Source organism: Ranitomeya imitator, chromosome 2 (assembly GCF_032444005.1).
Source record: "Ranitomeya imitator isolate aRanImi1 chromosome 2, aRanImi1.pri, whole genome shotgun sequence".
In the NCBI taxonomy this organism is placed as follows: Eukaryota; Metazoa; Chordata; class Amphibia; order Anura; family Dendrobatidae; genus Ranitomeya; species Ranitomeya imitator.
Genome location: NC_091283.1, coordinates 457,207,309 through 457,351,487, shown reverse-complemented (window position 1 = coordinate 457,351,487; position 144,179 = coordinate 457,207,309). Strand labels below are relative to the sequence as shown.

General features: G+C 44.2%; 1 protein-coding gene across 1 annotated transcript; it reads left to right on the top strand.

Moving 5' to 3' along the window:
• Positions 1–50,021: 50,021 nt before the first annotated feature.
• Positions 50,022–117,133, top strand: SLCO4A1 (solute carrier organic anion transporter family member 4A1). Its single transcript, XM_069751165.1, has 12 exons — positions 50,022–50,118; positions 78,624–79,505; positions 89,114–89,204; positions 90,727–90,848; positions 91,701–91,806; positions 93,621–93,775; positions 97,299–97,494; positions 100,782–100,947; positions 101,219–101,391; positions 104,883–104,947; positions 112,130–112,278; positions 113,578–117,133. The coding sequence occupies exons 2-12, from the start codon at positions 78,710–78,712 to the stop codon at positions 113,728–113,730; spliced, it is 2,172 nt and encodes a 723-aa protein (XP_069607266.1). The 5' UTR covers positions 50,022–50,118; positions 78,624–78,709; the 3' UTR covers positions 113,731–117,133.
• Positions 117,134–144,179: the final 27,046 nt, after the last annotated feature.

Here is a 144,179-nt window from a genome sequence, read left to right as displayed (position 1 = left end):
CTCTAGGCTATGAATATCAGCCTGCAGCTGTCTGCGTAGCCTTTCTGGCTATAAAATATAGGGGGACCCCACGCCATTTTTTGGGGGGGTCCCGCTATTTGAATAGCCAGTAAAGGCTACGCAGACAGCTGTGGGCTGATATTCATAGCAGGCTACAGATATTGGTCCCCGGCCGTCGGCTTTCCCCCTCTGGCACAGAAAATTGCGCGGGAGCCCACGCCGTTTTTTTTTTTTAAATTCAACGCTCATTAAGGCCTCTTTCACATTTGGTACGGGTCCGTCGCTATGCGTCGGGCCAACGTACCGACGCACGTTGTGAAATTTGTGCATGACGTCCGCAGCTCGGGGAGGAGGGGGCGGAGTTTCGGCCGCACATGCGCGGTAGAAAATGGCAGACGCGATGGACAAAAAAGTTCACTTGAATGTTTTTTCCAGACGACGGTCCGCCAAAACACGACAGATCCATTGCACGATGGACGCGACGTGTGGCCATCCATCGCGATCCATCGCTAATAGAAGTCTATGGGTAAAAAACACAAGTGTGAAAGTAGCCTTAGAAACATCGTCCTTTCTATTATATATCTATGGATATATGTATCCATAGATATATTTATAGATAGATATATCTATAGATACATAGATGTATCTATCCATATATCTGGCTGCTTTCACACATCAGGTTTTTGCCGTCAGGCACAATCCAGCGAGTTTTGAAAAAAACGGATCAGTTTTTTCCGACAAATCCGTTTTTTTCCGCCTGATCCCTTTTTTCCGCCGGATCCGGTTTTTTTAAAGCCGGATCCATTTTTTCCTCCGATCCGTTTTTTCCGCAGGATCCGTTTTTTTCCGCCTGATCCGTTTTTTACGACGCATCCCTTTTTTCCACCGATCCGTTTTTTCCGCAGGATCTGTTTTTTTTTTCACCGGATCAGTTTTTTCTTCCGGATCAGTTTTGTTCCGCCGGATCCGTTTTTTTTCTTCCGGATCCGTTTTTTTCTTCCGAATCTGTTTTTTCCGCCGGATCCATTTTTTCCGCCGTATCCGTTTTTTCAAAACTCGCCGGATCCGTCATGTTTTGGCAGATATTTGGCACGAAAAAACGTTCAAGTGAAGGTTTTTTTGGCCGTCGCGTCCACCATTTTCTACCGCGCATGCGCGGCCGAAACTCTGCACCCTCCTCCCCGGACTTCAGAATAGGCAGCGGATGCGTTGAAAAACTGCATCTGCTGCCCACGTCGTGCACAAATTTCACAATGTGCGTCGGTACGTTGGCCCGCATAGCAAAGGACCTGTACCGACACAAATGTGAAAGCGGCCTTAATGAGCGTTGAATTTAAAAAAAAAATGGAAAAAACGACGTGTGCTCCCACGCAATTTTCTGTGCCAGAGGGAGAAAGCCGACGGCCGGGGACCAATATCTGTAGCCTGCTATGAATATCAGCCCGCAGCTGTCTGCGTAGCCTTTACTAGCTATTAAAATAGGCGGACCCCCAAAAAAAAATTACGTGGGGTTCCCATATATTTTATAGCCAGAAAGGCTACGCAGACAGCTGCGGGCTGATATTCATAGCCTAGAGAGGGGTATGTACTCTATGTTTAATGTACTGTATGTCTGTATGTATGAACTGTATGTAATGTATGAATGTACTGCATTCAGGGTTGGATTAAGGGTAGCCAGGGCCCCGGGCTGTTCACACACTGTGGGCCCCCCCGGTCATGTGACGGGGGTCATGTGACTGGGGTCATGTGACGGGGGTCATGATATACCTGAACCAGATTATTCCAGAAAAATGGCCGGGCCCTACTCTGCTGTAACCTATTAAATATTTGTTAAAATCTGCAATACAATTTAGGTATATCTTGACCAATAATATCACATACAAGGAACAAATACCACCGCACCATGACCAGACTACAAATTACAACCACAGTGATCGAAGAATATCACATACAAGGAACAAATACCACCGCACCATGACCAGACCACAAATTACAACCACAGTGATCGAAGAATATCACATACAAGGAACAAATACCACCACACCATGACCAGACCACAAATTACAACCACAGTGATCGAATAATATCACATACAAGGAACAAATACCACAACACCATGTCAAGACCACATATTACCACTTGGTGACCAAATAGCACATACAAGGGACAAATACCACCGCACCATGTCAAGACCACATATTATCACTTGGTGACCAAATAGCACATACAAGGGACAAATACCACAACACCATTTCCAGACCACATATTACCACCACATAGTGACTGAATACTACAATACTGATCAGTAGGGTTGAGCGAAACGGGTCGAAATTTTTCAAAAGTCGCCGACTTTTGGCAAGGTCGGGTTTCATGAAACCCGACCCGACCCCAGTGAGGGGTCGGCCATGAAGTCGGCGATCTTTTGAATCTAGAATCGGAATTCCGATACCGATTCCCGATATGTTTAAGATATCGGGAATTGGTATCGGAATTCAGATTTAAGTGTAAAATAAAGAATTAAAATAAAAAATATCGCAATACTTACCCTCTGACGCGCCCTGGTACTAACCGGTAACCTTCCTTCCTTAGAATCAGCCTTCCAGGACCTTGCGGTGACGTCGCGGTGACGTCGCGGCTTGTGATTGGCCGCGCGGCCGCCCATGTGACCGCTCGCGCGACCAATCACAAGCCGCGACGTCACCGCGACGTCACCGAAGGTCCTGGAAGGGCTGATTCTTAGGAAGGAAGGCTGCCGGAAAGAAGCAGGGCGCGTCCGAGGGTGAGTATATACCTAATAGGAATATACTCACCCTCGGACGCGCCCTGCTTCTTTCCGGCAGCCTTCCTTCCTAAGAATCAGCCCTTCCAGGACCTTCGGTGACGTCGCGGCTTGTGATTGGTCGCGCGAGCGGTCACATGGGTGGCCGCGCGGCCAATCACAAGCCGCGACGTCACCGCAAGGTCCTGGAAGGCTGATTCTAAGGAAGGAAGGTTCCCGGTTAGTACCAGGGCGCGTCAGAGGGTAAGTATTGCGATATTTTTTATTTTAATTCTTTATTTTACACTAAAATATGGATCGCAGGGCCTGAAGGAGAGTTTCGGTTTCGAGTTTCGGCCGACCCCGACCCCGACTTTTTTATAGGATCGGCCGATTTCACTCGACCCGACTTTTGAAAAAGTCGGGTTTCGTGAAACCCGACCCGATCCTATAAAAGTAAAGGTCGCTCAACCCTACTGATCAGTAATAAAAAAAAAAAAAAAAAAAAACAATACTATCACCATAAGTGCCAGTATTCACAGGAGATCTGTACTTAGTATGCAGTGTCTATGTAGAGGTAATACAGAGATCACTGGTGGTATTATACACATGAGCTCTGTATATAATGTATAGGTAATACAGTGATCACTGGTGACATTGTACACAGGACCGCTGTATATGGTATATAGTGTATAGTGTCAGTGTATAGGTAACACTGACTCACCAGTGACGTCTCTAGGTGAAGTCCTTCATCTTTCATCCAGCACAGACCGCCATCATTTCTTCCAGCCAGGACTCATTTCTGCAGGAAATAACAGTTATCTCGAGCTGCGCTTGCAGAACACATTACTTAATTTTTCACAACTTCTACATTACACCACATGAAGATAAAAAGGCGATATAGTGTCACTCTGCAAAGTAACAGGACCGCCCCCCCTTTAAAACAGTATACTCAAAAAATAAAATAAATACATCACTGCAGTAATAATATCCCTTAATTAGCCCCTATGGTAATAATATTTCCCATCCTGGCCCCGTGTGTCTCATTCCTGGCTCCAGCCATATGTTCTCCCATCCTGCACTCATGAGTATCCATTCTACACCATATGATCTCCCGATCCTGCCCCATCTGTCTCCATCGTATCCATCCTGCCCCATGATCCAATCCTGACCCATGTCTCCAATCATGCCCCATGTCTACATTCTGCCCATGCCTCCAGTCCTGCCCCTAGTGTGTCCAGCAATCTGCCCCAGTGTGTCCATCATATTACCCCCAGTGTGTCCAGCAATCTGCCCCAGTATGTCCAGCATATTGCCCCCAGACAGTGTGTCCAGCAATCTGCCCCAGTGTGTCCAGCATATTACCACCAGTGTGTCCAGCAATCTGGCCCAGTGTCTCCAGCATTGCCCCAGTGTGTCCAGCAATCATCTGCCCCAGTGTGTTCAGCATATTACCCCCAGTGTGTCCAGCAAGCTGCCCCAGTGTCTCCAGCATTGCCCCAGTGTCTCCAGCAATCTGCCCCACTGTCTCCAGCAATCTGCCCCACTGTCTCCAGCAATCTGCCCCACTGTCTCCAGCATTGCCCCACTGTCTCCAGCAATCTGCCCCACTGTCTCCAGCATTGCCCCACTATCTCCAGCATTGCCCCACTGTCTCCAGCAATCTGCCCCACTGTCTCCAGCATTGCCTCCAGTGTGTCCTCCAATCTGCCCCAGTGTCTCCAGCATTGCCCCCCAGTGTGTCCTCCAATCTGCCCCAGTATCTCCAGCATTGCCCCCCAGTGTGTCCTCCAGCATTGCCCCCCAGTGTGTCCTCCAGCATTGCCCCCAGTGTGTCCTCCAGCATTGCCCCCAGTGTGTCCTCCAGCATTGCCCCCCAGTGTGTCCTCCAGCATTGCCCCCCAGTGTGTCTAGCAATCTGCCCCAGTATGTCCAGCATATTGCCCCCAGACAGTGTGTCCAGCAATCTGCCCCAGTGTGTCCAGCATATTACCACCAGTGTGTCCAGCAATCTGGCCCAGTGTCTCCAGCATTGCCCCAGTGTGTCCAGCAATCATCTGCCCCAGTGTGTCCAGCATATTACCCCCAGTGTCTCCAGCAATCTGCCCCACTGTCTCCAGCAATCTGCCCCACTGTCTCCATAAATCTGCCCTACTGTCTCCAGAAATCTGCCCCACTGTCTCCAGAAATCTGCCCCACTGTCTCCAGAAATCTGCCCCTCTGTCTCCAGCAATCTGCCCCACTGTCTCCAGCAATCTGCCCCACTGTCTCCAGCAATCTGCCCCAGTCTCCAGCATTGCCCCCACTGTCTCCAGCATTGCCCCCACTGTCTCCAGCATTGCCCCCAGTGTGTCCTCCAATCTGCCCCAGTGTCTCCAGCATTGCCCCCCAGTGTATCCTCCAATCTGCCCCAGTGTCTCCAGCATTGCCCCCCAGTGTGTCCTCCAGCATTGCCCCCCAGTGTGTCCTCCAGCATTGCCCCCCAGTGTGTCCTCCAGCAATCTGCCCCAGTGTCTCCAGCATTGCCCCACTGTCTCCAGCATTGCCCCACTGTCTCCAGCAATCTGCCCCACTGTCTCCAGCAATCTGCCCCACTGTCTCCAACAATCTGCCCCACTGTCTCCAGCAATCTGCCCCCAGTGTGTCCTCCAGCATTGCCCCCCAGTGTGTCCTCCAGCATTGCCCCCAGTGTGTCCTCCAGCATTTCCCCCCCAGTGTGTCGTCCAGCATTGCCCCCCAGTGTGTCCTCCAGCATTTCCCCCCAGTGTGTCCTCCAGCATTTCCCCCCAGTGTGTCCTCCAGCATTGCCCCCCAGTGTGTCCTCCAGCATTGCCCCCCAGTGTGTCCTCCAGCATTGCCCCCCAGTGTGTCCTCCAGCATTGCCCCCCAGTGTGTCCTCCAGCAATCTGCCCCAGTGTCTCCAGCATTGCCCCACTGTCTCCAGCATTGCCCCACTGTCTCCAGCAATCTGCCCCACTGTCTCCAGCAATCTGCCCCACTGTCTCCAGCAATCTGCCCCACTGTCTCCAGCATTGCCCCCCAGTGTGTCCTCCAGCATTGCCCCCCAGTGTGTCCTCCAGCATTTCCCCAGTGTCCTCCAGCATTGCCCCCCAGTGTGTCCTCCAGCATTGCCCCCCAGTGTGTCCTCCAGCATTTCCCCCCAGTGTATCCTCCAGCATTGCCCCCCAGTGTGTCCTCCAGCATTTCCCCCCCAGTGTGTCCTCCAGCATTGCCCCCCAGTGTGTCCTCCAGCATTGCCTCCCAGTGTGTCCACTGATAACTGATCAAAAAAAAAACAAACAAAAAAAAACAAACAAGCAGTCTCCTCACCTGTCCGCGCTCCAGGCGGCGAGCTCCCTGCAGCAGCGCACACTCGCAATGACGTCAGACGCCGGCGACGTGTGCGCAGCGGCCGACTTCAGCTGCCAGCCTCCGATTGGCTGGCGGCTGTTGTTGTTAACTATTGATGTGTGGGCGCGCGCCCGCACATCAATAGGAAACCGCCGCAGCGCCGGAAAGGGCCCAGTGAGCAGATGAGAAGGGGCCCAATGCGGGCCCCCTCTCTCTGCCCACCGGGTCCGGGGAGCACATAAACGCCACCCGGCGGGCATTCACAGACGATTAGCGGAGGGTCAATCTGTGCGGTAGCCCAGGGCCCCCCCAGACCACTGGGCCCTGGGCTACCGACCATATTGCCCCCCTGATAATCCGCCCCTGACTGCATGTAGCATGTATGTAGTATGCATGCAGCATGTATGTAGTATGTATGTAGCATGTATGTATGTAGTATGTATGTAGTACATATGCAGAATGTAGTAGGTATGTATGTAGCATGTATGTAGTATGTTGTATGTATGTAGTACGTATGCAGCATGTATGTAGCATGTATGTAGCATGTATGTAGTATGTACCATGTATGTTGCATGTGTGTAGTATGTATGTAGTATGTAGCATGTATGTTGTATGTATGTAGTATGTAGCATGTATGTAGCATGCATGTAGTATGCATGTAGTATGCATGTAGCATGTATGTTGTATGTAGCATGTATGTAGCATGTATGTTGTATGTAGCATGTGTGTAGCATGTATGTAGCATGTATGTAGTATGTAGCATTGTATGTTGCATGTATGTAGTATGTAGCATGTATGTAGCATGCATGTAGTATGCATGTAGCATGTATGTTGTATGTAGCATGTATGTAGCATGTATGTTGTATGTAGCATGTGTGTAGCATGTATGTTGCATGTATGTAGTATGTATGTAGTATGTAGCATGTATGTAGCATGCATGTAGTATGCATGTAGCATGTATGTTGTATGTAGCATGTATGTAGCATGTATGTTGTATGTAGCATGTGTGTAGCATGTATGTAGAATGTATGTAGTATGTAGCATTGTATGTTGCATGTATGTAGTATGTATGTAGTATGTAGCATGTATGTAGCATGCATGTAGTATGCATGTAGCATGTATGTTGTATGTAGCATGTATGTAGCATGTATGTAGCATGTATGTAGCATACATCAGAATATTTTCCCAGGCTCGAGTTCATATGAGGACATCCAGCAGAGGGCGCATCACTGCAACTCAAGGTAACTACATGTCATTCACCTACATTCCATTCATTCGCTGGCTTTTGACAGGCAGGGGCGGCTGCATTAGCAGGCTTCTGCTTGCAAAATTAGTTAACCCTTTCAGATGGATTTACAGCGTGGGACGAGACTGATCGTCGGAAGGTATGGAATATTGTTGTTTTGTTTACATTTGTTTCAGGTGACAAGGGTCTTCAGGTGGATTACCAGTATAATAAAATATTACAACAACCTGTGTATTTATTTCATTATAATACTTTGTAATAATGTGTGTTTGTGTTTTTTAACCATTTCATGCTATTGGATTAATGGATAGGTGTCATAATTGACGCCTCTCCATTATCAATCTGGCTTAATGTCACCTTACAATAGCAAGGTGACATTAACCCTTCATTACCCCATATCCCACCGCTACACGGGAATGGGAAGAGAGTGGCCAAGTGCCAGAATAGGCGCATCTTCCAGATGTGCCTTTTCTGGGGTGGCTGGGGGTAGATGTTTTTAGCCAGGGGAGGGGGGGCAATAACCATGGACCCTCTCCAGGCTATTAATATCTGCCCTCAGTCACTGGCTTTACCATTCTGGCGGAGAAAATTGCGCAGGAGCCAACGCCAATTTTTTCCACGATTTAACCCTTTAATAACTAGAGCGCCCAAATTTTGCACATACACACTACTAACATTAGTAGTGTGGAATATGCAAAAAAAAAGGGATACAAGATGGTTTACTGTATGTAAACCATGTCTCATCATGTCGGGTTTGTGAAGGAGATAGGAAAAGCCGGCAATTGAATTACCGGCTTTTCTCGTATCTAGCGCTGTATGAAATATTAATATATATACATATATGTGTCTCACTGACATATATATATATATATACCCCTATACTATGTGTAGACATTTATCCTAGCTATTCTAGTGTAACCTGTCAGTGTGATTTTACTGTACACCGCACTGCATTGCCGGCTTCTCTATAGAACACCGCTGCGTATTTCTCGCAAGTCACACTGCTGGTCCGTGTGTAATCCGTAAATTTATCGCCCCCATAGACTTACATTGGCGATTTTTTTGCACAATACGGTGACAAACGCAGCATGCTGCGATTTTCTACGGCTGTAGAAGACCGTATAATACGGATCAGGAAAATACAGCAGATATTAGAGAATCATTGTACCGTAGGCAAACCGTATTTTTTGCACCTCTCATACGTCCGTAAAACTCGCTAGTGTGACGCCGGCCTTAGGATGTGGTATTTTCGTGTTACCTTTATTTTTTGAGCAATGTATATACTCGAGTATAAGCCGAGATTTTCAGCCCAGTTTTTTAGGCTGAAAGTGCCCCTCTCGGCTTATACTCGAGTCATTGTCCCATGGGGTCGGCGGGGGAGGGGGACCATCAGGAGCTGGCGGCTGTCACATCATACTCACCCCTTCCTGATGCTGTCTCTGCACGTCCCTGCTTCTCAGATGGTCTCTGGCGCCTGCAGCTCTTCTTGTGTTCATTAAAGTAATGAATATGGACGCGACTCCACTCCCATAGGCGTAGAGCGCATATTCATTACTTTAATGAGCGGTACTATGTGACTGCCAGCGCCGGAGAGACCAACAGAGAAGCAGGGACTTGCAGAGACCACATCAGGAGGGGGGATGAGTAGAACGGGGAGGGTGAGCCATGCGATATTCACCTGTCCCCGTTCCACCGCCAGGCTCTGTCTTAAGCGTCCTCTAGCTGTGACGTTCAGGTCAGAGGGCATGATGACGTGTTTAGTGCACGCCCTCTGTCTGAACAGTCACTGCAGAGATCCGGAAGTCACAGCGGCGTGCGGCGATGGAATGTGTCATGATAAGGTAATTCAGTACCACAATGGACATTGAGGTCAGAGCACATACAGTGACCTGACAATAACCCAAAAACATAGAACGAACTCTGAGACGTGGAAACTCTGCTGACCGCAATCCCTAATCCTCACCAACACACTAAAGGCAGCCGTGGATAGCGCCTAACGCTCCCTATGCAACTCGACACAGCCTGAGAAACTAGCTAGCCTGAAGATAGAAAATAAGCCTACCTTGCCTCAGAGAAATACCCCAAAGGAAAAGGCAGCCCCCACATATAATGACTGTGAGTAAAGATGAAAAGACAAACGTAGAGATGAAATAGATTTAGCAAAGTGAGGCCCGACTTTCTGAACAGAGCGAGGATAGGAAAGGTAACTTTGCGGTCAACACAAAACCCTACAAAAACCATGCAAAGGGGGCAAAAAGACCCTCCGTACCGAACTAACGGCACGGAGGTACACGCTCTGCGTCCCAGAGCTCCCAGCAAGCAGGAAAAAACAAATAGACAAGCTGGACAGAAAAAAACAGCAAACAAAATAGCAAAGCGGAACTTAGCTATGCAGAGCAGCAGGCTGTTGTGAATTTTGGATGATTCTCTCTGGGATCTTCCGTTTGTGGAGGAAAGTGGTACTGCAGCTTCTGAGTTTCCTCCCTCAGGTGATCTGGTGAGCTCGTTAGCTTCTTCTCTACTTAACTCCACCTGATGCTTTGATCCATGCTTCCTGTCAATGTTCCAGTGTAGGACTTGTTTTTTCCCTGGATCATTCCTTTGGCCTGCTGCTCTGCAAAGCTAAGTTTTGCTTATGTTATTTTGTTGCTATTTTTCAGTCCAGCTTGCTTTATTGGTTTTTCTCGCCTGCTGGAAGCTCTGAGACGCAGAGGGACCACCTCCGTACCGTTAGTCGGTGCGGAGGGTCTTTTTGTCCCCTCTGCGTGGTTATTTATAGGTTTTTGTGCTGACCGCAAAGTTATCTTCCCTATCCTCGTTCTATTCAGCTAGTCGGGCCTCACTTTGCTAAATCTGTTTCATCTCTATGTTTGTGTTTTCATCTTACTCACAGTCATTATATGTGGGGGCTGCCTTTTCCTTTGGGGAATTTCTCTGAGGCAAGGTAGGCTTATTTTTCTATCTTCAGGACTAGCTAGTTTCTCAGGCTGTGACGAGGCGCCTAGGTTCTGGTCAGGAGCGCTCCACGGCTACCTTTAGTGTGGTTTGATAGGAGTAGGGATTGCGGTCTGCAGAGTTCCCACGTCTCAGAGCTTGTTCTATTATTTTGGGTTATTGTCAGATCACTGTATGTGCTCTGACCTCCATGTCCACTGTGATTCTGAATTGCCTTTCATAACAGTACAGGAAGCCAAAAGTGCTAATGATTCTCAATAGAGGAAAAAAAGAAGTTCTGAGACCATTTTTTTTTCTTTGCACTGTGTTTTGTCTTTTTTTTCCCCTAGACATTTGGGTGGTTCAGGACACAGGTGTAGCAATGGACATTAAAGGTCTGTCTTCATGTGTGGATCAGCTCACGGCAAGAGTTCAAAATATTCAAGATTTTGTGGTTCAGAATTCTTTGCTAGAACCGAGAATTCCTATTCCAGATTTGTTTTTTGGAGATAGAACTAAATTTCTGAGTTTCAAAAATAATTGTAAACTATTTCTGGCTTTGAAACCTCGCTCTTCTGGTGACCCAATTCAACAGGTTAGGATCGTCATTTCTTTTTTGCGCGGTGACCCTCAGGACTGGGCGTTTTCTCTTGCATCAGGAGATCCTGCATTGAGTAATATCGATGCGTTTTTCCTGGCGCTTGGGTTGCTGTACGATGAGCCTAATTCAGTGGATCAGGCAGAAAAAAATTTGCTGGCTCTTTGTCAGGCTCAGGATGAGATAGAGGTATATTGTCAGAAATTTAGAAAGTGGTCAGTGCTCACTCAATGGAATGAATCTGCGCTGGCAGCAATATTCAGAAAGGGTCTCTCTGAAGCCCTTAAGGATGTCATGGTGGGATTTCCTATGCCTGCTGGTTTGAATGAGTCTATGTCTTTGGCCATTCAGATCGGTCGACGCTTGCGTGAGCGTAAATCTGTGCACCATTTGGCGGTATTACCTGAGCTTAAACCTGAGCCTATGCAGTGTGATAGGACCTTGACCAGAGTTGAACGGCAAGAACATAGACGTCTGAATGGTCTGTGTTTCTACTGTGGTGATTCCACTCATGCTATCTTTGATTGTCCTAAGCGCACTAAGCGGTTCGCTAGGTCTGCCACCATTGGTACTGTACAGTCAAAATTTCTTCTGTCCGTTACCTTGATCTGCTCTTTGTCATCGTATTCTGTCTTGACATTTGTGGATTCAGGCGCTGCCCTGAATTTGATGGACTTGGAATATGCTAAGCGTTGTGGGTTTTTCTTGGAGCCCTTGCAGTGTCCTATTCCATTGAGAGGAATTGATGCTACGCCTTTGGCCAAGAATAAGCCTCAATACTGGACCCAGCTGACCATGTGCATGGCTCCTGCACATCAGGAGGTTATTCGCTTTCTGGTGTTGCATAATCTGCATGATGTAGTCGTGTTGGGGTTGCCATGGCTACAAGCCCATAATCCAGTATTAGATTGGAAATCCATGTCGGTGTCCAGCTGGGGTTGTCAGGGGGTACATGGTGATGTTCCACTCCTGTCAATTTCGTCATCCACCCCTTCTGAGGTCCCAGAGTTCTTGTCTGATTACCGGGATGTATTTGATGAGCCCAAGTCCAATACCCTACCTCCGCATAGGGATTGTGATTGTGCTATCAATTTGATTCCTGGTAGTAAATTCCCAAAAGGTCGATTGTTTAATTTGTCCGTGCCTGAGCACACCGCTATGCGCAGTTATGTAAAGGAATCCCTGGAGAAGGGGCATATTCGCCCGTCATCGTCGCCATTAGGAGCAGGGTTCTTTTTTGTAGCCAAGAAGGATGGTTCGCTGAGACCTTGTATAGATTACCGCCTTCTTAATAAGATCACGGTTACATTTCAGTACCCCTTGCCATTGTTATCTGATCTGTTTGCTCGGATTAAGGGGTCTAGTTGGTTCACAAAGATAGATCTTCGTGGTGCGTATAATCTGGTGCGAATTAAGCAGGGCGATGAATGGAAAACTGCATTTAATACGCCCGAGGGTCATTTTGAGTATCTCGTGATGCCGTTCGGACTTGCCAATGCTCCATCAGTGTTTCAGTCCTTTATGCATGACATCTTCCGAGAGTACCTGGATAAATTCCTGATTGTGTACTTGGATGACATTTTGATCTTCTCGGATGATTGGGAGTCTCATGTGAAGCAGGTCAGAACGGTTTTTCAGGTTCTGCGTGCTAATTCTTTGTTTGTGAAGGGATCAAAGTGTCTCTTTGGTGTGCAGAAGGTTTCATTTTTGGGGTTCATCTTTTCCCCTTCTACTATCGAGATGGATCCTGTTAAGGTCCAAGCCATCCATGATTGGACTCAGCCGACATCTCTGAAAAGTCTGCAAAAGTTCCTGGGCTTTGCTAATTTTTATCGTCGCTTCATCTGCAATTTTTCTAGTATTGCTAAACCATTGACCGATTTGACCAAGAAGGGTGCTGATGTGGTCAATTGGTCTTCTGCTGCTGTGGAAGCTTTTCAAGAGTTGAAGCGTTGTTTTTCTTCTGCCCCTGTGTTGTGTCAACCAGATGTTTCTCTTCCGTTCCAGGTCGAGGTTGATGCTTCTGAGATTGGAGCAGGGGCTGTTTTGTCACAGAGAGGTTCTGGTTGCTCAGTGATGAAACCATGCGCTTTCTTTTCCAGGAAGTTTTCGCCTGCTGAGCGAAATTATGATGTGGGCAACCGAGAGTTGCTGGCCATGAAGTGGGCATTCGAGGAGTGGCGTCATTGGCTTGAAGGAGCTAAGCATCGCGTGGTGGTATTGACTGATCATAAGAACTTGACTTATCTCGAGTCTGCCAAGCGCTTGAATCCTAGACAAGCTCGTTGGTCGTTGTTTTTTGCCCGTTTTGACTTTGTGATTTCGTACCTTCCGGGCTCTAAAAATGTGAAGGCGGATGCTCGGTCTAGGAGTTTTGTACCCGACTCTCCGGGTTTGTCTGAGCCGGCGGGTATCCTCAAGGAGGGAGTAATTGTGTCTGCCATCTCCCCTGATTTGCTGCGGGTGCTGCAAAAATTTCAGGCTAATAAACCTGATCGTTGCCCAGCGGAGAAACTGTTTGTCCCTGATAGGTGGACGAATAGAGTTATCTCTGAACTTCATTGTTCGGTGTTGGCTGGTCATCCTGGAATCTTTGGTACCAGGGAGTTAGTGGCTAGATCCTTTTGGTGGCCCTCTCTGTCGCGGGATGTGCGTACTTTTGTGCAGTCCTGTGGGATCTGTGCTCGGGCTAAGCCCTGCTGTTCTCGTGCCAGTGGGTTGCTTTTGCCCTTGCCGGTCCCGAAGAGGCCTTGGACACATATCTCTATGGATTTTATTTCTGACCTTCCCGTTTCTCAAAAGATGTCAGTCATTTGGGTGGTCTGTGATCGCTTTTCTAAGATGGTCCATCTGGTACCCTTGTCTAAATTGCCTTCCTCCTCTGATTTGGTGCCTTTGTTCTTCCAGCATGTGGTTTGTTTGCATGGCATTCCAGAGAATATTGCTTCTGACAGAGGTTCCCAGTTTGTTTCGAGGTTTTGGCGAGCCTTTTGTGGTAGGATGGGCATTGACTTGTCTTTTTCCTCGGCTTTCCATCCTCAGACTAATGGCCAGACCGAGCGAACCAATCAGACCTTGGAAACATATCTGAGGTGCTTTGTTTCTGCTGATCAGGATGACTGGGTGTCCTTTTTGCCTTTGGCTGAGTTCGCCCTTAATAATCAGGCCAGCTCGGCTACCTTGGTTTCACCGTTTTTCTGCAATTCTGGGTTCCATCCTCGTTTCTCTTCTGGACAGGTTGAGTCTTCGGACTGTCCTGGTGTGGATACTGTGGTGGACAGGTTGCAGCAGATTTCTACTCAGGTAGTGGACAATTTGACCTTGTCCCAGGAGAAGGCTCAACTTTTCGCTAATCGCAGACGCCGTGTGGGTCCCCGACTTCGTGTTGGGGATCTGGTTTGGTTATCTTCTCGTCATATTCCTATGAAGGTTTCCTCTCCTAAGTTTAAACCTCGTTTTATTGGTCCGTATAGGATTTCTGAGGTTCTTAATCCTGTGTCTTTTCGTCTGACCCTTCCAGATTCTTTTTCCATACATAACGTATTCCATAGGTCATTGTTGCGGAGATACGTGGCACCTATGGTTCCATCTGTTGAGCCTCCTGCCCCGGTTTTGGTGGAGGGGGAATTGGAGTATATTGTGGAGAAGATTTTGGATTCTCGTGTTTCAAGACGGAAACTCCAGAGTTCGTTCTATGTTTTTGGGTTATTGTCAGGTCACTGTATGTGCTCTGACCTCAATGTCCATTGTGGTACTGAATTACCTTATCATGACACATTCCATCGCCGCACGCCGCTGTGACTTCCGGATCTCTGCAGTGACTGTTCAGACAGAGGGCGTGCACTAAACACGTCATCATGCCCTCTGACCTGAACGTCACAGCTAGAGGACAGAATTCACAACAGTACCCCTCCCTTGAGGAGGGGTCACCGAACCCTCACCAGAGCCCCCAGGACGACCAGGATGAGCCATATGAAAGGCACGAACAAGATCGGGAGCATGGACATCAGAGGCAAAGACCCAGGAATTATCTTCCTGAGCATAAGCCTTCCACTTAACCAGATACTGGAGTTTCCATCTTGAAACACGAGAATCCAAAATCTTCTCCACAATATACTCCAACTCCCCCTCCACCAAAACCGGGGCAGGAGGATCAACAGATGGAACCATAGGTGCCACGTATCTCCGCAACAATGACCTATGGAATACGTTATGTATGGAAAAAGAATCTGGAAGGGTCAGACGAAAAGACACAGGATTAAGAACCTCAGAAATCCTATACGGACCAATGAAACGAGGTTTAAACTTAGGAGAGGAAACCTTCATAGGAATATGACGAGGAGATAACCAAACCAAATCCCCAACACGAAGTCGGGGACCCACACAGCGTCTGCGATTAGCGAAACGTTGAGCCTTCTCCTGGGACAAGGTCAAATTGTCCACTACATGAGTCCAAATCTGCTGCAACCTGTCCACCACAGTATCCACACCAGGACAGTCCGAAGACTCAACCTGCCCTGAAGAGAAACGAGGATGGAACCCAGATTTGCAGAAAAAAGGCGAAACCAAGGTAGCCGAGCTGGCCCGATTATTAAGGGCGAACTCAGCCAAAGGCAAAAAGGACACCCAGTCATCCTGATCAGCAGAAACAAAGCATCTCAGATATGTTTCCAAGGTCTGATTGGTTCGTTCGGTCTGGCCATTAGTCTGAGGATGGAAAGCCGAGGAAAAAGACAAGTCAATGCCCATCCTACCACAAAAGGCTCGCCAAAACCTCGAAACAAACTGGGAACCTCTGTCAGAAACGATATTCTCTGGAATGCCATGTAAACGAACCACATGCTGGAAGAACAATGGCACCAAATCAGAGGAGGAAGGTAATTTAGACAAGGGTACCAAATGGACCATCTTAGAGAAGCGATCACAGACCACCCAAATGACTGACATCTTTTGAGAGACGGGAAGATCTGAAATAAAATCCATAGAGATATGTGTCCAAGGCCTCTTCGGGATCGGCAAGGGCAAAAGCAACCCACTGGCACGAGAACAGCAGGGCTTAGCCCGAGCACAAATCCCACAGGACTGCACAAAAGTACGCACATCCCGCGACAGAGATGGCCACCAAAAGGATCTAGCCACCAAATCTCTGGTACCAAAGATTCCAGGATGACCAGCCAACACCGAACAATGAACCTCAGAGATAACTTTATTCGTCCACCTATCAGGGACAAACAGTTTCTCCGCTGGGCAACGATCAGGTTTATTAGCTTGAAATTTTTGCAGCACCCGCCGCAAATCAGGGGAGATGGCAGACACAATTACTCCCTCTTTGAGGATACCCGCCGACTCAGATAAACCCGGAGAGTCGGGCACAAAACTCCTAGACAGAGCATCCGCCTTCACATTTTTAGAGCCCGGAAGGTACGAAATCACAAAGTCAAAACGGGCAAAAAACAGCGACCAACGAGCCTGTCTAGGATTCAACCGCTTGGCAGACTCGAGATAAGTCAAGTTCTTATGATCAGTCAAGACCACCACGCGATGCTTAGCTCCTTCAAGCCAATGACGCCACTCCTCGAATGCCCACTTCATGGCCAGCAACTCTCGATTGCCCACATCATAATTTCGCTCAGCAGGCGAAAACTTCCTGGAAAAGAAGGCGCATGGTTTCATCACCGAGCAATCAGAACTTCTCTGCGACAAAACAGCCCCTGCTCCAATCTCAGTAGCATCAACCTCGACCTGGAACGGAAGTGAAACATCTGGTTGACACAACACAGGGGCAGAAGAAAAACAACGCTTCAACTCTTGAAAAGCTTCCACAGCAGCAGAAGACCAATTGACCACATCAGCACCCTTCTTGGTCAAATCGGTCAATGGTTTAGCAATACTAGAAAAATTGCAGATGAAGCGACGATAAAAATTAGCAAAGCCCAGGAACTTTTGCAGACTTTTCAGAGATGTCGGCTGAGTCCAATCATGGATGGCTTGGACCTTAACAGGGTCCATCTCGATAGTAGAAGGGGAAAAGATGAACCCCAAAAATGAAACCTTCTGAACACCAAAGAGACACTTTGATCCCTTCACAAACAAAGAATTAGCACGCAGGACCTGAAACACCGTTCTGACCTGCTTCACATGAGACTCCCAATCATCCAAGAAGATCAAAATGTCATCCAAGTACACAATAAGGAATTTATCCAGGTACTCTCGGAAGATGTCATGCATAAAGGACTGAAAAACTGATGGAGCATTGGCAAGTCCGAATGGCATTACTAGATACTCAAAATGGCCCTCGGGCGTATTAAATGCAGTTTTCCATTCATCGCCTCACTTAATACGCACAAGATTATACGCACCACGAAGATCTATCTTGGTGAACCAACTAGCCCTCTTAATCCGAGCAAACAAATCAGATAACAACGGCAAAGGGTACTGAAATTTAACCGTGATCTTATTTAGAAGGCGGTAATCTATACAAGGTCTCAGTGAACCATCCTTCTTGGCCACAAAAAAGAACCCTGCTCCTAATGGCGACGATGACGGGCGAATATGCCCCTTCTCCAAGGACTCCTTCACATAACTCCGCATAGCGGCGTGCTCAGGCACAGATAAATTAAACAGTCGACCTTTTGGGAATTTACTACCAGGAATCAAATCGATAGCACAATCACAATCCCTATGCGGAGGTAGGGTATCGGACTTGGGCTCATCAAATACATCCCGGTAATCAGACAAGAACTCTGGAACCTCAGAAGGGGTGGATGACGAAATAGACAGAAATGGGACATCACCATGTACCCCCTGACAACCCCAGCTGGACACAGAGATGGACTTCCAATCCAACACTGGATTATGGACCTGTAGCCATGGCAACCCCAACACGACCACATCATGCAGATTATGCAACACCAGAAAGCGAATAACCTCCTGATGTGCAGGAGCCATGCATATGGTCAGCTGGGTCCAGTACTGAGGCTTATTCTTGGCCAAAGGCGTAGCATCAATTCCTCTCAATGGAATAGGACACTGCAAGGGCTCCAAGAAAAACCCACAACCCCTAGCATACTCCAAGTCCATCAAATTCAGGGCAGCGCCTGAATCCACAAAAGCCATGACAGAATACGATGACAAAGAGCAGATCAAGGTAACGGACAGAAGAAATTTTGACTGTACCGTACCAATGGTGGCAGACCTAGCGAACCGCTTAGTGCGCTTAGGACAATCTGAGATAGCATGAGTGGAATCACCACAGTAGAAATACAGCCCATTCAGACGTCTGTGTTCTTGCCGTTCAACTCTGGTCAAAGTCCTATCTCACTGCATAGGCTCAGATTTAAGCTCAGGTAATACCGCCAAATGGTGCACAGATTTACGCTCACGCAAGCGTCGACCGATCTGAATGGCCAAAGACATAGACTCATTCAGACCAGCAGGCATAGGAAATCCCACCATGACATCCTTAAGGGCTTCAGAGAGACCTTTTCTGAAAATAGCTGCGAGCGCACCTTCATTCCATTGAGTGAGTACGGACCACTTTCTAAATTTCTGACAATAAACCTCTATCTCATCCTGACCCTGACACAGAGCCAGCAAATTTTTCTCTGCCTGATCCACTGAATTAGGTTCATCGTACAGCAATCCGAGCGCCAGGAAAAACGCATCGATATTACTTAATGCAGGATCTCCTGACGCAAGAGAAAATGCCCAGTCCTGAGGGTCGCCACGTAAAAAAGAAATAATGATCCTAACTTGTTGAACTGGGTCACCAGAGAAGCGAGGTTTCAAAGCCAGAAATAGTTTACAATTATTTTTGAAACTCAGAAATTTAGTTCTATCTCCAAAAAACAAATCAGGAATAGGAATTCTCGGTTCTAACATAGAATTCTGAACCACAAAGTCTTGAATATTTTGTACTCTTGCCGTGAGCTGATCCACACATGAAGACAGACTTAATATCCATCGCTACACCTGTGTCCTGAAACACCCAAATGTCTAGGGGAAAAAAAAGGCAAAACACAGTGCAGAGAAAAAAAAATGGTCTCAGAACTTCTTTTTTCCCTCTATTGAGAATCATTAGTACTTTTGGCCTCCAGTACTGTCATGATAAGGTAATTCAGTACCACAATGGACATTGAGGTCAGAGCACATACAGTGACCTGACAATAACCCAAAAACATAGAACGAACTCTGAGACGTGGAAACTCTGCTGACCGCAATCCCTAATCCTCACCAACACACTAAAGGCAGCCGTGGATAGCGCCTAACGCTCCCTATGCAACTCGACACAGCCTGAGAAACTAGCTAGCCTGAAGATAGAAAATAAGCCTACCTTGCCTCAGAGAAATACCCCAAAGGAAAAGGCAGCCCCCACATATAATGACTGTGAGTAAAGATGAAAAGACAAACGTAGAGATGAAATAGATTTAGCAAAGTGAGGCCCGACTTTCTGAACAGAGCGAGGATAGGAAAGGTAACTTTGCGGTCAACACAAAACCCTACAAAAACCACGCAAAGGGGGCAAAAAGACCCTCCGTACCGAACTAACGGCACGGAGGTACACCCTCTGCGTCCCAGAGCTCCCAGCAAGCAGGAAAAAACAAATAGACAAGCTGGACAGAAAAAAACAGCAAACAAAATAGCAAAGCGGAACTTAGCTATGCAGAGCAGCAGGCCACAGGAACGATCCAGGAGGAAACAGGTCCAATACTAGAACATTGACTGGAGGCCAGGATCAAAGCACAAGGTGGAGTTAAATAGAGCAGCACCTAACGACTTCACCACATCACCTGAGGAAGGAAACTCAGAAGCCGCAGTACCACTTTCCTCCACCAACGGAAGCTCACAGAGAGAATCAGCCGAAGTACCACTTGTGACCACAGGAGGGAGCTCTGCCACAGAATTCACAACAGGAATGGGGACAGGTGAATATCGCAAGTGCCAGGGGGCATATTGTTTTTTATGGAGAATCTTATGGGGCCCACCATGAACTTTATGGAGCATTATATGGGGCGTATTTTGTATGGAGCATCTTATGGGGCCCATCGTGAACTGTATGGAGCATTATATGGGACTCCTGATTCAATATGGATATTAAAAAACATTTAACCCACTGATGTCTTAATTAATTTTACTTTTATTGGTATCTATTTTTATTTTTGAAACTTACCAGTAGCTGCTGCATTTCCCACCCTAGGCTTATACTTGAGTCATTAAGTTTTCCCAGTTTTTTGTAGCAAAATTAGGGGTCTCGGCTTATACTCGGGTCGGCTTATACGCGAGTATATACGGTATGTGGCCAGTACAAAACACTGGCACTTGATTTTTTCCATCCAAGGACCATGCTGAGGACTAGGGGGCACTCATTACAGGTGGAAGAAAGGTGATTCCAACAGCTAAACAGGAAAGGGTTCTTTACAGTTAGAGAAGTCAGACTGCGGAATGCCCTACCACAGGAGGTAATAATGGCAGACACTAACAGCTTTTAAAAAAGGGCTGGACGATTTCCTTGATACTCATAACATTGCGGGTTATAGCTAGATTAGTGACGAAACCCTTTCGGAGAAGGGTTGGACTTGATGGACTTAGGTCTTTATTCAACCTACATATCTATCTATATAGCTATGATTACTTATACTATATAATTAGCGATAATGACAGGAGTCCCAAGATGGTGGTGACCAAGCCTTTAGCAGCCTCCCCCATCTGCAATGGTAATCCATGGGAACCCTGTGATTTTGTTATGAAAGATGCTGTCACTGGGATTGTAAAACTTAAATGTTACCAGACAGAGCTTGACAGTGGCATGAATACTGTCAGAGGTGGATGCCGACTGTATTAACACAGCTGAAACCCACCATGTGTCTTATCTCCTCAGCATGCTCTATATACCTGCACATAACACTTCAATGTCAAACTTGGGTGCCAAGGGCCAACCAGTAGTACTGACTCTTGGTGCCCACAGTTATGCTATATGCAAATATTACATTACCATTGTGATAGAGGAAAATTATAATCCATGACTCATGTCCAGGAAGGGGACATGCTTCAGCCCTCACAATATATGGGGAAGAGGAAAAACTACCTATATCTAGAGAAGAGCTGACACTCCAACCACTTTTTTGAAGTGGGATTAATTATAGCTAGGAAGAGAGAAACTAATTAAAACAACCTTAGAAGCAGAGACCGCTTGCTGTGGACAGATGATTAAAACAGGATATCTGCTGGAAAAAAGAGACAGTGGGCATGAAAGCTGTTTACGCAAAGGGGAGAAGTGCATGGGCTCACTTTGTTCCACGGAAGAAGCATCCTGGGTTCACAGGATTTTGCTGAGTGTTCCAGCCTTTGTGTCTCCATTGTCCAGATAGGAATATTAGGGTTTGCATTGATACGATACTTGTGGGATATAGATTTTCATCGTCGTAGAGAAGGGACAAACAGAACACTCTCACTCAAATCACTGTAAGATAATTCTAACCCCTCCAGCAGGAGGTATGTGGCTGTAACTCTAAGCTAATAAAAGGCAGTATTTGGCTATGGGTCATTGGCTAGTCCTTGGAATACATAGTTCGCTGTAGGTTCTGTCCAGTTATTTTATAAACTGGAGTGCTTCCGTCTGCTAAGGTCCGAGTCATTTCCATGACCAAATTTAGTGGTTTTCTTTTGTTATTTCTTTTTGTTTTATTTAGTTGTATATATTGTATTGTTTGGTCCCATTTTGTACCATCTTTTATATTTTTTTTAAACATTACTTATCTTTCTGGATTAAAGCATAGTATTTTACAGCGGATTTGAGTGACCTTGTCGCAACCCGAAACATCAATCAAATTGGGTGAGTAACGGCGCCCGTGACTGAATGAAAATTAAGCACACCCCTATAAGTAAATGAGCAGGTACTGTACGATCTAACAATATAAAGGGCTTTTTGGACATGATTACAGCGCCGTTTTTAATGAAAAAAAAACATGTCAGTGATGCATATTACATCACTAACAACGCACTGGGGACACTTTAGATGTTAAAAATAACATTAACATAATTATTAATTAACATTAATAATCACAAGGATAGTTTTTAGACAAACTCACTGAAAGATTGTTAAAAAGGTTACCCTTTAGGACAGGAGCGGACGTGTTCTGTGAGGCTCCTGCTATTCCCCTAGTTTATGCTACTTAGGCATACTTATTTGTGGATTATAGGACTCCACATCTGACTGGATCATGCCAGGAATGAGATACGAGAGGCAAAAGGCTGGCACATCAAAGAAATCTCCTACACTGGGGCAGAGAAGTGCCCGGGAAAAGCCTAATGGAGGATAGCTTCCCTGTGGTGTGAGAGCAAGTAGTCCCGTGACACATGGCTACAACACTGCTAGCCGAAGACCGCCAGATATGCAGTCCCAGAGATCACAGCCGACCGACAGGACATATGCCGGGGGGACCCCAGCCTCTGCTTTAGCCCAGGTGCCGGGTACGAGAGACCTGGGAGGAAAACCGGTGACTGCGGGGAACTATGGAGCTGCGGCGCGGCGGAGGGATATCGCGGCAGACCCACTGATTCAGCAACTCCGGCTACAAGAATCCCTGCTCCAGCCTGGGCTCCGCTGTCGGACTGCGGAGATCTAAAGAAGCGCCGCATGACAGCAGACACCGGAGCGCCACAGAGCTGAAGAGAGGATCTAAGGATGAATCACCGGCTTCGGCGCTGCAGAGCCGCGGAGGGATACCGCCAGCACGCAGAGACACAGGAGGTGTCCTTCTGGGTGCATACTAAAACCCTATGTGGCAAATTTACCTATGCCTATACCTATGGTAGATATTTTAGTCGTATTCATCTCTGCCTATTTTAGAATTTTTTTTACCGTTTCATTTTCTTAATTTAGTTTTCCTTTCCACTTCACTCCATTTGAAGCAGAGTAACCAATTTATTTACACATGTATTTATTTGACATAAAGTTGCAATACATGAATGTAGGGGTCAAATTTTTTGGAAACGGAATAACGGTTTTGAGCTCCGTTTTTTTTATTGGAATATGTTCATATTAGTACAACAACGTTATCTTCCAAGTTTCATTAAGATCTTTTTAGGGATTCAGTCGTTATGCGCCATTTTCTGCCATACCTATGCCTACAGTGTTATCATGGTTGGAAACGGAAAAACGGTTTTGAGCTCCGTTTTTTTTATTGGAATTAGTTCATATTAGTACAACAACGTTATCTTCCAAGTTTCATTAAGATCTTTTTAGGGATTCAGTCTTTATGCGCCATTTTCTGCCATACCTATGCCTACAGTGTTATCATGGTTGGAAACGAAAAACGGTTTTGAGCTCCGTTTTTTTTATTGGAATATGTTCATATTAGTAGAACAACGTTATCTTCCAAGTTTCATTAGGATCTTTTTAGGGATTCAGTCGTTATGCGCCATTTTCTGCCATACCTATGCCTAGTGTGTTATCACGGTTGGAAACGGAAAAACGGTTTTGAGCTCCGTTTTTTTTATTGGAATTAGTTCATATTAGTACAACAACGTTATCTTCCAAGTTTCATTAAGATCTTTTTAGGGATTCGGTCTTTATGCGCCATTTTCTGCCATACCTATGCCTACAGTGTTATCACGGTTGGAAACGGAAAAACGGTTTTGAGCTCCGTTTTTTTTATTGGAATATGTTCATATTAGTACAACAACGTTATCTTCCAAGTTTCATTAAGAGCTTTTTAGGGATTCAGTCGTTATGCGCCATTTTCTGCCATACCTATGCCTAGTGTGTTATCACGGTTGGAAACGGAAAATCGGTTTTGAGCTCCGTTTTTTTTATTGGAATTAGTTCATATTAGTACAACAACGTTATCTTCCAAGTTTCATTAGGATCTTTTTAGGGATTCAGTCGTTATGCGCCATTTTCTGCCATACCTATGCCTACAGTGTTATCATGGTTGGAAACGGAAAAACGGTTTTGAGCTCCGTTTTTTTTATTGGAATATGTTCATATTAGTACAACAACGTTATCTTCCAAGTTTCATTAGGATCTTTTTAGGGATTCAGTCGTTATGCGCCATTTTCTGCCATACCTATGCCTAGTGTGTTATCACGGTTGGAAACGGAAAAACGGTTTTGAGCTCCGTTTTTTTTATTGGAATTAGTTCATATTAGTACAACAACGTTATCTTCCAAGTTTCATTAAGATCTTTTTAGGGATTCGGTCTTTATGCGCCATTTTCTGCCATACCTATGCCTACAGTGTTATCACGGTTGGAAACGGAAAAACGGTTTTGAGCTCCGTTTTTTTTATTGGAATATGTTCATATTAGTACAACAACGTTATCTTCCAAGTTTCATTAAGAGCTTTTTAGGGATTCAGTCGTTATGCGCCATTTTCTGCCATACCTATGCCTAGTGTGTTATCACGGTTGGAAACGGAAAAACGGTTTTGAGCTCCGTTTTTTTTATTGGAATTAGTTCATATTAGTACAACAACGTTATCTTCCAAGTTTCATTAAGATCTTTTTAGGGATTCAGTCGTTATGCGCCATTTTCTGCCATACCTATGCCTACAGTGTTATCATGGTTGGAAACGGAAAAACAGTTTTGAGCTCCGTTTTTTTTATTGGAATATGTTCATATTAGTACAACAACGTTATCTTCCAAGTTTCATTAGGATCTTTTTAGGGATTCAGTCGTTATGCGCCATTTTCTGCCATACCTATGCCTAGTGTGTTATCACGGTTGGAAACGGAAAAACGGTTTTGAGCTCCGTTTTTTTTATTGGAATTAGTTCATATTAGTACAACAACGTTATCTTCCAAGTTTCATTAAGATCTTTTTAGGGATTCAGTCGTTATGCGCCATTTTCTGCCATACCTATGCCTACAGTGTTATCACGGTTGGAAACGGAAAAACGGTTTTGAGCTCCGTTTTTTTATTGGAATTAGTTCATATTAGTACAACAACGTTATCTTCCAAGTTTCATTAGGATCTTTTTAGGGATTCAGTCTTTATGCGCCATTTTCTGCCATACCTATGCCTACAGTGTTATCATGGTTGGAAACGGAAAAACAGTTTTGAGCTCCGTTTTTTTTATTGGAATATGTTCATATTAGTACAACAACGTTATCTTCCAAGTTTCATTAGGATCTTTTTAGGGATTCAGTCGTTATGCGCCATTTTCTGCCATACCTATGCCTAGTGTGTTATCACGGTTGGAAACGGAAAAACGGTTTTGAGCTCCGTTTTTTTTATTGGAATTAGTTCATATTAGTACAACAACGTTATCTTCCAAGTTTCATTAAGATCTTTTTAGGGATTCAGTCGTTATGCGCCATTTTCTGCCATACCTATGCCTACAGTGTTATCACGGTTGGAAACGGAAAAACGGTTTTGAGCTCCGTTTTTTTATTGGAATTAGTTCATATTAGTACAACAACGTTATCTTCCAAGTTTCATTAGGATCTTTTTAGGGATTCAGTCTTTATGCGCCATTTTCTGCCATACCTATGCCTACAGTGTTATCATGGTTGGAAACGGAAAAACAGTTTTGAGCTCCGTTTTTTTTATTGGAATATGTTCATATTAGTACAACAACGTTATCTTCCAAGTTTCATTAGGATCTTTTTAGGGATTCCGTCTTTATGCGCCATATTCTGCCATACCTATTCCTATGGTAGTTTTTTTTCTAAAGTTGAATTTTTTGAATCTATTTTTTCTTTCCACTTCACTATTTAAAAATAAATTAGCGGAGGTTAAACTTTAATTGCGTTTTCCACAAGGCAAACCCATACATTGCTATAGAGTAACTTTACATTTGAAATAAACACTGAATCCCTAAGAAGATCTTGATGAAACTTTGAAAATAAGTTTGTCATTAATATGAACTTTTTCCAGCAAGAAAAACAAAGCTTAAAAATGTAATTCTGTTTTCAACAATGTTAATTCATACATTCCTATATAATAACTTTACATTTCAAATAAACAGTGAATCCCTAAGTATATCTTTATCGAAAATGTTTGCCTTAAGGTACCTTCACACACAACGATATCGTTAAGGATATCGTTGCAGCGTCACGCTTTTTGTGACGTAACAACGATCCCGCTAACGATCTCGTTATGTGTGACAGCGACCAACGATCAGGCCCCTGCTGGGAGATCGTTGGTCGTGGGGAATGATCAGGACCTTTTTTTTGGTCGCTGATCACCCGCTGTCATCGCTGGATCGGCGTGTGTGACGCCGATCTAGCGATGTGTTCACCTGTAACCAGGGTAAATATCGGGTTACTAAGTGAAGGGCCGCTATGGGGGGCCAGAAAAATACGGATTACACAAGGACCAGCAGTGTGACTTGTGAGAAATACGCAGCGGTGTTCTATAGAAAAGCCGGCAATTCAGTGCGGTGTACAGTAAAATCACACTGACAGGTTAGAATAGAATAGCTAAGATAAATGTCTACACATAGTATGTGTGTGTGTATATGTGTATATATATATATATATATATATATATATACATATACACACACACACACACACTAGATGGTGGCCCGATTCTAACGCATCGGGTATTCTAGAATATGCATGTCCACGTAGTATATTGCCCAGCCACGTACTATATTGCCCAGCCATGTAGTACATTTCCCAGCCACGTAGTATATTGCCCAGCTACGTAGTATATTGCCCAGTCACGTAGTATATTGCCCAGTCACGTACTATATTGCCCAGCCATGTAGTACATTTCCCAGCCACGTAGTATATTGCCCAGTCACGTAGTATATTGCCCAGTCACGTACTATATTGCCCAGCCATGTAGTACATTTCCCAGCCACGTAGTATATTGCCCAGCCACGTACTATATTGCCCAGCCCATGTAGTATATTGCCCAGTCACGTAGTATATTGCCCAGTCACGTAGTATATTGCCCAGCCACGTAGTATATTGCCCAGCCAGGTTTGTCACATTTAAAAAAATAAAAATATACTCACCTTTCTGAGGGCCCCTTGTAGTCCACGGCAGCTTCCGGTCCCAGGGTTGGTATGAGCGCAGGACCTGTGATGACGTTGTGGTCACAGGCAATATACTACGTGGGCTGGGCAATATAGTACGTGGCTGGCCAATATAGTACGTGGGCTGGCCAATATACTACGTGGCTGGGCAATATACTACGTGGGCTGGCCAATATACTACGTGGGCTGGCCAATATACTACGTGACTGGGCAATATACTACGTGGCTGGGCAAAATACTACGTGGCTGGGCAGTATACTACGTGGACTGGGCAATATACTACGTGGGCTGGCCAATATACTACGTGGGCTGGCCAATATACTACGTGACTGGGCAATATACTATGTGGCTGGCCAATATACTACGTGGGCTGGCCAATATACTACGTGACTGGGCAATATACTACGTGGCTTGGGAAAATACTACGTGGCTGGGCAATATACTACGTGACTGGGCAATATACTACATCGCTGGGCAATATACTACGTGGGCTGGCCAATATACTACGTGACTGGGCAATATACTACGTGGCTGGGCAAAATACTACGTGGCTGGGCAATATACATGGCTGGGCAATATACTACGTGACTGGGCAAAATACTACGTGGCTGGGCAATATACTACGTGGGCTGGGCAATATACTACGTGGCTGGGCAATATACTACGTGGGCTGTGCAATATACTACGTGGCTGGGCAATATACTACGTGACTGGGCAATATACTACGTGGACATGCATATTCTAGAATACCCGATGCGTTAGAATCGGGCCACCATATAGTATATCTACATATATATATATACGCCTATTCTATGTGTACACATTTATTCCACCTATTCTACTGTAAGCTGTCAGTGTGATTTTACTGTACACCGCACTGAATTTCCGGCTTTTCTCTCTAACACCGCTGCGTATTTCTCGCAAGTCACACTGTTGGTCCGTGTGTAATCCGTATTTTTCTGGCCCCCATAGACTTTCATTACTGGATTTTTTGCGCAATACGGTGACAAACGCAGCATACTGCAATTTTCTATGGCCGTAGAAGACCGTATAATAAGGATCAGTAAAACACGGCTGATAGGAGCTGGGCCATAGAGAAGCATTGTACCGTATGCAATCCGTATTTTATGAACCGCTCATACGTCCGTAAAACTCGCAGGTGTGAGGTCGGCCTAAGGCAAAAAATTTCGATAAAGATATACTTAGGGATTCAGTGTTTATTTCAAATGTAAAGTTACTCTATAGCAATGTATGGGTTTGCCTTGTTGAAAACGCAATTAAAGTTTAACCTCCGCTAATTTATTTTTAAATAGTGAAGTGGAAAGGAAAAATAGATTAAAAACATTCAACTTTAGAAAAAAAACTACCATAGGCATAGGTATGGCAGAATATGGCGCATAAAGACTGAATCCCTAAAAAGCTCCTAATGAAACTTGGAAGATAACGTCATTGTACTAATATGAACTAATTCCAATAAAAAAAACGGAGCTCAAAACCGTTTTTCCGTTTCCAACCGTGATAACACTGTAGGCATAGGTATGGCAGAATATGGCGCATAAAGACTGAATCCCTAAAAAGATCCTAATGAAACTTGGAAGATAATGTCATTGTACTAATATGAACTAATTCCAATAAAAAAAACGGAGCTCAAAACCGTTTTTCCGTTTCCAACCGTGATAACACTGTAGGCATAGGTATGGCAGAAAATGGTGCATAACGACTGAATCCCTAAAAAGATCTTAATGAAACTTGGAAGATAACGTCATTGTACTAATATGAACTAATTCCAATAAAAAAAACGGAGCTCAAAACCGTTTTTCCGTTTCCAACCGTGATAACACACTAGGCATAGGTATGGGAGAAAATGGCGCATAACGACTGAATCCCTAAAAAGATCTTAATGAAACTTGGAAGATAACGTTGTTGTACTAATATGAACATATTCCAATAAAAAAAACGGAGCTCAAAACCGTTTTTCCGTTTCCAACCGTGATAACACTTGTAGGCATAGGTATGGCAGAAAATGGCGCATAACGACTGAATCCCTAAAAAGATCTTAATGAAACTTGGAAGATAACGTCATTGTACTAATATGAACATATTCCAATAAAAAAAACGGAGCTCAAAACCGTTTTTCCGTTTCCAACCATGATAACACACTAGGCATAGGTATGGCAGAAAATGGCGCATAACGACTGAATCCCTAAAAAGATCTTAATGAAACTTGGAAGATAACGTCATTGTACTAATATGAACATATTCCAATAAAAAAAACGGAGCTCAAAACCGTTTTTCCGTTTCCAACCGTGATAACAAACTAGGCATAGGTATGGCAGAAAATGGCGCATAACGACTGAATCCCTAAAAAGATCTTAATGAAACTTGGAAGATAACGTCATTGTACTAATATGAACGTATTCCAATAAAAAAAACGGAGCTCAAAACCGTTTTTCCGTTTCCAACCGTGATAACACACTAGGCATAGGTATGGCAGAAAATGGCGCATAACGACTGAATCCCTAAAAAGATCTTAATGAAACTTGGAAGATAACGTTGTTCTACTAATATGAACTAATTCCAATAAAAAAAACGGAGCTCAAAACCGTTTTTCCGTTTCCAACCATGATAACACACTAGGCATAGGTATGGCAGAAAATGGCGCATAACGACTGAATCCCTAAAAAGATCTTAATGAAACTTGGAAGATAACGTTGTTGTACTAATATGAACATATTCCAATAAAAAAAACGGAGCTCAAAACCGTTTTTCCGTTTCCAACCGTGATAACACACTAGGCATAGGTATGGCAGAAAATGGCGCATAACGACTGAATCCCTAAAAAGATCCTAATGAAACTTGGAAGATAACGTTGTTCTACTAATATGAACTAATTCCAATAAAAAAAACGGAGCTCAAAACCGTTTTTCCGTTTCCAACCATGATAACACTGTAGGCATAGGTATGGCAGAAAATGGCGCATAACGTCTGAATCCCTAAAAAGATCTTAATGAAACTTGGAAGATAACGTTGTTGTACTAATATGAACTAATTCCAATAAAAAAAAACGGAGCTCAAAACCGTTTTTCCGTTTCCAACCATGATAACACTGTAGGCATAGGTATGGCAGAAAATGGCGCATAACGACTGAATCCCTAAAAAGATCTTAATGAAACTTGGAAGATAACGTTGTTGTACTAATATGAACATATTCCAATAAAAAAAACGGAGCTCAAAATCGTTTTTCCGTTTCCAACCGTGATAACACACTAGGCATAGGTATGGCAGAAAATGGCGCATAAAGACTGAATCCCTAAAATGATCTTAATGAAACTTGGAAGATAACGTCATTGTACTAATATGAACTAATTCCAATAAAAAAAACGGAGCTCAAAATCGTTTTTCCGTTTCCAACCGTGATAACACTGTAGGCATAGGTATGGCAGAAAATGGCGCATAACGACTGAATCCCTAAAATGATCTTAATGAAACTTGGAAGATAACGTTGTTGTACTAATATGAACTTATTCCAATAAAAAAAACGGAGCTTAAAACCGTTATTCGTAATTCTTACCAAAGTGATGATGGGAGAGCCTGGTGTTGATGCTTGACTTCAGTAAGGTACAGTCACACATAGCGACGCTGCAGCGATATAAACAACGAGCCGATCACTGGAGCGTCGCTGTTTATGTCGCTGTAGAGACGTCAAACAGAACGATGCAGGAGCGATCCAGTGACGTAACGGCGACTCGCTTATTGTTCTCGCTCCATGTAAAACGTTGCTGGCGTAGTTGTTTTTGATGTCAAACATGACGATACGCGCCGATCTAGCGACCAAATAAAGTTCTGGACTTCTAGCTCCGACCAGCGATGTCACAGCAGGATCCAGATCGCTGCTGCGTGTCAAACACAACGAGATCGCTATCCAGGACGCTGCAACGTCACAGATTGTTGTCGTTCTCGTTGCAAAGTTGCTGAGTGTGACGGTACCTTAAGATATGCCCCAGCTAGCATGTCCACTTACTCTGCATTCTGTGGTTGCTAGGTTACTGGATGTGTGAGAGGAGGGTTTATAAACTATCTCAAGGTAGACAATATTAGGCTTGGTTCTCATTGCGTCAGGGCAATCCGTTTAGCGCTAAGCGCTAGTGGATTGCGCTAACGCAATGTCTTTTTAGGGGTCGCGTTAAATGTCCCCGCTAGCACTAGCTGCAAGCAGCGTCCGAGGCGCGCCACAAAAGAACGGCACATCGCTAGCGCGTGCCGAAAATGGCACGCACTAGCAATGCGCTTTAACATTGCTGGCAATGGGAGCGTTAACGGACACGTTGCACGGCGTTAATTTCGCCGTGCAACGCTGTCTGTTAGCGCTCACCCGAAAACGAAATGAGAACCTAGCCTTAATATTATCTCACTCAAAACATCCCCCTCCCTCTCTCAGTTCAGGTACACAGAGAAGGGAGTGCACACGTTCCGTATTTTTCGCGGTTTTTTTCTATAAAAATGCGATAAAAACGTGAAAAAAACGCTTACATATGGTTCCCAATCATTTCAATGTAATCCGCAAAACTTGTGCAAATGTTGCGATTTTTTTCCACGAAAAAAAACAAATCGCGGAAAAAAAAGCAACATGTTCATTAATTCTGCGGAATCGCTGATTTCCCGCACACTGTAAAAAATCTACCATAGGTATAGACTAATATGACTAAAAAAATCTACCATAGGTATAGACTAATATGACTAAAAAAATCTACCATAGGCAAAATCTACCATAGGCATAGGTATAGACAAATGACACATAGGGTTTTAGTATTTTCCGTCCTTCTGTACGATGCGCCGGTGTTCGTGCCGGGTGGCACTGGGGGAGAGGGGGCTCAAATGCAGGGAAAGGCGGTGGAGAGAGACAGGAACACAGCACAACGGCAGGTCCTTTCTAAATCATTACATACTGGCCAGACCAAGGGGGATCCTGCCAGGAATCACATATCTCTCAGGAATGGGGAGAGAAGTACTTTTTCAGTGCCTGGGGATAACTCCCCTAATACATTAACAAGCAATATAAAAGAGAGTTTTCTGGGGTCCCTCAATTCACTGGAACAACTGGAAAGCATCCATTCTGAGGAGTTTGCTGGGGATAGGGATTCCTATGGTTATAATGACATCTTTTCCTCAGAGGGCACTGACACTGATGAGACATCATCATCATCGTCGTCGGTAGCAACACCACACTCTGGTTCTGCTTTAGATGACACATCAAGCCATGATGGTCCTGCGACCGCCGAGACGCATCCACAAAAAGAAGTCATGGGCAAATTAAATAATAAATTGTCACGAGGGCAGTATTCTTTAAATAACTCACTAATAGATAATATCTCAGCTTCAGACGACCACCCCTCAGAAAGATTTATGGTCAATATATGCAAAGCTTTCCTAACTTCCATGGACTTAAACGGAGCTAAAGCATCTGAAAAAATCATTAAAAAACTTTTTAAGGACACCTTTTCTCAAATAACTGCTGCCCCACTCTCTGATTTCAATATGGCTTCTGACAAATCTTCCCATATTCCAAAAATAACGAACCCTCCAAGCAAACATCAGGAGACGTCGTATTCTAAAGATGTAGGGGGCGTTTCTGTGCTTTCGGACCCACTGGACAACTTAAAGAACGATGTAGCCTCATTTAAAAATAGCCTAGCTATCTTCGAGAACTTTAAGAGGAAAAACAATTTGAAAATCCGAGGGATCCCGGAATCAGTGAAAAAATCCCAACTGGGAGCTTATGTCTCCTCTATGATTTCTCACCTGTTCCCAGATACTCAAGGGAAAAACCTGGTTGCAAAAACATTCAGGATACGCAGACCATCTTCTCTACCGTCGAACATAGCGGCTGATGTTGTTGTTTCATTCTATCCCAACTGGCTGATTCACTGCTCGACATTGCAAGAGAACCAAGGTTCCTCTCTTCCCAGTATAGCCACTTAGCCTTCTACACAGATCTGTGTAAGGACACCTTACAAAAACGTAAACTGTTTCAGCACACTACCCATAGACTACAACAGGCCGGAATACAGTATAATTGGTACCAGTCATCTAATCTAAGGTTTCACTTTGCATCAAAATGGTACACCTTTCCTTCTCCGGCGGAGGCAGCGGTCTTCTTGAATCGTGCGGGAATAAGTCTTCCCGGGTCTTCATCTGGCCCCACTTTTACCCGGAACCCTGCCTGAACTCATTACCAAATCCAAATCGAACATTCGCTGAAGTCCATTCGTTCCACATTTAGCCTGTGATTGAACCGAACATTGCCCCCGGTAGAGTCCAAGGGCCACCTGAGGTGGACCCGGACAAGACAGGCTGTCATATTTTCTTTATATTACCAGAAAATCTTATTTGTAGCTTTATCTATGCCAATGCATATTTTACTATATTTTACTTTTACTATGCTATTGAATGCATCACACAGCTTCAGAGTTGATCTACTTATACTAATGTGTATATCTTTGCATTCTTTATGTCACTGCATTTCTTACTCAACCCTTTTTTAGGTATTGATTTTTAAGCTACAGCGCAGCGTCAGAGTTGATCTAACCAAGTTTATCTATACTAATTTGTAGCACTACATATAGCCTAAAATTCATAGCTTACTGCAACTTCAGAGTTAATTTAATTCCTAGTATAAGAGAGTTACACATATCATTACCCTTGTCAACACATATTTTCACTCAATACTCAAGTATTATTTTATGCTACATCTACTTTGTAAATTCTTACAGTATTATGTGATTGCTTGTATTCCCTTATTTTCATAGGGTTTTTTTCCCTACTCTCATATCCCTCCCCTTACCCCCCCTCCCCCTCCTTGTCTACCCTTCCCAGTTAAAATTTGAAATTTTCAATAAAAATTATTTGAAAAAAAAAAAGGTTACCCTTTAGGCTTCTTTCACACTTGCGTTGTCTGCTGTCCATCGTTATCTAGTAAAATGACGTATCGACGGACGTTATGAAAATAGTGAAAAACGTGTGTGATGCATCCAGTGTAAAGATGGATGCGTCGTTTGTGTTGTTGCCACAATTTCAATGGAGACATGAGAGAGAGAGACGCACTTTTTCCCTGATTTAAAAATCCTTCCGGGCATGCTCAGAGGGGAAAAACGTGATACGTCGCTGGATTTCTGTGTGTGGCGGGTCGGCGACGGATCCTGCGTCCATAGGCTTCCATTATAGCCGACGACAGGCAGCTCAGGATGCGTCGCTGACCGATTTTCCAACGTGCAGAAAAAAACGTTCCTATGAACGATTTCTCCGCACGACGGACTATTTTGCGACGGATCCAGTGCAAAAGTGACTACATCTAGCGATGAGCAAATATATTCATTACTCCTCGAGCATGCTCGGGGGTCCTCCAAGTATTTTTTAGTGCTCGGAGTTTTAGTTTTTCTTGCCGCAGCTGAATGATTTACATCTGTTAGCCAGCATAAGCACATGTGGGGGTTGCCTGGTTGCTAGGGAATCCCCACATGTACTTATGCTGGCTAACAGATGTAAATCATTCAGCAGCAGAAAGAAAAACTAAATCTTCGAGCACTAAAAAATACTCGGAGGACCCCTGAGCATGCTCGAGAAATCTTGAGTAACAAGTATATTCGCTCATCACTAACTACATCAAATAAATGGTTATTACATTGTGGGGGCTTCTGCTTTAATCTAAATGACACACCGAGATCATTATTGTGTGGTCCTGATGTTTGCCTTAGCAGTTCATGGCCAAATTGCGGCCTTTGGCTATGTGCCCACGTTGCAGAATAGAAGCAGATTTTTCCTCATCAAAACCGCACATCCTTGCCAGGAAAACGTGTGCGGATTTTGATGCGTTTTTTACCTGTTTTTGATGCGTTTACACACGGTTTTCATGTTTTTTTTCAATACACATCTATGGCCGCGATTCCGCAAAATACATGAACATGCTGCGTATTTTACCGCGATGCGATTCCGCTGCGGAAAAATAGACAGCATGGGGACAGAAATTGCAGAATGCATCAAAATTAATGGGATGTGTATTGTTAGCGTTTCTTAGGCTAGGTTCATATTGCGTTAGTGCAACCCGTTTAGCGCTAGCGGGTTGCGCTAACGCAATGTTTTTAATGGGGCCGCGTCCCGGGGTCGAGGTAACGTCCCCGCTCTCGCAGATCCCCGATCTGCGAGAGCGGGGAACGGACCGCGGGCGCGCCTCGGACGCTGCAAGCAGCGTCCGCGGCACGCCAGGAAACACCTGCGCGTCGCATAGCGCGTGCCGAACATGGCACGCGCTAGTGCTGCGCGTTCCCATTGCTGTGAATGGGCGCGCTAACAGACGCGTTGCACGGCATTAATTTCGCCGTGCAACGCTGTCCATTAGCGCTTTCCCATTAACGCAATGTGAACCCAGCCTTAAGCATTTTCACCATTTTGCGTTAAATTTCTGAAAATCACCTGAAGGGGGAGCTGTTTTTAAAATGGTATCACATTTGGAGTTTTCCAATATCTAGCACCCCCAAAGTCACTTCAAACCTGGATAGGTCCCTCAAAAAAATACATTTAGTAAATTCCCTGGAAAAAAAAAAGAAAAATTACTGCAACATTGTTAAACCTCCTAAAAGGCTAACAAAATAAACTATTGTTTTAAAGATGGTGCTGATGTAAAGCAGACATGTGGGAAATGTTACTTAGTAATGTTTTTGTGTGGTATGACTATCTGGATTAAAGGGATAATCATTCAAAGTGTGAAAATTGAATTTTTTTTTGTCAAGTTTCTGATTTTTTTTTATAAATAAACACAAAACATATCGACCTAAATTTACCATGATCATAAATTATAATGTGCCACGAAAAAACAATCTCAAAATCAATGGGATATGTTGGAGCGTTCCAGAGTTATCACGACATAAAGTGAAATTGGTCAGAATTTAAAAAATTGGCCCCATCACTAAGGAGTTAAAAAGAGAAGCTAAACGTATTTTTAGACACAAATGTACAAGGTCCTTTAGTGTTAAACAATAAGTTAGATATGTCTGTTTTTGTTATATATGTTTGTATGTAGGTGACACGTACAAGGATGCCACCTATAAAGGGAAATAGATACACATCACTTTTATTATGGAAGCGCATGTTTAGCGTGAAACGGCCGTTGTTCACCAGCTCCTGCATATATGCTGTTTTTTACCTGCACACCACTGAAAATTTCCCATCGTTTGCAATAAAAGACTTTATAAGCAACAAGGATCTGGTGATTGCTCCTTTTTCATTTCCTACAAACTCAATGCACTGCCAGTGTCTTAGGTAAACTATTCCAGACCAATTCTATCCGTGGGACAGAACGACGGACCTGTGAGGGATATTGCTGTTTTTTATTTTTGTTTTATTACAAGATACATTAGCTTCAATGGAATGGGCATTAGGTGTGTATAACTGTTTGTTATTTTTCAATAAAAGTGTCTTTTGTTTTTATTTCAAATGAAAGACTTTATACTTGCAATGTGTTTATTTTCCATACAACTATAGGATCAGTAATGCATATGTGACTTATAGACACCTCTCCATTACTAATCAGTGGGCTTGATGTCACCAGACAATACAAAGGTGACATCAACCCCACAAATATCACCCCACTTGCTACCGCCACAGGGCAAGTGGAAAGAGTCAGGAAAAGAACCAGAATTGGCGCATCTCATATATGTGCCTTTTCTGGATGGCTGCGGGCTTCTATTTTTAGGCTGGGGGATCAATATCTATAGTCCTTTACCAGGCTGAGAATACCAGTCCTCAGCTGTCTGCTTTAGCTAGGCTGGTTGTCAATGATGGGGTGACCCAACGCTGTTTTTTAAAATTATAATTATTCATTTGAATAATTAAAGATACGACATGGAGACCCCTCTATTCTTGATAACCGTCCTTGCTGAAGCTGACAGCTGAAAGTTGCAGCCTGCAGCTGTGAGGTTTGCCTGGCGGTTATCAAAAATACAGGAGAATCATGCCTTTAGTTATTGATAGCGCAAGCAGTGGCTAATGAATAATCCCATAAGCCACTCACTGTTATTAGTGGCAGTGGCAGCAGGTGTAGGCTGATGGAAGTAATAGTCCCATCAGTCGTCGCCTTCTCTTCCTGTTATCAGTTGAATATAACTCTCAACATTCTCCCTTGCTCACACTGATCACAGAGCGAGCAGGGGAGAATGATGAGAGCAGTTTTAAGCACTTGGCGCCGGGGAACAGCGCTGTGTCGCTGCTTCTCAGACACCTCTATGTGTCACACTGATGACACACGGATGTCATATATGTGTCATCAGTGTGCACATGTCTGGGGGAACGTGTTGTGGCCTGTGCTGCTGTTAAAAAAGGACATGTCAGCGTATTTTGCTGACGGACACATGGTCCGTGGAAACAGACTGACATGTGCACAGACCCACTGACTTGAACAGGTCTACGTGTGTAAGTGTCTCTGGTGCGTGTGAAAACTGTCACTACACTTACCAGAGACACTTACGTCTGAAAGAACCCTCAATGTTCATTTACTCAGCAGCACCACTAGAGGGGCAGATAAGCATTACACACTGCCCATACAAAGCAATGGTTTGTCTCCAGGTCGCAGGGCAGGCCGAGAATAATAACTGAGGGGTGGAGCCAGAGCTGGAGCTCTAGTTGAAAATAAATATTATTAGTAATTAACCCTTGCAGACATGGGACATTTATGTTTTTAGCCTTTTTGCTTTTTTGTCTTCATCTAAGAACAATTCACACGTTGGGTATTTTACCTCAGTATTTGTAATGCAGTGCAGGAGTGGAACAATCAAAAAAAAGTATAATAGAAACACGTCACCACTTCTGTATTTATCACCAACTCCTGGTTTTGACTTACAAATGCTGAGGTAAAATATTGACCAAATACTGAAAGTGTGAACGTGGCCTAAGAGTCATAACTTTTTGATGTCACAGTCTTATATTTTTATAGGATGAGTTTTCTGTTTTGAACGACACTATAATGCTATGTGCACACGTTGCGGATTTTGCTGCGGATCCGCAGTGGTTTTGATGCTGCGGATCTGCACCTGTTTTCCATGCGTTGTACAGTACCATGTAAATGTATGGAAAACAAAATCCAGTGCACATTCTTTAGAAACAAAATGGCGCGGAAACGCAGTGGTGTTTTATCCGCAGTATGTCAATTCTTTCTGCGGATTCCGCAGTGGTTTACACCTGCTCCTCAATAGGAATCCACATGTGTAAAACCACAGGTGGAATCCGCACAAAAAGCGCGGGTAATCCGCAGTGTGGTTTACCTGCGGATTTTGCAAAAACAGTGCAGAAAAATCCGCAACGTGTGCACATAGCCTAAAACGTACTGAGAAATGTTAAAAAAAAATATTCTACCATTTTTTCAGGGTTTTTTGTTTCACAGCACAGAGTGGTAAAAATAAACTGGAACGAGAGAGAGAGACCATAATGTTCACGGTCAGCTGTAAAAACGGGCAGCAAAAATGTTCTCAGATTGCGGAAAAAATTGTAAATAAAACTGTAAAAAAAAAAAAATAAAACAGGGAATTGTCATGACCGCATATGCCGAGTACGGTCTTTTCCTACGTATGTAACCTAACCACAAAGACTGCCCACCGACCCAACCTTTTCCTTAAATAAAAACATAACCAATTATTCTTTTGGATATTTTGGCCACAGCGGCCAACTTTTATTAACAAAATTAACATAAACATAAATACAACAGTATAAATTCGAGGGGAGGGTTCTTGGAGCTAAAAAGATCTGGCAAAACCCCACAAGAGAAGATCGACCACCATATTACCCTCAGCCGTGAAAACCAGCTCGAGGGCACCGTACATCCCGTTCCGGGAAGAGAAAAAACCACCGACAGCTCCCAGGGTAAAACCCCGTCCAGAGCCCATACCAAAATGCCAGATCCAACCCCACCACATTTTAAATTGCCTGCAATTATGCTCCAATTCCTTCCCCCAACCAATCAGCGTCAACTCCAAGAACCCCCACCCCCCCACTGCCACTGTGACAATAAACGAATAAAATGCAAATAATGACCAAACACCCGCATACAAAGTGTGATCCCAAACCCAAAAATGTCTTTTTTTTTTTTATAGATATATAACTTCCCTCGCAATATCAATATATAAATTCTGCCCAACAATTCCCCCCCCCTTCATTAAAAAAACCCCAAGCACAAGCCAACAAGGGAGGGTGGGTGGGTCTTCCTTCTCCTGAATTAAGGTAGGGAATGGCGGTTTTCCCGCACTTTCCCTACTACCTCCCCCTACTAAACCCCTCCCCCCCTTTCCATTCTCCTATCCCCAGCCGCAGCGTTATTTAAAAAGACCGCCCGGCTCAAAGCAGTCATGGGGGGCCTCCTCCCAGCTGCGCTTTGTTCCAGCCCCCATCTTTAATGGAACAAGAAAAAAAAAAAAAACACCTCGGCGAAAGGATCCTCCTTTTCTCCAGTGCCATTTTCTTCTGGTCTTCACAGTGTGCAGAGCTCTGTGTCCATCTTGTGTCTCTGCAGGCCTTCGAAGTGATAAACAGGAAGTACATGGGAGTGTCCTAGTAAAAATACGGCGTTCCGCAAATACGGACTTCATGGTGTATTGCAAAATCAACCCACTGGGCAAGCTTTCGTTGTTTTTGCGGCCCCATTGATTTTCAATGGGGGCCGTGTCCGTAAGCCATGAAAAATATCGAGCCTCGATATTTTTTCACGGTCCTAAATACGGCCCTCACGGCCATAAGGCGCTCTGACTAATTTATATGGCCGTTTTTGCAGCCCCATAAAAATCTATTGGGTGCGGCCCGCAAAAACACGGCAATTGTAGAAGAAGTCTAAGTGGTTTAAAAATATTCTGAAATTTGAAAAAAAATTGGCCTGTGGCGCCATTTTCTTTTTTTCTCTGTTGACAGAGCCGTGCAAGGCTTTCTTTGTGTTGAGAGCTGTAGCTTTAATTGCCAACATTTTGGGGTCCATGCGCCGTTTTGATCAATTTTTTTTATGCATTTTGTGAAGTGGTGCTGCAACCTAAAAATGGCAATTCCATTTTTTTACAGTATTTACGGTACAGGCTCAATAATTTTATATTTACATAGATCAAACTTTTCTGGGCGTGGAGATACAAAACATGATTAATTTTGAATTTCTTTAGTTTTGTATTGGAAAAAAGAGGACTAATTCAATAAAAAGTATATATATATATATATATATATATATACTGTATATATATATATATATATATATATATATTTTTTTTTTTAATTTTAAGACTTTTACTAAATCAATTCGAATTTTTCAGTAAACAAAAGCAAGAGTCGTTAATAGTGTTGAGCATTCCGATACCGCAAGTATCGGGTATCGGCCGATATTTGCGGTATCGGAATTCCAATACCGAGTTCCGATACTTTCAGGATATCGGATACTGGAATCGGAAGTTCCCATAATTCAAACAGCCAGAATTCAGCCAATGAGGAATGATTAGAAGTGTGGGCACATCCTGTTTTGCATGGTAGGCATGTAACTACTGGCATGGCTGTGATTGGCTGCTGAAATGATGTCATGATGCACTATAAAAGTCGCCGTCGCCATTTTGGGTTTTGGGTTTGTGAATTCAGTTAGGGACAGGACTCTGTGTTCTGACTGAGGGCCAGTTTAGAGATAGCAATTTGCTTCATTGTGCTTTACCCAGGCTAATTTAGCAACCGCTGTGTGAGAACCTTGTTTTTGCCTTGCAGCGCTGTTCACAGGTGTCTGCAAGGTGTCTTTGTGAGAGCAGCTCACACTGTAGTCTGGTCTGCAGCCACCGCTGGTTGTAGTAAGCTCAGGCTGCATCACTGCCTCATACCGTTCCATTGTCCATTTTTCAATTAGTGCAGCCTGCTGCACATTTGTTCAAAATTATCCTGTTAGTGGCTTCCCATCCGTATACAGCTAGATTGTGGAAAAACACTATAGGATTGCATAGAGGAGCTTTTTTTGGCCTTGCAGCACCGTTCACGGCTGTCTGCATGGTCTGTGTGTGAGTGCAGCTCACTCTGTAGTCTGTTGTGCAAAAAAAAAAAATTAATACAGTTCACCAAACACACCACTTTACAGTTGTGTAGGCCACATTAGCTCATATAAAAGTCTAGTCCACACTTTTGAAAATTAGTGTTTCTTATACCTGTTAGGAGCTGTTCAGGAATAAGCACACTAAGCCCTTAGTACTTTTCTGCCTATCTTTATCAGTCTACCAAGATGAAGAAGGCAGGGAGTAAGGCACGTGGGCGTGGAGCAGGGAGAGGACGTGGGGATTCTGTGCCTGCTATGGGCACCGGTGACTCATCATCCCCCAGTTTCAGCAGGGAACAGTCCTTCATGCGCAGCTTTATAGATCGCTGTACCCCGCTGCTGCGGGAAGAACAAATTGAAGCCATTGTCAGATGGATGGCAGCTAACGCATCGACTTCAATTAGCGCCACATCCTCTCAGGCACAGAGCACTGGAGAGCACCAATCTGTCTCTTCACCACCTGCCAAATTGCCAAGGCAGTCAGAGAGCCCAGGACAGGAGCCATATCTACTTCTGTTCTCTGAATCTTTTGGCTTGGAAAGAAGGGGCCAGCCAAGCAGCATTGGAGATATGGAAGAAGAGACAGTATGCAGTGATGCCCAACAGCTTTGTCTCTCTGATTCTGAAGAGGCGGGTGGGCCAGTGCCTCCGGTCAGCACACCTCAGTACGCATCTGATGATGAGACTCCGGTGCCACTTTCAGGTGCGCACTGTCCTGCCGAGACTACCCAGGAGAAGCAGTTGGTGGAAGAGGGTAGTGTAGATGATGAGGTCCTTGACCCATCATGGCGTGAGGTACAGGAAGGTGGTGGGAGCAGCTCTGAGGAAGAAACATGAAAACATGTGCGGACCAAGCACGTGGTGGAGTTACAAAAACACACTGAAGACCTGGGCCAACCAACAGCGGCACCAACCACCTCTTCAGCTCGTGTTGTTGCCTCTTCCTCCAGCTCACACACAGCTGGTTTGGCTTCCTCCCAGGATCGCCATGGAAGAACCTCTGGCACTGTTGTCCAGAGACCCAGTGTAATTCCACCCACAGCACCACGTTCCCAGTCATCCTCACACTCCAAGCCCAGTCTACAGCCATCGGTAGCACAGTCATGGGAGAAAAGGTGGCCATTCTCGGCAAACCACCCCCGAGCACAGGCTCTGAATACTTGCATTGCAAAACTACTGTCCCTTGAAATGCTGTCATTCAGGCTGGTGGAGACTGACACCTTCCATAACTTGATGGCATTGGAAGTCCCACAATACAACATGGACAGCCGCTTTTATTTCAGCAGGCAAGCCGTCCCTGCCCTGCAAAAGCATGTGGAGGAAAATATCAAACATGCGCTACTAAACGGCGTCAGTAGTATGGTCCACCTCACCACCGATGCGTGGACCAGTCACCATGGACAGGGACGATGCCTGTCTTTCACTGCCCATTGGGTCAATGTTGTGGAGCCGGGTACAGATCTTGTGAGGGGCGCTGTACTTGTTCTGCCAACTCCAAGGATTGCAGGAATCCAGTCTGTACACATTGCCTCCTCCTCATACTCCAGTTCCTCAGAATCATCGCTGCAGGAGCCGTCACGGTCTACCTCCACCTTGACCTGTGAACGCTTACCTGTTACAACTGATATGAGCACAGCCGTGGCCAAACGTCAACAGGTCGTACTGAAATTAATTTCTTTGGGGAATCGAAGCCACACAGCGCAGGAGCTCTGGAATGCCATTAAGCAGGAGAGCGACGTGTGGTTTGTGCCAGCGAATCTCCAGCCAGGCATGGTAGTGTGTGACAATGGCCGAAATCTGGTGGCAGCTCTGGCCCTAGGCAACCTCACTCACATCCCATGTCTGGCACATGTGCTCAACTTGGTAGTGCAGAGTTTTTTGAGGAACTATCCGGATCTTGATGCACTGCTGCACAAAGTCCGCCTAGAGTGTGCTCACTTGCGGCGTTCCAGCATGGCAAGATCGCACATTGCAGCTCTGCAGCGCCGATTCCGCCTTCCGGAACATCGCATCATATGTGACCTACCCACCAGGTGGAATTCTACATTACATATGTTGGAGCGGTTGTGTGAGCAGCAGCCAGCAGTAATGGAGTATCAGCTGCATCAGGTGCAAAGAAGTCACACTGCGCGCCGTTCAGACTTCACAACCACTGAGTGGGCCATTATGAAGGACATCTGCCAGGTTTTGCGTGCCTTTGATGATTCGACGCGGATGGCGAGTGCAGATGATGCACTAGTCAGCATGACTGTCCCCCTTATCTGCCTGCTTGAAAGAACACTGCAAGCGCTAAGGGATGAAGTTGTGGAAGAGGTGGAGGATGAGGAGTTACAAATGCCATCTGCTTCTGGACAGTCTACGCGACGTGGTTCCTCACAAAGGCCTGGGCAGGGAACACTTTGTGAGGAGGATGAGGAAAAGTCAATGGAGGAGAAAGACATCTCTCCAGAGGAGGGAGTTATACAATTCTCCAGTAGTCAGTGTGTAGAGCGAGGGTGGGGTGATGCTGGGCAGGCAGAGGTCACACCTCAAGCAGTGGACAGCGTTTCTTGGCCAGTTGGCAGTCTGCAGCACATGGTTGATTTCATGCTGCAGTGCCTGAGAAACGACTGCTGCATCGCCCACATTCTCAACACGGCTGATTATTGGGTGTACACCCTCCTAGATCCTCGCTACCGGGACAACTTTCAAAGCCTCATAACACCGTTGAACCGGGAGTGTAAAATGCGGGAGTACCAAGACACACTGGTGCAGTCCATCATCTTCTCCGGTCCAACCGAGAGGAGTTCTGCTAGTGCTTTACAAACCAGCTCTGTGTGTCGAGGCAGTGGAGGAAGCTCAGCACAAACAGGGAGCAGAAGCAGTGCCTCAGCACAAGGCAAAACCAGTATGGCCCAACAGTGGCAAAGTTTTGTGTGCCCGCCACAAATGTCTACACCATCACAGACGGCTCCAGTCAGCAGGAGGCAGCGTTTCCGTCAGATGGTGACAGACTACATGGCTTGCCCTCTCAGTGTACTCCCAGACAGCTCTTCCCCTTTCAAGTTTTGGGTCTCTAAGCTGGATACATGGCCAGAGCTTAGCCAGTATGCATTGGAGGTGCTGGCTTGCCCTGCTGCTAGTGTATTATCGGAACGCGTCTTTAGTGCCGCAGGTGGTGTACTAGCAGACCGTCGCATGCAACTATCCTCCGATAACGTTGACCAGCTTACTTTTATGAAAATGAACAAGGCCTGGATCTTGCAGGAATTTGCCACTCCTCTTCCAGATTAAATACTTGGTTGGCAACAGTATCCAGGTCTCCTATTGTGTTCATGTTTCTACCACCTGAACTGTAATCCCTGGGCTCCAACACCGCCAGTTGCTGCTCAGAAGTGCCATCTGCACAGTCAACACATGAGCCAGTGTTATTGTTTCGTAGTGTTATTGGTTTCAGTAATGTCAACTGATCCGCTGTGTATCCGGCAATTTCTCCTGCTCTGTCCACACTCACACTACTTCAGATATTAAACTTGCTCACAGTGCGGAGGTGCCACTCTGCATCCCAGAGCTTCCAGCTAGCAAGGAAAAATCATGATGGCCAGCTGGACAATCAGACAGCAGCGGCAAAGGGTACTGAAATTTGACTGATCTTATTAAGAAGGCGGTAATCAATACAAGGTCTCAAAGAGCCATCCTTCTTGGCCACAAAAAAGAACCCTGCTCCCAACGGTGATGACGACGGGCGAATATGACCTTTCTCCAAGGATTCCTTTATATAACTCCGCATAGCGGCGTGCTCTGGCACAGATAAATTAAACAGTCGGCCCTTAGGAAACTTACTACCAGGAATCAAATTAATAGCACAATCGCAATCCCTATGAGGAGGTAAGGCACCGGATTTGGGCTCTTCAAATACATCCCGGTAATCTGACAAAAACTCAGGGACTTCAGAAGGAGTGGAAGGGGAAATTGACAGCAATGGAACATCACCATGTACCCCCTGACAACCCCAGCTGGACACAGACATAGATTTCCAATCCAATACTGGATTATGGACCTGTAGCCATGGCAACCCCAAAACGACCACATCATGCAGATTATGCAACACCAAAAAGCGAATATCCTCCTGATGTGCAGGAGCCATGCACATGGTCAATTGAGTCCAGTACAGAGGCTTATTCTTGGCCAAAGGCGTAGCATCAATTCCTCTCAATGGAATAGGATACTGCAAGGGCTCCAAGAAAAAACCACAGTGCCTGGCAAACTCCAAGTCCATCAAATTCAGGGCAGCGCCTGAATCCACAAATGCCATAACAGAATAGGACGACAGAGAGCAAATCAGAGTAACGGACAAAAGAAATTTAGACTGTACCGTACCAATGGTGGCAGACCTAGCGAACCGCTTAGTGCGCTTAGGACAATCGGAGATAGCATGAGTGGATTCACCACAGTAAAAACACAGCCCATTCCGACGTCTGTGTTCTTGCCGTTCAGCTCTGGTCAAAGTCCTATCACATTGCATAGGCTCAGGCCTATGCTCAGAGAATACCGCCAAATGGTGCACAGCTTTAATAATAATAATCTTTATTTTTATATAGCGCTAACATATTCCGCAGCGCTTTACAGGTTGCACACACTATCATCACTGTCCCCAATGGGGCTCACAATCTAAATTCCCTATCAGTATGTCTTTGGAATGTGGGAGGAAACCGGAGAACCCGGAGGAAACCCACGCAAACACGGAGAGAACATACAAACTCTTTGCAGATGTCGTCCTGAGTGGGATTAGAACCCAGGACTCCAGCGCTGCAAGGCTACAGTGCTAACCACTGCGCCACCGTGCTGCCCATTGCGCTCACGCAAGCGCCGATCGATCTGAATGGCCAAGGACATAGACTCATTCAGACCAGCAGGCGTGGGAAATCCCACCATGACATCCTTAAGGGCTTCAGAAAGACCCTTTCTGAAAATTGCCGCCAGGGCACACTCATTCCACTGAGTAAGCACAGACCACTTTTTAAACTTCTGACAGTACACCTCCGCTTCATCCTGACCCTGACACAAAGCCAGCAAGATTTTCTCTGCCTGATCCACTGAATTTGGTTCATCATAAAGCAATCCAAGCGCCAGAAAAAACGCATCTACATCACGCAATGCAGGATCTCCTGGCGCAAGGGAAAATGCCCAGTCTTGAGGGTCACCACGCAACAAAGAAATAATGATTTTTACTTGTTGAACGGGGTCACCAGAGGAGCGGGGTTTCAAAGCTAGAAACAGTTTACAATTATTTTTGAAATTCAGGAACTTAGATCTATCTCCAGAAAACAAATCAGGAATTGGAATTCTAGGCTCTAACATCGGATTCTGAACCACAAAATCTTGAATGTTTTGTACCCTTGCAGTGAGATGATCCACACAAGAGGACAGACCTTGTATGTCCATATCTACACCTGTGTCCTGAACCACCCAGAGGTTAAGGGGAAAAGAAAGACAAAAAACACTGCAGAGAAAAAAAAATGGTCTCAGAACTTCTCTTATCCCTCTATTGAGATGCATTAATACTTTGGGCCAGCTGTACTGTTATGGACCTGGTGGTTAGGAGCACCCGGAACGACCTGATGGTTAAACTCACACAGGACAAGCTCTGGGAAGTGGGAGCTCTGCTGACCGCAACCCCTAATCCTATCACACAACTAGAAATAGCCGTGGAGCGTACCTAACACGACCTAGACGCCTCTTCACAGCCTAAGAGCTAACTAGCCCTAAAGATAGAAAATAAAGCCTACCTTGCCTCAGAGAAATTCCCCAAAGGAAAAGGCAGCCCCCCACATATATTGACTGTGAGTAAAGATGAAAGTCACAAACACAGAAATGAAACAGGTTTCAGCAAAGGGAGGCCAGACTTACTAAACAGACTGAGGATAGGAAAGGTATCTTTGCGGTCAGCACAAAAAACTACAAAAAGACCACGCAGAGTGTGCAAAAAGACCTCCGCACCGACTCACGGTGCGGAGGTGCCACTCTGCATCCCAGAGCTTCCAGCTAGCAAGGAAAAATCATGATAGCCAGCTGGACAAGGAAACAATGAACAAATAATTAACTAGCAGGGACTTAGCTTCTGCTGGAGGAGACAGGTCACCAGAAAGATCCAAGAGCGAACTGAACCAGTACAAGAACATTGACAGCTGGCATGGAGTAACGATCTGAGTGGAGTTAAATAGAGCAGCCAGCCAAAGAATAACCTACGTCACCTGTGGAAGGAACCTCAGAAGCAGCAGCTCCACTCACAGCCACCAGAGGGAGTCCATGGACAGAACTCGCCGAAGTACCATTCATGACCACAGGAGGGAGTTCGATAACAGAATTCACAACACTCGTGTACCTTCTGCTCCCCATCCTGGTTCCAGTACCGTCAGCTGGTTCCGGGTAGAGCCTTTGGCTTAGGTGCCTCATTCTGGGTATCCGAGTTCCACCAACGTCAGGTGGTCCTTGGTAGTGCTTTCTGGCACGGGTACCTCCTGCTTAGTAACTGGGTTCCAGTAATGTCAGCTGGTCCTTGGTTGTTCCATTGGCTCTTGTACCTTCGGCTAGCCATCCGGGTTCCAGTACCGTCAGCTGGTTCTCGGCAGGGTCTTTTGCTCTTGTACCTTCTGCTCCCCATCCTGGTTCCAGTACCGTCAGCTGGTTCCGGGCAGAGCCTTTGGCTTAGGTGCCTCCTTCTGGGTATCCGAGTTCCACCAACGTCAGGTGGTCCTTGGTAGTGCCTTCTAGCACGGGTACTTCCTGCTTAGTAACCGGGTTCCAGTAACGTCAGCTGGTCCTCGGTTGTTCCATTGGCTCTTGTACCTTCGGCTAGCCATCCGGGTTCCAGTACCGTCAGCTGGTTCTCAGCAGGATTTTTTGCTCTTGTACCTTCTGCTCCCCATCCTGGTTCCAGTACCGTCAGCTGGTTCCGGGCAGAGCCTTTGGCTTAGGTGCCTCCTTCTGGGTATCCGAGTTCCACCAACGTCAGGTGGTCCTTGGAAGAGCTTTCTGGCACGTGTACCTCCTGCTTAGTAACCGGGTTCCAGTAACGTCAGCTGGTCCTCGGTAGTTCCATTGGCTCTTGTACCTTCGGCTAGCCATCTGGGTTCCAGTACCGTCAGCTGGTTCTCGGCAGGGTCTTTTGCTCTTGTACCTTCTGCTCCCCATCCTGGTTCCAGTACCGTCAGCTGGTTCCCGGCAGAGCCTTTGGCTTAGGTGCCTCCTTCTGGGTATCCGAGTTCCACCAACGTCAGGTGGTCCTTGGTAGTGCTTTCTAGCACGGGTACCTCCTGCTTAGTAACCGGGTTCCAGTAACATCAGCTGGTACTTGGTTTTTCCATTGGCTCTTGTACCTTCGGCTAGCCATCCGGGTTCCAGTACCGTCAGCTGGTTCTCGGCAGGGTCTTTTGCTCTTGCACCTTCTGCTACATTTCCAAGTTCAAGACCCTAAAGATGACCCTGAAGACCAAGAAGCAGAAGAACAAGAAGCTGCAGAACAAAAAGCAGAAGAACATTAAGCATAAGACTAAAAATCAGAGCAAAAGATATTATCTAAATTATAAGCAGAAGAAGACTAAGCAGTGTATGGGGGTGAGTCCGTTCCTCCTCGTAGTGCCCCTGGAATAAACCTGCTGCTGCAGGCAAAACTGAACGCGGACAAATACTGTTGTAAATCTTTTGTGACAGGCAGAACAGAAGGTGTAATCTTCAAACTTTTATAGATAACAACTACAGGAAGGCCTGGCTGTCACAAATAAGAATATGATGAATATGAAGAAGATGAAGAAGTTGATTATGAAGAAGAATAATAGTTGAATAAAAAGAATATGAAGAATGTAAAAAAAAAATACGAAGAAGGCGAAGAAGATGAATAAGGTGAAGGAGAAGTTGATGGAAAAGATGATGCTGCTGAGGATGATGAAGAAGAAAGTGTGGGAGAAGTTAAAGGGAACCTGTCACCTGAACTTGGCGGGATCGGTTCTCGGTCATATGGGCGGAGTTTTCGGGTGTTTGATTCACCCTTTCCTTACCTGCTGGCTGCATGCTGGCCGCAATATTGGATTGAAGTTCATTCTCTGTTCTCCGTAGTACACGCCTGCGCAAGGCAACAACTTCAATCCAATATTGCGGCCAGCATGCAGCCAGCAGGTAAGGAAAGGGTGAATTAAACACCCGAAAACTCCGCCCATATGACCGAAAACTGGTCCCGCCAAATTCAGGTGACAGGTTCCCTTTAAAAAGGTGAACAGCATGGAAGTAGTGAAACATAAATACCTGCCAAAATATAAAAAATCGTAACATAGTCAATAGCTTTGTAATTCAGAACGTCTTAAAAAAAAATAATTCCTGCTATTCCATTTGATTGGGCTAAACCTCTATGCCTTTAATGTCTCCGCCACCTCCCCCAATACATCCTACATTATTCTTAGTTGTTTTCCTTCATGTAGAATGAACCTACAAGGAAAGAAAGGGTTTATTTTAATTCCGATAGTTTGGTCCCATTGACTTGCATTGGGATCGGGTATCGGTATCGGTGATAGCCAATTTTTTTGGGGGGATATCAGACGATCCAATCCGATACTTCTGGATATCGGAAGGTATCGCTCAACACTAGTCGTTAATAAAATGAAAACAATAAGCTAAACGTGTCAGACAGAAAGACTGAACTATCGGGAAAATAAGTGTCTCTCACCGGCAGTGTTATAGTCCTCAAATTACCTCAGGAAAACCCTAAGGTAGGCGCCATTTCGTCAACTCGCTTGCGCGCTCATGGACACGTGACTGGGACACGTGACGTCGCGCTCTACCTCACACCTGCACGCACCTCGCAGCAGCTCTTCTCAATCTATTTCTAGCTGATAGGCGGGGCGTGGTGACGTCACGCATTTTAGCTGGGAGCGCTCTCTGCATTCGACGTCGGCGCTCGGCCAAATGTCACTGAGCAGTTAGGGGCTCGCCTTCTTCAAGATTTTCATTGGCTGCAAGGCTGCAGGTGCCGCCAATGCGGCGTAGCTGATTGGCTGAATTAGACGTCGATCAGGGATGAAGGGAGGGGCGGCCGTGTGTGAATGGGAACGGAGTGCGAGACAGAGGAGAAGCAGAGGTGAGCGGGGAGGACCAGGCGATCCATCATTCCAGCACCCATCGCCAGATCCAGGTACCTGTCCGTGTGCATCTGTCTGCAGCAGTGATGTCGCTGCACCGGGAGCATGTGTCTCATGTCTGTAGATGCTCTTTCTCTATGACTACAAATGTATCCCCCATAGTCACAGCCGTGCCCCCTATGATAAGTGCCATCCCCTTCATCAGTGCCTTTTCATCTGCACAATCTCTGCTTGCTGTCAGAGAATAGACCTGTTCTTCCCCTCATACATCTCCCAGCAGTGGGTGCAGACCGTCCTCTGTGAGTCTACAGGGTCTTGTGCTGGATTATGAGACCACCTATGAGAAGTATGAGATCCTTCTCTTCAGGGTTCCCACTCACTGACAGCGGCAGAGATCTTGACCCGATGAGAGCTGTACACTCCCTGCATATGACAGATAGATACTAAAAGCAGCGAATGATGTAATAATATAATGGTCTCGTCCCTGCCCATTTATAGGTGACGGTGCACTCAGATGATCGGTGACTCCCTGCAATGTGACCGTGCGCCTGTATGTAGGAGACAAGATATTAGTGATCTCAGAGATGGGGACTGATTGTACTAAGTTGTCCTGGAAAATCAGAAGTTCATGGTGGGGATCGTCCATCAGGGTCAATCACCCAATAACCTTCTGTTCCAGGGATAACTGCAGGATACCCAATGAATGATAACAGATTTTTAATTTTGCAGGGCCAAATTAAAGGAGTGATCCAGGATGACAGAAACATGGCTGTTTTATTCTTAAAACAGCGCCACACCTGTACACAGGATGTAGGTGGTATTGCCGCTCATCCCTATTCACTTTAAAGTGGTGGAAACTTAGGGCCCTTTCACACTGCGGTCTAAGGTTCTGCCACGGGCTTTGTCCAGACCCCCTATGAAACAGTATTGGGGCGTAATGGGCTGATGGAGCCTTTGACCATAATGGTGCTGATCGAGTCACCGTGTGTTCTGTCATGTCTCATTTTCGGGTGTATACGCCTACTGAAGCCGGTGGCTCGGAAGTAGCCAACTTCGTCTAAGTGTCCGCCTTCAATAGGCATATACGCCTGAACTGGCCCCATCGGTGCATACAGCCAAATCCCGTTTTTTGGGGATGGTTCGGACGTAAGCCCCCAACAAGATCAACAAACGTAGGACAAAGCGCAGTGTGAAAGCGCCTTTATTGTTCGGTGGGGGTTTTACCTCTGGGACTGGCACCGATCGGCAGAATGGAGAATTATTAGGCTGTTAGAATGGAGCGTCAGTGCACAGGCTCGAGCTCCGCTCCATTCATTCCCTCTGGGGCTGCTCAGTACTTCGCCTGGCTTTTCCAGCAGCCCCATAGGGAATCAATGGAGTGTCGGTCGGGCAACTCCGCTTCATTCTACCGGAGATAGAAATTCCCGATTTGGTCGATTGGTGCTGATCCAAGCAGTAGAACCCCAACAGACCAGTAAGTTATCACCTGTGGATTGGTCATCACTTGTTTTCACAGGAGAACCCCCTTAAGTCTAGGATTACTCAGTGATTTTGGTACCAAGACTGCGACAAGCAAGTCACAAAAAATTCAGAACTAGTTGAATTTTTTTAACTTGTTGCACTAACCTACATAGAGCCATCTTTGGCAGCACGATCTGTGCCATAGCTTTAATCGCTGTGTTGCCTCAGCCTAATGGAGCCCAGCTGTGATGCCAGACACAACCTGTAGACAGGTGTGGCGCTGTTTCAAAAAGAAGGCTGCCATTTTTTTCTTTTCCTGCAAACTCTTTCTGTGATGACAGGGATCACTAGCCCACCTTTGGACTCCGTATCACAAGCAGATATAAGTGACGAGGTTGTGTAAGTGCACAGCCCCGGAGCCACACGCATTCATGACACCTGCCTACCCTTTCTTGTCTGGATAGGATCCACTTCATGGCCATCATGGATGGTGGGTGATGGAGGCCCTGAGGTACAGGTCATCTATGTCATCAGACATTAAGTCATTGTTGTTGGCAGCACCCCACCTCGTGTACCCGGGGCGTGCTACCTGGGCATGGCCACACTAGTGATCACTCAGTCACAACGTCCTCCTGGAGGAACTGATTCTCGAACTTCCGAGGAACTCCTGGAAGAGGTGTCAGAGGTGTCACCAAAGCCTCCTGAAACCCCCCTGACAAATTCTTCTTGTGCATGATGGGTGGATGCTCAGTCATTGGAGTCCAGGCGTTCAATCACATTCAGATGGCAGGAAATAAATAATGGAAGGGGCATGGTCTGTAATAGGGGTACTAGTAAGGGAAACATTTGTGATGGCAGCAAGCACGCGCCTCCCATTCAGTCAGATGCAGAATTTGGCAAGTAAGCTGGCTCAGGAGCTGCTCCCCTCCATATATAACATGGGCGTCTCCAACCATACCATAGCTCTGCCTGGAAGAGAAACCTCACATTTCACCCAACTCCCCCAATACTGCCTCATGATGGGTAAAAGGAAGCCGAATAGGAATGGGGTTGCATATTAGGACTCTGCCCCCATCGTGACTGCTGCCTGTGGGACTATCCTGATAATGACAGCCGGTCCTGAGGGAATTACTGCTCCGGGTGTAGTATTCTCCATCTATAGCAATGGCTGGTGTGTGAGATGCGCTCATCCTATGAAGCGACCTCGCTCGTCTGCTGAGGCGAAGTGTCGGGAAAGCCGAGGGAATCTCATCATCCTCAGGGACAGGTCTCAGCTGCAGGGAAAGCCTCCCTTTGTTCTGCAGCAATAAGCAGATTTTGTACCGTCCCTTTAAACATTACTAGTTAACCCTTGATAGCCCAGTGAATTTTCCTATTAATTATGGAATCGCTTGCTCATTATTTCTTTGTGCATGTCGCTGGTCACTTTCTTTCTGATTAAATCGGTTTTATGGACTTGGAGCCAGGCACATAGTGTTGTGGTATTGATTATCCTGACCGCTCTATGTGTACGAGTCTAATGTAGGTCACAAGAGCAGGGTGTGTGCTGATTGTACTATGCAGTATGTGGCGGCACAGTTGATCTCAGGCTTCCACCGGTTATTTATATAGGGGCTATAAATTCTATTATGATGTTACTTAGTGTTCTACATTATGTTCCCAATGGAATGAGTTTATTCTGTGATGGGCGGTAGGGCAGCCGGACCCTCATCTGCACACTGTATGGCATTGCTGAGGATCGGCCCGTCACTACATTGCCCAGAGCTGGCACTCTGTCGTTTTCTGCCGTTGTCTTCTGGTCTGGTGGGCTGCGCCAGGAGATGCTGGGCGCGCTGATTAGCTGCTCCCTGACAGTTGAGCATCGTATGATGATGCCAGACAGCGCCCGCCTACATCGGAAGTCTGACGGCTGGAGGTTACTGCCGGTCAGGCACCTGCCGCTGTGTGATCCCTCCGCTCTCACGATCTGGTAGGAAGTGGATTGTTACCGATGACTGTTAGTAAAAGGTTAAATGTGTCATAAAAGAGTAAAAACGTGAAGCAAAACCACGAGCCCATCACTGGCGTTATATGGTGCAGACCTGATTATTATTCACTAATGGAATTCTTACCCAGAAGATGACTATAAGAGACAGTGTGCTGCCGAGATGTGTATCTAAGCCTGTGTGATACTAACTGCTCAGCTGTACATATAGGCGTATCATAAAGACTATTACAGAGCCGCACAGGACTACATCCCCCATCATGTTACTGATTTACAGAATCTTCAAGGAGTGATAAGTGGTTGTATCTAAGCCTATGTGTGTGATACTGTGTGCTGAGCTGTGTAGCTAGGCCTAATATGTGATGTTACTGCGCTGCTGAAATGCTGTATCTTATCTTTTTTTGTGTGATGTTGTGCTGCTAAGCTCATTATGTGTGATATTGCACTGCTGATCCACAGTATCTAAGCCCGTCATGTGTAAGGTCGGTTTCACACGTCAGTGGCTCCGGTACATGTGGTGACAGTTTCCTCATGTACCGGAGACACTGACACACGTAGACACATTAAAATAAATGTGTCTCTGCAGATGTCAGCGTGTTTCACGGACCGTGTGTCCGTGTGCAAAACACGGAGACATGTCAGTGCAGCGCCCCAGGGTCCTGGTCGTTGCAGTAATGACATTCTTCCTTCAGGGGGAGTGATGTTACGTCTGAAGGCAATAAAGGAGATCACCTTACCAGGTATCACAAACCACACAACACACTTCACACTCCAGGCCGCCAGGGGGAGCCATGCTTCTATCTATTAGGGCACTCCTCACAATTAGGTAGTCTGGATAGGAAGTCGGAGAGAGAAGCTGGCTGGAGTGAGAGGGAGCCAGATGCAGACTGAGGTCTGTGGAGAACGAGGGTTCACAGAGCTGCGCCTGCCCCACGTGCGGCAGCATCCTAAGAAAGGACACGAAGGGAATTGCGTTGCTGAGAGTGAGAAACGAAGTCATAGCACAAGGAGAGGAATCCAGGGGGGGTTCTACACTGCAGCAGGCTGCCTTCCTCTGAGGCGCAGAAGCCGGTAGCCAGAACACCGAGGGAGTAAGGATCTCTATGCTTTACTTCAGAGACTGGCAGGACAGTTAATTCCACGTTGGCTGCCCGACCTTATACCCAGGAGGCACGGTGGCAACTTGTGGGGACTGGGGCGTCGTAGAGTCCCTGTAAAAAGCCTCAGGCCATCAGTCATACGGATTTGTCCTATCCTATCCATCAGGGGGACAGAGAGAAAGAGACATTACATCTACGATAGTTGTGAGGACCTCACCGAGAAGCTCAGCAGGGAGGAACTACAACACTCAGGCGCTAGAGGAAGGCTACTGATTTCCACCTGGATAAGGGGACTCTGGATTTTCCTTCAGACAAATTTTATTCCACTCTCAATCCACCTGAAGACCCTTGACCTGTAACAAATTAAAAATAATAAACCAACAATATCTCATACCTTCGATATGTCCCATGATGTAAATCCATCTGAAGGGGTTAAATTATTTTACAGGCAGGAGATCTGCTATAATGCAGCTGTGCTGGTGCCTGTAAAACCCCAGCGAATGAATGGAAAGTAGGTCAATGACCTGTAGTTACCTTCAGTTGCGGTGATGCGCCCTCTGCTGGATGTCCTCATATGACCTCAAGGCTGGGAAAATATTCAGAAAAGTTCCCACGCTCGAGGTCACATAAAAATCAATGCATCTGTCCAGATGTCATTGATTTTTTGCGGACCGTTTCTCCGTGTGCCAAACACAGAGACATGTCATTGTTCGTGGGAGCGCATGTATTACACGGACCCATTAAAGTCAATGGGTCCGTGTAAAACACATACCGCACACGGACCTTGTCCGTGTGCAGTCCGTGTGCCGTGCAGGAGACAGCGCTACATTAAGCGCTGTCCCCCCCACTGGTGCTGAAGCCGCGATTCATATCTTCCCTGCAGCAGCGTTTGCTGCAGAGAAGATATGAATAAGTGTGTTTAAATTAAAGATCTATGTGCCAAACCTGTGCGTCCCCCCCCCCCCCCCTTCCCCGCTGTTCTGAAAATACTCATCCGGCTCACTCCCTCACTGGCGCTGCTTCCTTTCCTGGCCGCATCTTCTCCTGTATGCGGTCACGTGGGGCCGCTCATTTACAGTAATGAATATGCGGCTCCATCTCCCATAAGGGTGGAGCCGCATATTCATGACTGTAATCGGCGGCCCCACGTGACCGCATACAGGAGAAGCTGCGGCCAGAACAGGAAGAAGCGACAGCCAACGAGGGAGCCGGGTGAGTATTTTCAGAACAGCGGGGGGGGGGCGCACAGGGGGTGGGAGGGCGGGGGGAAGATAGATCATGATTTTACACACTATTATTCATATCTTCTCTGCAGCAAACGCTGCTGCATGGAAGATATGAATGGGGCTTCAGCACCAGATGCGGGTACGTGTGGTACCCTGCACGGTGCGTGTGGTACCCAGTGGGCACACGTGCAGCACACGTGTGCCGCACGTGTGCCACACTGATGTGCCACAAAAACGTAGGGGCACACGGACACGGAAAATTCCAGTACCGATATTTTCCGGTACCGGAATTATCTGGACGTGTGAGACTGCCCTAAAAAAGTTGGCGGAATTCTCCAGGACTGGCGTAAAAATGCCAAAGTCGCAAAACTTTGCCAGATTTCAAACAGTTTTACAACAGAATTCTGGTGGAAACCCATGAATCGGAAGTTTAGGATTCGCTCACACTTACAATTAAATCGGATGAGTGCAATCGGATTGCATTCGGACTAATGTTATACTATGGGGCAGTGCACAGCTGCGATTATTATCTCGTGCTGATTCGGCATTCAAAACCGTCTGAGAATCGGATCGCACGCACCCAAATAAGTCTATGGATGCGTGTGAAACATTGCACCGCACTCGAATGTCACCCGAGTGCAGTGCGATTCCCCCCGGACATCGGCAATGGAGGAGAGGGAGAAATTAATTTCTCCCTCTCCTCCGCAGCTGTGCTCCGCTTCTCTGATGTGAGAGGATGGAGCACAAAGCACTGACACTGAGATCCCGCTCGCAGCACAGCAAGAGCCGAGTGCCATTCACATATCGCATGTGATGCAATACGCTGTGTGATTTCGGCTTTAGGATGCATTTTGGCTACGTTCACACTAGCGTTGCGCCGCCCTGCGTCGGCGGCGCGACGCACGGAAAAACGCGCGCAAACGCGCGCGTTTTGCGACGCATGCGTCGTTTTTTGACGAAATCGGACGCAAGAAAAATGCAACTTGTAGCGTTTTCTTGCGTCCGACGCTAGCGTCTAAAACGACGCACGTGTCGGAAAACGTGTGCAAAAAGACGCACGCGTCCCCTATGTTAAACATAGGGGCGCATCGCCGCTGCGTCGCCGCTGCGTCGCCGACGCAACAGCGACGCGACGCTAATGTGAACGTAGCCTTTCACTGGTCACGTATTGGGAATGAGAATTCCTGGAAACGCTCATTTCCCTATAACTGGGCTATTTAAGCAAGCTGCAAATCACCCAACGAACCACCAAAACACTCTTTGGCTGAGCACAATAATTTTTAAGCTTGCTTAAAGAAATCATTGTTCTCGGCAGCACATCATCCTATGTGATCAGGACATGTGCTGCTGAGAACAGTGATATTTTATGCGCACAGCATGATCGTAAGGCCGGAGTCACATGGCCGTAGATTCTCTCATACTAGAGAATGGGGCATATTATGCAAATACGCTCCGATCAAAGTCTTTCAGAGTTTGAGCTGAGTGTTAGTGCTCTTATTCTCTCACATGAGAGAATTGCAGCACAGGTGCAGGGAAAACGGAGAAAGTAATTTCTCAATCTTCGCCATTCTCTGTGCCAGCGTTAATCGCACTGAACTTGGATGACATCTAAGTGCAGTCTGATATTTTACGCAAACCCATAGACTTTTATGGGTAAGTGTGATCCGAGACTTCTAGCATGCTGATCTGAACTTCCCCATAGAATAAGACTGTTCCAAGGCCTATCCGATGAAACATCGTATAGCACTCGGGCGTGTTATACGTTCGTGTGAGCGAGCCCTATTAGTGATTGTTTTATGCTCGTAGAAATGCAGTTTGACCATATAAACATTAGACAGGTAGTTAATCGACCGGCTTCATGTAGTCAGCATTCGTTTATCAGGTCGGACAGTGTAAATGAGCCCTTACAGTCTTCTCACACCCGCCTGTGTTCATGAAAGCGGTATTATTCACGGTATGGGTGTCATCATTTACCATGCATTTGCAAACCAAATTTGTCCCCAGTGATCTCAATGTCCTAATAATGTAATAACTGAACAGTGTTTGGATGGGCCGAGGTGTTTAGTCATTACCGCTGTGTCCATTTACCCTTCCCCCTTAGTTATTCCTGTCAGTGACACATAACAGAACCACAAGTAGCAGCCTTCCTTCATATGTACGGTATTTCTGCTCTTGCTGGAGAGGAAGTGGTCTGTCTGCACCAAAACTGGTGGCCGACATCAGACATTTGCTAATGATCTTGCCAAAGTCTAAAAGGCTGCTAATTTTGCTCTAAGATATAATTATCTGATGAAGTTATTAAAAAAAAAATGTCAATCTTAGGCCGTGGCTACACGGCGACACTGAGATCTCAGCGACTCATTGAAACATTGGCGGTAACGATTTCCTATGGGGTCGCTTTGCAGCTGTGACAATTTTATTATGCTGGTTTTCATAGAATTGCTATTGTGCGACACTGCGGTGCATAGCCTCAACCTCATCTGTCTGTTATGGCGTAAAGTGGCCTTCCTATAATAAGCAGCCATGGCATATGATGAGGCTATGCCTTAAAGGTACGTAGTGATGTGTGGCCTTAGAGAGGGCAAATATAACAGTCACACCTTGGTGCCCAAAGAGCCCCCTGGCACACACAATGTCTTTCTCAGACAGATTCCATCTCCATTGCAGTAGCTTAGGTATCCATGGTTACGGCCACTAATAATTGTCACTATATAAGTGGTTGTAACCATGGATATTTAAGTTACTGCAATGCCTGCACATGGGGTAAGTGACATAGCAAATCAGAAGAACTATACAATATTTCTAATTGGAGGTATTTGCTAATATTATTGTTCTATCTCCTACATATTGGGATAGGATCTTGGAAATGGGAAAACCCCTTTAAGTTGTGAGGTCTTGCCTCTATAAGCATCATATTATTAGACTGAGAGCTGGGGAATATGAATTTGAAGACATAGCCATCACCTTTACGTTTTTGTCATTAAACCATTCCTGATTATCTTTTGCGGTGTGGTGGGAGGGGGGCATTATCCCACTGAAAGAGACTACTGATATTGGGGAATGCTGCTATACAGTGATAAGGTTGGTGATGTGTCACATCCATATGAATGCCAGGACTCAGGGTTTCACAGCAAAACGTTGCCCAGAGCATCACCCTGCCTCCGCCGGCTTGTCATCTTCCAATAGTAGATTATGGTGCCGTATCATAATTATAATAATTTTATTTCTATAGCGCGAACATAGTCCGCAGCACTGTACAATTGAGCGGGACATGTACAGACAATAACAGATTATACAGAATAATTCATAATTCAACAGTTACAGAAGGAGTGAGGACCCTGCTCGCAAGCTTACAATGTATAGGGAAATTGGGGGATACAATAGGTAAAAAGTATGGTCCAGCCATCATTATATAATATATAAGGGTTTTCAGATAATCTGCATGATCCGGTCATCAGCCAGTATCTGTCTAAGTAGACTTACCAAGTGCTATTTGGTGCATGTATGACAGGTGGATAAGAGGGACGAGATTCTGAGGAAAATTTATAAAGGGGAACAGTGAAGAATTAGATTAGACAAGCCTATCACACCATTTCACTAAAGAGTTGTGTTTTAAAAGCATGTTTAAAAATGTTGGGGCAAGGTGTTAATCGGATTATCCGGGGTAGTGCATTCCAGAAAACAGGAGCAGCACTGGAGAAGTCTTGGAGATGGAAGTGGGAGGTTCGGATTATGGAGGATTCTAGTCTTTAGATCAGATGCAGAACGGAAAGCGTGGGTAGACAGAGATGAAGGAGGAGATGTAGGGTGGTGCAGAACTAGGAGAGTTTTGTGGGTGAGAGAGAGAAGTTTATATTGTACTGTAGGAAGATGGACCGGGCCAGTTATGCTTCTCTCGTGCCGATTCTGGAACTATCGGGGCTGTCAGCATTGTTGCTGAGGGGAAGGCTTTCCAACCCGGCAGACCTTTGCACTCAACTGTAGGGGGAGTGTCAGGGATAAAAGGGACGGTGCGCGGGAAAACGGGAGACTTGGCGGGAAGACAGAGCGCGTAGCAGGAGAAGGTTGCCTCACTCTCCATGAGGCTATGTGATAGTTCAGGCCCACGCTGCAGCTCCTCAGACCTTGCGCACACTGACCGTCAGGGACGTGAATTCGTGTGCCTGCTCACCCCGACGACTGAAGCTCTGACCCGCATCGCTCCGCTGACTGCCATGAGTGCGCGGCCTAAATCTGACCAGGCGAATTGCAAGAATCAGGCCGCTTCATCCCCGTCACCAGCACTGTACTGACACACCTTCCGGTGGTGTCAGAGACTGCTTCATTTCTTGAACTTCGTCCCAGTAACCCAGTACCTCGCCTAGGAGAACCAGGATACGCCGCTTCCGTCGGGAGACAGTGCATCACCTTCCTTCAAGAACAGGCCAGAGACTTCACGCATCACTTACGGCGCCACCGTGGGATTCCAAGCTTCCACAGCCTGGAATCCATCAGACTGATAAGTTTGCCCGATTCATAACCGTTTGTTCCTACCTTGACACAAAACCTAGTTTACTCCCCCTTAACCGTTTCTCTCCCTGAGTGGCGTAGCCCCTGTAATAAACCCTTTAACTCTTGTTCTGCCTCCTGCTCATCACTGCATCCCGCATTCCTGCTATTCTACATTACTCTGTAGCGGATGGGTAACCAGTGCAATGACTGGCACAGAGTAGAGGTAGCGGTGTACTAGGTGCGCATAAATGCGATGCCGGATGACACATTTGGGAGGATTTATAGAGAAGAAAGTTTGTAAGAGGGAGATTGATCAGTACAGAGTTGCAGTAGTCCAGAATGAATAAGGCTAGGTTCACATTTGCGGTTGAGTCCGCAGCATATAGTCCGCAACCGCATGCAAAAACGCATGATAATGCAGCGTTTTTTCTCCGCATCAGTTTACTCATGACGGCAAAAAAACCGCAGCGTTTGCATGCGTTTTTACATGCGTTTGCGCTTTTTATGCGCATGCGTTTAATATTTCCAGGGCGTGTCTAAATCAATTCCTGGCCATGCGCAGTCCGAAGTACGCAACCGCATCGAACGCATGCGTACGCAAAAACATGCGTACGCATGCGTTCCCATAGACAGTAATGCGTTTTTTAACGCACTCATGCGCATGCCTGCGCATATTTAACAGAAATTTGCCACCTCAAAAATTGCAACACGGTGCGTTATCCGCACCACGCCGCACACTGTGAAAAGAACGCATGCAAACGCATGCACCTGCATCTACAATGTTAAAGATAGGAAATCAAGACGCATGCGGATGTATGCGTCAGAAACACTGCGGAAACAACTGCAAATGTGAAACCAGCTTAAGAGGTTTTGCAGTTTTAGGTTGAGAAAATGTCATATTTTGAGTCTTGTTGGTCACCAAGGAGCATGCCTGTGAGCTAACAATAAAGGGAGAGAAAGAGAGTAACAGGAATCCGAAGAGGTGCACAATGTCAGGATGGTAAATTGAGTGAGAAACAGGTCCTGCAACTGGAGACCCACATCAGGGCTGCATTAATAGAGAGATACAGAGACTATTGTAATAGGGAGCAGATAATTGTGTGCTGTTACCATCTAAAATTTGGTTCAAGTGACCAAAGCCATAGTCATGTGTAGAGAATTACTGTTCAGGTTGTTTGGTTCTGCTGTTACTAAACATTGAAGAGGACCTGTCACCTGGTCAAAAGTGGGCAGTTTTTGCTTTCGTTTTAATTTTGCTGCTCCCCCGAGAATGCTGCTTTTTCTTACTCCATGTACTCTGGAGAGCAATGGTTTTCAGGATCGGTCAGGGTCCCAGAAGTGAAACTCAGAGTTATCTTTTATCGCACTGACTGTGATAACTACTAACCTTGAGAATACCTTTTTAATTTCTTGTGTTTAGACAACCGGTTCTAGTGATTAGCAGAGAATCTGAAAAAACGGTAGCGGCCCAATGGTCACTATTACACCCAGAGGCGCCAGGTCAGCACCATTCAGGGCCTTGTGTAAGCTCGAGAACAACTCCAAGGCGGATATGCATTGGTAGGGGCTAGCCTTCCTTCATCCTACAGCAATGATAACATTTGGAAAATAATCACGAGGAAAAATTTCCTGGAGCACTAGTAGTATGGTGCCTATTCTTCCAGGCCCCAGGAGCAGACTATGTAAACAAGTGCTTCTCACAAAACTAGAATATCATCAAAAATTTAATTTATTTCAGTTCTTCAATACAAAAAGTGAAACTCCTATATTATATAGAGTCATTCCAAACCGAGTGATCTATTCCAAGTGTTTATTTTTGTTAATGCTGATGGTTATGGCTTACAGCCAATGAAAACCCAGAAGTTATTTTCTCAGTAAGTTAGAATGATTAACAAAAAACACCTGCAAAGGCTTCCTAAGCGTTTAAAAAGGTCCCTTAGTCTGTTTTAGTAGGCTCCACAATCATGGGGAAGACTGCTGACTTGACAGGTGTCCAGAAGGCAGTCATTGACACACTCCATAAGGAGGGTAAGCCACAAAAGGTCATTGCTAAAGAAGCTGGCTGTTCACAGAATGCTGTATCCAAGCATATTAATGGAAAGTTGAGTGGAAGGAAAAAGTGTAGTAGAAAAAGGTCCACAAGCAACCAGGATAACCACAGCCTTGAAAGGATTGTTAAGAAAAGGCTATTCAAAAATTTGAGATTCACAAGTAGTGGACTGCTGCTGAAGTCATTGCTTCAAGAGCCACCACACACAGATGTATCCAGGACATGGGCTACAGGTGTCTCATTCCTTGTGTCAAGCCACTCATGACCAATAGATAAGCTAGAAGTGTCTTACCTGGGCCAAGGAGAAAAACAACTGGACTGTGGCTCAGTGGTCCAAGTTGTTGTTTTCAGATGAAAAAAAAATTTGCATTTCATTTGGAATCCAAGGTCCCAGAGACTGGAGGAAGAGTGGAGAGGCCACAATCCAAGCTGCTTGAGTTCTGGTGTGAAGTTTCCACAATCATTGATGATTTGGGGAGCCATGTCATCTGCTGGTGTAGGTCCACTGCGTTTTATCAAGACCAAAGTCTGTGCAGCCGTCTACGAGGACATTTTAGAGCACTTCATGCTTCCTTCTGCCGACAAACTTTTTGGAGATGGAAATTTCATTCTCCAGCCGGACTTGACACCTGTCCACACTGGTGGCCAGCAAAGTCACCAGACCTTAACCCCTTTACCCCCAAGTGTGGTTTGCACGTTTGATGTGAATCCTGTGGTCACAAGTGGTACTTCGGCTGATTCTCTTTGTGAGCTTCTGTTGGTGGAGGGAAGTGGTACTGCGGCTTCTGAGTTTCCTCCCTCAGGTGATCTGGTGAGGTCGTTAGGTGCTTCTCTACTTAACTCCACCTAATGCTTTGATCCTGGCTTCCTGTCAATGTTCCAGTGTTGGACTTGCTTTTCCCTGGATCATTCCTGTGGCCTGCTGCTCTGCATAGCTAAGTTCTTCTTTGCTATTTGTTTGCTATTTTTTCTGTCCAGCTTGTCTATTTTGTTGCTGGAAGCTCTGGGACGCAAAGGGTGTACCTCCGTGCCGTTAGTTCGGTACGGAGGGTCTTTTTGCCCCCTTTGCGTGGTTTTCTTTAGGGTTTTGTGTAGACCGCAAAGTTATCTTTTCTATCCTCGCTTTGTTAAGAAAGTCGGGCCTCACTTTGCTGAATCTATTTCATCTCTACGTTTGTCTTTTCATCTTAACTCACAGTCATTATATGTGGGGGGCTGCCTTTTCCTTTGGGGTATTTCTCTGAGGCAAGGTAGGCTTATTTTCTATCTTCAGGCTAGTTAGTTTCTCAGGCTGTGCCGAGTTGCATAGGCAGAGTTAGGCGCAATCCACGGCTGCCTCTAGTGTTGTTTGGAGAGGATTAGGGATTGCGGTCTGCAGAGTTCCCACGTCTCAGAGCTCGTTCTATGATTTTGGGTTATTGTCAGATCACTGTATGTGCTCTGACCGCTATGTCCATTGTGGTACTGAATTGCCTTTCATAACAGTACAGGAAGCCCAAAGTACTAATGATTCTCAATAGAGGGAAAAAAGAAGTTCTGAGACCATTTTTTTTTCTTTGCACTGTGTTTTGCCTTTTTTTTCCCCTAGACATTTGGGTGGTTCAGTACACAGGTGTAGCGATGGACATTAGAAGTCTGTCTTCATTTGTGGATCAGCTCTCGGCAAGAGTACAAAAGATTCAAGACACTATTGATCAGAAATCTATGTTAGAACCAATAATTCCTATTCCTGATTTGTTTTTTGGAGATAGAACTAAGTTTCTGAGTTTCAAAAATAATTGTAAATTATTTCTGGCCTTGAAACCTCGCTCCTCTGGTGATCCAGTTCAACAGGTTTTGATGGTTATTTCTTTTTTGCGCGGCGACCCTCAGGACTGGGCATTTTCTCTTGCGCCAGGAGATCCTGCATTGAGTAATATCGATGCGTTTTTCCTGGCGCTCGGATTGCTGTACGATGAACCTAATTCAGTGGATCAGGCAGAGAAAAATTTGCTGGCTCTTTGTCAGGGTCAGGATGAGATAGAGGTATATTGTCAGAAATTTAGAAAGTGGTCCGTGCTCACTCAATGGAATGAATCTGCGCTGGCAGCTATGTTCAGAAAGGGTCTCTCTGAAGCCCTTAAGGATGTCATGGTGGGATTTCCTATGCCTGCTGGTTTGAATGAGTCTATGTCTTTGGCCATTCAGATCGGTCGACGCTTGCGTGAGCGTAAATCTGTGCACCATTTGGCGGTATTACCTGAGCTTAAACCTGAGCCTATGCAGTGCGATAGGACTTTGACCAGAGTTGAACGGCAAGAACACAGACGTCTGAATGGGCTGTGTTTCTACTGTGGTGATTCCACTCATGCTATCTCTGATTGTCCTAAGCGCACTAAGCGGTTCGCTAGGTCTGCCACCATTGGTACGGTACAGTCAAAATTTCTTCTGTCCGTTACCTTGATCTGTTCTTTGTCATCGTATTCTGTCATGGCATTTGTGGATTCAGGCGCTGCCCTGAATTTGATGGACTTGGAGTATGCTAAGCGTTGTGGGTTTCTCTTAGAGCCCTTGCAGTGTCCTATTCCATTGAGAGGAATTGATGCCACGCCTTTGGCCAAGAATAAGCCTCAGTACTGGACCCAGCTGACCATGTGCATGGCTCCTGCACATCAGGAGGTTATTCGCTTTCTGGTGTTGCATAATCTGCATGATGTGGTCGTGTTGGGGTTGCCATGGCTACAAGCCCATAATCCAGTATTAGATTGGAAATCCATGTCGGTGTCCAGCTGGGGTTGTCAGGGGGTACATGGTGATGTTCCATTTCTGTCAATTTCGTCATCCACCCCTTCTGAGGTTCCAGAGTTCTTGTCTGATTACCAGGATGTATTTGATGAGCCCAAGTCCGATGCCCTACCTCCGCATAGGGATTGTGATTGTGCTATCAATTTGATTCCTGGTAGTAAATTCCCAAAAGGTCGACTGTTTAATTTATCCATGCCTGAGCACACCGCTATGCGCAGTTATGTGAAGGAATCCCTGGAGAAGGGGCATATTCGCCCGTCATCATCACCATTAGGAGCAGGGTTCTTTTTTGTAGCCAAGAAGGATGGTTCGCTGAGACCTTGTATAGATTACCGCCTTCTAAATAAGATCACGGTTAAATTTCAGTACCCCTTGCCATTGTTATCTGATTTGTTTGCTTGGATTAAGGGGGCTAGTTGGTTCACCAAGATAGATCTTCGTGGTGCGTATAATCTGGTGCGAATCAGGCGAGGAGATGAATGGAAAACTGCATTTAATACGCCCGAGGGTCATTTTGAGTATCTAGTGATGCCATTCGGACTTGCCAATGCTCCATCAGTGTTTCAGTCCTTTATGCATGACATCTTCCGAGAGTACCTGGATAAATTCCTGATTGTGTACTTGGATGACATTTTGATCTTCTCGGATGATTGGGAGTCTCATGTGAAGCAGGTCAGAACAGTTTTTCAGGTCCTGCGTGCTAATTCTTTGTTTGTGAAGGGATCAAAGTGTCTCTTTGGTGTGCAGAAGGTTTCATTTTTGGGGTTCATCTTTTCCCCTTCTACTATCGAGATGGATCCTGTTAAGGTCCAAGCCATCCATGATTGGACTCAGCCGACATCTCTGAAAAGTCTGCAAAAGTTCCTGGGCTTTGCTAAATTTTATCGTCGCTTCATCTGCAATTTTTCTAGTATTGCCAAACCATTGACCGATTTGACCAAGAAGGGTGCTGATTTGGTCAATTGGTCTTCTGCTGCTATGGAGGCTTTTCGGGAGTTGAAGCGTCGTTTTTCTTCTGCCCCTGTGTTGTGTAAGCCAGATGTTTCTCTTCCGTTCCAGGTCGAGGTTGATGCTTCTGAGATTGGAGCAGGGGCTGTTTTGTCGCAGAGAGGTTCTGATTGCTCGGTGATGAAACCATGCGCTTTTTTTTCCAGGAAGTTTTCGCCTGCTGAGCGAAATTATGATGTGGGCAACCGAGAGTTGCTGGCCATGAAGTGGGCATTCGAGGAGTGGCGTCATTGGCTTGAAGGAGCTAAGCATCGCGTGGTGGTATTGACTGATCATAAGAACTTGACTTATCTTGAGTCTGCTAAGCGGTTGAATCCTAGACAGGCTCGTTGGTCACTGTTTTTTGCCCGTTTTGACTTTGTGATTTCGTACCTTCCGGGCTCTAAAAATGTGAAGGCGGATGCTCTGTCTAGGAGTTTTGTGCCCGACTCTCCGGTTTTGTCTGAGCCGGCGGGTATCCTCAAGGAAGGAGTAATTGTGTCTGCCATCTCCCCTGATTTGCGGCGGGTGCTGCAAAAATTTCAGGCTAATAAACCTGATCGTTGTCCAGCGGAGAGACTGTTTGTCCCTGATAGGTGGACGAATAAAGTTATCTCTGAGGTTCATTGTTCGGTGTTGGCTGGTCATCCTGGAATCTTTGGTACCAGAGAGTTAGTGGCTAGATCCTTTTGGTGGCCGTCTCTGACGCGGGATGTGCGTGCTTTTGTGCAGTCCTGTGGGATTTGTGCTCGGGCTAAGCCCTGCTGTTCTCGTGCCAGTGGGTTGCTTTTGCCCTTGCCGGTCCCGAAGAGGCCTTGGACACATATCTCTATGGATTTTATTTCTGATCTTCCCGTTTCTCAAAAGATGTCAGTCATTTGGGTGGTCTGTGATCGCTTTTCTAAGATGGTCCATCTGGTACCCTTGTCTAAATTGCCTTCCTCTTCTGATTTGGTGCCATTGTTCTTCCAGCATGTGGTTTGTTTACATGGCATTCCAGAGAATATCGTTTCTGACAGAGGTTCCCAGTTTGTTTCAAGGTTTTGGCGAGCCTTTTGTTGTAGGATGGGCATTGACTTGTCTTTTTCCTCGGCTTTCCATCCTCAGACTAATGGCCAGACCGAACGAACCAATCAGACCTTGGAAACATATCTGAGATGCTTTGTTTCTGCCGATCAGGATGACTGGGTGTCCTTTTTGCCTTTGGCTGAGTTCGCCCTTAATAATCGGGCCAGCTCGGCTACCTTGGTTTCGCCATTTTTCTGCAATTCTGGGTTCCATCCTCGTTTCTCTTCAGGACAGGTTGAGTCTTCGGACTGTCCTGGTGTGGATACTGTGGTGGACAGGTTGCAGCAGATTTGGACTCATGTAGTGGACAATTTGACCTTGTCCCAGGAGAAGGCTCAACGTTTCGCTAATCGCAGACGCCGTGTGGGTCCCCGACTTCGTGTTGGGGATCTGGTTTGGTTATCTTCTCGTCATATTCCTATGAAGGTTTCCTCTCCTAAGTTTAAACCTCGTTTCATTGGTCCGTATAGGATTTCTGAGGTTCTTAATCCTGTGTCTTTTCGTCTGACCCTTCCAGATTCTTTTTCCATACATAACGTATTCCATAGGTCATTGTTGCGGAGATACGTGGTACCTATGGTTCCATCTGTTGATCCTCCTGCCCCGGTTTTGGTGGAGGGGGAATTGGAGTATATTGTGGAGAAGATTTTGGATTCTCGTGTTTCTAGACGGAAACTCCAGTATCTGGTTAAATGGAAGGGTTATGCTCAGGAAGATAATTCCTGGGTTTTTGCCTCTGATGTCCATGCTCCCGATCTTGTTCGTGCCTTTCATGTGGCTCATCCTGGTCGGCCTGGGGGCTCTGGTGAGGGTTCGGTGACCCCTCCTCAAGGGGGGGGTACTGTTGTGAATTCTGTGGCAGAGCTCCCTCCTGTGGTCACAAGTGGTACTTCGGCTGATTCTCTTTGTGAGCTTCTGTTGGTGGAGGGAAGTGGTACTGCGGCTTCTGAGTTTCCTCCCTCAGGTGATCTGGTGAGGTCGTTAGGTGCTTCTCTACTTAACTCCACCTAATGCTTTGATCCTGGCTTCCTGTCAATGTTCCAGTGTTGGACTTGCTTTTCCCTGGATCATTCCTGTGGCCTGCTGCTCTGCATAGCTAAGTTCTTCTTTGCTATTTGTTTGCTATTTTTTCTGTCCAGCTTGTCTATTTTGTTGCTAGAAGCTCTGGGACGCAAAGGGTGTACCTCCGTGCCGTTAGTTCGGTACGGAGGGTCTTTTTGCCCCCTTTGCGTGGTTTTCTTTAGGGTTTTGTGTAGACCGCAAAGTTATCTTTTCTATCCTCGCTCTGTTAAGAAAGTCGGGCCTCACTTTGCTGAATCTATTTCATCTCTACGTTTGTCTTTTCATCTTAACTCACAGTCATTATATGTGGGGGGCTGCCTTTTCCTTTGGGGTATTTCTCTGAGGCAAGGTAGGCTTATTTTCTATCTTCAGGCTAGTTAGTTTCTCAGGCTGTGCCGAGTTGCATAGGCAGAGTTAGGCGCAATCCACGGCTGCCTCTAGTGTTGTTTGGAGAGGATTAGGGATTGCGGTCTGCAGAGTTCCCACATCTCAGAGCTCGTTCTATGATTTTGGGTTATTGTCAGATCACTGTATGTGCTCTGACCGCTATGTCCATTGTGGTACTGAATTGCCTTTCATAACACACGTTAATGACCGGGCCAATTTTTACAATTCTGACCACTGTCCCTTTATGAGGTTATAACTCTGGAACGCTTCAACGGATCCCGGTGATTCTGACAATGTTTTCTCGTGACATATTGTATTTCATGATAGTGGTAAAATTTCTTTGATATTAACTGCGTTTATTTGTGAAAAAAATGGGAATTTGGTGAACATTTTGAAAATTTAGCAATTTTCCAACTTTGAATTTTTATTTCCCACATGTCCAGTTTAGATCAGCACAATTTTGGAAACAAATTTTTTTTTGTTAGGGAGTTATAAGGGTTAAAAGTTGACCAGCAATTTCTCATTTTTACAACACCATTTTTTTTTTAGTGACCACATCTCATTTGAAGTCATTTTTACAGGTCTATATGATAGAAAATAACCAAGTGTGACACCATTCTAAAAACTGCACCCCCTCAAGGTGCTCAAAACCACATTCAAGAAGTTTATTAACCCTTCAGGTGTTTCACAGGAATTTTTGGAATGTTTAAATAAAAATAAACATTTAACTTTTTTTTCACAAAAAATGTACTTCAGCTCAAATTTGTTTTATTTTACCAAGGGTAAGAGAAGAAAATGGACCCCAAAAGTTGTTGTACAATTTGTCCTGATTTCGCTGATACCCCTTATGTGGGGGTAAACCACTGTTTGGGCGCATGGGAGAGCTCGGAAGGGAAGGAGCGCCGTTTGACTTTTCAATGCAAAATTGACAAGAATTGAGATGGGACGCCATGTTGCGTTTGGAGAGCCACTGATGTGCCTAAACATTGAAACCGCCCACAAGTGACACCATTTTGGAAAGTAGACGCCATAAGGAACTTATCTAGATGTGTGGTGAGCACTTTGACCCACCAAGTGCTTCACAGAAGTTTATGATGCAGAGCCGTGAAAATAAAAAATATTTTTTTCCACAAAAATTATATTTTAGCCCCCAGTTTTGTATTCTCCCAAGGGTAACAGGAGAAATTGGACCCAAAAGTTGTTGTCCAATTTGTCCTGAGTACACCGATACCCCATATGTGGGGGAGAACCACTGTTTGGGCGCATGGGAGGGCTCGGAAGGGAAGGAGCACCATTTGGAATGCAGATTTAGACGGAATGGTCTGCAGGCGTCACATTGCGTTTGCAGAGCCCCTAATGTACCTAAACAGTAGAAACCCCCCACAAGTGACCCCATATTGGAAACTAGACCCCCAAGGAACTTATCTAGATGTGTTGTAAGAACTTTGAACCCCCAAGTGTTTCACTACAGTTTATAACGCCGAGCCGTGAAAATAAAAAACATTTTTTTTCCACAAAAATTATTTTTTAGCCCCCAGTTTTGTATTTTCCCAAGGGTAACAGGAGAAATTGGACCCCAAAAGTTGTTGTCCAATGTGTTCGGAGTACGCTGATACCCCATATGTTGGGGTAAACCCCTGTTTGGGCGCACGGGAGAGCTCGGAAGGGAAGGAGCACTGTTTTTCTTTTTCAATGCAGAATTGGCTGGAATTGAGATCGGACGCCATGTCGCGTTTGGAGAGCCCCTGATTTGCCTAAACAGTGGAAACCCCCCAATTATAACTGAAACCCTAATCCAAACACACCCGTAACCCTAATCCCAACTGTAACCCTAACCACACCCCTAACCCTGACACACCCCTAGCCCTAATCCCAACCCTATTCGAAACCGTAAATGTAATCCTAAACCTAACTTTAGCCCCAACCCTAACTATAGCCTTAACCCTAGCCCTAACCCTAACCCTAGCCCTAACCCTACTGGGAAAATGAAAATACATATTTTTTTTTAATTTTTCCCTAACGAAGGGGGTGATGAAGTGGTGTTTGATTTACTTTTATAGCGGGTTTTTTAGCGGATTTTTATGATTGGCAGCTGTCACACACTAAAAGACGCTTTTTATTGCAAAAAATATTTTTTTGCATTACCACATTTTGAGAGCTATAATTTTTCCATATTTGGGTCCACAGAGTCATGTGAGGTCTTGTTTTTTGCGGGACAAGTTGATGTTTTTTTATTGGTAACATTTTTGGGCACGTGACATTTTTTGATCGCTTTTTATTCCGATTTTTGTGAGGCAGAATGACCAAAAAAACAGCTATTCATGAATTTCTTTTGGGGAAGGCGTTTATACCGTTCCACATTTGGTAAAATGGATAAAGCAGTTTTATTCTTCGGGTCAGTACGATTACAGCGATACCTCATTTATATAATTTTTTTATGTTTTGGCGCTTTTATACGATAAAAACTATTTTATAGAAACAATAATTATTTTTTCATCGCTTTATTCTGAGGACTATAACTTTTTTATTTTTTCTTTGATGAGGCTGTATGGCAGATCCTTTTTTTGCGGGACAAGATGACGTTTTCAGTAGTACCATGGTTATTTATATACATCTTTTTGATCGCGTGTTATTCCACTTTTTGTTTGGCGGTATGATAATAAAGCGTTGTTTTTTGCCTCGTGTTTTTTTTTTTATGGTGTTCACTGAAGGGGTTAACTAGTGGGACAGTTTTATTGGTTGGGTCGTTACGGACGCGGCGATACTAAATATGTGTACTTTTATTGTTTGGGGTTTTTTTTTTTACATTTTTTTACACGTGAATATTTTTTTTTTTACACTGTAACATTGCCCCAGGGGGGGGCATCATGTTATAGTGTAATATCGCTGATCTGACACTTTGCTGTGCACTGTGTCAGATCAGCAGGGAGACTTCCCGGGGCCTGCTCTGAGCAGGCGCTGTGAAGCCACCTCCCTGCAGGACCCTGATGCAGCCCCGCGGCCATTTTGGATCCGGGCCTGCTGCAGGGAGAAGGTAAGAGACCCTCACAGCAACGTGATCACATCGCATTGCTTCGAGGGTCTCAGGAAAGGATGCAGGGAGCCCCCTCCCTGCGCTATGCTTCCCTATACCGCCGGAACACTGCGATCATGTTTGATCGCAGTATGACGGGGGTTAATATGCCGTGGGCGATCCGTGACCGCTCCTGACACATAGTGCCGGATGTCAGCTGCGATAGTCAGCTGACACCGGCCGCGATCGGCCGCGCTCCCCCCGTGAGCGCGGCCAATCTCATATGACGTACTATCCCGTCAGTGGGTATACGGGCCCACCCCACCTCGACGGGATAGTACGTCTAATGTCAGAAAGGGGTTAACCCCATAGAGAACCTATGGGGTATTGTCAAGAGGAAGATGAGAGTCGCCAGACCCAACAATGCAGACACACAGAAGGCTGCTATCAAAGCAATCTGGGCTTCCATAACACCTCAGCAGTGCCACAGGCTGATTGCCTCCATGCCACGCCGTATTGATGCAGAAATTGATGCAAAAGTCACCCCGACCAAGTACTGAGTGCATTTACTGAACATACATTTCAGTAGGCCAACATTTCAGATTTTAAAATCATTTTTCAAGCTGGTGTTATAAAGTATTCTAATTTACTGAGATAACGACTTTTGGGTTTTCTTTAGCTGTAAGCCATAATCATCAACATTGGTTGGTTATAAATGGTATAGTCTCTAACTGGGTCGCTGTGACTAGTGGGGTACCGCAGGGGTCGGTATTGGGACCTGTTCTCTTCAACATATTCATTAATGATCTGGCAGAAGGTTTACACAGTAAAATATCGATATTTGCAGATGATACAAAACTATGTAAAGCAGTTAATACAAGAGAAGATAGTATTCTGCTACAGATGGATCTGGATAAGTTGGAAACTTGGGCTGAAAGGTGGCAGATGAGGTTTAACAATGATAAATGTAAGGTTATACACATGGGAAGAAGGAATCAATATCACCATTACACACTGAACGGGAAACCACTGGGTAAATCTGACAGGGAGAAGGACTTGGGGATCCTAGTTAATGATAAACTTACCTGGAGCAGCCAGTGCCAGGCAGCAGCTGCCAAGGCAAACAGGATCATGGGGTGCATTAAAAGAGGTCTGGATACACATGATGAGAGCATTATACTGCCTCTGTACAAATCCCTAGTTAGACCGCACATGGAGTACTGTGTCCAGTTTTGGGCACCGGTGCTCAGGAAGGATATAATGGAACTAGAGAGAGTACAAAGGAGGGCAACAAAATTAATAAAGGGGATGGGAGAACTACAATACCCAGATAGATTAGCGAAATTAGGATTATTTAGTCTAGAAAAAAGACGACTGAGGGGCGATCTAATAACCATGTATAAGTATATAAGGGGACAATACAAATATCTCGCTGAGGATCTGTTTATACCAAGGAAGGTGACGGGCACAAGGGGGCATTCTTTGCGTCTGGAGGAGAGAAGGTTTTTCCACCAACATAGAAGAGGATTCTTTACTGTTAGAGCAGTGAGAATCTGGAATTGCTTGCCTGAGGAGGTGGTGATGGCGAACTCAGTCGAGGGGTTCAAGAGAGGCCTGGATGTCTCTTTCTGGAGCAGAACAATATTGTATCATACAATTATTAGGTTCTGTAGGAGGACGTAGATCTGGGGATTTATTATGATGGAATATAGGCTGAACTGGATGGACAAATGTCTTTTTTCGGCCTTACTAACTATGTTACTATGTAACATTAACAGAAATAAACACTTGAAATAGATCACTCTGTTTGTAGTGACTCTATATAATATATATGGGATTCACTTTTTGTATTAAAGAACTGAAATAAATTTTCGTTTTGTTGATATTCTAATTTTGGGAGAAGTTCCTGTATATCTGCAATTGTTCATCTCTTCAAGTGTATTAAGCCAAGTGTGAGAGAAACCACCAAGTGTATTGTGCCCCTCACAGTGATTGTAACCACTAAGCTTGAAATGCCTCTGCTTGATAAAAATAAATATTCTTGTATCTAAAATGTTCTGCAGTGATGACTGCTCTGTTTACAAATGAGAAAAATACCAGTATAGAAGCATTTTTTAAATCCTAGATCTCGGCCATGTGTTAGGTGTGTTATCACCGCTTGGTAGCTTCTACCAAAGTAGCTATTTCTTTTGCTTCGCTCACCATCATTTCAGAGATCACTATAGAAACAGTGGTGTCGAGTCAAATCCGTAAAAGTAAGAAAACTGTAACACCACTGACTATTTATATCCCAGGCTGGCGTGTTTCACACATCCATCACCAAGTAACACTTGTTCGGTCCATTGTCCTCTATGTAGATGTAGCAATCTAAGGACTGAAAGGTTCTGATCTAAGACCAAGATGCAAGTTGGCAAAATCCTACATTTAAATATTTTTTTCCCCTTCACCTCAAAATGTGGCACAACATGATAAATAAACCGTGTTTATGATTAACCCCCGCTTTTCTGACAGTTAAACATGGAGCCATATCTGCAGCTCAAAAACTGATTTGTTTCCTTTCCCAAAATAATTTAATTAGTTTAGCCATAGCAGTAATGGACTGAAGTCAGATTTTGTAAATCAATTCCTTGCAATTTCCCTATTCTATAGTTAGCATAAAAACCAGTGAACAGTATATTACCAACACCATGAAGATCTACAGTCTGGAGGGTCTTTAAAGTCAGTAGTATAAGAGAGAAAATCCAACACAATAATTGCCCCCAAAGATCCAGAACAAGTCATCCTCATTTGGAGCCAATCAGTTCCCATAAGGTGCTTATTTTTTGGTAGGCCTTTATCTAAAGACCCATTTGGATGAGTCCATTTCCATTAACAAAATGGTGAATAGCTATTGTAGTGCAGCAGGGTGGTACAGTGTGACATATAGGCAGGGACCACAGGAAAGTTCACTGCAAACATGTTTAATGTCCAAACAACTCACTCAGTGTACAGCACACGGTATCCTCCGGATCACAGCCGGGGCGTCACAACAGTCCGTACATGAGACCGATTGCCGAGGGTGACTGTACCACCATATCACGCAGGCGTTTGCTTCTCTTGGCTCTGTGTTACCTCACATAGGCTGGACGCTGCAGAGCCACCTGCTCTGCTACTTGCAAACAAACCTTATATTGCAGGGTTTTTAACTGGAATCTGCAGCCATGGGCCACCTGCAAGACCCGGCTTGGAGGAAGCAGACCGCTCCACTACCATCCTGTAGTCCGCTTCAAAAATAAAAGCCCTTACCGGGTTTTCCTGAACATTGTCTTGGCCAAATAGCTTGACTAGGTCCACACTTACATTTACTTTGCCTTGTGCTCATAGGCATCCTGCTGTGAATACAAGGCTTTCCAGCGGGTCTAATAGGACTCCGTCCGCATCCTAGGAAATACATATCGACCCTCGCATATGATCCCTCTCACTGCTTCACACTATATATAAGTTAATCAACACTTATTTAATTATTTGTCTTTCCGTGGCGATGAAAACTGATTGGTTATACAGTGATTTTGGTGCCAACGATGTCTGACTGTTTTTTTATTAAGTTTATGGTTCTGATTACGAATATGACTTTGGCTTTGCCAAATTGGCTCTAGTTTCTGAGATATTTAATAGTTAATTACCGTATTTTGCAGACTATAAGATGCACCCCAAATTTTGGGGAGGAAAATAGAAAAGCAATGCTTTTAATAAAATGGTAATGCATCTAATAGTCAGATTTTATGGTAACTTACAGGGGAGAGTTGCGGTGGAGCGGGGTTACAGGACGCAGGATCGCTGCTGCAGGAAGCATTCGGTTGTGGCAGGAGTGGGGCAATGCTGCAGCCCTAGGGCTGGGAGGAGGGGGTGTTCGGTGGTGCGAAGCTGCTGCGGGCCTCGGGCTTTCACAAAATGTCGGCGGAATCCCCGCACTTCCCACTGTTTTCACTGCGATGTTCTTTGGGAAAATAGCTGCCAAAATAATTACAGTAGAATTCTGGCTTAAAGTCGCTTTTATAGCATTGTAAGCCTAAAAATTGAAATACAAAATAATTATATGGGATATTTAATTACCTGTTAAAGTCAAAAGACGAAAAGCTATTGCATGTTATCACATACAAGTTGCATTGGGGGACTGCATTATGTTGATGGATGAATCATCTCAACAACTAGAACTAATTCAACAAAAGTACGGTAATTGGATTCTTTAACTCAGCACCCTCAAAATACTCTAAATCAAATAAAAAAAAAAAACCTAGGCGCCTGGACATTTTACTTTTTTTTTTTTTTTTGTAGACCTGTGTTATTTATTAATGCTAACGTACTATTACCGTACAGCAGCATGTTTAATCCTGATAGCATTGATTTATGCCCCTTTTTACACTATCTGATCATTCGATGAATGAGTGGTTTGTTTATTCAAGGGTTAATAATTGGGCACTCACATTCTTATGAACGCTGATTTTTGGCCCTTCTAGACGGGATAAGGGTACAAAAACATGTAGAGGGCGACTGAGACCTATCAGTTGTGTGGCTGAAAATTCTATTGCCTTTGCCTATTGCTGTTTTCAAATTGATCACTCAGTATTTTGCGATACATGGCTTCACCCATTTTCCCATTAATGCGGTGAAGTAGTCCTGTGCCCTTGGTAGAGAAAACCCCCCAAAACATAATGTTTCCACCTCCATGCTTGACAGTGAGGATGGTGTTCTTTGGGTCATAGGCAGCATTTCTTTTCCTCCAAACACGGCGAGTTGAGTTAATGCCAAAGAGCTCAATTTTTGTCTCATCTGACCAAAGTGCCTTCTTCCAATCACTCACAGAATCATCCAGGTGTTCATTGGCAAACTTCAGATGGGCCTGCACATGTGGCACATGTGCCTTCTTGAGCAGCGGGACCTTGCGGGCACTGCTGGATTTTAAACCTTTTCGGCGTAATGTGTTACTAATGGTTTTCTTGGTGACTGTGGTCCCAGCTGCGTTGAGATCATTAACAAGTTCCTACTGTGTAGTTTTAGGCTGATTTCTCATCTTCCTCATGATCAAGGATACCCCTCGAGGTGAGATTTTGCATGGTGCCCCAGATCCATGTTGATTGACAGTCATTTTGTATTTCCTCCATTTTTGTACTATTGCACCAACAGTTGTGTCCTTTTCACCCAGCGTCTTACTTATGGTTTTGTAGCCTATTCCAGCTTTGTACAGGTCTATGATCTTGTCCCTTACATCCTTATAAAGCTCTTTGGTCTTGCCCATGTTGTAGAGGTTTGAGTCTGACTGATGAGTCTGTGGACAGGAGTCTTTTATAAAGGTGACTATGTAAGACAGCTGTCTTTAATGTAGGTAACGAGTTGATTAGGAGCGTCTAACTGATCTATAGGAGCCAGAAGTCTTAATGGTTGTCAGGGGATCAAATACTTATTTCTCACTGCAAAATGCAAATTTATATAATTTATACAATTTGATTTTTTTGGATTTTAGTTTTGATACTATCTCTCAATGTTAAAACTAACCTACCCTTAAAATTATAGACTGTTCATGTCTTTCTCAGTGGGCAAACTTATAAAATCAGCAAGGGATCAAATAATTATTTCCTTCCCTATATATGAGTAATGCAGTATATCGTAAGAGCAGTCGAATGGTCCCGTTTTGGACCCGTTGAAGTGCTGAGGCACGAAACGATCGTTGTCCGCATTTTTTCTACACTCTCCCTGAAATTTACTGTAATGTTGTCCGAATAAAGTTGTGACTTTTTACATACACGGGTAAGTGCACTTTTTTTTTTTCATTTCATGGACTGTTATGTATTACTTTGCAAGTCGCACCCCGTTGTATAAAAAAGGATATTATATCGGCTTACTCCAAAAAAAAGGGTGATAAAAATAACAGAGTCTAGCCTAACAACAGCAGTGCGGAGGTTTATTGTTTCCTTTGGTCGTTTGAATACACATTTGTAAAAACTTAACATTTTTTTTGTCATAATATCCATAAAAGTGAGACCTACCAAATTTAATATTTTTCACCACTCAGAGAACCCTGTAAAATAATTTAAAAAATAAACTTGCCCTTTTTTTTAGGTCCCCTTGCCTCCTGAAAAGTCCATAGTGGGAATGGTTAAAAAACGGCAGCATCTTACATGCTCTTGCAATTTTCCACTCTACAGGGTTTTGGCCTCCCAGCACTGTGGATTTGGTGCTCTGTATTGGAGAAAAATGAGCTCCAGACAATAGAAAATTGAGAAATCTAGTCAAGTAATCAACAAACTACTTTTGGACTTAAAATGATATATGGTCAGAAGATGGATATCCACCATTTGGACACATTTAGAATTTGGTCAGTATTTTACATCTGTATTTATAAGTCAAAACAAGGAGTAGGTGATAAATACAGACGTGGTGACGTTTTTCTATTATACATTTCCTCTGATTGTTCCATTCCTGATTTTGGCTTACAAATACTGAGGTAAAATACTGACCTTGGCTTTAGAAAGGGCTCAGACTGGTTAAATAAAAAAAATTATAGAAGTTGTCCTTACCTTAACCAATCCCTTGCCGCTCCCATTCTGATACTTACCTGGTCCCGCTTCTCTCTTTTTCCCATTTCTATCTCAACACCCAAGTAATGCCAAATCAGCCAGTCACTGGCTAGGTCAGGTCACCAATGTGGCCAATGAATGGCTGAATAAGCAGTTCCTGAGCCCTTGGAAAAATATTCTTTATATGTTGAACAATCCCTTTAAGCTCTGGTAATCCTATTTCAAGTCTGTAACCTGAGAAGGTGACATCAACCCCACAAATATGAACCTCACTTGCCACTTCTACAGGGCAAGTGGGAAGAGCCAGGCAAAGCAGCAGAGTCTTGGTTGGACATTTCTATTGCATATTTCTATGGTATCCTAATATTTGCTGTCATTTGTTTTGTTACAGATGACATTTTTCGTCTCCTCTGAAGTTTACAGACCGTTTTCCCTGTGGTGAAAGTAGAAGTCTCTCCCTAGCTGCTTCATTGTGAAATGCCCCAACATCTATCTCCAGAAAGTTCCTTCCATTCCAAGCAAGAACTGCTCTGCTTCTCCGAAGCTTCACGAACTGTCAGCGACTATGATCTTGGCACCCCCGACAGCACTGACCAGGTTGACGCCCTACTGTCAAAGTCCACCCCAGACTCCTATATTGACCCACTATACAAGGAGACCTCTACAAAAAAAGCGCTGTACGATGATGACCCCTGCGAGATCAAGTTTATCCCTTCAGAGAACGGAAACGACTGCGGCTGGGGAGCCCTCAAACCGTCCTTTTTACAGGTGTTTAACACATCCAAAGGAGTGCTTGTCTTCCTGTGTGCGGCCTCCTTTCTCCAAGGCATGGTGGTCAATGGTTTCATCAATACAGTCATCACCTCCATAGAACGGAGATTTGACTTGCACAGCTACCATACTGGACTGATTGCGAGCTCCTATGACATTGCAGCTTGCTTGTGTTTGACATTTGTCAGCTACTTTGGGGGGAACGGTCACAAACCTCGGTGGCTGGGCTGGGGAGTATTAATTATGGGTGTTGGTTCTTTGGTGTTTGCACTACCACAGTTCACCACTAATGTGTACGTCGTCAACCTTGCGGAGGATAATGGGGTATGTTACTCAAATCACTCTTACCAGATCTCAGAAAGTGCCTCGAGTCTGTCCAACTACAGATACGTCTTCATGCTGGGACAGTTTCTTCATGGGATTGGCGCCACACCACTTTATACGCTGGGGGTCACTTACTTAGATGAGAATGTGAAATCTAGCTACTCCCCTGTATACATTGGTGAGTATGGAGCATGTAATGTCTATACGATGCAGATGTTTGTCTGTCGGTGCCTACAGCTCTGTTCCTTTTGGAATTTTATCTATGTCAGTACTGTGCCATGAGCCACAGACAGGTTGTGTACACTCCTTACACGGGAGATTAGGTTGCATCACCCGAGGCCAACTTAAAGGAATGTTTCCAAGCGAGGAAGTAAAACTTTACTTTCTACCAATGGACAGTTTTCTGTTGGTAAAGCTTAATCCCTATCATGAAAAGTTCTGCAACTTTGTAATACATTGTGTGTTTCTGTTCTTTACCATTTTTAACATCTATGCTTGTTTAAAACCAGGGACTACATTCCTGGGCAGATCTCATATTTGTCACAGCTGAGGGTTAGATACAGTTCTATCTCATCTGGACTCCTGCACTGATACATTGTAGCACCTGTCAGGACAGAAAAGACATTTGTGATGCTGATATGTGCTGTATTTTAAAGTCTACGGCGTTTGCAACCAACTAATTCCAAAACAGTGATCATACATTGCTGCACTCCTGCACGCTCATTGGTTGCATGCTCATGGTCATGGACTAGACTAGCAATGGAGAGTCAGCAGTGATTGCAAAGTAAGAAGTCAGCCTTGGCGCTACATTAGTAGGTTATTGCGTGTTTAGGGGATTTTCCAGTACTAATCCATGGAATAGATCATCGTTATCAGGGTGGAGTCCAATGCCCTGCACACTCGCCGATCAGCTGTTGGTTGTCTGCTTTGAACAATGCCCTTAATGTATCACTGTTCTTTCTTAACTATTCAGAATCACCTGACGTGTGTGCTTGAGGAATATCTATTTCTGGACATTATTTTGCGTTATTTAGCAGTTTCCCCATTGCAATTTCCAGTAACTAAAAGCCTCAGCAGTTTGTTTTGTGTCTCTGTCTCTCTCCTCTTTTCATAATTTAATAAGTAACAGTTGAAATTTCATCCCTCACTTAAGACAGATTAGTAGAGAGATTTGAGCGTTTTTGAGAATGTAGGACCAGCAAAGAGAAGGAAGGGACTGTTGGCTGACAGTGGAGAAAGAGGCACTTGTACTACTCTTTTAGGGGTTGTATACTACTAGGACAACCCCTTCTTAAACTAAAAGATCGGCCCCGATTAAAATAGTAAAGCCTATACTCACCTCCCATGCCGGCGCCGTTCCCGCAATGACGGCAGTCGCTCTCCCCGGGGCTCTCGTGCAGTGTTGTGACATGTAATGCTGGCGCTGGCGTCACTGTCTCTACCTTCGTACAAACTGAACATGAAGAGGGAGACAAGCTGCAGCTTATCACGGACTTCCTCTTCATGTTCAGTTTGTCCGAAGGCGGAGGCAGTGACACCAGCACTGATTGGATGCCAGGCATCACGGGTCAATTCCTCTGCATCACAGCCCCAGGACCGTGAGTGCCGAAACTCCTGGAACGGAGCTGCCATGAAAGGCGAGTATAGGCTTCATTATTTTATCGGGGCCTAACATTTAGTTTAAGAAGGGGTTGTCCTAGTAGTGGTCAACCCATTTAACCTATTAAAGAAGCTCTCCTCGCATTAAAACTTTTATCCTTATGATATATTGCAGTCATCATATTATATAGCACTGTGAACTTACAATTGCTCATTTTGCCCTTCTTCCCAGTTAATTCTTCTCTTTTCCATTCGGTCTATGACATCACGTGATTTAAAAATGCCTAGCTGAATCCTTCTAAGCTCTATGTAGAAACAGGAGGTTAGTTTTTCCTGTATGAGTCATAACTCACTGCAAACATCATTGGCAGTGGGGAGTAGCTGGGTCAGGTGTTGAAGAGCGAAAAGATTTCTGTAGGGACAAGAAACTTCCTGTTTCTACATAGAGAAGAATTAGCTGGGTAGAAAGGCAAAATGAGCAATTGTAAGTACTCAGTGCTATAGAATATGATGACTGCAATATATTAAGAGGACAAAAACTTTGATGGGCGTGCTTCTTTAACAATCCAACCTAGGCAGGAACTTGTGTGTCAAGCATTTTTTTCCAGCTCTGTAATCTTAAAACTGAAGCTTTTTAATTTTTTTGTGTCCCTGAAGCCATACCTGTTACTGTGGTTTTTTTTTATTTTTTATTTTTCTGTGGGATGAGTTGTATTTTTTTGGCATCATTTTTTGAAGGGGTTAAAAAAGTGTTGCATGAATTGCATGATGACATTATTTCATTATACCAAATATGAATAATTTTATGTTTTTTTTTTGTTTTGTTTTTTAGTTTTGCACAATAAAAATAACTTTTTAGAATTTTTTTTTTTGCTGGGGGAGAACTAGTAGCTTTTTTTAGTACTATTTTGTGGTACTATAGCATTTTTATCTCTTTTTGGAATTTTTTTGTATAGTGGGCTTTCTCTGCATGGCAGATCTGAGGGCCAATATTAGCACTCCACCTGCTACCTACCGTATTCGCACTCCACAGTCCTGTTAGATGGGCGCTGATGAGCTGACAGGGAGATCTCTCCCCCGTCAAACTGCGTAGATACTGTGGTCACTATTGGCAGCATCATCCAAGAGGTTAAACCACCAACATCTGAGTTAAGATAAAAATATAAGCTATTTAATACAAGTTCGGCTCCAAAGACAATGATTAATGACGATGCTCAGAAATGTATTTCATATTTTTAATTTTCTCTATGGTGTTCATCGAGATTTTTAATTACTGGATTTGTTTTTAATTTGCACCTACAAGTGACGGTGCGAGCACAGCTCCTGTGCCCACAATAGTAAGATAACTCACAAGAACTGCATTTACCATGATCTACTATTTAGGCTTAGTGCACACACAGGGTTTTCTTTATTTTCTCAATATTTTTTTTTGTTTCTTGAAGTGATTTTGAAGACTTTTTGAAGTCTTTTTTTTTTCCATGAAATGTCTTTTTTTGCAGCCTTTTGATTGGTCAGTACCAAGGAAAGCTGTGTTGTGCAATTTCATTTTTTCCAAAAGGTTCAAAACCTGAAGCAAAAAAACTTTCAAAACACTGAAAAGATGCACAACAAAGTGATTTTATATTAGAAATTAATAGGACAAGTCTATCAAGCATTTTTAAGTGATTTTTTTTGGAGAGGCCTTGATCCACAAAAATCAGTGTGCACATACCCTCAGTGTGAAAGGGAATCTATCAGCAGTTATTTGCTATGTAATTTGAGAGGCACAATATATTGGGCAAAGACCCTGATTCAGCCATGTGTCCAGGGCTGCCACTAGGAATTTCGGGGCCCCATACTGGCAAAATTTTTAGGGCCCCCTTGAGACTCCGCCCAGGCTCCACCCTAGCCCCGCCTCCACCCCTCAAACTGTCCACAGCCCCACCGCTCTCTCTTGGAAAAACTCCACTTCTCACCTATCACACATTAACAGTTCCCATCACCAGATCACACATATAACAGCAGCTTTTGTTTTGGCCAAAAGATTTTTCTAATCTGCCACCACGACACGGTAGACTCTTTTGGCCGGGCCCTACGCTACTGTACCCTATTAAAAATTTGTTAAAATATGAAATACAATTTAGGTATATTTCTATTAATTTTTAAAATGACCAATAATATCACATACAAGGGACAAATACCACCACACCATATCCAGACACCATATTACCACCACAGTGACCGAATAATACCACATACAAGGAACAAATATCTCTGCATCATGTCCAAATCACATATTACCACCACATGGTGGTCAATAAAAGCACATACAGGGAACAAATGCCACCACACCATGACCAGACCACATATTACCACCACAGTGACCGAATAATAGCACATACAAGAGACAAATACCACCGCACCATGACCAGACCACATATTACCACCACATAGTGACTGAATACTGCAATACTGATCATTAATAAAAAAAAACCCCACAATACTAATATCACCATATGAGCCATTATACACAGGAGATCTGTACTTAGTATGCAGTGTCCGTGTACAGGTAACACACTGACTCACCAGTGACGTCTCTAGATGAAGTCCTTCAGCCTCGCTTTCCATCTTCATCCAGCACAGACCGCCATCACGTCTTCCAGCCAGGACTTGTCTCTGCAGGAAATAACACAGTAATCTAGAGCTCCTCTTGCAGAACACATTGCTTAATTTTTTCCACAACTTCTACACTACACCAGATGAAGAAAAAAAGGTGACATAGTATCATTCTACACAGTAACAGGACGGCCCCCCATTTAAAACAGTATCCTCAAAAAATAAAATAAATACATCACTGCAGTAATAATATCCCTTAATTAGCCCCCATGGTAATAATATCCCCCATTCTGGCCTGTGTATCTCATTCCTGGCTCCAGCCATATGTTCTCACATTCTGCCCCCATATGATCTCCCCATCTGTCTCATGATCCTGCCCTATCTGTCCCATGATCCTGACCTATCTGTCCAATGATCCTGCCGCCCCATCTGTCTCCATCGTATCCATCCTGCCCCATCTGTCTCCATCCTGCCCCATATTCCTGCCCCATCTGTCTCCATCCTGCCCCATATCTCCATCCTGCCCCATGTCTCCATCCTGCCCCATATCCCTGCGCCATCTGTCTCCATCCTGCCCCATATTCCTGCCCCATTTGTCTCCATCCTGCCCTATATTCCTGCCCCATGTCTCCATCCTGCCCCATCTGTCTCCATCCTGCCCCATATGTCTCCATCCTGCCCCATTTGTCTCCATCCTGCCCAATTTGTCTCCATCCTGCTCCATTTGTCTCCATCCTGCCCCGTGTCTCCATCCTGCCCCGTGTCTCCATCCTGCCCCGTGTCTCCATCCTGCCCCATGTCTCCATCCTGCCCCATTTGTCTCCATCCTGCCCCCTTGTCACACATTCTACCCCCTATGTCACACATTCTACCCCCTGTGTCACACATTCTGCCCATGTTTGCATTCCTGCCCCGTGTCTCACATTCCTGCCTCCTGTGTTGTAATTCCTGCCCCGTGTCTCACATTCCTGCCCCGTGTCTCCATCAAGCCCCTGTGTCTCCCATCCTGCCCTCTTATCTTTATCATGCCCCGGGCTTGCCGCATTCAATAAAAAAAATTTAAAAAAACCTTTCTCCTTACCTGTCCGGGCTCCAGCGCCGACGTCCATCGCAGGCATTTCAGCATGGAGTCGCTGGCGAATGAAGTCCGTGCGCGCTGATGTCGCTGCCAGCCTCCGATTGGCTGGCGGCTTTAACTGTTGCCTTGCGGGCCCGGATGGGCCCGCAAGCAACAGAGGATACTGACCCTGCATCTCAGACGCAGGTTCAGTGTACTGTCTGAAGCCTGCCGCTGGGGCCGGGGCCCGATGGGCAGATGGGATGGGGCCCGATGCTGGCCCCCCTGCCCACCGGGCCCCATATGCCAGTCACGGCTGTAATGCCCTGATGGCGGCTCTGCACGTGTCACTTACTGGGCTGTGTTTTGCTATTTTAATAAAATCATTGTTTTATCAACAGGAGATTACTACAGGACTGTATAACACCGCCCACACCAATGATTGGCAGCTTTCTGTGTACACTGCGCATAAGAAGAAAGTTACCAATCAGTGGTGTGTGGGCAGAGTTATACAGAGCTCATCATTTTGAGAGTTGCAAAATTGCAGCAGAGAAACAGTGATTGGATGACAGCATGTAGCCCAGTAAGTGACACATCATTGGAATCGGGGCAGAGAGCCCCTGCATTATGCTTTTCTCAGATTACATTGCAAAAAACTAGTGCCAGATTCCTTTTAAATAACTTAAAGGGAACCTGTCACCCCCAAAATCGAAGGTGAGCTAAGCCCACCGGCATCAGGGGCTTATCTAAATAATTCTGTAATGCTGTAGATAAGTCCCTAATGTATCCGGAAAGATGAGAAAAAGAGGTTGGATTATACTCACCTAGGGGAGGTCCCGCTGCGGTCCGGGTCCGATGGGCGTCGCGGTCCGGTCCGGCACCTCCCATCTCCTTACGTTGACGTCCTCTTCTTGTCTTCACGCTGCGGCTCCAGTGCAGGCGTACTTTGTCTGCCCTGTTGAGGGCAGAGCAAAGTACTGCAGTGCGCAGGCGCCGGGAAAGGTCAGAGAGGCCTGGCACCTGCGCACTGCAGTACTTTGCTCTGCCCTCAACAGGGCAAAGTACGCCTGCGCCGGAGCTGCAGCGTGAATACAAGAAGAGAACGTCATCGTATGAAGATGGGAGGCCCCGGACCGGACCGCGACGCCCATCGGACCGGACCACAGCGGCACCGTCCTTGGTTGAGTATAAACTAACCTTTATTTCTCATCTTTCAGGTTGCATCGGGGCCTTATCTACAGCATTCCAGAATGCTGTAGATAAGCCCCTGATGCCGGTGGGCTTAGCTCACCTTCGATTTTGGGGGTGACAGGTTCCCTTTAAACTCAATGTTGTTTTGCATTTACTTGTGATAATTTCTGATGTTTATTATGCCACGTCTCCTTCTCCACTCACATCCAAAACTACATTTAACATTTTGCAAGTTGGAAATAAACTACAGTTGAACTAGAAGTTTACATGCATTTATATAAAAAGACACATATGCAGGTTTTTCTCAATATCTGACATGAAATCAGAATTAACTTTTCCCATTTTAGGTCAATTAGGATTACCATAATTATTAATATTTGCCAAATGCCAGAATAATGAGTGAGAGAGAATGTTTTAAGGCATTTTATTACTTACTGCAAAGTCAAAAGTTACATACACTAAGATTACTATGCCTTTAAACAATTCTGGACTGCCCATATGAAGATGTCATGTGTTTGGAAGCACCTGATAGTTTTTTGGCAACATCTGAGTTAGGGCACGTTCACACGTTCAGTATTTGGTCAGTATTTTACATCAGTATTTGTAAGCCAAAACCAGGAGTGGAACAATTAGAGGAAAAGTATAATAGAAACTCGTCACCACTTCTGTATTTATCACCCACTCCTGGTTTTGGCTTACAAATACTGAAGTAAAATACTGACCAAATATTGCTAGTGTGACGACAGCCTTAATTAGAGACACACCTGTGGATGTATTTAATGCACACCTGAAACATACTGCTTCTTTGTGTAGCATCATGGGAAAGTCTAAAGAAATCAGCCAAGATATCAGGAAGAGAATTGTGGACTTGCACAAGTCTGGCTCATCCTTGGGTACCATTTCAAGAAACCTGAAGGTTCCTCGTTCATCTGTACAAACAATGATACACAAGTACAAACAAGATGGAAATGTCCAGCCATCATACCGCTCAGGAAGGAGACGGGTTCTGTGTCTCAGAAATGAACGTGCTTTGGTCCGACATGTGCATATCAACCCCAAGGACAAAAAGCAAAAGACCTTGTGAAGATGACGGCAGAAGCTGGTAAGTTTATGTCAATGTCCGCAGTGAAACGAGTACTGTATAAACATGGGCTGAAAGGCCACTCTGCCAAAAAGAAGCCATTACTCCAAAACAAACTTAAAAAAGCCAGATTAACGTTTGTAAATGCACACAGGAACAAAGACCTTATTCTTTGGAGACATGTTCAGTGCTCTGATGAAACTAAAATTGAAGATTTTGGGCATAATGACCATCATTATGTTTGGTGGAAAAAGGGAGAAGCTTGGAAGCCTAAGAACACCATCCCAACTATGAAACACGGGGGTGGCAGCATCATGTTGTTGGGTTGTTTTGCTGCATGAGGGACTGGCGCACTTCACAAAATAGATGGCATCATGACAAAAGAAGATTATGTGGCAATATTGAAGTAATATCTCAAGACATCAGCCAGGAAGTCAAAGCTCCAAATGGACAATGACCCGAAGCATACTGCCAAAATGGTAACAAAGTGGCTTAAGGATAACAAAGTCAATGTTCTGAAGTGGCCTTCACAAAGCCCTTATCTCAATCCTATTGAAAATTTATTGGCAAAGCTGAAAAGGCAGGTGCGATCAAGGCGACCTACAACCTGGATTACACCAGTTTTGTCAGGAGGAATGGGCCCAAATTCCAACCACCTATTGTGAGAAGCTTTTAGAAGGATATCCCAAACGTTTGACCCAAGTCATTCAGTTTAAGGGCAATGGTACCAAATACTAATGAAATGTATGTAACCTTTTGACTTTGCAGTAAGTAATAAAAATGACTTCACACATTCTCTCTCATTATTTTGGCATTTGGCAAATATTAATAATTATGGTAATCCTAATTCACCTAAAACGGGAAAGGTTTATTCTGATTTCATGTCCACTATTGAGAAAAACATGCAGATGTGTCTTTTTATAGAGTGTATGTAAACTTTTGGTTTCAACTGTATATATTATGTACACCCTGCAGTCACCTAGCAGTCATCACAAACACCTCTATTGCACTGCTCTCTTATAACAGGAAGCCAGCAGCATTCGGCATACAGCTCAGGATATGAGTGAAGCATAAAACATTATGTAAAACCATTGCAATCATGTACAGAGTCTCAGTGTTGGTGAAGTTTCTCCACGCCTTTTGAGCCATTGTATTGTAACTGGTTTTCAACCGCAGAACTTTACATGTGACTCATCATTGCCAGAAGTGACACACATCAAGCAGTGGAAAGACGTAGTAAATACCAGCGCTGGAACATATTCATAGTGGGTATTCCGATGACATGTGATCGGGCTGAGGATGACAGATCTATATCTGAGACATATGTGAATGTGCCATATATTTATGAGGGGGTCGCCTGCAAACAAGACTGAACTGACATAAACAAAAATAGCATGCTGCAGAGTGCCATATCCCTAAAGGGTTATCATACAGTGTAAAATATACAGCTTTCTAATACACGTTTCCATTTAAAATGTTCACCATTTTTAAAATCTCTACTTGCTGCCAGTGAAAGGTAACATTTTTGCTGAGCTAATACTTCTCACAACTGAGGGTGTGTTACAGTTGTAACCAGTCTTGACAATCCTCTGTAAGCTAAGAACATCAGCAGCACAAATCTCTCTCCTGTCCTGATAGTTTGTTACAATGTGTCAGTGCAGCAGCGGATATCTATGGGTGTAGTTGAAGAAGCCCTCCTCCTCCCATCAAAGTTTTTATCCTCTTAATATATCGCGCTCATCATATTATGGCGCACTGTGTACTTACAATTGCTCATTTTGCCTTTCTTCCCAGTTTATTACTTGTCTTTTCCCTGTTTTATGCAGAAAATGCAGTCTCTTGTCTCTGCATAAATGATTCCCCTCTTCAACTCCTGACCCAGCTTCTCCCTCCTTCCCCAGCCAGGTACTTTTGCAATGACTCATGACTTGTGCGGAAAAAATTTACCTCCTGTCTCTACTTCTTCTTCTGCTTAGAAGGATGCAGTCATTTTTTTTGTGATGTCATAGACCTGAGAAGAATTAGCTGGGTAGAAAGGCAAAATGAGCAATAGTTAGTACACAGTGCTATATAATGTGAAGACCTCAATATACTATGAGGGAAAGAACTTTGATGGGAGGAGTGCTTCTTTAAAATGGCGAGGCCCACTAGTTAGAAAGGGGTGCAATAACTTTTGCCCATGTGTATTTTTTCGCATTGTGAATATCGTACCATGTTTGGACTGTCATCACATTCCATTATGTTACTTCCCCTCCACGTTTAGGTATATTTTACACGGCAGCCATAGTGGGACCAGCAGTGGGTTACCTCTTGGGAGGATTTTTCCTGAATATTTACACAGAACTCAGCAGTCCGTAAGTAACTCAATATCTTGAGACTTAACATTTGCATGGGAATAAGGTCTTATGTAAGAGCAAGAACTTGCACCGACCAGACATAATATTCAACTGATTATCTGGTGAAGATGACGCCTGTCTGAGGTGGGATATAATAGGGAGCTAGTGAACGTTAAGTTCTTAGTTGTGTTAGGAGCCAAAAAAATGGACAACAAAAACATCTGAGCATAAGGGCCAAACTGTGATGTCTAGACGGCTGGGTCACAGCATTTCCCACTTGACTGGTCTTGTGAGAAGTTCCTGATCTTTAGGGGATAGTACCAAAAATGGTCCAAGGAAGGACAACTAGTCACCAGGCGGCAGGGTTATGGGCACCAAGACTCACTGATTCATGTGGGTGAGACAGCTAGGTCAATTAACCCAATCCTACGAAGAACTACTGTATTGCCGAAGAAGGTCCTGCTGATGACAGGAAGGTTTCAGATTACACTGAGCTTGGCAACTTGCTGTGAAGATATAAAGATCAGTGCCCATACTTCCCACACTCCGCTGCTGTAAGGACCTACAATGGGCACACGAGCATCAGCAGTGGACCATGGTGCAATCGAAGAAAGCTGCTTGATCTGATGAGTTATGTTTTCTTTTATATCATATGGACGGCTGGTTGTGTGCGTTAATTACGTGAAGATGATACGGCACCAGGATGTACCATAGGAAGAATACCAGCCAGCAGAGGCAGAGTGATTCTCTTAGGGAAGCTTTCAGAGTGTCAGGCAGAAGAGCATTTATGAGAAAGTCTGGCTTCATATTGGTGCAGAGAAATTGTGCTTAGTAGGGTTTAGGTCCGAGCTCTGTGCAGCCCATTGGGTTTCTCCAGACCAACCTTGCCTCCACCATGTTTGTATAGGAGCTCATTTTGTGTACAGGGGAGCAGTGCTCGGACAGAAGGGGTATTACAATATAGGAATTGACATTTGAGTGAAATGTCTTTCAATGATGTAGCATTGCCCTTCTTTGCACAAGCCGCCCCAGACTATTAGGCTATGTGCACACGCTGCGGAATGGTGTGCTGATTCTTTTTGCACTGATTTTGGATTTTCCGCGGATGTACCGCGGTTTTTGTGCGGATTCCACCTGCGGTTTTACACTTGCGGATTCCTATAGAGGAGCAGGCGTAAACCGCTGCAGAATCCGCACAAAGAATTGACATGCTGCGTTTCCGCATGTTTTTTTCCGCAGCATGTGCACTGCGGATTTTGTTTTCCATAGGTTTACATGGTACTGTACAACGCATGGAAATCTTCTGCTAATCCGCAGCAAAATCCGAAGTGTGTGCACATACCCTAACCCCCCTTGTAGCACATGTTCTAGTAGCTGCTTTGCATAGGTGATGTGGTTTCCCACAACCATCTCCACTAAGCAGGACCTTTTTCATTATTGTACTGCGCCACTGAGTATGTTGATACAATACTTTTACATATCTATTTCCATTACTCCAGTCCATTGATATATTTCTTCTCTACCGATTTGTTTATTACAGCACGGGTCTGACACCGGAGAATCCTCTGTGGGTCGGGGCCTGGTGGATCGGCTTTCTGGGTGCTGGGGCAGCTGCGTTCCTCCTCTCCTTCCCTATACTGGGATATCCACAGCAGCTGCCAGGTACAGTTACTTATCACTGGCCATAGATAAGATAGGTGCAGTCTGAGTCAGTGGATTCACCAGGCTTTATCTCTCCGTCCCCTCCCTGGGTACATAAAATATAGGGATCATGTGACTGATTTCGGGAAGTGAGTGTAATACAGCTATATATAGTTACTGTATATAAAATAATTATGCCTGCTATTTAACCTCTTAAAGGGGATGTTCACAGACCCTGACTAGCTGCCATTTTGCCTGGTGACTGTTTGGGAGTGGTAGATCCAGTGTCATTACTCTAGGATCCCACCTTATACTCTAGTAGAGCATGTATAAAGCGGCTGGCAACACCAGATGACCTCCGCTCCGTGAGTCACAGTCACATCTGTGGCCATAAACCAGCTTATGTCATTCTGATATCGGGAGAGAACTCATGGACACTTATGCAACAGTAACCTGTAAATCTAGAGAAACATAGTTTTGCATAGGAGCTGCATACATAAAATGGTAGAAGGTATTTTTCAACAAGACTGTTTGCAAGGTTGCCCTTTTTTTTCTTATTTAAATGCACTGGAACAATAAAGAATATTAGATTGCAAAAATATGCATACCCCTAAACTAAGTTTCCTATGCAGCACTTATTGGAAGTTCCGTGACTCAGATTCAGAAACAAGATGGTGGAAGAATTGTGGCACAAAAAAAGGTGTTAGTGCTCCTTTACTATTCATTCTGGATAATGGCGGGGTGAGCTCACTTATCCCCCCAAAGGTTTTTAGGTGCGGTTCCCATTAATTCTCAGTATCACTTCAGGATTTTTGATAATAATGACCCCCTTAGAGGATGCACCATTGATCTCATTGTATTGTATTATTTCAGGTTCTCAGCGCTACGTGGTCATGAGAGTGTCTGAGGCTCATCAGGTCAAAGATGAGGGTCATAAGCCGGACCCTGATTTTGGGAAGACTATTAAAGATTTGCCAAAGTAAGAAATTTGGTTAAATAATCCTAGTCCTGAAAAATAATACTTTATTGTACAGCGCCATGATTTAGACGCCATCTTCCAAGCTTCGTTTAGACAATTGCTAATCTAGCTATTCCCCGATGACCAGGTCAGGTTCAGCCGCAGGTCCCCGCTGTTAGTTGTATCCACCAGGTATGTACTGATTTTGTGATACGCCCCATGCTATGGGCATTGTCCGTATACCTGCATTTAGTTATAGCTCGGGGGTTTTTCTATTATGACAGTCCCTGGTGGTACACGTATGGCGGGCTGATCTGGTAGACCTGTTTGGTCTGTACCTGTGTGTGTGCTGCGGCCATTTGTGCTGTGTATCCATTCCCCTGTTAGCACTACTATTCTGTTTCATGTTTTTACATTATATCTAATAAAATCTTTTTTATGGGACTTGTTTGGCTGATTGTTTGTTCTTCTTGGGTTTGGTTTATAGTTATCAGCTGGTCCCTAATACATATGTCCGTATGCATATTTAGTATCGTTTTCATATGTACATTTATTATATGATTCTGTTGGAGATAGAATATGCTTGCCTCAATAATATTTCTGAGCCACTCACTTGTCAGCTTTTCATGGCTTCCGGATCCTTGTATTGGACCCCTGATAAGAGAGTAATACTACTGACTAGTGATGAGCGAATGTGCTCAGATAGGGTGTTATCTGAGCATGCTCATGTGCTAACCGAGTGCCTTCGGCATGCTCGAAAACTATGTTCGAGTCCCCACAGTTGCATGTCTCGTGGCTGCTGGGCAATCCCTGCATGTATTGCAGATGCGAGACATGCAACTGCAGGGACTCGAACATATGACACTCGGTTAGCACATGAGCATGCTCAAATAACACACTATCTGAGCACATTCGCTCATCACTATTACTGACCCAAGAGTTTGGCTCGTTACCAGAGAGTTGTTATGAGATTGATATATTCGATAGGTGACACCATCTTTGCGACCCACACCTGTCTCTAGAATGGGGCCACGTATTGCCACCTGCAAATGCAGAGGCGGCCGTGAATTACCGCCTCTCGGGCTTCTATGGGAGTTATTAAAATAGTCAGGCAAGCATGCTTGTTCTTCACTGATGAGAGGCAAGAACTTACAAACAGATGTCTGCGCATTTCTTCCTTGGCTGATATAACCCCTTCTTGACGTAGGACATAATAGTACGTCCTATTTCAGAACCCGATGTATGGAGCAAGCGTAGGAGTTGAGCCCACACTTTGTATGGCAGAAACCCCCTGTGTTATACAGCTGTCATCTGTCTCTAACAGCCATCACACATCTGCGAAAGGAAAGATAAACCAGTTATGGATCTTGGAGAAAGGGGTGATAAAAAACTAAAAATGGCCTCGGCAGACAGAGGTTAAAGGATCAGACATTGAGTTACAGGAGAGGTTATGCTAGTGACATTGTTTTCATTCTTCTTCAGAGACACAGACATACAAAAGAAGTAAGAATTCACTGACAGCAAGTGGTGGGCTCTAAATTGCTAAATATTTGTACCACGAATTAATAATTTCTGGGAACCTTTTGTAGGGCCCAGAAGTAATCAAGCATTACAGTATATACTGTTGATTGGATGGGGGACACCCTTTAAGTGGATTATGTTGGGTACGGTGGGCATTGAACTGAACAGGTTTGGCTATTGTCCTTAGTAGCTGTTTTTATCATACAGTCCGGGGCATGTGATTGATCCATCAGCTAGATTATAACACCGCTTACTGTGTGGGGGGCACATGCGGATCTGTATCCTCTCATGTGGACTCCTGTTTTACCCCATAGGTCAGTATTGATGCTTCTCAGAAACCCTACATTTATTTTCCTGTGCTTAGCGGGGGCGACAGAAGCGACTCTCATCACAGGAGTGTCAACATTTGGGCCAAAGTTTCTAGAGTCCCAGTTCAGTTTGAGTGCGTCTGAAGCTGCTACTTTTTTTGGTAAGTCGGACCCTCATCCCATAGTCGGTGTGTTAATATGAATTCCCGGCATGGAGAAAGAATAGAGGTCATAACTGTGCATTGTGCTGAGTTATTTCTTCTGAAGAGAAGTCGTCAGATACTAAGAGCTGAAACCACAAAATAGATGCAGCCGGGGAAACCAACCTGCGGACGGAAATATTACTAAAGAGGTTACTTAAAGCGGAAGAACAGATCTAGGTACAGAGTTTCTTTAGCTAATATCAGTCCAATTAAAGATGCCAAACCCTCAAGTCAGGTTCTGTGCCTCGTTCATGGCCCCAAACGGGATGTAGAAAGAGTCGCAATGGAACCATTGACTTCAATTAGGCAAAATACGAAACCTCAGTCTCTTTTTGACCTACTTTCAGGTGTCGTCCATCTTTGTAGTATGATGTAATAGCCCAGACAGTGCCAGAATGGATGCCAAATCACATAATATATTCACAAATCTATACTGTATGGTAAATACCGTATATTTTTTAATACAGAGCTCCAAATTCCTTACATAGACATAAAACTGAAATTTACAATTCTTGCTGCCCGCAGCCTCCACCAGGGGGAGCTTTGTAGCTTCCTGCATAAATATGTATCTACTAGATGGTGGCCCGATTCTAACGCATCGGGTATTCTAGAATATGTATGTGTATAGCAGCCACATAGTATATAGCACAGGCCACGACATATTCTTGAATACCCGATGCGTTAATACAGGCCACGCAGTATATAACAGTGGCCACGCAGTATATAACACAGGCAAAACAGTATATAACACAGCCCACGCAGTATATAACATTGCCCACATAGTATAGAACACGGGCCACGTAGTATATAGCAGCCATGTAGTATATAATGCAGTCCACACAGTATATAACACTGCCCACGTAGTATATAGCAGCCATATAGTATATAACACAGCCCACGCAGTATATAACATTGCCCACATAGTATATAACACTGCCCACGTAGTACATAGCAGCCATGTAGTATATAACGCAGCCCACGCAGTATGTAACACAGCCCACGTAGTATATAGCAATGTGGGCACTATATGCGTGGTTAAAAAAGACTTAAAATAAAAAACAAACATATACTCACCTTCCGAAGGCCAATTGAAGTCCTGGCGCCTGTGTGCGGTGCACGTGGCAGCTTCCGGTCCCAGGGTTGGTATGAGCGCAGGACCTGTGATGACATCGCGGTCACATGACCGTGATGTCATGGAAGGTCCTTCTCGCATTGCATCCTTGGCACCGGAACCTGCCGCTTGCACTGCCGAGGACAGTGCGCCACGTCGGAGGGTGAGAATAACCTTTTTTTTATTATTATTATTTGTAACATTAGATCTTTTTACTATTGATACTGCATACGCACCATCAATAGTAAAAAGTTGGTCACACAGGGTTAATAGCTGTGTTAATGGAGTTCGTTACACCGCGGCATAACGCGGTCCATTAACACTGCCATTAACCCTGTGTGAGGGCTGACTGGAGGGGAGTATGGAGCGGGCACTGACTGCGGGGAGGAAGGAGCGGCCATTTTGCCGCCAGACTGTGCCCGTCGCTGATTGGTCGTGGGCGTTTTGCCACGACCAATCAGCGACTTGGATTTCCATGACAGACAGAGGCTGCAACCAATGAATATCCGTCACAGACAGACAGAAAGACAGACAGAAAGACAGACAGTCAGACAGAAGTGACCCTTAGACAATTATGTACTAGACTAGATTGTGGCCCGATTCTAACGCATCGGGTATTCTAGAATATGCATGTCCACGTAGTATATTGCCCAGCCACGTAGTATATTGCCCAGTCACGTAGTATATTGCCCAGCGACGTAGTATATTGCTCAGCGACGTAGTATATTGCCCAGCGACGTAGTATATTGCTCAGCGATGTAGTATATTGCCCAGCCACGTAGTATATTGCCCAGCCACGTAGTATATTGCCCAGTCACGTAGTATATTGCCCAGCCACGTAGTATATTGCCCAGCCACGTAGTATATTGCCCAGTCACGTATTGCCCAGCCACATAGTATATAGAAGAGCCACGTAGTATATTGCCCAGCCACGTAGAATATTGCCCAGTCACATAGTATATTGCACAGCGACGGAGTATACAGCACAGAGCCACGTAGTATAGAGACTTAAAAAAAATAAATAAACATATACTCACCTTCTGAAAGCCCGTTGAAGTCCTGCTATACTTACCATCCGCCGCCTTTCCCGCTCCTCGCCACGCTTCCGTGATCGCTCCATTGCAAGCGGCAGTTTCCGGTCCCAGGGCTGGTGTGAGCAGGACCTATGATGACGTCGCGGTCACATGACCATGACATCACGGCAGGTCCTTGTCGCACACCAGCCCTGGGACGGGACCAGAAGCTGCCGCTTGCAATGGAGCGGTCCCGGGAGCGTGGCGAGGAGCGAGAAAGGCGGCGGAGGGTGAGTATAGCAGGTTTTTTGTTTTTTTTAATTATTTTTAACATGACATATTTTTACTATTAATGCTGCATAGGCAGCATCAATAGTAAATAGTTGGGGACACACAGGGTTAATAACAGCGGTAATGGAGTGCGTTACACCGCGGGCCGTTACCGCTGCCATTAACCCTGTGTGAGCGGTGAGTGGAGGGGATTATGGAGCGGGCGCCGGGCAGTGAGTGCAGGGGAGTAGGGAAGGGACTAATCGGACTGTGGCCGTCGCTGATTGGTCGCCGCAGCCATGACAGGCAGCTGCCGAGTCCAATCAGCGAATGAATAACCGTCACAGAAGGACAGACAGACAGACGGAAGTGACCCTTAGACAATTATGTATATAGATTGAACGCAATATTAACTGCGTCTGCAGTAAGCTCCTGAGCTCCTCCTAGTGGCGGAAATATACTACAACTTGCACAGAATTTTGTACATTGAAAAGGTTTTGATGTTAGAAATTCAGTTATTTTACCAGACTGCAGCCACTAAAAGATTCTTAAAGGTGCTCTAATCTACAGCATGTAATAATGTGTAAAGACAAAACTTCATCTGTCAATGGCTTTCTATTCACCACCGTTAAGGACCCGTTGGTGGCCGAGTTCTTGAGGGGTAGTCTATCCGTTTCATTATGTTTGGTAAAAAGTTTAACTGAAAGACATTGAGGAGAATCTTGGACTGATGCTTTTAGCACAAAGGACTTAGCAGACCGAGTCTCCTAACCTTGTGAGCGGCTTCAAGGAAGGACAATTGGCTCTTTATTTGGAGGAGCTCAGTGGTACTGTACATCCTCCTCCAGACCATCAGTCACTCCAGATTACTTGGACAACAGCTACACGAACGTCCGCCTTAAATATTGTCTCTATGCTTGCATCGAGATGTGTGCATGACTGGAAGTAAGATTGTGAGCTCCTGGGGTCAGGGCACTATTTGTACATTACTAGAGTATATGTTGGTGTTATAGAAATAACAGTTTAATATGGACATTTATAATATTCCTGGTCATAATTGTGTTCTTTGTTCTTCTCGCTTGCACAGGGTATCTGGTGGTCCCAGCCGGGGGTGGAGGAACCTTCCTTGGAGGGTTTATAGTCAATAAACTGAAACTTCATTGCTCAGGAGTAATCCGATTCTGTGTCTTATGCGCTGTCCTAAGTCTGATGTCAATTTTCATATTCCTAATCAGCTGTCCCAACATGCCTATGGCCGGAGTGACTGAACCCTATGCTGACAGGTATGGATTTTATATAATCTAGGTAGAGGCGATATTATAGAAATGAATGCCTTGCGTAGCAAATACAGTAGGGACCCCCACTCCCTGCTTTTAGACCCATAAACCACATACAGATATGAACTTTTTATCCAAATAATGACATACAGTGCTCACATAATACTAAATTACACCATCACACAATTACATAATACCTCCATATAGTATCTCGATAACAAAACCATATAGTGCCCAAGTCTCACAACAATATATGTGCTGCAGGAGCGTAACTATAATAGGTGCAGGGGTTGTTATCTCATCGGGGGGCCAAAAGGTCCCTTTAGCCCAGTGTTCTCCAACTCCAATCCTCGAGCCACCAACAGGTCATGTTTTCGGGATTTCCTTAGTATTGCACAGGTGATTTAATGCTTGCCTGTCCAAGTGATGCAATTAGCACCTAAGGAAATCCTGAAAATAAGACCTGTTGGTGGCTCTTGAGGACCAGAGTTGGGGAACACTGCTTTAGCCCATATGAAAAGACCATTACTACTAAAGACCTACAATAATTGGGGGTCCCTTTGGAGCTTTTGCATTGTGGTCCTTGAGCTTCAAGTTACGCCACTAATGTGCTGCCAATCAATGCACAAATACAACTACCAATGTCCAAATAATACTGCCCTACAAAGTCTACACTATGAAAATGTTTATAGTAAACTCCATGGTAATCCAGGTCAGTGAATGGGTTAAAAGTCAAGCCCTTAGTGGCCCAGGGAGGGAAGGTTATATGTTCCACTATTATTGCTCTCCAGGGTCCAGTCCACAGAAATGGGGGACCCTGGCCAATTGCCCTGTTTGCTGCACCCCCAAACCTGTCTGTAAATCCAGGTCCCGCTAGTTGCAGTGTCCGATCAATAAACTAATGTGCTCTTTTCAGCAGTTACAGTGGGGCAAAAAAGTATTTAGTCAGTCAGCAATAGTGCAAGTTCCACCACTTAAAAAGATGAGAGGCGTCTGTAATTTACATCATAGGTAGACCTCAACTATGGGAGACAAACTGAGAAAAAAAAATCCAGAAAATCACATTGTCTATTTTTTTAACAATTTATTTGCATATTATGGTGGAAAATAAGTATTTGGTCAGAAACAAAATTTCATCTCAATACTTTATAATATATCCTTTGTTTTCTGTAAGTCTTCACAAGGTTGCCACACACTGTTGTTGGTATGTTGGCCCATTCCTCCATGCAGATCTCCTCTAGAGCAGTGATGTTTTTGGCTTTTCGCTTGGCAACACGGACTTTCAACTCTCTCCAAAGGTTTTCTATAGGGTTGAGATCTGAAGACTGGCTAGGCCACTCCAGGACCTTGAAATGCTTATTACGAAGCCACTCCTTCGTTGCCCTGGCGGTGTGCTTTGGATCATTGTCATGTTGAAAGACCCAGCCACGTTTCATCTTCAATGCCCTTGCTGATGGAAGGAGGTTTGCACTCAAAATCTCACGATACATGGCCCCATTCATTCTTTCATGTACCCGGATCAGTCGTCCTGGCCCCTTTGCAGAGAAACAGCCCCAAAGCATGATGTTTCCACCACCATGCTTTACAGTAGGTATGGTGTTTGATGGATGCAACTCAGTATTCCTTTTCCTCCAAACACGACAAGTTGTGTTTCTACCAAACAGTTCCAGTTTGGTTTCATCAGACCATAGGACATTCTCCCAAAACTCCTCTGGATCATCCAAATGCTCTCTAGCAAACTTCAGACGGGCCCGGACATGTACTGGCTTAAACAGTGGGACACGTCTGGCACTGCAGGATCTGAGTCCATGGTGGCGTAGTGTGTTACTTATGGTAGGCCTTGTTACATTGGTCCCAGCTCTCTGCAGTTCATTCACTAGGTCCCCCCGCGTAGTTCTGGGATTTTTGCTCACCGTTCTTGTGATCATTCTGACCCCACGGGGTGGGATTTTGCGTGGAGCCCCAGATCGAGGGAGATTATCAGTGGTCTTGTATGTCTTCCATTTTCTAATTATTGCTCGCACTGTTGATTTCTTCACTCCAAGCTGGTTGGCTATTGCAGATTCAGTCTTCCCAGCCTGGTGCAGGGCTACAATTTTGTTTCTGGTGTCCTTTGACAGCTCTTTGGTCTTCACCATAGTGGAGTTTGGAGTCAGACTGTTTGAGGGTGTGCACAGGTGTCTTTTTATACTGATAACAAGTTTAAACAGGTGCCATTACTACAGTTAATGAGTGGAGGAAAGAGGAGACTCTTAAAGAAGAAGTTACAGGTCTGTGAGAGCCAGAAATCTTGATTGTTTGTTTCTGACCAAATACTTATTTTCCACCATAATATGCAAATAAAATGTTAAAAAAACAGACAATGTGATTTTCTGGATTTTTTTTTCTCAGTTTGTCTCCCATAGTTGAGGTCTACCTATGATGTAAATTACAGACGCCTCTCATCTTTTTAAGTGGTGGAACTTGCACTATTGCTGACTGACTAAATACTTTTTTGCCCCACTGTACTTATCTGTTTCTATGGAAAGCAGGGTGACAACCCTATTACCTCCATTAAAGGGTTATTCCCATCTTCATAGATGGATAATGTCGGATAGTGCTTGTAAAATCAAGCACTTTTGCAATTTACTGCATACTAGAGTCTGCAGCCGTTCTTAAAATATTAAGTTTTCTTTTTTTGTTTACGTACCGCTCTTGTCTAGGAAACCAACCACCGCTGCTGTTTAGTTTATAGGCGCTGCGCTGAAGCTGGCCAGGATTAGGAGGTAACAGCACGTCCCAGTGAACCTGGCCAGATCAAATAAGTGCTTACAAGCTCAAAAGAAAAGAGCTTGTAACCACTGCGCGTGTTCTGCTGTCTAGCAGTGGTGGTCGGTTTCCAAGGCAATGAGCTGTAAACTAAAAGAAAGAAAATTGTTAATATCTCAAAAATGGCTGAAAATTTTAATGAGCAGAAAATTGCATTTACAAACGCTATCCAACCTTACATATTTATTAGGATAAGATTAACCCTTTAAAATACCCACACTGACGTGAAGTTCTTGAGACCCTGAAAAATAATGGATAGCTGGCGCCCAAATATCACTTCTGTTCTTCAATTTGGCAGATTAGTCAACCTCTTCAGGCCCTATAGCCATATCATTGGTTACCACCAAGTTTTTCCGGATTCCTGAAAGTTAAACCTGCCCTGTTATGTAACGGAAGGTGGTTTTCGTACAGGAATATGATAGTGCAGCTCTAGATCTATTGGGTTGAAGAGCTAAAACCTGATCCCCGTTGCTCGTTCTCTGCAGTGTCCTCTCGGGAAACAGCTTGAACCTGTCTGCCGCCTGTAATGCCGACTGTGGCTGCGCGCAGGAACATTACAGTCCTGTGTGTGGAGCGGATGGAATCATGTACTACTCTGCCTGCTATGCGGGGTGCTCAGGAACGTACATGGAGCTCGACAATGGTAAAAAGGTATGTCATCCAAATCAGTGGTAGGGATCTGGGGGACTCGAGGACGTGGTTAAGGTTAAACTGGCCAATGAAATGTATTTTTCTGTATCCATACGATGAGTGATAACTGTGTGAATACGGGGGCCCCATATCTGAGACCCCCATATATTAGACTCTCTGATAACCCTCTTCAGGCTCCTTACTGGGGCATCATTGGTTCATTATAAAATATGTCATATATTTTTGAGCACTGACTATATAATTTAGGGTTGACTTGTCTTTTCTGTTCTAGGTTTACCAAAACTGTAGCTGCATTGCATCAAATATCTCCATGGCGGGTGCGCAGACTGTGTCGGGGAAATGTTCGTCTTCCTGCCAGAAGATGTCTTTGCTTTTAGTGTTCACATTCACTGTCATATTGTTTACATTCCTCTGCAGTATTCCTGCACTGACCGCAACACTAAGGTATCCTCACCGACCATCTAACCGTGCCTGGTGTATATTAGGGTAGCCTGACTGATGGTATGGCTGAATATTGACTTATCTGATATTATGGTTCCTGTAGGATAAGTGGTGGCAGAGGTACAAGTGGAAATTGCATGTATGGGGGGTAAGAATGACAGATTGTAAAAACCTGTGTTTACAAATTACTGGTTCAATATCTAAGACTGATACACACGTGGTCAAAATTGTTGGTACCCCTCGTTTAATGACAGAAAAACCCACAATGGTCACAGAAATAACTTGAATCTGACAAAAGTAATAATAAATAAAAAATCTATGAAAAATAACAAATGAAAGTCAGACATTGCTTTTCAACCATGCTTCCACAGAATAAAAAAAAAAAAAAAACTTATGAAATAGACCTGGACAGAAATGATGGTACTCTTAAGCGCTTTGGACGCAGCGGATACCCCACTCCACCCAAAGCGCTGCCCCCTTTTGTACGGGTGGTGATTCCGCTTGTGTTCATTGAACACATGTGGAATCACCGCATACTATACATAGAATGTGTAATTTATCTTGCAGAGACTGAGCATCTCCGCAAGATAAACAGACATGCTGCGGACTATAAAGACGTGCCGCATGTGCGTATACGCAGGTCTGCCACCTGCGTCTTTGAACGCATAGTGGATATGGGATTTCGTAAAATCCCCTCCACTATACTGTGACATCTGGCCGTTGCGGATTGGATGCTGTGGCTGTACGCAGCATCCAATCCGCAGCAAATACTGAAGGCATAAGTACAGTAACTTAATATTTTGTTGCACAACCTTTTGAGGCAATCACTGCAATCAAATGATTCCTGTAAGTGTCAGTGAGACTTCTGCTCCTCTCGACAGGTATTTTAGCCCACTTCTCAAGAGCAAACTGCTCCAGTTGTCTCGTGTTTGAAGGTTGCCTTTTCCAGACGACATGTTTCAGCTCTTTCCAAAGATGCTCAATAGGATTTAGGTCAGGGCTCATAGACGGCCACTTCAGAATAGTACAATGTTTTCCTCTCAGCCATTCTTGGGTGTTTTTAGCTGTGTGTTTTGGGTCATTATCCTGTTGCAAGACCCATGACCTGCGACTGAGACCAAGTTTTCTGACACTGGGCAGCACATTTCTCTCTAGAATCCCTTGATAGCATTGATATTTCATTGTACCCTCCACATATCCTAGACACCGTGTGCCAGATGCAGCAAAGCAGCCCCAGAACATAACAGAGCCTCCTCCATGTTTCACAGTAGGGACAGTATTCTTTTCTTGATATGCCGTATTTTTCCATCTGTGAACATAGAGTTGATGTGCATTGCCAAAAAGTTCAATTTTTATCTCATCTGTCCATAGGACATTCGGCCAGAAGCTTTGTGGCTTGTCAACATGTAGTTTGGCAAATTCCAGTTTGGCTTTTTTATGATTTTCTTTCAACAATGATGTCCTCCTTGGTCGTCTCCCATGAAATCCACTTTGGCTCATACAGTGACGGATGGTGTGATCTGACACTGATGTTCCTTGAGCTTGAAGTTCACCTTTAATCTGTTTAGAAGTTTTTCTATGCTCCTTTGTTACCATTTGTATTATCCGTCTCTTTGATTTGTCATCAATTTTCCTCCTGTGGCCACGTCCAGGGAGGTTGGCTACAGTCTCATGGATCTTAAATTTCTGAATAATATGTACACCTATAGTCACAGGAACATCAAGCTGCTTGGAGATGGTCTTATAACTTTTACCTTTAACATGTTTGTCTATAATTTTCTTTCTAATCTGCTGAGACAACTCTTTCCTTCGCTTCCTGTGGTCCATATTGAGTGTGATACACACCATGTCACCAAACAGCACAGTGAGTATCTGTAGCCCTATATACAGGCCCACTCACTGATTCCAAGATTGTAGACACCTGTGATGCTAGTTAGTGGACACGCTGTGATTTAACATGTCCCTTTTGTCACATTATTTTCAGGGGTACCATCATATCTGTCCAGGCCTTTTTCATGAGTTTTATTTATTTTTTTTTAATTCTGTGGAAGCATGGTTGAAAAGCAATGTCTGACTTTCATTTGTTCATTTTCATAGATTTTTTTTATTTATTATTACTTTTGTCAGATTCAAGTTGTTTCTGTGACCATTGTGGGTTTTTATGTCATTAAACGAGGGGTACCAACAATTTTGACCACGTGTGTATTTGCTAATATTACTATTATTACACATACTACATACGGTATTAGGATAGGACCTTTTAAGATGGGAATACCCATTAAAGCGATATTTGCTTTTTTTAAACACAGCTACTCCCCGGCCCACCTTGTGCTGCCCCCAGTGATTGTAGGTGTGCTGGCTATAATGACTAGTGACTACGGTGGCCATTTCATATGTCACCACTGCCGCCAACACTTGGTCTCATTGGTCTCCTGACATGCTGTCATTATGGATAGCAAATAGGAGAACCAAAGCTGAATCTGAAAATGTCTTATTTTTTAATATTGAGCCCAAATTCCTATAGATAAAGTGATTTTTTAGATGTAAAAATTAAGTCTCCCTCCCACATGACAGGCACTTGGCTTCAGGGAAGACAAGCCTCCATTGCACCTGCACTGATACATTGTAGCAAAATATCACAGCAGGAGAGAGATTTGTGCTGCTGATTACCTAATCCGGATAGAATGGTGACAATGGAGACCTATTTTTTTATTAGCAAAACTAGATTGTTATTATTCAGTGATGGCAAGCATTGATATTGAAAATGGTTAGGAAATTATATGTAAAGTATAATAGAAGATGGTACATATCTTTATTATGCAGTGAGATAAATGTGAAAAGTCCCTTTAAGGTGGAGCTGTCACTTGCCATAAATATGTAAATCCCACTGTTTTTTTTTTTCTTTCATTCCTGCACCCTTCCGTTCCTGGGATACGGCCCTCTCTTCCCTGTATATAAATTTAGTCTTTCTTTTAGACAAGTGGGCGATGTCCTTAAATAGACCCCTAAAGAGAACAGTTTAGAAGGTCTAAACATACTATATCTCCATTAAGGTGGAGATTTAAGGTGGAGCTGTCACTTGCCATAAATATGTAAATCCCACTGTTCTGCTTTTTTTTTTTCTTTCATTCCTGCACCCTTCCGTTCCTGGGATACGGCCCTCTCTTCCTTGTATATAAATTTAGTCTTTCTTTTAGACAAGTGGGTGATGTCCTTAAATAGACCCCTAAAGAGAACAGTTTAGAAGGTCTAAACATACTATATCTCCATGGAGGGAAGAGATGGCCATATCTCAGGATTAGAGAAGGGCAGGAACAAAAGAAAAACAACTCCGGATTCAGGAGAACAGCAGAATTTAGACCAGGTAAAGCAAATACATATTTATTGAAAGTGTCGGGTTGCCTTTAAGTCACGTCTTACATGTACCAGCGCTATTGATCCATGACATGTGACTTGTTAACTGCGTATTTTACCATGACTCTTTTGTGTTCTAGGTGTGTTTCCGATAGTCAGCGCTCCTTTGCACTTGGGATCCAGTGGATATTGGTGCGGACATTAGGTATGGAATAACAAGAAGCACTCACACTAATGGACTCAATAACCCTACTGATAAACTCAGCATTTGCTATCTCCTCGGCCTCAGATTTTTATCTGCTTGGCCTTGTACTCCGAGCAAAGTGCTTTCTCCTAAGTAATCAGCTGTGACTTTAATACTCCATTTCCATCTTCAGTTGAACTAGGAAAGGGCACGATTTACTGACTCTTCCTCAGCCGTGCGAAATGAAGAGTGCGCTTGAGGAAGATGGGCCAAACTCATTAAGAGAGGTGCACAAGCATGAGAAAAGCACTTCAATCAGGGACTGGGGTGCATTTATGTTTTAACCCCTTTACCCCCAAGGGTGGTTTGCACGTTATGGACCGGGCCAATTTTTACAATTCTGACCACTGTCCCTTTATGAGGTTCTAACTCTGGAACGCTTCAACGGATCCCGGTGATTCTGACATTGTTTTCTCGTGACATATTGTACTTCATGATAGTGGTAAAATTTCTTTGATATTACCTGCGTTTATTTGTGAAAAAAACGGAAATATGGCGAAAAATTTGAAAATTTTGCAATTTTCCAACTTTGAATTTTTATGCAATTAAATCACAGAGATATGTCACACAAAATACTTAATAAGTAACATTTCCCACATGTCTACTTTACATCAGCACAATTTTGGAACCAACATTTTTTGTTAGGGAGTTATAAGGGATAAAAGTTGACCAGCAATTTCTCATTTTTACAACACCATTTTATTTTAGGGACCACATCTCATTTGAAGTCATTTTGAGGGGTCTATATGATAGAAAATACCCAAGTGTGACACCATTCTAAAAACTGCACCCCTCAAGGTTCTCAAAACCACATTCAAGAAGTTTATTAACCCTTCAGGTGTTTCACAGGAATTTTTGGAATGTTTAAATAACAATTAACATTTAACTTTTTTTCACAAAAAATTTACTTCAGCTCCAATTTGTTTTATTTTACCAAGGGTAACAGGAGAAAATGGACCCCAAACCTTGTTGTACAATTTGTCCTGAGTACCCCGATACCCCATATGTGGAGGTAAACCACTGTTTGGGCGCATGACAGAGCTTGGAAGCGAAGAAGCGCCATTTGACTTTTTAATGCAAAATTGACTGGAATTGAGATGGGACGCCATGTTGCGTTTGGAGAGCCACTGATGTGCCTAAACATTGAAACCCCCCACAAGTGACACCATTTTGGAAAGTAGACCCCCTAAGGAACTTATCTAGAGGTGTGGTGAGCACTTTGACCCACAAAGTGCTTCACAGAAGTTTATAATGCAGAACCATAAAAATAAAAAATCATTTTTTTTTTCACAAAAATTATCTTTTCGCCCCCAATTTTTTATTTTCCCAATGGTAAGAGAAGAAATTGGAACCAAAAAGTTGTTGCACAATTTGTCCTGAGTACTCTGATACCCCATATGTGGGGGTAAACCACTGTTTGGGCGCACGGGAGAGCTCGGAAGGGAAGGAGCACTGTTTTACTTTTTCAACGCAGAATTGGCTGGAATTGAGATCGGACGCCATGTCGCGTTTGGAGAGCCCCTGATGTGCCGAAACAGTGGAAACCCCCCAATTATAACTGAAACGCTAATCCAAACATACCCCTAACCCTAATTCCAACGGTAACCCTAACCACACTTCTAACCCAGACACACCCCTAACCCTAATCCCAACCCTATTCCCAACCGCAAATGTAATCCAAACCCTAACCCTAACTTTAGCCCCAACCCTAACTGTAGCCTTAACCCTAACTGTAGCCTTAACCCTAACTGTAGCCTTAACCCTAGCTCTAACCATAACTCTAGCCCTAACCCTAGCCCTAACCATAACTCTAGCCCTAACCCTAGCCCTAACCCTAGCCTTAACCCTAGCCCTAACCCTAGCCCTAACCCTAGCCCTAACGGGAAAATGGAAATAAATACATTTTTTTAATTTTTTGATTTTTCCCTAACTAAGGGGGTGATGAAGGGGGGTTTTATTTACTATTTATAGCTTTTTTTAGCGGATTTTTATGATTAGCAGCCGTCACACACTGAAAGACGCTTTTTATTGCAAAAAATATTTTTTGCGTTACCACATTTTGAGAGCTATAATTTTTCCATATTTGAGTCCACAGAGTCATGTGAGGTCTTGTTTTTTGCGGGACGAGTTGACGTTTTTATTGGTAACATTTTCGGGCACGTGACATTTTTTGATCGCTTTTTATTCCGATTTTTGTGAGGCAGAATTACCAAAAACCAGCTATTCATGAATTTCTTTTGGGGGAGGCGTTTATACCGTTCCGCGTTTGGTAAAATTGATAAAGCAGTTTTATTCTTCGGGTCAGTACGATTACAGCAACACCTCATTTATATCATTTTTTTATGTTTTGGCGCTTTTATACGATAAAAACTATTTTATAGAAAAAATAATTATTTTTGCATCACTTTATTCTGAGGACTATAACTTTTTTATTTTTTTGCTGATGTTGCTGTATGGCGGCTCGTTTTTTGCGGGACAAGATGACGCTTTCAGCGGTACCATGGTTATTTATATCCGTCTTTTTGATCGCGTGTTATTCCACTTTTTGTACGGCGGTATGATAATAAAGCGTTGTTTTTTTGTCTCGTTTTTTTTTTTTTCTTACGGTGTTTACTGAAGGGGTTAACTAGTTGGACAGTTTCATAGGTCGGGTCGTTACGGACGCGGCGATACTAAATATGTGTACTTTTATTGTTTTTTTTTAAATTTAGATTAAGAAATGTATTTATGGGAATAATATATATATATTTTTTTCATTATTTAGGATTTTTTAAAAAAAATTTTTTTACTCACTTGTAAAAATTTTTTTTAACTTTTTTACTTTGTCCCAGGGGGGGACAATACAGATCGGTGATCTGCCAGTTTGCACAGCACTCTGACAGATCACCGATCTGTCTCAGAGTGCTGCAGCGTTACCAAGTGCCTGCTCTGAGCAGGCACTTGGTAAGCCACCTCCTTCCCTGCAGGACCCGGATCCGCGGCCATCTTGGATCCGGGACTTGCTGCAGGGGGGAAGGTAGGAGACCCCCGGAGCAAAGCGATCACATCGCGTTGCTGCGGGGGTCTCAGGGAAGCCCGCCGGGAGCCCCCTCCCTGCGCGATGCTCCCTGCACCGCCGGCACATCGCGATCATGTTTGATCGCGGTGTGCCGGGGGTTAATGTGCCGGGGGCGGTCCGTGACCGCTCCTGGCACATAGTGCCGGATGTCAGCTGCGATAAGCAGCTGACACCCGGCCGCGATCGGCCGCGCTCCCCCCGTGAGCGCGGCCGATCGCCTATGACGTACTATTCCGTCCTTGGGAAGTAAAGCCCACCCCACATGGACGGAATAGTACGTCTAATGGCAGAAAGGGGTTAATTTCTGCCTGTTTTGTGGTATAAGTCATGAAGAATTTGTTACCCTCACCGGGCCATGGCTCTCCCTACTAAGCTCCACTTACTTTTCAAAAAGTTGTCGGAGCTGACGGAAAAATGTAAAAAACTTGCTTTTAAATGGTTATGTGTTGCCCAAAAATGTTGAAATCTTTAAACCAATTTAACTCCAGATTTCTTTTCCAAATTGATGAATTGGCTCCAAAGTTTTTTGTTTTACTATTTTTACAAATGAAAAAAACTTCTTAAAAATTTCATGTGTAGTTCTATACACTGAAACCTACAGTACTGTGCACAATTTTTAGGCAGATGTGGAAAAAATGCTGAAAAGTAAAAATGCTTTAAAAAAAAATAGAAGTGTTAATTTATTTTTATCAATAAATAAAACGCAAAGTGAATGAACCAAAGAGAAATCTACATCTCATCAATATTATAAACAGCATCAATTCTTCTTGGTACACTTGTATCTTGCACACATGTTTCAAAGGAACTCTGCAGGAAGTTGTTCTAAACATTTTGGAGAAGTAACCACAGATCTTCTGTGGATGTCACTTGTGCAAGTCCTTCTGTCTCTTCATGAATTCCCACCCAGACTGGATGATAATGAGGTCAGCGCTCATCACTTCCAGGACTCTTGTTCTTCTTTATGCTGAGGATTTTTCTTAATAACATTGGATGTGTGTTTGGAGTTGTTGTCCTTCTGCAGAATAAATTTGAAGTCAATCAGACAATTCCCTGCCCTAATAGTATTGTACAATGGATAAGTATTTGTCTGGATTTTTGCAGTCCTCCATTTATTAGTTCTTCTCAAAAGAGCTTAAACTGCACATCTTGAAATCGCAGTCTACTTGCTTTAGAGAGACCTAGCTGATGCAGTATAACTACCTTGTGTATTGTTGTCATGCTCAGTCTTGCCATAGTGTATGACCGGAGACATGAAAGAGGAACAAGGAGTCCTGGAAGTGATGAAATGACCAGATCAAAGCCCTGATCTCAATATCAAGTCTATCTGTGATTACATTAAAAAAACAGAAGGATTTGCACGAGTGAAACACACAGAAGATCTGTGGTTAGTTCTCCAAGATGTTTGGAACATCCTCTTTTACTAAACAAACTGATCAAGTGTACCTAGAAGAATTGATGGTTTGATGTATTTGAAGGTAAAGAGTGATCACACCACATACTAATTTGATTTAGATTTCTCTTTTGTTCATTTACTTTGCATTTTGATAATTGAGAAAGATAAACTATTATCACTTCTTTATTGAAAGTATTCTGATTTTTTCCACACCTTCCTAAAACGTTTGTACAGTATTTTATAACTTTTTAATTTTTTGACAGTGCATAACTCACTGATGGAGCTGTTTGCGGGCATTATTTTCGCAGGGCAATCTGTACTATTCATGTGTACCATTTTGCCATACATACAAGATTTTCCTCACTTACTATTCAATTTTTTTTTCTTGATAAGTGACCAAAACAAAGCAATTCTAGAATTCTTGAATTTTAATGAGCTATTGTGAATAATTATCTAATTAGTTCATACTTTTATGGATTCGGCAATACCAATTGTGTTATTTTTTTTTTTAACCAAGCTGGAAAAGAATGATAAATTACATTTTAGGATATGTGCAATCTCCTGACTTTTCTGATATATCAGATACATTTATTCTAATCAAATAACGATTCTGGAGCATCTCTTTTTAGAACTCTGCTTTCTTCTGTAATTCCGCCTGTCAATAAATTTCTAGTAGGAGTAACAGAAGAACAGCATAATGCAGTTATAATAAAAGATGTTTCAGAATTGTTATTTTATGCATAAGTATTTACGAAGTTTTAGAAATATATTAAAGTGGATCTGTCATCAGTCCTGTCGTATATGTTTTAGTAAACTGGTTTTTCATTTGGTCCCAATTTTGAACTTGTACATACCTACACTATACTTGGGTCTTTTTAGTGCTTTAAAGGGAACCTGTCACCCCGTTTTTTCAGAATGAGATAAAAATACTGTTAAATAGGGCCTGCGCTGTGCGTTACAATAGTGTATGTAGTGTACCCTGATTCCCCACCTATGCTGCGAAATACATTACCAAAGTCGCCGTTTTCGCCTGTCAATCAGGCTGGTCAGGTCAGGTGGGCGTGGTGACATCGCTGTTTCTTCCCCAGCTTTCCGTTGGTGGCATAGTGGTTTGTGCATGTCCAAGTTCAGAATCCACTGCGCGCAGGTGAAGAAAAAGCGAGCGATCTGCGCTATTACCCTTGTCATCGGTGGGGGCGGCCATCTTTCTGAGGCCGCGCGTGCGCAGATGGAGTGCTCTGCTGCACGGGGCTTCAGGAAAATGGCCACGGGATGCCGCGCGTGCGCAGATGGAGATCGCGGCGGCCATTTTCCCAAAGCCGAGTTTGCATCTCGGCTTCAGGAAAATGGCCGCTGCCATCTCCATCTGCGCACGCGCGGCATCCCGCGGCCATTTTCCTGAAGCCCCGTGCAGCAGAGCACTCCATCTGCGCACGCGCGGCCTCAGGAAGATGGCCGCCCCCACCGATGACAAGGGTAATAGCGCAGATCGCGCGCTTTTTCTTCACCTGCGCGCAATGGATTCGGCACTTGGACATGCGCACACCACTACGCCACCAACGGAAAGCTGGGGAAGAAACAGCGATGTCACCACGCCCACCTGACCTGACCAGCCTGATTGACAGGCGAAAACGGCGACTTTGGTAATGTATTTCGCAGCATAGGTGGGGAATCAGGGTACACTACATACACTATTGTAACGCACAGCGCAGGCCCTATTTAACAGTATTTTTATCTCAATCTGAAAAAACGGGGTGACAGGTTCCCTTTAATAAGAGTTCTAACCTTTAATAGGCTCCCAGCTGCCATAACCCATCAGCACTATGTCATGTTGGGGGAGGTGGGAACAGTGACATTACAATGGGATGACAGTCAGCCCCAATCTAACCACTTAGATGCCTCAGTCACCATTGGCTAAGCGATCTAACGGTGTAAATTGCTATGATGTATAATGGTGTTGTAACAAGGTACTGGTGAGTATGGCCTTTTTTCATGGATGTGAACAGCGACAATCAGATTTCGCATTGATTATGGCATTTGCTGGAGGATCTATATTGGAAGTAGAAAGGTCATGAGGCAGCAAAGCTTTAAATCAGATGTGTTGTTTTATACCTTCAGAGGTTTCTCTGCAGGCAGGGTCGGATTCAGTCCCCAGAAATTGTTGAAGCCCACTAAGGGGTGAGAGCTCACTAATGCTCTCGTTTTTGCTTCTCTGGAATCTGTTGTGTCTTGTTTCTCACTATCCAATGTAGCTAGTCACTCTCAGAATGATTGAGGTGCTCCTATATATTATTTTTGGCCAATTAGAATTTCTCTCTGCAGGCTCCTATAGCCACTTGCAACCTCTTGTTTTACCAGAGGCGGAAAACACTAACAGTGAGTAAGACTTAGGCAGTACTGTAATCTCAGGGGATTTTCTCTGACTAAAAATCTCAACAGGCTTTTTTTTTCCAAGCATAATTTACTTGTATGGACACTATTGTTTAAGCACCAACGTAAACCGAACTTTTCTACAGTCCCATGTCAAAGCTCTTATCACGAGTTGTAACAAAGCACAAACTCGACTTATACAGTAAAACTCGACCTATCACACAGGACCACACAAAAGACTGCTGTTGCTGATATTTCTTCATTATGTGTTTTGCTCAGTCTAGGATCATTACTTGATTTGCACCTTCTCTTTCTTCCCCAGGTGGAATTCCTGGACCCATCGCCTTTGGCTCCATGATTGACATTTCGTGCCTGCTCTGGCAAAACCAAAGTGGAGAGAGAGGGTCGTGCTACATGTACCAAAATTCAGCCATGAGCAGTTATATGCTCATAGCGGGTCTCGTTTACAAGGTGAGCGCGGTTTATGTGAGCTTCTTACATATAGATTTAAAACTGTGATCCCATTGCAAGCCATCACAAAAGTCGTGACGCCCTGGCCTGAAACATATTTTAGAGTTATGTAAAGACTTGTCCACTCTCTTGACGTGTCACTTTTTGTAAATCTTTTTGCTTTCTATAAAATAACAATTCTAAAGTATATTTTCTTACAACACTGTGTTATGTGATTTCTATGTTAATCATCCTGGAAATGTCTGGACAAATAGTTAATACTTGTCACTACACATTCTAAGGGAGCAGCCAGGCGGCCGTATAAATAGGAACGAGATGAGAACACAGTGCACGGACTGGCCAGCGACTCTCCCGACCTGAGTGACAGCTGGATAGAAGTACATGAAGCCGTCACACCCCGGTAGGGAGAGCCGTCAGCCAGTCCATGCACTGCGTTCCCATCTCTCCGTCTGACTGCACCCTTAGCCTATCTAATCAGTGCTGTGCAAATACCCACAGTCAATTTATCCATAAATTTCCAGGAGGAATAACAGGAAAAAAACAATCCTAAGTTCTAAGAAAAAGTGTTCCAGAATTTTTCAATGGAGAATGCCATTTCCCTGACCTAATAGCACTATTCACTTTGCTTCGGGGCAATGTAATATCCTTCAAGCCCTTGAAGAATTTCCAATTCAGTTCCCTCTAAATGCATCAACAGACTACAGGCTTCTCTTAAAGGGAATCGGCCAGTAGGTTTTTGCTACCTTACCTGAGAGCAGCATGATGTAGGCAAAGAGACCCTGAATCCAACAATGTATCACTTAGCTTCCCGGCTGCAGCCGTTCTCACACAATCAGAATTTTTCGGTTTCAGCAATGCAGCTGAGCTACAAAAGCTAACCCCGCCCACGCCAGGCTTTGTGTATAGACAGGGAGCTGCTTATCACAGAAGAGGGCGGAGTCGGACCAGGGCACAAGGGGCAAGCTAGTAACCGCCTAAGTAAACAACAGCAGGCAGCCTGATATGTGACACATCGTTGAATTCAGTATATTAACCTCGACCTCATGCTGTCCTCAGATTAGATAGCAAAAACCTGCTGACAAATTCCCTTTAATGCCAGCCTTTACTCTGCTTATGTGATTTAGGCTACAGGATGTCGAAAAAGAGTATTTAGTCTGATGGCAGATCTGCAGGGAAATTGCTGTTAAAGGGAGCATTTTCAGTAAATACAAGATGATAAGTAATTGCTGCTTGAGCAATTCCCTAATATATTTTTGAACTTTATTCAGTACAGGAATAACACTCCTCTCTCTTTTCCAGTTAATAGGGTTGGTGTTTTTCCTTCTCGCCCTGTTACTTTATAAACCTCCCCCAGTTTCCCCAGCAAGTAGTGTGGACAAGGCAGCCAATGGGCATTCAGTGACAGACTGTCAAGGAGAAACGTTGGTGCCCTCATTGGGCAATCCTTCCTGAGTCCCCCTAGTCTTAAATCCCTCCACTGCCTTCATGCATCATATGGGATTCCTCCGGTCATCAAGACTGTGCTGTCATAGGTGACGTTTTACTACGGACCGCATGAAAGGGCTACTCCGAGCACTGCGATGACATCACAGGACACGCGACAGTACGTGTTTTATGCAGATACAGATCAGCAATCTCCTGTTTCTTTGTCTGAGCACTTAGGACACAGTCATTGTAATAATATGTGGACAAGCACTAAAAACCTAATTTATGCTAAGATCTTATTGCAATCATAATTTATAAAATGTTGCTTATAATTTTTTTTCCCATTTTGTGTAATGAGAAAATTTTTCCAATTCTCTAGTTTACCTTGTGCTTCAAATCAGCATGTCTGTGGTCTCTGCTTGAATATTTCAATTCACTGAAGCAAACAGAGGCTGACAACCTGCTGATAAACTGTACCGACAGGTGCCACTAGAGGGAGCTCACTACCCAAAGATTCATACAATTCCCATATGAATGTATGAATCCCTATGCAGGTTACGCCCTCTAGTGGCCAGATACATTTATATCAGTTATCAAGATAGGAAAATAATTTAATTCCCTGCACATATATTATAGTATAATATAATATTGAATAGATTAAAAATAGAATGGTGGAGAAAAAAAAGTTGTAATAAACCCCCAACAATGATGTGTTAGGTCTGTACAGGTTTTCAGTTTATGGTCGTAAACAAGACTTTTCTCATTCACAAGCAACAAGCAGAGATATTGATCAAGGAGAGCAATTGAAATACAAATTATATTAGGAAGATATTTTTTTTTTACTGTAGAATGGTAGAGCTTTAGAGAAACACTGAAAACCCTTTTAATAAATTGTTTTGGCATATCTGCTAGAATTCATTGGCCGCCGATTATCTTTCAGTGGTGGAACTACGTGGTTGGATTCGAACACCCCTAAAGTTTATTCCTTAACAGAATTTCTTGGTGTGCCACCCTTTTCCCGACATGGAATACATGCCAAGATTGGGTTCTTTAATTGAACTTGGTGCCAAAGCTGGTACGGGTACAGGCTTCAGCAGTAAATGTGACCCAGGGATGTATCTGTAACATTTACTTGCGACATCACTATCCTGCCTGATCTCATAGGGTCATTCTTCCGGGGTCTCCGGAAATCAATAACTTAGGCCACGTTCACATGTTCAGTATTTGGTGAGTTTTTTTATATATGTATTTTTAATAAAAAATCTGATTAATATAGCAGCCTAACATAAAGATTACTGTGGCCAGGTGCCGACAACCTGCCTGCTCCCTTGCCTGCTGACAACTGTTGAACTCAGTGCTAGACTGGTGCCATGCTAAGGCATGTCTGACAGTTTGCCTATTATAACTACACTACAGTTTTTAGTCTGTTCTGTCGAAAGTCAGTCTGTCTTTGATTTCTTTAGTCTTTATCTTTTTTTAAAGGGAATTTATCATAAGAAATTTCCTTTTCTTTATTAAACTGATGTTTTTCAAATCATTATCTATTACATCTACATTATCTATCTACACTGAACGGGAAACCACTGGGTAGATCTGACAGGGAGAAGGACTTGGGGATCCTAGTTAATGATAAACTTACCTGGAGCAGCCAGTGCCAGGCAGCAGCTGCCAAGGCAAACAGGATCATGGGGTGCATTAAAAGAGGTCTGGATACACATGATGAGAGCATTATACTGCCTCTGTACAAATCCCTAGTTAGACCGCACATGGAGTACTGTGTCCAGTTTTGGGCACCGGTGCTCAGGAAGGATATAATGGAACTAGAGAGAGTACAAAGGAGGGCAACAAAATTAATAAAGGGGATGGGAGAACTACAATACCCAGATAGATTAGCGAAATTAGGATTATTTAGTCTAGAAAAAAGACGACTGAGGGGCGATCTAATAACCATGTATAAGTATATAAGGGGACAATACAAATATCTCGCTGAGGATCTGTTTATACCAAGGAAGGTGACGGGCACAAGGGGGCATTCTTTGCATCTGGAGGAGAGAAGGTTTTTCCACCAACATAGAAGAGGATTCTTTACTGTTAGGGCAGTGAGAATCTGGAATTGCTTGCCTGAGGAGGTGGTGATGGCGAACTCAGTCGAGGGGTTCAAGAGAGGCCTGGATGTCTTCCTGGAGCAGAACAATATTGTATCATACAATTATTAGGTTCTGTAGAAGGACGTAGATCTGGGGATTTATTATGATGGAATATAGGCTGAACTGGATGGACAAATGTCTTTTTTCGGCCTTACTAACTATGTTACTATGTTACTATGTTACATTATCTATTAAACAGATAAAAGAAATGTTCAGTTTTCACACTGGCTGCTAGACCTAGTATTATATTTCTACTGCATACTTGGCACATGAACATTAGCAGCAATAGTCTGACTCAGAACGCACTGATTTGTATTGAAGCATTTAACCCTGCTGTTGTCTTCGGTCAAAAATGACCGACCTTGAACTTCAATATTCTTTAAAATATTCAAGATGCGGCTCTGAAACCCATGGCCGACCGACCCATCCTCATTTATGTCAATCAACCACAAGTTTCAGAACCGCATCTTGAACACCCCCCAAAATACCAAAGTTCAAAACAGGTCTCCCCAGACCGAAGACAACAGCAGGGTTAAGGAGCATGTTCTCGCCAGGGCAAATGGTTATCAAGAAGAGAGGGGGAGCAGAAGACATGCAGAATGGTGGATCCTATGTTACCAGCTGTACATAATGGTGTTATCTTTCATTGTACACTTGTCTGTGATGATAATGAGACTGCTGAAAAGTCATTAGTTCAAAACAGTAGGTATGAGTCTAGTATAAAAACTAGTGGCCAAAGAAAAAATTGTAAGAGTTCTGATTGCAATATGGAAAACTGAAAAAAGATCAAAATACATAATATATAATGCACAATATAATTAGTAATGTAATCATTTTCTAATGACACATTCCCTTTAAGACTGTGCTGACACTGTATTGAAATGGCCTGAAGGCTTGGATATTCACAAACCAGGCTTTTCTTTGCCCCTTACTGTCATATTAATCAGATTTTTGGAACAATATAATCATTTAGTGAAATTTCTATTTTTTTATTTAAGTTTATAAATGCAATATTTGAATCAATTTTAAAATAGCTCATAATTGTAGACTGCTAGAGAGCCATTCAGAAGCACAGAGATCTATGCATCCACAAGCACAAGGCGGTATCCGGAATCTGTTTTATCTTCATTCCTATGTATAAAGCAGCAAAATGTATCTATGCAGAATTTTATATTCCCCGTATTTTCAGAATATGTAATATTGTATGTATGGTAAAAATACAGTTATACATATACAGCACTGTGTTTTAAGCAGGTGTGGAAACAGGCTGAAAAGTAAAACCTAAAGGTGTTACTAGTTTTTTTTTATAAATTGTGAAAAGTGAATGAGAAAAAGAGAAATCTAAATTTCATCAATATTTGGTGTGACTGCCCTTTTCCTTCAAAACAATTCAATTCCTCTAGTTACACTTGTGCACAGTTTAAGGAACTTCGCAGGGAAGTTGTTCCAAACATCTTGGATGACTAACCACAGATCTGTATATGTCGCTTGTGAAAATCCTTCTGTCTTCTCATGTAATCCCAGACAGACTGGATGATGTGAGATCAGGGCTCTGTGGGACTGTATCATCACTTCCAAGACTCGTTTTTTCTTCTTTTATTGGAACAATGAATATACTATGACAAAACTGAATACAGCAACAAGACATAATGTAGTTATACTACATCAATAATATCTCTCTGATTGGCTTCAATTCTTCCAAGATTTTTCTAGGCAAAGCCACTTTAGGAAAAAGTCAGCTGTCTTTGTTTCTGAAGCGGTTTGGATGGAGTCCTTTTTTTTTTCTATAGCCTCAAATATAACTAGGAATGGACATCTTACTACTTTTAATCTCTGAGAGCAGCCAAAACCTATCAATCAGGAGGTAGATTATAAAATGCCTTTATTAAATAATGGTGGCAAATAATTAATATACAATAATCTGTGCGCGTATCAGGATGAAGAAAATCACATATGGGTCTGCCGTTATCATCTAGTTTCTTGTATATTCATATGTGATTTTTTTCATCCTGATACGCGCACAGATTATTGTATTTTAATTATTTGCCACTATTATTTAATAAAGGCATTTTATAATCTACCTCCTGCTTGATGCTTTTCAGGCAGTCCATATTCCTGGTTGTTTTGGCTGTTCTCTTAATTTAGTGGCATCCACTGTTTTTCACAGAGCACCGTGACTATTGATTTTATACATATGCACATTTTTTAATATATTTTTTAAGATATTATTTGAATAGTGTCCTTGGTGTGTCTGTGTTTTAATATACTTTTTAATCGCTGTAGGAAAGTCAGGTAGGACAGAGTTAAAACCTAGCACTACAGGTCTGATTATGTGCACCTGGCTAGCTATGGGTAAGTTCACATTTGCGGATATGTGCGCAGCGTATCATCTGCATGCGCAAATGCAGGCAAAAATGCGTGCAAACGCATGCTTATGCAGCGTTTTTTATCTGCATCATCTTACGCACGATGCTAAAAAACGCTGCGTGTGCCGTTTTTGCATGCGTTTGCGTTGTTTATGTGCATGCGTTCGATATTTCCAATGTTTTCCAGTAGCTTTTCATTGACATCAGACACCCAATGGGCGTGTCTCATGGGATTTCTATATATATAGACACACTGCACTGATGAAACCATAGGCTTTGGCTGCTGTATCAAGCTGCAAGACGGATCTTGACATGAACAGCTTCTATGAAGATCTGGATTTACAATTGAAATTGGCTGCTGCCTTTGCTTTTGCTTGTCAAGAAGAAAGAAGAGAAAGACGGAGAAGACGTCATCGTCGCTATTGGCAACACCCCATCCTTGAACTCCGAGAGAGCTGTGGAGTCTACCACTCCTTGTACACAGAGCTGCGGCAAAACCCGGAGAAGTTTTTAGACTATACGAGGATGACAGAACAGAGCTTTGATGACTTGTTGAAATGTGTCCAAGGATCAATCGCCAGGCAGGACACACAGCTCCGTCGAGCAATTCCTGCTGAGGAACGGCTGTTGGTCACCCTGAGGTACATCATTTTGAAAAACACCTGTCACTGGTATTAATGTAATAAAAGCCATATACTGATTTTTTTCCCCCTTCTTTTCTAAAAGCCATGGGTTTTTTTTCCATTTTTTTCAAAAAGCCATGTGCTGATTTTTTTTTCTCATTTTCTGTTCTGCAGATTCCTGACTTCTGGAGAGACATTATCATCCCTCCATTTTCAATTCAGGATTGGAGTCTCCACACTGTCTGGGATTATTGGAGACACCTGCAGTGCTTTAGGTGAAGTTCTGCGTCCAGAATTTCTCCCCCAACCCAACATCTGGTTGGAAAATGCTGCTAAATTCCAGGAAATGTGTAATTTTCCTAACTGCTTGGGGGCTGTGGATGGCAAACACATTAGGATTATGAAACCTTCTGGTAGTGGAATTGAGTACTGTACTTCAATTATAAAAAATACTATTCCACTGTTCTAATGACAATTGCCGATGCTGAGTGTAAATTTGTCGCCGTGGACATTCGCTCATTTGGACGAGGAAATGACTCTCAAACTTTCAAAAACTCGGACATGGGCCAAAGATTGTATGGTAATGATTTTAATTTCCCACAGCCACAACTTCTTCCCAACACTGAAGGACCACCAATGCTGTTTGTTGTGGTTGGGGATGAGGCCTTCCAAATGTGTGCCAACCTCCTAAAACCATATTCAAGTCGAGAATTAAATCACACAAAAATTTTTTACAACTACCGACTGACAAGGGCACGAAGAACTGTGGAGTGTGCCTTTGGATTGCTGTTACGTAAATGGCACATTTTGGGAACATCTATTAATCTAAAAAATTGAAACTATTGAGGAGGTTGTGAAAGCATGTGTTGTTCTACACAACTACATCATGGAAAAACAGCGGCCCAACTTAGAAACCGAGGAACCTGTTACATTGCTTGATTACCAAAGTCACCCTCTGAGGACTACTGTGGAAGTTGCCCAGATTAGAGATAAGTTTGCTGCTTACTTTGTGTCTGAAGCATGTGACCAAAAGAAGCAAGAAGACGATGGAGAAATCACCAACCACACAACTGAAGAACCGATATCAAATATTTGTAGAGGATGAAGATGGCACACCTAAGGATGAAGCAATACCAGCAAGCAAAAAAGTAAAGGGCACACAGCAACAAGTGACAGCAAAAAGTACAGCCAAGAAGCAACGAAGAGTAGTGGTGGTGGGAGACTCACTACTGAGAGGCACAGAAGGAGCCATCTGCAGACCGGACATAACCGCAAGAGAAGTATGCTGCCTTCCAGGTGCGATGATCAAGGATGTGACCGATAGGATACCAAAGCTCTTCAGCTTCAAGGACGTCCACCCATTTCTTCTGATACATGTTGGCACCAATGACACGGCAAGGAAGGACCTACCGACAATCTGCAAGGACTTTGAAGAGTTGGGGAAGAAAGTAAAGGAACTGGATGCACAGGTAGTTTTTTCTTCTATCCTTCCAGTAGACGGGCATGGCACCAGGAGATGGAACAGGATCCTTGATGCGAACAACTGGCTAAGACGATGGTGCAGACAACAAGGATTCGGATTCCTGGACCACGGTGTGAATTACTTGTACGATGGACTCCTCGCCAGAGACGGACTACACCTCAACAAACCTGGGAAACACACATTCGCCAGAAGACTCGCTACACTCATCAGGAGGGCGTTAAACTAGAAGAAGAGGGGACGGGAAGAAAAACATTAGACTCGAACAAAGAAGAACCAGGAAAACATACTCAGAAGGGAGGTAAGAACATTTCTAAAACAATCCACAGCAAGGAGATTAGAACAAAACAAAATCCTCTAAACTGCATGCTCGCAAACGCCAGAAGCCTGACAAACAAGATGGAAGAACTAGAAGCAGAAATATCTACAGGTAACTTTGACATAGTGGGAATAACCGAGACATGGTTAGATGAAAGCTATGACTGGGCAGTTAACTTACAGGGTTACAGTCTGTTTAGAAAGGATCGTAAAAATCGGAGAGGAGGAGGGGTTTGCCTCTATGTAAAGTCTTGTCTAAAGTCCACTTTAAGGGAGGTTATTAGCGAAGGGAATGAGGATGTCGAGTCCATATGGGTCGAAATTCATGGAGGGAAAAATGGTAACAAAATTCTCATTGGGGTCTGTTACAAACCCCCAAATATAACAGAAACCATGGAAAGTCTACTTCTAAAGCAGATAGATGAAGCTGCAACCCATAATGAGGTCCTGGTTATGGGGGACTTTAACTACCCGGATATTAACTGGGAAACAGAAACCTGTGAAACCCATAAAGGCAACATGTTTCTGCTAATAACCAAGAAAAATTATCTTTCACAATTGGTGCAGAATCCAACCAGAGGAGCAGCACTTTTAGACCTAATACTATCTAATAGACCTGACAGATTAACAAATCTGCAGGTGGTCGGGCATCTAGGAAATAGCGACCACAATATTGTACAGTTTCACCTGTCTTTCACTAGGGGGACTTGTCAGGGAGTCACAAAAACACTGAACTTTAGGAAGGCAAAGTTTGACCAGCTTAGAGATGCCCTTAATCTGGTAGACTGGGACAATATCCTCAGAAATAAGAATACAGATAATAAATGGGAAATGTTTAAGAACATCCTAAATAGGCAGTGTAAGCGGTTTATACCTTGTGGGAATAAAAGGACTAGAAATAGGAAAAACCCAATGTGGCTAAACAAAGAAGTAAGACAGGCAATTAACAGTAAAAAGAAAGCATTTGCACTACTAAAGCAGGATGGCACCATTGAAGCTCTAAAAAACTATAGGGAGAAAAATACTTTATCTAAAAAACTAATTAAAGCTGCCAAAAAGGAAACAGAGAAGCACATTGCTAAGGAGAGTAAAACTAATCCCAAACTGTTCTTCAACTATATCAATAGTAAAAGAATAAAAACTGAAAATGTAGGCCCCTTAAAAATAGTGAGGAAAGAATGGTTGTAGATGATGAGGAAAAAGCTAACATATTAAACACCTTCTTCTCCACGGTATTCACGGTGGAAAATTAAATGCTAGGTGAAATCCCAAGAAACAACGAAAACCCTATATTAAATCTAACCCAAGAAGAGGTGCGAAACCGGCTAAATAAGATTAAAATAGATAAATCTCCGGGTCCGGATGGCATACACCCACGAGTACTAAGAGAACTAAGTAATGTAATAGATAAACCATTATTTCTTATTTTTAGGGACTCTATAGCGACGGGGTCTGTTCCGCAGGACTGGCGCATAGCAAATGTGGTGCCAATATTCAAAAAGGGCTCTAAAAGTGAACCTGGAAATTATAGGCCAGTAAGTCTAACCTCTATTGCTGGTAAAATATTTGAAGGGTTTCTGAAGGATGTTATTCTGGATTATCTCAATGAGAATAACTGTTTAACTCCATATCAGCATGGGTTTATGAGAAATCGCTCCTGTCAAACCAATCTAATCAGTTTTTATGAAGAGGTAAGCTATAGGCTGGACCACGGTGAGTCATTGGACGTGGTATATCTCGATTTTTCCAAAGCGTTTGATACCGTGCAGCACAAGAGGTTGGTACACAAAATGAGAATGCTTGGTCTGGGGGAAAATGTGTGTAAATGGGTTAGTAACTGGCTTAGTGATAGAAAGCAGAGGGTGGTTATAAATGGTATAGTCTCTAACTGGGTCGCTGTGACCAGTGGGGTACCGCAGGGGTCGGTATTGGGACCTGTTCTCTTCAACATATTCATTAATGATCTGGTAGAAGGTTTACACAGTAAAATATCGATATTTGCAGATGATACAAAACTATGTAAAGCAGTTAATACAAGAGAAGATAGTATTCTGCTACAGATGGATCTGGATAAGTTGGAAACTTGGGCTGAAAGGTGGCAGATGAGGTTTAACAATGATAAATGTAAGGTTATACACATGGGAAGAAGGAATCAATATCACCATTACACACTGAACGGGAAACCACTGGGTAAATCTGACAGGGAGAAGGACTTGGGGATCCTAGTTAATGATAAACTTACCTGGAGCAGCCAGTGCCAGGCAGCAGCTGCCAAGGCAAACAGGATCATAGGGTGCATTAAGAGAGGTCTGGCTACACATGATGAGAGCATTATACTGCCTCTGTACAAATCCCTAGTTAGACCGCACATGGAGTACTGTGTCCAGTTTTGGGCACCGGTGCTCAGGAAGGATATAATGGAACTAGAGAGAGTACAAAGGAGGGCAACAAAATTAATAAAGGGGATGGGAGAACTACAATACCCAGATAGATTAGCGAAATTAGGATTATTTAGTCTAGAAAAAAGACGACTGAGGGGCGATCTAATAACCATGTATAAGTATATAAGGGGACAATACAAATATCTCGCTGAGGATCTGTTTATACCAAGGAAGGTGACGGGCACAAGGGGGAATTCTTTGCGCCTGGAGGAGAGAAGGTTTTCCCACCAACATAGAAGAGGATTCTTTACTGTTAGGGCGGTGAGAATCTGGAATTGCTTGCCTGAGGAGGTGGTGATGGCGAACTCAGTCGAGGGGTTCAAGAGAGGCCTGGATGTCTTCCTGGAGCAGAACAATATTGTATCATACAATTATTAGGTTCTGTATAAGGACGTAGATCTGGGGATTTATTATGATGGACTATAGGCTGAACTGTATGGACAAATGTCTTTTTTCGGCCTTACTAACTATGTTACTATGTTACTATGATAATGGACGTGTGGAATGGCAAGATCAAATGGTTTAAGCAGTTAAGTAAAATTTACCTGTAATTTTAAAATATATCTGTAATTTTAAAGGGAACTTGTCAGCCCCCAGGGCCTATTAAGGTAAAAGAGCCACCTTCCGCAGCACTAAGGCTGCATTCTGTGAAGGTGGCTCTTGTGTTTTTGATCCCTAATAGCGCTGAAATATTCACTTTTATAAGTTGTGGGTGTATCAGAGGGTGAAATGGTGTGGACCTTGGGGGTGTGGAGCTGTGAGGATTGGGTGGTAGTTGAGGAAGGGGTTACAGGGGAAGAAAACAAATTGAAGGATTGGAACAGGGATGGGAGTGGATACATTGGGGAAGCAAGATAGTGAAACATTTGTAAGTGAGGGTGGAGGTCGGGGGTCCAATTTTGGGAGGGATTTCTGGCTCCAGGTCTTTGTCCTAGTCCTAAGATGATGCGTTTTGGTCCTCTTTTTTGTTGGCCCAGTGGGAGTGGTTGCCTCTGTCAAAGACATTGGCCATGGTGCTGGAGTGGGCAGGGGTGCTGGAGTGGGAAGGGGTGCTGGACTCGGCAGCATGGTGGATCGGTGAACCAGAGGCGGTGGTGGTGGAGGAAGATAGTTTGGTGCTGTGGAAGTTGGAAAGATGATTGGCTGCTGGTAATATTCTCCGGCCTGTGGATTGAAGCTTTGGGACTGCTGCTGGGACTGCTGCTGCTGAAATGTGTAGGCGTAAGGTTTTCCTACAATCTCCGCTCAAAGGCTGAAACAAAATGTCATGCCGGTCTCTCACGGTCGGCTTCCAGGCGGTCAAGGTGTTTGTTGACATCCTGTAAAAGTGTGTTCACATAGGTAAACCCACACTTCAGTCTATCACCAAGCACCCTAATCCCATCCTGGAAGACCGAGCTTAAGTGCCTAAACTCGGGCATGTCTATCCTCTCCCAGGCCCTCTGCAGCTGATGAGAAGACCCAGCAGAGGAAGAGGGCTGGGAGAGGGGAAAACCAGATGGACCGGCTGCCTGTTGCCCAGCATGTAAAGCCTGCCAGGTTGCTCCATCACTGGTGGAAGATTGGGACTGAGTCTGTTCGGTGGCTGATCGATGAGTGGACGCTTTAACAGAGGATGATCCAGGTTGTGTTGTGCTGCACCAGGTTCTGTGTGGAAAAGAAATTCAAACATTTTAAAAAACACATGTAAAATAAATATATATATACTTACATTCGCTGAGCAAGCGCAGGCCTCCGGAAAGCAAGGTTCTTGTGGTATTTGTATTTTCTTAACCTTGGTGCAGCATCACTTTTAGTCCGATTCTCCTCTTTTATGTACTTGTTGAAGCCACCGGATTTTGATTCTGTTCACTGTGAAGGGAAAAAAAAGGAAAAAATTAATTGGAAAAAAAAAACATTAACATTTTCACTGCCGCGTCAGACCACATTGCAATACTTACCAAAATCATTTCTGGCATGTGGTGTGGCACGGTCCCAACCAGCCAGCAGCGATGTTTCCACTTCTTCCCAGAGTCGTCGGATCACCACATTGTCGGAGTGCTGACGGTTACGGATGTCCCACAATGGTACTCGCTCTTGGACAAGGTTGATGAGTTTCTCATTGTCAATATCTTGATTGGCTTCTTCCTGTTGTGGAACCTATAGATCAAATAGAACAAAAATAAATTTTAAGTAAAACTGAAAACAAATTCTATTACAACTCTGCTGAAAAGACTACTTACACCCCGTCTTTCCTCCTGAGACACATGGGCCCGACGACCCTGGGAAGCCTCATTTTCACTTGACTGCTCCAGCTCATCCCCACTGGAAGGTACCTGTAAAGAAAATACATGATTTAACACATGTATAGTATTGCCAGTCAATGCATACCAATCAGTAATCAAATGTGATTACATAATCAGCGTCATGTCCGCCTTCGGAAGCTTCAGTGGAGGACATCTTGTAATAGCTGGCAGCAGTCAAGTGAAACACTAGAGAAAAGAACAGTGTAGAAAAATTAAAGTTGTTAAGAGCCAAACAATGTGTTGGCAAAAAAAAAATGGACACCAATACTTACATTATAGGCAGTAGTCCAACAGCACAGCAGTCAGCACAGGCCAGGGACAGACGGCAGCACCAGGAGACAACCGCAGCACCAAGAGACAACTGCAGCACCAGCAGAGTCGACCAGTCTACAAGGAACAGAAAAAGCAGTGATAGAGACAGACATTTTCTAATGTTCTATACTTACATAGACTGTGTTGTCCACACCATGACTGGCCAGCGGCAACAGGACACAACCGCTGCACCAGGAGAAAACCACAGCACCAGAGTCGACCAGTCTAAAAAGACAAAAAACTTAGTACAAAGTCCAAACTGCTGTGAAAGAGACATTTTCAAAGGTTCTATACTTACGTACATAGCCAGTGTGGGTGATTGCGCATAATTGATGCCTCAAAAAATGCAACATGTTGCGTTCGCCGGAACCCGCCGCACACCGGGAAATGACGCATGCGTATGAAGACGCATGTGAACGCATACAAACGCATGTTCCTGCGTACGCCATGTTAAAGATAGGTACGCATGACACATGCGGATCTGTGCAGATGATACGCTGCGCACAGAGACGCAAATGTGAAACCACCCTATGACTAATAATAGGCCATGTGTTCTCTTTAGTCATTCTGCTAGGGAAGCTGAGCAGTCTTGTGTGTTGGAGCTGGTAAGGGACCAGCAAATGTGAACTGTCTGTGAAGTGAAGCCTTCTCTGTGGTAGTATATATGACAAAACCTGGCACTCAACTTAATGTCTGAAGAGATATTTTATTGATCAGCAACAAAAACGTTTCGGTCCCAAACACAATGGACCTTCATCAGTCACTGAAGATATAAATAATATACAGGATAATGAAAAAACAAAAAACAGAAAGAAAAAATAAAGTATATACAAAGAATGACATCTAACAGATGGCAAATTGTAAATAGGATATCGATGCAATAACCTAATGGAACCGTCCAAATCATGGCACAATGCTACTATACTGAATGAGTGGATAGAAAATTTAAGGAAGTGGTAACATACTGTGCTATTTGGCGTGATGTAGACAGATGTAGTTTTCTTCCCTATTCGGGGACAACCCCCAGTGTGACTCATACTGGAAGCTCCTTGGCTACACATTAACATATGGGCTACGTCACACTAGTGGAGTATACACTCCTCCCACACAGACCTGACACACCCCGCAGCGTGAGACGCACGGGTTTGCCTTCTGGAACGCACCACCATTGCTGTGGTGACGTAGTAATCCTCGTGTGTGAGTGCGCGCTGGACACGCCCCCTTCCGGTCAGCGGTGTATTTACCGCTGTGACCGCACATTAGCCCTGGCGTTCTCCCAGTACACAGTCTGGACTAGCGGTGGACACCGCGTTTTCATGGCTACCTCCACAGGGTAAGATTCTCACACTTAGCATCCTTTTGCTCCTTATACTTTGGGAACCAGGTTTTATTATTTTCATGGTTACTCCAGCGTTTCTATACCTAGATAGGACATTGCCATTACAGCTAGACGGTACGCTGTTTACACCCCTCTGGGGTAGGTACGATTAGGTTTCACACTATTAAATCTCCTTATCCGTCACCCTCATTATCTCCTTCCTATTATAGATATCTTGCCTATTCATAGGAGCACATACTTTACATAACACACGCCAAATAGCACGGTATGTTACCACTTCCTTAAATTTTCTATCCACTCATTCAGTATAGTAGCATTGTGCCATGATTTGGACGGTTCCATTAGGTTATTGCATCGATATCCTATTTACAATTTGCCATCTGTTAGATGTCATTCTTTGTATATACTTTATTTTTTCTTTCTGTTTTTTGTTTTTTCATTATCCTGTATATTATTTATATCTTCAGTGACTGATGATACGATACGATACGATACACTTTATTGATCCCGTGGGAAATTATGGTATCACAGCAGCACAACTTAAATCATAAAAATCATAAAGGAATTCCATAGTTGACATGACAGTTTGTTGACAGAAGAACATTATACATTATACATTAGAATAGGACATACACAACGAGTGAACTGAAATGTAGAGAAATAAGTAGACATTCACCTTGGTGGTTTAACCCTAATGTTATTGTTGTACATTCCCAAGGCAGTTGGCACAAACGATTTCCTATATTTTTCCTTCTTACACCTCAGAAGTATTAGCCGGTTGCTGAAGGTGCTCTTCTGTCTCATGAATAGCTCATATAATGGATGTGCATTATTGTTCATAATTGCCATACACTTTCTCAGAGTTCTTTTCTCCACTACCTCCCCAAAAGAGTCCAGATTGCAGCCCACAGCAGAACTTGCCTTCTTAATAATCTTATTCAGCTTATTAGCATCAGAGGCCCGCACACTACTACCCCAGCACGTGATTGCAAAAAAGATGGCACTTGCCACCACAGATTGGTAGAACATTTCTAACATTTTGCTACACACATTAAAAGACCTCAGTTTCCTTAGGAAATACAGTCTGCTCATCCCCTTCTTGTAGACAAACTCTGAGTGGCATCTCCAGTCCAGTTTGCTATCCAAATGGACCCCCAAATATTTGTAACTCTCCACCTGCTCTACCTCCTGACCAGCAATAGTGATCGGTAAGCATTCCAACTTTATCCTGCTATAGTTGGCCACCAACTCCTTGGTTTTCTTAACATTTAGCTGCAGATAGTTACCATTGCACCAATCCACGAAATTCGACACCACCCTTCTATATTCCTCATCCCCCTGATCTCCCCTAATGCATCCCACAACCACAGAGTCATCCGAAAATTTTTGAAGATGGCAAAGTTCAGATTTATACTGAAAGTCTGAAGTATACAGTGTGAATAGAAAGGGCGCAAGCACCGTTCCCTGGGGGGCACCTACACTGCTCAATAATCTGCTTGACACCACTGCTCCCATCTGTACAAACTGTGGCCGATCTGATAGGTAGTCAGTTATCCAATTTCTCATCCCCTCCTCCACCTTCATATCAGTCATCTTTTTGTGTAGTAAAAGTGGCTGCAGGGAGTTAAATGCACTCGAGAAATCGAAGAACATCGCTCGCACCGTGGCTCCGTCATTCTCCAGAAATGAATGTACCCTATGTAGCAGAGAAAGGATAGCATCATCCACCCCCAATCTATGTCGGTAAGCAAACTGAAGGGGATCAATAAAAGCATTGACCCTCGGTCTTAAGTGAGCAAGCATTAATCTTTCCAAGGCCTTCATAGCGTGAGATGTTAAGGCTACAGGACGATAGTCATTTAGGGTTGCAGGAGAAGAAGTCTTGGGTACCGGCACCAGACAGGAAGTTTTCCATAACACCGGTACCCTCTGTGTTTGTAGACTTCCATTAAATAGGCGCGTAAAGACAGTACACAGCTGGTCTGCACACACTTTAAGGACACGTGAGCTGAGTCCATCTGGTCCTGCAGCTTTACCAATGTTAAGTGACTTAAACTGCCTCCACACATCATTTTCGGATACTCTAAAATAGGTCTGCTCATCCTCCAATATCGATGTTGCAGAATTTGCACCCAGTTCCCATCCACTATCAGTTTGCATTACATTACTGCTGAACCTGTTGAAATACTCATTCATCTCATTAGCCTTGTCCATTGTTCCTGGATCATTTTCAAGCCTCAGCTTAAGCCCAGTCAGTAATTTCATTCCTGCCCAAACCTCTCTGGTATTATTGTGGGACAGTTTCTTTTCAAGTTTAATTCTGAAGGCTTCCTGGGCCTCCTTTATTTTATGCTTCAATTCATGCTGTATCATTTTAATTTCCTCTTTGTCACCCAGTTTAAATGCCTTTTTTTTCCTGTTGAGCAAATGCTTCAATTCCTTTGTTATCCATGGCTTGTTGTTTGCAAAACACCTAATCTTTTTAGTCGGCACCAACATATCAGTGCAGAAGTTAATGTAGTCAGTCACTCTACCAACCACTTCATTAACATTTGTATACTCGTTCATTGTCCCAAGCAGCACATCCCAGTCTGTAAGATGAAAGCAATCCTGTAAAGCCTGTTCATTTGTTGGATTCCACATTCTAACTGATTTAATCTTAGGAGGCTGTGTACTAACAACAGGTTGGTAGACTGGTGACAATAGTACAAGATTGTGATCAGACTTCCCCAAGGGCGGCAGGGTAGACGATGAATAAGCATTCTTGACATTCGCATAGAGTAAGTCCAACGTAATTTTGTCACGTGTTGTACATTTAACAAATTGATAGAATTTAGGTAAGGCAGTAGACATTTTAGCCCGGTTAAAATCCCCAGAGATTACAGTAAGCGAGTTGGGGTGTTTCATCTGGAGCCGAGCAATGACTCCTGACAGCACTTCACCTGCAGCCTCATGGTTTGCAGTTGGTGGTATGTACAACACTATTGCAATAACAAGCGAGAATTCTCTAGGAATATAGTAAGGTCTGAGGCCAACAGCTAGCAATTCAATGTTCGGACAACAATGGCGCTCCCTTACAGTCACATGCCCCTGATTGCACCAACCATTGTTTATGTAGAGTATAACTCCACCACTCTTTTTTTTGCCGCTCTTCATAGTGTCTCTATCCGCCCGGACCATGTGAAATCCTGGTACTGAAACACTTGAGTCCGGGATCTCGCCACGTAACCATGTTTCAGTAAAACATATCAAACTGCATTCTTTGTATTCCCTCTGGGTCCGTATTAATGCCAGCAGTTCATCCGACTTATTACCCAGTGATTGAACATTCCCCATGATGATGGACGGAACTACAGGTTTAAACCGTCTTCGCCTTGCCTTAAGTTTTTTGCCCGCTCTGCAGCCTCTGTAGGGTCGCCTTACCTCACACGGGACACATGGTCTACCCACCGCAGGAGAAGGCATTAGCCTGCGCAGCTCCAGAAGTCGGACCCTTGAGTAAGCAACACGTTTATGAACAGACTTAGGGACATCAATCAAAACCTTGCCCATGTTAGTTGCACTAAGCCTGTCCGTGTAGGGAGGTATACAGTGCACTCCTCCAGACATAGCTGTGCCAATTCCCAGACAGGTAGTGGCCGCCTGGCAGTAGGTGCGTATAATACCAGTCCTAGGTTGCAAGGTGATCACAAATGCACTGTAAATCCAGATAGCTGCGGGTAGCAGCAAACATCCAAGGGAAACCTTCCAGGGGAGCCAAGGATCAGAAGCATACATCCAGAAAGCTGTGGGTAGCAGTATGCATCCAGGGGAAACAAATCAGAGTATCCCAGGTTCAGAAGCAACCAGCCAAGAGGAAATCCAAGGGTTCAGCATAAATCCAAGGGTTCAGCATAAATCCAAGGGAAGCATTCCAGCGGATCCAAGTTCAGAAGGAGAAGGTATTGGGGAAAAGAAAATTCCTTAGGAGTACCAAAAAGCTGAGGTTCAGAAAGAAAAAGGTTCACACATAACAAAAATAATTCCAAAATAAAATAAAGTAAAGTAGAACAAAACAAAATAAAACAAAACAAAACTAAAACAAAACAAAACTATTGCTGCTGCAATGGGCTGCCACTAGCACGGCGCCTTATTGTCCTCATCCAGCAGAGAGCAGACAGACACGTTCATAGTCTTAGTATGGATACCACAGATTGGGAAGACTGTGGTCCATTGTGAAGGTCCATTGTGTTTGGGACCGAAACGTTTTTGTTGCTGATCAATAAAATATCTCTTCAGACATTAAGTTGAGTGCCAGGTTTTGTCATATATGGTTATGGTGTTGGAACCTACCTGAGCACCTCCTACCCTCAAGCTGTGCACCAAGTCATATACTTAAGTTCTCTGTGGTAGTGACTCTGGAGAGAAGCAAGTGTTGATTTACAGACTGTGCTTGTGACAATTACCGTATATACTCGAGTATAAGCTGAGATTTTCAGCCCTTTTTTTAGGCTGAAGTGCCCCTCTCGGCTTATAATCGAGTCATTGTCCCAGGGGTTCGGTGGGGGGATCGGGGGCTGTCACATCATACTCACCCTCCCGGCGCGGTCCCTAACAGCTTCTCCGATTGTCTCCGGGCGCCAGCAGCTTGTTCCTGTATTCAGCCGTCACCGCTGGTACCGCTCATTAAAGTAATGACTATGGGCGCGACTTCACTCCCATAGGGGTGGAGCGCATATTCATTACTTTAATGAGTGGTATCAGTGACCGCTGAACACAGAAACATGTTGCGGCATCAGAGACCATCGGAGAAGCTCTCAGGGACCGTGCCGGGAGGGTGAGCATTGCGATATTCACCTGTCCCCGTTCCACCGCCGGGCTCCGTATTCCGCATCCTCTGGCTGTGAAGTTCAGGTCAGAGGGCGCGATGACGTGGATAATTTCTATAGAGCATCTTATGGAGCCAGAATCAACCTTTGTGCAGCAATATCTGGGGCAAATGTTTCTATGGAGCATCTTATGGGGCCAAAATCAACCTTTGTGCAGCATTATATGGGGCATAATATTCTATGGAGCTTCTTATGGGGCCATAATCAACCTTTGTGCAGCATTATTTGGGGCAAATGTTTCTATGGAGCATCTTATGGGGCCATAGTCAACCTTTATGCAGCATTATATGGGGCCCATTTTTGTATGAAGCATCTTATGGGGCCCATCAGAAACTTTATGGAGCATTATATGGGGCATACTTTGTATGGAGCATCTTATGGGACCCATCATAAACTTTATGGAGCTTTACTGTATATGGGGTGTATTTTGTATGGAGCATTATATGGGGCTCCTGATTCAATATGGATATTCAAAAACACTTAACTTACTCATGTTTCAATCAATTTTACTTTTATTGGTATCTATTTTTATTTTTAAAATTTACCAGTAGCTTTACCTTGTTTTGACACAAGAATCTAGAGCTTGTGTGAACTCTAGTGACCTGAAAGCATGAGCCCTACAACACTTTCCCAAATGTCACTTTTTACATCGCTGTACAATATGTTCACTTTTAGCGGCGCTTTTTCAGGTGTATTCCGCCTGAAAAAGACATTGTGTACACATACCCTTACTCTGCAGCAGGGCGACAACAATCATACAGTCAATGTCATTAAGACATTAAGTGTGCAGGGGTCGACGACGGCCGTTTCGAGCTGTGAGTAGCGCTTCTACGGGTCCATAGAAGCACTACTCACAGCGCGAAACGGCCGTCGTCGACACCTGCACACTCCTGTTATTATTGCACACCCCCGAGCCGTGAAGATGTTTTCTCACATGCTTGAATAAAGGACTGTCTAACTCCAGGATCGGTGAGTGCTGTTGCAGCTTCTTTGTGATTCACATGCTATTCAACTCCATGTTCCATGCGAGCACCTCTGATCAGCTGTCGGGCATCTGCTATTGAAGTACACGTCCAGATCTCCCTGGTTCCTTGGGCTGTGCTGCTCACCTTTTTTCTTTTTTTTATTTGCTTTATTTAACAAACATTACATTACTTTCCATATACTTTGCAGATTCTTAGTTACAATTGGCACTATATACAGTACAGACCAAAAGTTTGGACACACCTCATATAAAGATGTTTCTGTATTTTCATGACTATGAAAATTGAACATTCACAATGAAGGCATCAAATCTATGAATTAACACATGTGGAATCATATACTTAACATAAAAGTTTGAAACAACTGAAAATATGTCTTATTTTCTAGGTTCTTCAAAGTAGCCACCTTTTGCTTTGATGACTGCTTTGCACACTCTTGGCATTCTCTTGATGAGCTTCAAGAGCTAGTCACCGGGAATGTTCTTCCAACAATCTTGAAGGAGTTCCCAGAGATGCTTAGCACTTGTTGGCCCTTTTGCCTTCACTCTGCGGTCCAGTTCACCCCAAACCATCTCGATTGGGTTCAGGTCTGGTGACTGTGGAGGCCAGGTCATCTGGCGTAGCACCCCATCACTCTCCTTCTTGGTCAAATAGCCCTTACGCAGCCTGGAGGTATGTTTGGGGTCATTATCCTGTAGAAAAGTAAATGATGGTCCAACTAAACGCAAAGCGGATGGAATAGCATGCCGCTGCAAGATGCTGTGGTAGCCATGCTGGTTCAGTATGCCTTCAATTTTGAAAAAATCACCAGCAAAGCATGCCCACACATCACACCTCCTCCTCCATGCTTCACGATGGGAACCAGGCATGTAGAGTCCATCCATTCACCTTTTCTGCGTCGCACAAAGACACGGTGGTTGGAACCAAAGATCTCAAATTTGGACTCATCAGACCAAAGCACAGATTTCCACTGGTCTAATGTCCATTCCTTGTGTTCTTTAGCCCAAACAAGCCTCTTCTGCGTGTTGCCTGTCCTTAGCAGTGGTTTCCTAGCAGCTATTTTACCATGAAGCTTGCTGCACAAAGTCTCCTCTTAACAGTTGTTGTAGAGATGTGTCTGCTGCTAGAACTCTGTGTGGCATTGACATGGTCTCTAATCTGAGCTGCTGATAACCTGCGATTTCTGAGGCTGGTGACGTGGATAAACTTATCCTCAGAAGCAGAGGTGACTCTTGGTCTTCCTTTCCTGGGGCAGTCCTCATGTGAGCCAGTTTCTTTGTAGCGCTTGATGGTTTTTGCAACTGCACTTGGGGACACTTTCAAAGTTTTCCCAATTTTTCGGACTGACTGACCTTCATTTCTTAAAGTAATGATGGCCACTCGTTTTTCTTTACTTAGCTACTTTTTTCTTGCCATAATACAAATTCTAACGGTCTATTCAGTAGGACTATCAGCTGTGTATCCACCAGACTTCTGCTCAACACAACTTATACACCATTTATAAGGCAAGAAATCCCACTTATTAAACTTGACAGGGCACACCTGTGAAGTGAAAACCATTCCAGGTGACTACCTCTTGACGCTCATCAAGAGAATGCCAAGAGTGTGCAAAGCAGTCATCAAAGCAAAAAGTAGCTACTTTGAAGAACCGAGAATATAAGACATAATTTCAATTTTAAATGAGAAGGTGTGTTCAAACTTTTGGTCTGTACTATATATTACAGAATATTGCATGCAAAATAGTAATCCCCAACACTAGAATAGTGAATACAGCTTTAGAGTGTAATACAGACTGTAACTAAGAATCTGTAAAGAATATGGAAAGTAATTATATGTATGTACACAGCGACCCTTTCAGCAGAATACTGGATGCAGCTCTGGGGTACAGTACTTGGAGTCAGTACAAAAGTCATGTAAAGTATTTGCAATTTGATTCAGCATTTTGCATACATTATATCTATATTATACATGCACTGTACAGAGAAGAGCCGGCTTATTTATTATATTGTCGATGAACCCTTGGTATTACCCAATTGTACGATAAATAGTGTAGATGTTATTTATATATTGTGCAGGTTGGTGATCAATGGTAAGTCACTTTTTTTTACTTTTTGATTTTCTCATGTATTTATCATTTTGTAAAGTTTTATATCAATTCTGAGTTAACTATATGTATATAAGATGGTTTCCAGGGTTATACGAAAATAGCAGAAGATTTGTATACTGTATATCTCCTATATTCCCAAATTAACCTGTAGCAGTGGGGTCAGCAACAGGACCAAGGAAATCCTTTGTAGTACTGGGATTGTTTAGGGATAGTTCATATACTGTATATTAAGGAGCCCTCCCTTCAAAGTTTTTATCCTCCTAATATATTGCAGTCATCATATTATATAGCACTGTGTACTTACAAATGCTCGTTTTGCCTTTCTACCCAGCTAATTCTTCTGTTTTCTATTAGGTCTATGACATCTTGTGATTTAAAATGCACTAGCAGAATCTTTCTAAGCTCTATGTAGAAACAGGAGGTCAATTTTCCCTTAATGACTCATGAGTCACTGCAAAAGTAAATGACGGGGAGGAGCTGATCAACTGGGTCAGGAGTTGAACAGAGGTATGATTTCTGCAGGGACAAGAGACTTCCTGTTTCTATATAGAGCAGGAAAATAGAAGAATTTACTGGGTAGAAAGACAAAATGAGCAATTGTAAGTACACAGTGCTATATAATATGATGACTGAAATATATTAAGAGGATAAAAACTGTGATGGAGTGCTTAGTGCTTCTTTAAGCAACTCTAGGACATGCCATAAACAGTTCCTGGGATTAATACACTGGGGCCTATTAGCATGGCAGGTGTACCTACCTAATAGTAAAGTATATTATTGCAGTGTAAAGACCTCATAATATCTATCTCTAGTATTCTATGCTGGTTAATTTAATATTATATCTTTATAGCAGTGGGAGCTCCATTTTATGACTCGGAGCTCCAAATCTCCTGTGTAAAACAAGAGACAAATGCTAAAATTCCTGCAGTTATCACTAGTGGAAGCATACTCTATAAAGTGTATGCATTGAACTGAATAGCAAAGCAGTGTGCATACGCTCTTAAGCTCCCCCTAGTGGTGACTTCAGGCGGACAAAATAATACTTGTGTAACTCTATGCCTATGCAGGGGAATTGGAGATCTGTATTAGAAAAACTGCTCCAACTGCTACATAGATACACCATAATATGAAATTAGCCAAAATAGATTATCTGACATAAAAATTAAAAAGCGTTAAATGCCGGATATTCACTAGATAGCATGTCTGTGAGATCTCATGAGAAAAGTGTGATGCATACAATGTATACAACACTTCACAATATATTGATGTTATATCAATAATGGTGTATGACTTGAATTTGCTGTGCTGGTTCTGCCGTTACACACTATGTGTTTCTCTTTCTGTATTTTATGTATAAATGTTTTTTTGTGGTTCTATCTAAAGGATTTTTTTTAATTAAAAGTATGGGCCTTTCTTACCCCAAATCTTTGATGTAGTCATCTTTTATCAGTGTTATGTTCTTCATGTTGCTCCTATCAGAGTGTCTGGATGCAGTGAATGACAGTTTTGCCATCCAATCTAGGAATAGGGCATGCTGAGCTTGTAAGGAGGTTGCTTTCCTTGCTCCTTGCCTGGAACCACTTAGACAGCTGGGTTGTTCGGGGGAAGACTTTCTGCCCTGGACAGAGGGGACCAGGTGACTGCTGGGAAGAGAGAGGGGTGTGGTCAGAAAAAGTGCGGGAGAGCAGAGAGAGGGCAGCGTGCCAAAGAGAGGGCAGGCTGCAGCGCCGTGCTCCCCTAAAAGTAGTGCTCCCCGTGAGGGCAATGAAGCTGAGATACCCACCATAGTGAAGGCTGTATGTGAGGGTGTAGACTCGGAAGCCTCCTGAATCAGAGAAGACTCTTCCCCTGACAGCGCAGAGACAGTGACCGGTGACCGCAGTGACAAGCAAAGATCTCTGAGTGTGATTTCTGCCCAGTGTGTGTGTGACATCATTGCATACAGAGACTCCTGCAGCAGTGACCGAGACTGTGCTACTTCCTGATTCCAGTTTCACTTTGAGAAGAACAGACTGCAAAGGTTTAACCCCTTAGTGACAGAGCCGATTTGGTACTTAATGACTGATCCAATTTTGACCACTGTCACTTTATGAGGTTATAACTCTGGAACGCTTTAACGGATCCCACTGATTCTGAGATTGTTTTTTCATGACATATTGTACTTCATGTTAGTGGTAACATTTCTTCAATATTATTTGCGATTATTTATGAAAAAAATGGAAATATGGCGAAAATTTTTAAAATTTTGCAATTTTCAAACTTTGTATTTTTATGCCCTTAAATCAGAGAGATATGTCACGAAAAATAGTTAATAAATGACATTTCCCACATGTCTACTTTACATCAGCACAATTTTGGAAACAAAATTTTTTTTTTGTTAGGGAGTTATAAGGGTTAAAAGTTGACCAGCAATTTCTCATTTTTACAACACCATTTTTTTTAGGGACCACATCACATTTCAAGTCATTGTGAGGGGTCTATATGATAGAAAATAACTAAGTGTGACACCATTCTAAAAACTGCACCCCTCAAGGTTCTCAAAACCACATTCAAGAAGTTTATTAACCCTTTACGTGCTTCACAGGAACTGAAACAATGTGGAAGGAAAAAAATTTAACATTTAACTTTTTTGCAAACATTTTACTTCAGAACCATTTTATTTATTTTCACAAGTGTAAAAACAGAAATTAAACCATAAATTTTGTTGTGCAATTTCTCCTGAATATGCCGATACCACATATGTGGGGGTAAACCACTGTTTGGGCGCACCGCAGAGCTTGGAAGAGAAGGAGTGCCGTTTTACTTTTTCAATGTAGAATTAGCTGGAATTGAGATTGGATGCCATGTCACGTTTAGAGAGCCCCTGATGTGCCTAAACAGTAGAAACCCCCCACAAGTGACACCATTTTGGAAACTAGACCCCATAAGGAACTTATCTAGATGTGTGGTGAGCACTTTATACCCCCAGGTGCTTCACAGAAGTTTATAACGTAGAGCCGAGAAAATAAAAAATCACATTTTTTCTACAAAAATGATATTTTTGCCCCCAAATTTTTATTTTCACTAGGGTAACAGGAGAAATTAGACCACAAAAGTTATTGTGCAATTTCTCCTGAGTACGTCAATACCCCATATGTGAAGGTAAACCACTGTTTGGGCGCACCATAGAGCTTGGAGGAGAAGGAGTGCCATTTTACTTTTTCAATGTAGAATTGGCTGGAATTGAGATCGGACGCTATGTCGCGTTTGGAGAGCCCCTGATGTGCCTAAACAGTAGAAACCACCCACAAGTGACCCCATTTTGGAAATTAGACCCCCCATGGAACTTATCTAGATGTGTGGTGAGAACTTTGAATGCCCAAGTGCTTCACAGAAGTTTATAATGCAGAGTCGTGAAAATAAAAAATATTTTTTTTTCCACAAAAAAGATTTTTTAGCCCCCAAGTTTTTATTTTCACAAGCATAACAGGAGAAATTGGACTGCAAAAGTTGTCCAATTTATCCCGAGTACGCTGATGCCCCATATGTGGGGGTAACCCACTGTTTGGGCGCACGGCAGAGCTCAGAAGGGAGGGAGCACCATTTCACTTTTTGAGCGCAAAATTGGCTGTCATGTTTGGAGACCCCCTGATGTACCTAAACAGTGGAAACCCCCCAATTCTAACTCCAACCCTAACCCCAACACACCCCTAACCCTAATCACAACCCGATCCATAATCCTAATCACAACCCTAACGATAATCACAACCCTAACACCAAAACAACCCTAATGTCAACCCTAACCATAACGCTAATCAAAACCCTAAATCCAACACACCCTAATCCTAATCTCAACCCTAACCTCAAACGTAACCCTAATCCCAATACACCCCTAATCCCAACCCTAACCTTAACCCTAATCCCAAGTGTAACCCTAATGCCAACCCTAACCCTAATACCAACCCTAATCCAAACTCTAACCCTAACTTTAGCCGCAACCCTAGCGCTAACTTTAGCCCCAACCCTAGCCCTAACCCTAACCCTAAATTTAGCCCTAACCCTAGCCCTAACTTTAGCTCCAACCCTAACCCAGCCCTAACTTTAGCCCCAACCCTAACCCTAGCCCTAAGGCTACTTTCTGTTATGATCCGGTGACCTTGGAGCTGCATGAGAACTTTCACTGGAGAAAGTGGCCACTATACTGACCGCAACCCTGAGCTTAACACCGCAACTAGAAGTAGCAGTGGAGTGTACCTAACACACCTAGACACCTCGTCACAGCCGGAGGACTAAATACCCCTAAAGATGGAAATCGGAATACTATCTTGCCTCAGAGAAAATCCCCAAAAGGATAGACAGCCCCCCACAAATATTGGCGGTGAGTCAGAGAGGAAAAAACATACACAGGCAGAAAAAACAGGATTTAGCACAGGAGGCCACTCTAGCTAGATAGGACAGAATAGGACAGAGTTCTGTGCGGTCAGTATTAAAACCCTTCAAAAAATCCACAGCAGAATGTACAAAAAACTTCCTACATCCAACTAAAGATGTAGGAGCATATATCTGCAACTCCAGTGAAACCAACCAGACTGAGAAAACACAGGCACAGTCTAATCTGGACAAAAGAAAAACAAACGAACAGTACTGAAAATAAGCACACTGCATGTGTGCCACAGGAAAAGAAACAGACACATCTTTGCTGAACTGGCAGATAAGCAGGAGAGGCCAGGCAGAGATCCAACACTTCCAAAGAAACATTGACAACTGGCAAGGGCTAAAGGATTCTGCACACCTAAATATCCCAGTCAGAATTGTAATTATCCGATACACCTAGCCACGACTGCGAGTCAGAGACAACAGCATTCCCACCAACAACCACTGGAGGGAACCCAAGAGCAGAATTCACAACAACTTTCACACTTGCGTCGTTTGGCATCCGTCGCAATCCGTCATTTTGGACAAAAAACAGATCCTGCAAATGTGCCCGCAGGATGCGTTTTTTGCCCATAGACTTGTATTGCCGACGGATCGCGACGGATGGCCACACGTCGCGTCCATCGTGCACTGGATCAGTTGTGTTTTGGCGGACCGTCGGCACAAAAAAAATTCAATGTAACTTTTTTGTATGTCGCGTCCGCCATTTCCGACCGCGCATGCGTGGCCGTAACTCCGCCCCCTCCTCCCCAGGACATAGACTGGGCAGCGGATGCATTATAAAACTGCATCCGCTGCCCACGTTGTGCACAATTTTCACGTGCGTCGGTATGTCGGGCCAACGCATTTCAACGGCCCCGTACCGACGCAAGTGTGAAAGAAGCCTAACCCTAAATTTAGCCCCAACCCTAACCCTATATTTAGCCCCAACCCTAACCCTAAATTTAGCCCCAACCCTAACCCTAACCCTAAATTTAGCCCCAACCCTAACCCTAATTTTAGCCCCAACTGCTCTCTCCTGCCGGCCGGCAGATGGCGACAGATGGCGGGCGCACTGCGCATGCGCCCGCCATTTTCTTTCCCAGGGGAAGAAGCTGGCGGGCAGGAGAGGACGCAGGAGGACCCAGGGACACCGGTGAGTATAATAGGATCCCCCCAATCCCCCTATTTCTCTGTCCCCTGATGTGCGATCACATCAGAGGACAGAGAATTACACATGACTTTTTTTTTTTGCAACCGCCAGTAAACAGTTAATTAACGGCGATCACAAAACAGGGGTCTTGTTCTTTGGGGTCTTGGCTACCCCCGGCAGCCGAGACCCCAAAGATCCTACCGGTGCCGGCCGGCGGACGCACTGCGCATGCGCCCACCATTTTTTTGCTGGAAAAAGATGGCGGCGCCCATCGGGAGCCATGAGGAGCACCGGGGGAGACAGGTGAGTATCGGGGGGCTATCGGGGACCCCATTTCTCTGTCCTCTGATGTGCGATCACATCGGAGGACAGAGAAATTAAAAGGGAAATCGCCTTTTTTTTTTGCGATCGCCGGTAAACGGTTAATTACCGGCAATCGCAACTTGGGGGTTGGTAAAAAAAAACCCGAATCATGTTCTCTGGGGTCTCGGCTACCCCCGGCAACCGAGACCCCAGAGAAAATCTGACTCTGGGGGGCGCTATTCACTTTTTCCACAGCGCCATTAATTAACGGCACTGTGGTTTAAGTACCCTTAACTGCCGCCGTTAAAAGGCGTATCGGCGGTCGTTAAGGGGTTAACCCCGGAATCTCCAGTTCTCAGAAGACAGGAAAGACTTCAGACTCTTCAAGTGCTGCTGGTGACTGTACCCACATTGGAATAAGGACCCTCCAGTCTGGTTTTCCCTGGGCTGATAAGTTAAAAGAACACTCGTTCTATTCTGCTTAACTGTTTCATAGCTTCAGTTAACTTGTTGTGTACTGTTATACTGCTTGCTTTATCTTTGCTAACCCCCTGCTTCCTCCCTGCGAGGAGAATCTTAGGCTACGTTCACACTAGCGTTGTGCGCCGCTGCGTCGGCGACGCGACGCACAACGCACCGAAAAACGCGTGCAAACGCACGCAAAAACGCTGCGTTTTGCGACGCGTGCGTCGTTTTTTGACGAAAATCGGACGCAAGAAAAATGCAACTTGTTGCATTTTCTTGGTCCGACGCTAGCGTCAAAAAAGACGCACGTGTCGGAAAACGCAACAAGCAAAAACGCATGCGTCCCCCATGTTAAACATAGGGGCGCATGACGCGTGCGTCGCCGCTGCGTCGCCCGACGCTAGCGCGACGCACACTAGCCGAACGCTAGTGTGAACGTAGCCTTGCCCCTGCTAATAAATCCACTTCAACAGTTGGTCTGTCTGTTCCATGGTGACATACTCAACCCTGCACTCTATTACATTTGGCGTAGTCGGCAGGATGTCACACGCTAGCGCGGAAGGGGCAGACCAAAGCAGTTGGTGGAGGCCCCAGGTCTAGCATCTCCCTGGGAGCCATGCTAGTTAACCTGCCAAAATTTTCAGGGAGCAATGTCATGTTGTGGAGTTGGATGGAGCGCATCCGAGGGATGATGCGGATGCATCCTATGACACCGGCTCTGCAGGCGGAAATAGCTGTGATGGCCCTAGAGGGGAAGGCACGGGACTCTGTTATGCTCAGACCCCCCCAGGCGAGAGATACCCTGGACAAAGTATGGCGTATACTTGAGGAGACGCATGGGGACCCCACTGACGTAGGGGAGCTGCGCATGCGACTGTTCCGCCGGGTGCAAAGAGAGGGGGAGACCGTAATGCAATATATGAACGCGCTGCAGGAGCTTCATGCTGCCATTATATGGAAGGACGGCATAGGTGTGGGGTCAGTTGACGTTGTGCTGCGAGACCAACTGGTGACAGGCTTGCGAGATGTGTTGATGAAACAGGCCCTGTGAGAGTGCATGCACGTAAAGCCAGATATGACCTTCTCTGAGGTCGGGAGTGAGGTAGGCACACGCAAGCAAGCGCAAGGGGTGGTAGTGCCAGTGGGAAAGGTGTGGAGCAGGGAGGTAACTGCCCCTCAATGGGTTGAAGACTTGAAGAAGGAGCTTAAGCGAGTCCATGAGGAAGTAGCTGAATATAAGAAGACCCCTGCTGTAGAGTACAGCCCTCCGGTGCAAGAAAGAGAGACCGGCCCCCAAAGTGATACCAGTGCCGCCTGGCGAAGAAGACTGCCTAGATGCTACAATTGCGGAGCACCCAGTCAAAATGAAGAGGAGGCAATGTGGACCTGAGTTCCCAGCTGAAGATAAGAAGAATCTGGAAGGAGATTGAGAGTCTGGGGAAAGCCCTTACTGCCGTTTTGGGGACCAGCGGCATACCCCGAGGTAACGTGCGGAAGCCGCAAGAAAGAGATAGAGGAGAGGTGCGCAGCATGAAGAAGGCTTCAGTGGTGGCCCCAGAGTGTAACTTCGTATCCTGGGGTGAAGAGCAACCGTAGATGAGCGATGTCCCCCGCCGAGCTCGACGATCCAGACTGAAGCGCCCACCAGACAGACGCAGACGTGAGTGCTGGTCGTGCAGAAGGGTGGGACACATGTCCAGAAATTGCCCTACCCGAAAAGAGCAGTGGCAGAGATCGGCTCACCCCTCTGAGGGTCCTCCTAACTGGAGGGAATGTTGCCCCTGGAGAGAATGGTACAGCAGGAAGAGAAGAGTTCCACCTAAGGCAAGACAGTACCACAATGTCGGACGCCAAGGAGAGGAGAAGGTGTCAAGCATCTCTGGTGGAATGACTGCGCTGTCCCAAGGCGTGAAGGCGAGCCTGGTGGAACTCCAGCCTGGATCTGAAGGTTTTGTCTGTGAGACTCAGCCCGGAGGGAAGAAAGGGACGTCCACTCGAGTAGACCGCCGAAGTGCTTTACTACCTTGCCCAGCACGAGTTCCCGAAGAAGGAGAGAAAATGCCAAGTGCTCCTGCGACGCTCGTTTTCGAGGTCCTCGTCGATGAGAAGGAGGAACCATTAATATCATCCCCTGAGGTGAAGAGTGTGCTGGCTGTCAGCTCACAAGATCCTGTTCGGACAGAGGAAATGGAACAGCTGTGTGAGACGGGGCGTGTGGCTGAGAAGCCCTGGGAACTGATGCCCGCAGAGCTCGGCGCAGATGACGAAGAATCCGGCTTGCATGGTCTTAATCCATCTGTGTCACGCCGTAAGCAGCGTTAAAGGGGCAGGACGGCATACAGGGACCGCACCTGTCCCTACCACTTTAATGGGGCCCTGGCTTTCCCTTATCTTGGGGGTACCTATGATGGTTAGGAGGCCCAAGCCGCCAGCGTATCCCTGTCTCCTGTGCAGGCCCTATCAGTGGCCCCTTCTCCCCCCAAAGGTGGTGGACTGCACCAGTGTAATAATACAACAAATAACAGGGTATACAGACAAGGTAACTAAAAGTCTCAAACTCACCAAATGCTCACACAACCACAGAGGAAACACAGAGAAAGGAAGAGAAGGAATAAACTAGGAAGGAAAACAGGTTAAACATGCAACCAAAACCGCAGACACCAATCTCTGTAAATAAACCTCCAACACCAACACTACGCTCCTTCAACCTCCAAGCCAGGCAGTAGAACTGATCACTGACAATAGCTGAAGTCAGGACTGGGTCTATATAGAGGATCAGATTACAAAATCCACTTCAGCTGAGAGAGACCCAGCTCTCAGCAACTCAGCAGTAAGGTTAACTCCTTCACTGCTGGCACAAAGCAGCCAGGTCAGAATATAGGTGAAGAGCTTCT

Excerpts from the sequence above, each read along its gene's own strand:
- SLCO4A1 (XM_069751165.1), top strand. The coding sequence starts at position 78,710 with ATGCCCCAACATCTATCTCCAGAAAGTTCCTTCCATTCCAAGCAAGAA. Across the intron at positions 89,205-90,726 it reads TACACAGAACTCAGCAGTCC|CACGGGTCTGACACCGGAGA; the intron begins GTAAGTAACTCA and ends TGTTTATTACAG. Across the intron at positions 91,807-93,620 it reads ACTATTAAAGATTTGCCAAA|GTCAGTATTGATGCTTCTCA; the intron begins GTAAGAAATTTG and ends TTTACCCCATAG.